The 143,875-nt window shown below is 43.4% G+C and overlaps 7 protein-coding genes across 9 annotated transcripts; 5 read left to right on the plus strand and 2 right to left on the minus strand.

Moving 5' to 3' along the window:
* The first annotated feature begins 13,664 nt into the window (after positions 1-13,664).
* Positions 13,665-26,514, plus strand: TOP1 (DNA topoisomerase I). Its single transcript, XM_053452916.1, has 21 exons — positions 13,665-13,895; positions 14,715-14,739; positions 19,977-20,064; positions 20,380-20,557; positions 20,680-20,732; positions 20,849-20,947; positions 21,248-21,323; positions 21,446-21,534; positions 21,620-21,735; positions 22,050-22,171; positions 22,288-22,410; positions 22,705-22,892; positions 23,031-23,175; positions 23,269-23,412; positions 23,495-23,680; positions 23,899-23,967; positions 24,109-24,223; positions 24,629-24,756; positions 24,867-24,961; positions 25,190-25,339; positions 25,909-26,514. The coding sequence occupies exons 1-21, from the start codon at positions 13,863-13,865 to the stop codon at positions 26,009-26,011; spliced, it is 2,325 nt and encodes a 774-aa protein (XP_053308891.1). The 5' UTR covers positions 13,665-13,862; the 3' UTR covers positions 26,012-26,514.
* Positions 26,515-33,848: 7,334 nt separating this feature from the next.
* On the plus strand, positions 33,849-56,293 carry PLCG1 (phospholipase C gamma 1). 2 transcript variants are annotated; one of them, XM_053453791.1, is made up of 33 exons: positions 33,849-33,901; positions 34,276-34,607; positions 43,969-44,121; positions 44,271-44,364; positions 44,973-45,020; positions 45,266-45,350; positions 45,669-45,752; positions 46,217-46,254; positions 46,359-46,431; positions 46,519-46,620; positions 46,705-46,823; positions 47,017-47,102; positions 47,323-47,443; positions 47,825-47,993; positions 48,104-48,226; positions 48,458-48,559; positions 48,952-49,139; positions 49,510-49,710; positions 49,792-49,911; positions 50,034-50,214; positions 50,330-50,407; positions 50,705-50,808; positions 51,247-51,343; positions 51,574-51,643; positions 51,755-51,912; positions 52,107-52,203; positions 52,289-52,513; positions 52,795-52,943; positions 53,275-53,389; positions 53,622-53,783; positions 53,884-53,972; positions 54,335-54,504; positions 54,838-56,293. In XM_053453791.1, exons 2-33 carry the CDS (start codon positions 34,394-34,396, stop codon positions 54,878-54,880), a joined length of 3,858 nt encoding a protein of 1,285 aa, XP_053309766.1. In that variant the 5' UTR covers positions 33,849-33,901; positions 34,276-34,393; the 3' UTR covers positions 54,881-56,293. The 2 variants fall into 2 exon arrangements, with proteins under 2 accessions (XP_053309766.1, XP_053309765.1); XM_053453790.1 differs by lacking the exon at positions 33,849-33,901 and having other exon boundaries at positions 34,211-34,607.
* Positions 56,294-58,050: 1,757 nt separating this feature from the next.
* On the minus strand, positions 58,051-67,828 carry ZHX3 (zinc fingers and homeoboxes 3). 2 transcript variants are annotated; one of them, XM_053453792.1, is made up of 4 exons: positions 67,712-67,828; positions 62,623-62,677; positions 59,650-62,524; positions 58,051-58,492 (listed from the first exon to the last, which is right to left on the minus strand). In XM_053453792.1, the coding sequence occupies exons 3-4, from the start codon at positions 62,375-62,377 to the stop codon at positions 58,482-58,484; spliced, it is 2,739 nt and encodes a 912-aa protein (XP_053309767.1). In that variant the 5' UTR covers positions 62,378-62,524; positions 62,623-62,677; positions 67,712-67,828; the 3' UTR covers positions 58,051-58,481. The 2 variants fall into 2 exon arrangements, with proteins under 2 accessions (XP_053309767.1, XP_053309768.1); XM_053453793.1 differs by having other exon boundaries at positions 62,623-62,680; positions 67,712-67,780.
* Positions 67,829-69,533: 1,705 nt separating this feature from the next.
* RAB5IF (RAB5 interacting factor) lies at positions 69,534-73,145 on the plus strand. The gene is made up of 4 exons (XM_053453797.1): positions 69,534-69,709; positions 70,795-70,898; positions 71,518-71,647; positions 72,335-73,145. Exons 1-4 carry the CDS (start codon positions 69,599-69,601, stop codon positions 72,374-72,376), a joined length of 387 nt encoding a protein of 128 aa, XP_053309772.1. The 5' UTR covers positions 69,534-69,598; the 3' UTR covers positions 72,377-73,145.
* A 14,582-nt stretch (positions 73,146-87,727) lies between these two features.
* GGT7 (gamma-glutamyltransferase 7) lies at positions 87,728-98,563 on the plus strand. Its single transcript, XM_053453794.1, has 15 exons — positions 87,728-87,990; positions 91,033-91,259; positions 92,005-92,156; positions 93,686-93,803; positions 93,889-93,956; positions 94,103-94,176; positions 94,423-94,616; positions 94,769-94,856; positions 94,980-95,107; positions 95,779-95,867; positions 96,420-96,572; positions 96,671-96,788; positions 97,645-97,782; positions 97,936-98,035; positions 98,320-98,563. The coding sequence occupies exons 1-15, from the start codon at positions 87,834-87,836 to the stop codon at positions 98,481-98,483; spliced, it is 1,968 nt and encodes a 655-aa protein (XP_053309769.1). The 5' UTR covers positions 87,728-87,833; the 3' UTR covers positions 98,484-98,563.
* A 2,734-nt stretch (positions 98,564-101,297) lies between these two features.
* NCOA6 (nuclear receptor coactivator 6) lies at positions 101,298-115,917 on the plus strand. Its single transcript, XM_053453798.1, has 15 exons — positions 101,298-101,356; positions 103,296-103,416; positions 103,501-103,758; positions 103,931-104,086; positions 104,943-105,065; positions 105,854-105,979; positions 106,923-107,726; positions 108,044-108,190; positions 108,704-109,778; positions 110,135-110,244; positions 110,846-113,677; positions 113,822-113,887; positions 113,986-114,013; positions 115,163-115,299; positions 115,642-115,917. The coding sequence occupies exons 3-15, from the start codon at positions 103,536-103,538 to the stop codon at positions 115,686-115,688; spliced, it is 5,874 nt and encodes a 1,957-aa protein (XP_053309773.1). The 5' UTR covers positions 101,298-101,356; positions 103,296-103,416; positions 103,501-103,535; the 3' UTR covers positions 115,689-115,917.
* A 6,097-nt stretch (positions 115,918-122,014) lies between these two features.
* Positions 122,015-133,062, minus strand: TP53INP2 (tumor protein p53 inducible nuclear protein 2). Its single transcript, XM_053453796.1, has 4 exons — positions 132,923-133,062; positions 124,377-124,646; positions 123,016-123,319; positions 122,015-122,605 (listed from the first exon to the last, which is right to left on the minus strand). Exons 2-4 carry the CDS (start codon positions 124,495-124,497, stop codon positions 122,356-122,358), a joined length of 675 nt encoding a protein of 224 aa, XP_053309771.1. The 5' UTR covers positions 124,498-124,646; positions 132,923-133,062; the 3' UTR covers positions 122,015-122,355.
* Between the last annotated feature and the right edge of the window lie 10,813 nt (positions 133,063-143,875).

Below are 143,875 nucleotides of genomic sequence, written 5' to 3' on the forward strand. Positions count from 1 at the left end.
GGACCTTTTCTGACCTGGAATTAAAGACCTTATTATAAAGCATAAATAGGTTTGATCGGGACGGCGCTGTACATTCTAAATACCAACAAGGAGAGAGTTATTAGGAATAAAAAATTTGAATAACCGGTAAAGTGCAGCAGCGTTCCAAGACACCAATTGAATTAAAATAGAGAAATAGACAAATTACCTCGGTACGGCTGTACGGTTTTAGGAGATCGGCTGTAATGTATTGCAATAAATTGTAAAGTAATGAATCTTGCCCAGCAAAGTTACTTGTTACAAGCTAATTGGAAATGGTACACACAACATCCCGACGACAGGAGATCATGTATGTACCCGCACACGCTTCACGGCATTGCGCTGTTAATCCACAAACGTATGTATTCATGAACACACCTGAATGCAGCCATATACACACGCAACACACACGTAGATGAAGTGGCTTTGTCGTAGACCGTAAGACCTGATGGGTCATTGGTGTCTAGATAGACTATTTTGCCACCACCGAAGCCGCCGCCACCGCCACCCATGGCTGCTGTCTGTGTGAATTTAACCCCTGAACGGTTGAAATGGGGAGCCATCTCCTGCGGTACGCTGCACACCTTTCCCGGGGTGTAAAGGGTTAAAACCATTCAGATATGTCCAATTTTCTAAATATATGAAAATCTATGATGTTTATCTACAGATAGATAGATAGATAGACAGATAGATAGATAGATAGATAGATAGATAGATAGATAGATAGATAGATAGATAGAGAGATATTAACACTTACAAATAAACACCCCAACATTTGCATACATAGCCTGACAAACTATGATGTAATAATTCATTTCGTGGGGCAGGGATCACACGCATTTGTTTAATTTTAATAGGTTTTGTCTGTTATTAAAAAAAGGCTACCTCGTGCCCTCCACCCTTCCCCGGCATTCACCCCAACCTCCCTGTAGCAATAATACGGGGGCACAAATCACTAGCCCCTCCAGGGAGGAGCGCAAGGCTGATCCATCATACCAAGGTAGACAGATTTTAATTACTACAGGGCCGAGATGGGAAACGCTGTGCTTATCTGGCAAACTTGTACACCGACTCTTTTATGTCCAACACAGCTCCAACTAATGTATATACATTATATATATATATATATATATATATATATATACAACTTAATACATAGTTCCATGTGAAAACCTAAATTACATATCTATATATTTATATATATATATATATGATACAGACACAAATTTTAGAAAATTGACACAATTACCAAATTTTAGTATTATTAACCATTATTATTATTAAGAACAAACAATCCCATATAATGTTTCAAATGTTTTTTTTCCATGAGACAAATCATACGCAAGTATTTTATATTTATCAACAGAAATTATATCTTCTACAGCAAACTGATAGAAAAACGATATTATTAATGTGTGTAAATATTTGTTTCACAAGAGAGTTTATACCGGTATTAATGTTTTTTTTAATGTATAGTCATAAAGAAGGATGTCATTTCTAGGAAATGATGTATCCTTTGAAGTGCCCATGCCAAATATAAACTATTATAAGGTATCTGGATGTGTTTCTATACATGATCTGTGTATGACGGCCCCCACTCCATGAAGCACTTTCTGAAATCTATACTATATACTTGATAATGAGAGAGATCAATTTCTATATGATAACGCTGTGAGGTTTTTGTCTTTTAGTATAGGACACTATGCATAGCATTATTCGGTTTAAATGATCAGGGTGTCTCATAGGGTCTGTAAAAACCTAACTTCTTTCCCAAGTAGTGGTTACAGTGCCTGCCTGCACCAGGGGAGTCAGAAATGCACAACCACTTGTACCACAGTGCCACCTGCTGGCCCATACAGATATTACTCCAAGTCACACTGTAATCTAATACATACATATAGACTTGGTTTAGACCTAATAATAATACTAATACTAATAATAATAATAATGTTACCTTAAATACAGCATGAAACAGTATTATTATCATCATTATCCTCATTATTATTATTTTTGTCTAAATCAGGTCTATAGGTATGTCGTAGACTGCATTATCTGTTATATGTGACATATGTAACCCATATATTGCTTTACAGGTACTGGGAAAGGCAGAAGGGAGGTTAACGTTTTGTGTATTTAAAAAATAAAATTAAGATAAATAAATACATTGTGTATTATCTTTTTTTAGCCACAGTAAAGGTATTTCTACAATTGTTTTTACATAACAACTCCTATGATCCTAAGCCACTCAAATCATGGCAGGAGAGTGGCAGTTCATATGCTCTGGTTTCAGTTCTTACTTGTTTTCTCTTCCTTACCCCCCTCAGCATCTCTCAGCATATACTTAGTAATGAGGAGAGGATGTCGGTTTACTTACCAATAACTCGTTCTTATCTCGCTCTCTTTGTTTTTCTCTGTCCGGTGTCTCTCCCTTTATCCGGGGGCACCGCGCAGCCGCATCCAAATTAAGCGTCTCGTTCCAATGTACCAAAACCGCACGGTCGTGAAGCCCCCCACCCCGCGTAATTTGTGGAGTCACGGGAAAGCAGCTGTCCTGCGAGGGGCTGCCTAACGGGCCTGAAGTATTAATGAAGCGGGAGAGGGAGCCACAAGAAGAGTGTCAGACTAAACTGAGGAGCAACTGGGCCTTAATATAAATCTTAAAGGAAACGGATTTCTGTGGTAAAAAGTACAAAATAAACTTACAAAAAAGTAATATATTTGATTCTTTCTGGGGAAAAATACTCCTGTTGTTTCATAGCCTTGTGATCTATTGTCATTTATTACTCTAAACAAGAGTCCCTCATTCAAAGTTAAATGTTATATATATATATATATATATACACTCAGGGCCGGCCTTAGGGGTCTGCGACCTGTTTTTTTTGTTTGTTTTTTTAAAACTTTATTTAACATGGAAGATGTCAAAGTTAAAACAAAAAAAAAACCCCGGTGTTTTTATTTAAGTCCCGGGCGACTCGCGAAGTTTTCAGCAACTGCTCAGCGCCCCTCACTCTCTGTGACTCCGTCGCGGTGCCGGCGTTTCATGCTGAGCGCCGGAATTATTCTGGCGCTCAGCTGTGAAGCGCGCACCGCCACAGAGCGGGAAGACAGACGGCTCCCGCTCCCACCGCAGGACTCCGGCAGTGGCAGAGGGGGAGATTTTTTTCCTTTTTTGGGCGGGATGGGATTATATGTAATGACTCACCAAATGCATTAACCAAATTGCTCTAATAGTTGTCCTCATGGAAACCTTGACATGTCATTATATGAAGATACATTTGAGCCACCTGAATTCAAGCATGGATATTAATCATAACATACTGGTAGCAAAAATAAATAAATAATTGAGAGTCTTAGATAGGATCAGTGACGTACCCTGGTCGTCCCAAACATAGCTCGGCAGGTCCAGGGGGGAGCAGCAGTCCCTCCGGTACAAAACAGGGAGACAGATCGCCCTTTTGGGCAATTAATCCCCCTGGTGCCCTGCTGCACAATGGGCTACTTAAAGGAGATCTTTGATCTTCCTGACCAGTATATTTACGCTATGTGAACTGTGCCAGCTCAGTACAATCACAATACAAAATAATAGATTCATTATTTTCATTTTTTGCATACATTTTTGGGATTTATGTATTGTTTTAGTTAAATCACAGGCAATGTCCTCCACCGCTACTCCATTAAGGGTCCCCTTGTGAGCCAAGATAGATGAGTAATGGAGAGAGGGCATGAAGAATATATTTTTTTATCCCTGGCATACTAAATATTACATTTATTACATTAAAATTAACAAATACATAATTTGATGATGAGATCTCCCTAATACTCCCTAAGCGACACAGCCCCCATGGTGCCCTTACCACGCGGTTCACATGCATCACGCCGGGGGTATGATGTCATATCCTGGCGCTCAGCATGACGAACAGCACCCGCAGAGATTAGAGGTAGGGGGCGATTGGATGCGCAACAGGCACATCCACCGACGGAGGAAGTCAACGAAAATTGAAACCACTCATAAATAAAATCACAACACAAAAATAATTAGCCTCTAAATTTTTTATATTTTTATTTATTTAATATATAAATTATCGGATAAAAAAAAAAATACTAAGGCAAGGTGTAAGTAACTCACATGGTTCTGGGACCTATATATATAAATACACACCGGCCATTATTTTATATTATCCCCAGCTTCTCTTATACAGTTATAAATCACGGCTTAGTTGATGGGTTTATTGTTGAAAAATAACTATAAATGGGGTGGATGATGTGGGCCGGGCGAAGCTCAGCGTAGCTCCACAGACATGATTCATTCCCAAATTATTATGCTTGGAAGTGGACGGGGTGAGGGTAAAGATGACAAATGGATACTGATTAATGGCTAGCGGGCTGTGATGTATGGAAAACATGCAGGGACGAGACACATCGGGGATATGTTGCAAACCGGTGGCGGTTTACGTCTTCATAAATGAAGTGATCTAAGCATTGATCTGGAAGGAAACGCGTGCCCCTCCGCAGGTAAAACACTCCCAACGCAGGGCTTGGGTTTTTCTGGGGAATAACCAATGGATTCATGATTTAGATAAATTACCGGAACTGTCAAAAGAGTAAAAACTGCGGTTTGGTAGCAAAATAGGCAGCCAAGGATGAAGAAGAAGAAGAAGGAAAAAAATCTGATGCATTTCACTCCGGCAAAGGTTCTGCATCAAAGATCATAAAACTAGGTTCATAAATCCAGAATTAATTAAGTTCATCATCAAAATATAAAAATGTGTTTATTTACAGACTAAAATGTTTTAAAATAGCACATAAAGTAATATATATATATTTTATTTGGTTTTCCCAGTTTCGTAACACAATCTCTTTCAAACTGGCCGTTTGGGATTAATTAAATTTCATCTTTAAATCCCGACGCTTCCTACTTCTTTCCTTCAGGGATTTAATTGTTTTTGCGAACTCGTTAATTTATTGTTAATTATATTCAATTCAGGATTCATTAATTCCGGGTGTATAGAACCAGCTATTGAGTGGCTTAATAAAATTCTTCGTGCCATAACATATTTATGACAGTATATCGTTACATAGTCCAATACGTCGGTCCTGCTAGGAACCCATAGGCATGATAAATACATGTATAGATGCCTTTCCCTCTTGTAAGGTGGGCAAATCCAAGAAGGGGCAGATAGGCGATGGCAGCCGTCAGATGACACCCGTGTGCCCAAACGCTACTTTTTTCTGCCACAAGCATGTAAACTGTGTATTTTTGTTGGCAGTGCTTAATATCTAGCATGCATACATTAATTAATACTGTGCATTGTATACAGAGCTGCATACATTTTTGGCAGTCTTTAAACACTATATTTAAGCACAATCGCAGGATACTGATAGGGTAACTGCGATATTATTGGTGTATCTGCAAATAATATTAGACTTGATCCCCAGGAGGCATCAGTTAAGCCACATACAGGTCTGATGTGCTATGGGCATTCATCAATGGCACAGTGGGCATGAATAATTACACACAATGGCCACTAGATGTCAGTATAAAACAACAAACTGCTGAACAAAACACACACTGTAGATTTAAAGGGACACAAGCACTTTGCTTGATCTGTGTGTTCATCCTAAAATATCTAAAATGATGAATTCATTATTTTTAAAGTTTTTAACATTACTAAATGTATTTTGTTTCTCAATTCCTTTGATTGATTTCAAGATATTTGTTTTAAACGGAAAGGACTACTTAGAGGGACACCAGCTCTAATGAAGAATGCATATTAAAGAACTCTGTGGGTTCTTTCAAAACTTGATGCAGTAGCTGCAGCCCGGCAGCAGCAGATTCCCTCAATGGAAACGCTTCCCAAGCATGGGTAGCAGAGCGCTCGCTTACACAATCAGAAAGTGAAAAACCCCCAAATCTCACGTAAAATAACATGAAAAAATAAATGAGAAAATTACTTTCCACAAATACTGGAGCTGCACAAAAAACACTCCTCAGGACAGGGCTGGGCTGGTAATGACGAGGCGGCCATGGCACTTTAAGGCCAGCAGCCACCTGATGACGTAAGTGGAGCTGACTGCTGGATAAGCGTGGCTGCACGCTACGTTTTCATTCTCACGTATCTTGCGGCAGGGAATACCCAGCCGCTGGTCGCACGGTGCAGCACCTGATCTGGCACAGACCCATGGTGCCAGATTGCTAGTCTAGGCGTGTGCACGGTGGGTTGGGGGAAAGGGGCAAATGCATAGGGGGATTCTGCAGAAGCTTTACTTACCCACCTCAATTCCATAAGGGCAGAGACAAACACCAATAGTAGAGGTGCCAACACATGCACTGTTGGATGCTCACTTCTGCATCCATAGGATAGGACAGACAGACAGACAGACAGACAGACAGATAGATAGATAGATAGATAGATAGATAGACATAAACACTTACAAATAAATATCCCACATTTACATACATAGCCTGACAAACTATGATGTAATAATTCATTTCATGGGGCAGGGATCACATGCATTTGTTTCATTTTAATAGGTTTTGTCTGTTATTAAAAAAAACGCTACCTCGTGCCCTCCACCCTTCCCCGGCATTCACCCCAACCTCCCTGTAGCAATAATACGGGGGCACAAATCACTAGCCCCTCCAGGGAGGAGCGCGAGGCTGATCCATCATACCAAGGTAGACAGATTTTAATTACTACAGGGCCGAGATGGGAAACGCTGTGCTTATCTGGCAAACTTGTACACCGACTCTTTTATGTCCAACACAGCTCCAACTAATAATTTAATACATAGGTCCATGCAAAAACCTTAATAACATATCAGATAGATAGATAGATCGATAGATAGACAGACAGATAGATAGAGAGATAGATATAGAGATAGATAGATACCAGTGTAAGCGTGTGTGAGAGGAAGTGAGTATGTTAGTGTTACTTTGTGTATTAATGTGTATGCATATGTAAGTATGTGTGCGTAAGTGTATATTAATGTGCGTGTATGTGCAAGTGTGTGTTAGTGTGTTTGTGAGTGCCTGTGTAAGTATGTGTGTAATTTACAGGGGGGCTTGGGGGCCACTTTAACTGCCCTTGGGCCAGAAGGTGCAGCCCTCCCCTGGTTTATTAGGACCTCTTTATTATCATTATTATCATTACTACTACTGATGGCATTGAAATGGGTAAGACCGTCACATGCTGCTGTCTTTGAGCAAGTCATTCCCCAAACCCCCCTCTCTACCCCTCCCTATGGCTAACAGGCACCATTCACAATGCAACATGCCCTGGAAGTGAGGTTCCCATTGGTTACTTTAAATTCTGTCTGTTTTTCATTGGCTGGAAGCTTTACCCCAAATATCCTGCAGTACAAAATCTACTACACACACACAGACACACACACATGCACACACACACATGCGCGCACACACACACACACTCAGTGAATTGTGATAACAACCACCTGGCAGCTCTACTGCTTACAGGACAAAGAGCCTAGTCATGTGACGGCTGCCAACACATTTTCACTGACTGTGAGAAATAGCCGTTAACCTCTTAAATACCAGGAAAATAACAGGAAACAGGAAGTTATTAAGAGAAAACACTGAATGGAAACATACAAGTGTTTGCTTACCTGCTATCAAGTGACCTATAGGGTCCTTAATCAAAACTATATCCGGGGAGAGCAGAAAATGTATAATTTTGTGACTTTTATACTTCCCAACACTACCAAAAGGGGCAGTTGTTTTAGGGGGGGGCGCTTAGGGGCAGGATTTAACAATTACTTTAATGTGACTTTGTAACCTATTAGTAGTTATTTATGGGCTTTTGAAGAATAATGTTTTTTACTCATAAACTCATTTCTATACACATGATCTACTGTTTCTATACATATCATCGTGACTTGTAGAGCTGTAGATACCCAGAGAACTTAGTAAAAAAAGGGAGGAAAGAGGGACAGACGAAATTGTTTGTGTCCCAAAGACGAACGCGTCGTGTAATGTTGACAGTTCCACCAAGTTTCAGAAGGCAGACTCTTTGTCACTTGTGAAGGACGTGTAAGGTGGCTTTTGTGGGCTTATTGCCAGTATATATATATAGAGAGAGAGAGAGAGATACATACACACACACACACACACACACTATCCTTCAAAAGTTTTGGGTCATTTTTATTGTTTTTAAGGAAAAAAGCATGTTTTGTCCACTAAAGTAACATGAAATGGATCAGAAGTACAGCACAGATGTTGTTAATGTTGTAAATGACTATTGTGGCTGGAAACGGCTGATTTTAAAGGAATATTTTCATAGATGTACAGAGGCCCTTTATCACTCCTATCACTCCTATCACTCCTATCACTTTATCACACCATCACTCCTGTGTTCCAATGGCCCTTCATCACTCCCATCACTCCTGTGTTCCAATGGCCCTTTATCATACCATCACTCCTGTGTTCCAACATTCTGTTCGCTGATCCAAGTTTAAGTTTAAAAGGCTAATTCATCGTTAGAATACCCTTTTGTAATTATGTTGCAGCTAGAAATGTCCATGAATAGAAAAAAAACCCCAAGCTAAATATATATATATATATATATATATACCCCAATCATAGGGAAAATGGTCAGACTCTCAAAAATACTAGCTTGAATACAGGCAACTTATCGTAGAATAGCCATACCCCTTAAAAAGTCTTCATGGAGACCCTTATTAAAAGTATCTGATTTCCACCGTTTGGTATAAAAACTTGGCTATAAAAGACTTAATACCCCAAAAGAATGTTAGGGCCAGTTCATTTAAAATGCCCCTAGGTACAGTGGTGCATAAAATAAGGGAGAGAGATGGCAAATCGGGGCTGTTGATGTCCTGGAACATGTGAAGAGCTCTATGAGGGAGCAGCTAGGCTGAGAAAATACAAAAAACACTGCTAGTGATGCAATACCCGGACATTCCCATATAGTTTAGTACAGAAAATAACTCCATGTGGTGCTGTTTACAGGTTAATATAGCAGTTTAGTGTACACAATTGTCTAAAGCGTCTTTGTATGATTCAGGGACGGGGACATTGAGAAAGAGGGAATTTCTGTGAGGTTTGGGACTTCTGTGAGCCAGTGGCACCCTCTGATAAGTGGAACCAAGGTCAGACTGTGGCCCTTAAGTATGCCACTTACACTGCTTGTGCTGATATTGCTTCCAGAGGCAATTTGGAACGCTACAGAGGACAGGGGATTCTGTCACGGTCTGCCCAGGCTGCGGAGCTGCATATCTGTCCTGCTGTAGTTTCTCTGCTTTGCTTTGATCCATTCCTGGATTTCCTTTTGCTTTGTTCTATTTTCCATTCCTTGCTTCTGCTCCGGCTCTTTGCTTCAGCTCTGCTTCCTTTATTAGGTGTGCCCCACCTGTGTGTTCTGTTTGTCTCAGTCTGCAGTCTAAGGTATGTCTCAGTGCTATGTGTTTGGTTTACATGTGTGGTTTGTTTTGTATCTTTGTCAGCAGGGATTAGCGTTAGGACCCACCGTCATTTGAGTACTTTGGCGTAGTGGTGGGCTAAGCATACTATGGCCATATCATGTGACGAAATCTCCAATAGTTATCTTGTAGTCCTAGGCTAGTTTCTGTATTCATGTTTGTTTGTCTCTTATGTACCTTTGCCCTTCTTCCTTGAATCATCTGAGGATTCCGGTTCCTCTCTCCTCTCCCCATGTCCCTGTTAATATGTCCTATCCTTGCTTATAGGAGAAGCGTCCGAGGGTTCCGGCTCCTCACTCCTTCCCCTGTGTTCCTTGCCTTCTTCCCTGTCCTTTGTTGTGCCCTGTAACATGTATGTCTTATCTGGTTATGTTTATTCCTTGTCTTGTGCCTGTTTATACTTTACGCTATTCATGTCATGTTTCTAGCCACTTCTTGTGTATATCTCATATCATGTTTCTTGCCTGGTCTCCCTTTCCCTTGCTTGTTATGTGTCTGCTACATTAACCCTTTGCTTAGCCTCCATTCTCCCAGCCTGCAGCATCCTGCACGTGACTCATGTGATATGCTTCATGCCTGCTCCAGGGTGCCTGCAGGATTCGTTTTGTTCTGGACTCCATCTGCTGCCATATCAGGGCGCTGGTGTTTGGCTGCACGACCCTAGGTGCTCAACGCCTGGGCGAGTGTAGTTACCCTGCACTAGGCCCTGCCCCAGACTCCGCTACTGCATCGAGACTCCTGCAAACAACCATCGGGCGCGCTGGGTCCTTCCAGCCATCAGCTTGGACCCAGTCTGTGACAGATTCTTACACATTACAGGTTTTGGCACTCAGCAGCCCAACTCTGTGAGCGTGTGTGGTCTACTGCCTCGTGGTTGAGCTATTCACTTCACAATAATACCTCTTACAGAGGATCGGTGCAGATCCAGCAGGGCAGTCCGCACACACACCTGGCCATACACACACATGCCTGTCCATCCACTTAAACACAACTGTCCATACACACACACATACACATATTTCACACTAGCCCTTACACACAAACATCCTAGAATACATAACACTCTTACTTGCCCTAACATACAAACTTTCCTTCATGCACTATCTCTCTTCTTTCTTCCTTTTCCCTCTGTTCCTTTTCTCTCACTCTTTTCCTTTCCTCTTTCAATGCCTTCCTTTCTCCCTCTCACCGTGTTCCTTCTCTCTCACTATCTTCCTTCTCTCTCTTTATCTCCCTACCTGTGATCCTGTGGTGGGAGCGCAAACTCTGTTCCTACAGACCTTCACATCAGAGCTCCCTCAAAAGTGTGCCTGGCTTCCTTGCTGAGCACAGGGATATGACATCATATATGAGTATGGTTTTCAAAGAAAGTATTGCTTCTCCCTAGAACATTAACAATATATAGTTGGGGAGAGAGAATTTGTACTCTTGAACAAACACAGTAGAAGTTGGAAATGCTCTGGTCCTAAAAGGTGCAGCCCTACTGATCCAAAACATGAAATGTATGTTAAAGGGGAACTCCCACCACGCCCAATATTTTTTATTAAAGCATTAAGTATGTAAGCAATTTACTTAATCCTTTATCTTAAATAATTATTAACTTTTACAGACTTTTACATTTCAGTAGAGTACTTGCCTACCCATTGTCCTCTGGCACTCTCAGTGATCACCAATCATACTATTGTTAGTAAATGTGTAAATACTTATGCAGCAATCGGCATCCAACATCTTGTTGCCTAATAGGCCGCAAACTTTTACATCATTAAAAACTTTTTTGGGGGGGGCAAAAGCATCAAACAGCACTTACAATGATGCTTCTCATGCTTTATTTATGAGTTCCTGTAAATTAATGTACATATATGGGAACATTCAGGCTCCGGCTACCTAGAGCCCTCCCCTTTCAGAATGGGGGTAGGCGGTCCCACTGACATTGGTGGGTGGTCCCACTGACAGTAGTGGGTGGTCCTGCTGACAGTAGTGGGTGGTCCTGCTGAAAGTTGCATTTTTGGAGGGGAAGTGGGCGTGGTGTAACACCGCTCCTGGGACTCGCGTTTTCTCCGTGGTTACCTGGAGACCCAGATGATATATGCAGATGATACCCAAATCTACCTGTCTTCTCCTGATCTCTCTCCATCTCTCATGTCCCGTATTACCAATTGCTTGTCTGCTATTTCTTCGTGTCACAACGCTACCTGAAACTTAATCTTTCTAAAACTGAACTCATTATCTTCCCTCCTTCCATCTCCACTCCACTACCTGAATTCTCTATCACCATTAACAACACGACTATCTCTCCTACTAACCAGGCCCGAAGCCTTGGGGTCATCCTTATATCAAACCTTTCCTTCATCCCTCACATTCAGTCCCTCGCCAGATCCTGCCGCTTGCACCTAAAAACATATCCGCCCATTCCTCACCCAAGAATCCACAAAATCTCTGTTTCATTCACTTATCATTTCCTGTCTTGACTACTGCAACACTCTTCTGGTTGGCATTCCACTCTCTCGACTCTCTCCTCTGCAGTCTGTCCTAAATGCTGCTGCTAGGCTTATCTTCCTTGCACGTCGCTCCTCTTCTGCTCCCCCCTCTGTGAAACCCTCTGCTGGCTCCCAATTACCTTTAGAATTACATTTAAAATCCTGGTACTGACATATAAGGCCATCCATAACACTGCCTCCCCATAACACTGCCCCCCAATAATACCCCCATAACACTGCTCCTCCATACATTTCTGCCCTCATAAGCAAATACTCTCCTACTCGATCCTTACATTCTTCCCATGGGCTAAGGCTCTCCTCCTCACTTATCACCTCTTCCTTTTCCCGTCTACAAGATTTCACTCAAGCTGCCCCATATCTCTGGAATCTACTCCCACCGAACCTTCAGCATTCACCCTCCCTCCTGACATTCAAGAAACATCTCAAAACCCACTTCTTCAGAGACACCATCTTAGCTGCTAGAACTTCTCTGTTACTGATAGAACCCCCGCTCCCGCTGATTTTTTGTCCAGTCGCGCCCGCTCCAGCAATGTGGGTGTTCCACCCCGCCTGCATCATGTGTGCCCAATCCCGCCCGCTCCCACCACATTTCTGGTCAATCACGCCCACCTCCTTACCTGAACTGCAGTTCCGCAAGGCTGCCATCGAGTTGCTCCCTCACAGCGTCCCTTCTCTTGCTCCGCCCAGGAACAAGGCAGAGTCACAGGAAGTAACATCACATCACGTGACTCCGCTTTGTTCCTGGGCAGAGCAAGAGAAGAGTCACTGTAAGGGAGCAGCGCGAAGGCAGTCTTGCGGGATTACCAGGAACCGCAGGTACAGCGTCTGAGCGCCTGCTTCCGCCCGGGACCCGCCTCCCAATTCAGTCCTCTACCCCACACTACCTCTCACCTCTCTCTCTGGTTTTTATGCTTGTCCTCACCCCATTCCCTCTAGATTATAAATTTACGAGCCGAGCCTCTACACCTAATGTATCAGCGTGTCTTAGTCTGTCAATTCTAATCTCGTCATTTCCTCCAATATATGTATTGTAAGCACTCTGTAAATTGTTGGCGCTATATAAATAAAACATAATAATAATAATAATAATTATTAGATCAGGTAATATTTTGACACATATTTTTTTCTCGGAACACATCACGTGACACAAGCAGGCACTGATAGGTTGTCGCCATAGAAACGAAAAAGTTTATTAGTTTCTGAATAAAATCAAAGCTCTGCCAACATGCATTTGGCATGGAGGAGTATGTAATTCATGTTTTGATTGGTACAGTGCCATACTGGTGACTTATAGAGCAATAGATCGATAGATAGCTAGATAGATAGCATCTGCTGGGAAGCTGTTCCACTTACCCACTACCCCTAGATAAAAAAAATGTCAAGATAGCACACTGTGCATTACACTATTTATTTATTTGGCAGTTTTAACAGGTAGTTTTTATTGTATTGATTTAAATAGTATAGAATTAGGGTGCCGAACCCAATAAATCTGCGAAGCAAATGCGGTTGCTACGACAACGCAGTAGCCCCCGACGTCACCGAACGTCTTACTAACTGGCCGGCTTGCACCGCCGTTCTAAAATCTAAACTGTTAGCAGATGACCGACCGGCGGAAGGGGAGGGGCTTCACTTGGAAATCCCTCCCTGTCCTTTTAAATCCTCATGCGCCTGCGCACTTAGACGAAATAGGGACTTAGTTACACAATTCGCTGAGTGTGTCTTGCCCACTCTCATTTTGCTGGAGCTGCCGCTCTCGGCGCACCCCGACCGGCTCTCTCCCTAAACCCACACGATACCGGCAGAAAAGCCCGTCTGATTCTCTGGGTCTTCTCTGCTCCTGTTGCGATCCTTCATTCAACTCTTGGGTTTTTAACCCCCCTGCACCTTCTGAGGATGTCTGGGGATTACGGCCAAAACGATTTACAGGTAGGTCCAGCTGCCCCAATAAACCCACAGAGTTGACCCCAAACCACATGGCTGATCAGATCTCTTGCAGCCCCCACCGGGGAGCCCCTAAAAGACACAATCTAGATCCTTTTTAATGTTTCTGGATCAGTTTGCTATATAAATCCTTAACCAGGAGAGCATTCGATTATTTTTATTCCTCCCCAACCCCCATCCCATGAAAGACTTCCTAGAAAAATGTAACCATCTATAATGTCATCGCTCAAACCCTATTATTCCGATCCCGACTTGACCCCAAATCACCAGATTTGCCCCTAGTTTTCCACACCTTGATCCATTCTAACTTCCTATTGTATCCGCACTATAGTTATTAGTTGCCCCCACGCACATTCAGTGCATTTCCATTTGCCCCAATCCGCACTTTCTCCTTCTCGATCCCTTATTGTTGCAACATAAGCTATTTGACTTACTTTGCAGGCTACAATGTAACTTCTTGTACATAATCAGACAAGGATTGAGAAGGGGCTGGGGGTACCTGGAGACCCCTCTTATTAGTGAAATCGGGGGGTAGATCAGGTGTATTACTGTTACCCCCAAACACCTTCTAGATGAGTAACCCTATTAATGGTTTATGGCAGGGCTCTGGGGGTATAGAGGGGGTCTTTGCCTCCCCACACTAATCTATAGGGCCCTCTCCCCCCAGGCTTGTAGTTTTAAAGGAACCGCACCCGATTAGCCGGGGGTACAAGTTTAGGGGTGTCGATGGACACCCCTATTGTCAGTAATTAGCCTCCCCTTTGTAAGGTCAGTCCCTGATTATTTCTGTCTCCCTTTCCGCAGATCGATTCAGAATTTCGGGCAAACGGTGAGTATTTCTGGGGTCCCCGGGCCTGGGGCGGTAGTCAGGGGTCTGGTGTGTAATTTGGGGTGTTCTTTGTGGGGTTTTCTCGGGGTCCGGGTCCCTGTTTTCTTCTTCCACTCCCTCCCCCCCTCTCCTCCTCCTTCTCTCCTTCCTCCTCTAGAAAGGGCAGACATGGCGTCCAGAGACTAAGTCCCGTCTGCTCGCTCACCGGCCCCTTTGTTCACCTCCAGCCCCTCTAATCTCCTCAACCCGGGGTTATAACCCCAATCGAACCCCTTATATCCCTTCAGGCCGAACCGATCTGCCCCACGACGGTGTCGCCCGCCCTCCCAGGCCTCGTTTTGCCCTCGATTTCCTCGCCTGAAAGTCGGCTTTCAGTCGGTGGGGACTTAGTCTCTGCGCCATTTTCTTTTTCTCTCCGTGTGTCTGTGTGAGAGAGGCTGTGTGTGTCTCAGGGCCTGGGCTGCGGGTCTGACATGGCTGCTGACTGATGGCTGACACCCTGCGAGCACCACACTCGCTCACACTTGTATTTTTAAGCCATTTCCAGCCGTTTTCTCCATTAAAAGGCAGAAAAGCTGCTTCTTTAACAAATAACTGTTAAGAGTAACGAAGACGTGTGCTGTGTACAGGCATTCCTACAACCTCTACCTACACATCACGTTTAATATATGGAGTCAGTCATAGCTGTACATTTTATTTTATATGAGCGCCAAAATTTAATTAAAAATAAAAAAAATTACTTGTTTTTCCTTTATAGCTGGAGACAAAATGTACACAAATGGGAGACATATAAAGTTATTTTTACTTTGAATTTTGAGAATACAAATAAACTTGATGGGATAATGTAAATATGTGCTTGAGATTATTATTTCTATTAATATTTATTATTATTATTATACACATTTTGGTTAAGTTATTAGGTGGCTGCTGAAGGTTGAAGCTCTAAAAATAAACTGTATTTTGTGAACTTGCTATTTTTGTTCCTTTACTAAAATTTGGCAATAGGAAATCACTTGAAGACTTCCAAACTTACCCCAAAAAATTAAATTATGCATAATCGAGTTAATTAATTTAAACAATTTAATACTTGTGAATTGAGGCCAGTGAGAGCAGCTTGAAAGCTCCTCTGAAATGACGGCTTTAGGGGTTAAAACTTGGTGGGACACTTGGTTCGTTTGTGGTGGCTGTGAGTAGTCGCGTGGTGAGTGGCTTATGATGGACGTTTGATTCGAAGCGTTGTCGTGCTTTCTGCTGTCGCTATAAGGATGGCTCCTACCACCTGTTTTGGAGTTCTTTAGAACTTTACAACAGACTGCAAACTCCTTGCATTACTTGCTACTTCATAAGATCCGTGGTGATGAAGGGTTATGGCCTCTTTAGGTTCCTGTAACTTGTCGGGTAATTCTCAAAGCTATTTCTTGGCGAGAACGTCTGACACAACTCGTGATGTCGAGGAGACCTCTTGGTCTTCTAGAACAGGGTGACTTAGAGGCTGAGCTGATTCCTGATAAAAGCAACAGGGAGGTAATCTAGAGCTTGCCAACACCTTATGGAGGTGGGCTGCTGTCCAATGATTCTCTCCATGACAGTTGGTTCCTCTTTGGTCTGATAAGTAGAAGAACTTCTATCCCGTTATAGTCCAGCAGTAACGTGGGACTTTGGAAAAAGGCATCATCCCACTTTCTAAAGCTTGTATACAACCATGTTTTTTTTTTTGTTTTTTTATCCCGCTGGCCTCCAGTAGTATGGTCCATTTTGGCAAGACTTGCCAGATGTTGTACCACAATCATTCTCTTATTCCTAACGCCTGTGAGTATGGAGAAAGTACCTAAGAAATGTTCTACATGATGGGAGTCTATGAACTTTAGTTGTCTCTGTATTTTACTGAATGGCTGAGCTCCTACCATCTAATTGTTTTTGGGCATTACTTGGTGAAGTGTATAGGGAGTTATTCACTCAAAGGTGCGTTGTGGTTCAGCTCCGAATGAGTAGTCACTTGCCCCCTAAAGTACCGATAACTGACCGCACAAGACAAAGGAATGGGAAGAGCCATCGTGCTCATCTGTTTCGGGAACGTTTTATGTCCTCTTGTCGTCCTTTGGCTGTAAGGTGTGTTGACTTTATTCCTGTGTGTAACTTGCGTGTGCTCGCCTACCCATTGTCCTCTGCTAGATCTCATGCCGATCAGGACACATCGGTTGCATTGAAAATGAGGTAAAGTGTCCCTGTGCAAGTCACATATTGTCAAAGTGGCAAATGATAGCGGCAATACCCCCTGCTGTGTCCGGAGTCAGGCCGGGGAAGACTACACATAAAACGGCACTGCCTGTAAATCACGCTAGAAAAGAGGAAGCCATGGACGCCCGTGCAAAAACTTTACTTTTACTTCTGTTTCAAGTAACAGAGATCTGCTTGGCTCGCATTGGTAGGTACCCTACTGGCAGGATAAATACACAGTATTAGAATAACACCCCCCCCTCCAACTTCTACCCCTGGCGAATAGGAGGAGCTTCGGATGTAGCGGGTCACTCAGACTGGCCGTGCTACTGTGCACGTGTGCAGTATACATTTTCCGGGGTCCCAGATGCCGCAGGATGAAATGGGATCCTCAGTATTGCGGTTCTGAATCCGGCTTGGCTCTACCTGTCCTGTGCAAAGGGGAATAGTTGGGAGGAATGGAAAAATTTTACCGGTTTGGTTTCAAAGTAATAGGGGGGGTTGTCTACTTAGAGCAGGGGTAAATGTCCAGCCTGTTGGAGAAATCCATTGTATGGCCTAGTCTCTGGGTACCAAGCCCAGTTAGCAGGTCATGACTAATGTCACAGTAGGCCTTTTTATATGGCCTGGTAACCCATTAGTTTGAGGCAAACAGAATCTTTATGGACCTTCTACCATATTGGTTAGTGTGATAGCTGTGTGGACTACGGATGTGCAAACGGAGCACCGATTCCCTTCAAGTTTATATTAAAGAATCTTCATTTTTCTCGTCTGAAACCATCGTCACAAGCCTTAGAACTGAAGCAGCCCAACTTTGAGGACCTGTAGCAGCGCTCGGTAACGATTCTAACATACCAGTAAACCCCTTTTCACTCTGTCGCCCTGTAACCCTTCTTTGAGATACTAGTGTTCCCGATACCATAGAGCGCAGCTGGAAGTGTAGCTGGCGTTCTGTCCTTTCTTTCTGCCCCAGCGTGTGTCCGTGATCTGGATCCCCCATTAGGAAACCTGTCTTTCTAATTGGCTGCTAGCTTCTCGTTCGCGTCGAGTCGCTCTGCGGGGTCCCGTTCTGCAGAGCTGCTTTGCCGACAGTCTTACCTTTTTAGATAATTGAGCATTTCGTCACCTCCTGATGCTTACAGGGTGACGGCCGCCTGCCGTGGTATCTTTATTTAGAACGGTCGCCAATGGTACTTCTAGAAAGTGCTGCCTGCGTTATTACATCATACCGTAGCACACATGTCATCAGGCTTTAAGTGCCTTTATTTACCGATTGCTTTTCAGGTTTATAAATAATACAATTTTATGAATTATGTAGCTTTAAGACTTTATATTTTTAATACCATTCCGAAGGGCTGCGTTATTTGGAAGCGTAGGCTGGGCTAGTGATTCAATACAGGGTTGTGAACCTGCTGCTTCTGGCCTAGGGGCCTCTATTTGGGGGTGGAGGGGGCAGTTGAGCTGGGGTTTGCTAGGTGATGCATAGTAGTAAATGTCACTGCTTATGGCATGTGATCAACTATACAGTGTCATGGCATGTGTTGGAGCTTTATAAGCAGGCCTGGAAATTTAGATAAAGGGTTGAGCCCTGGAGATGAACGGCGTTCAGTAAGCTGCTGTACTGACTGCAGGGACACATTCTGAGCGTTGTCCATGTCCATAAATAAATGGGTTTTAGTTAAATAGATCCATTTCTATAAATATGGAAGCCATGGATTGCAGCGTCTGTGGAAATGCTTAACATCTCCCGTGTTTTGGCGCAGTAGACCTGAACCTGTTCCTAGCTCGGTGCACATTAACGGGAAATTCTGTTCTTAGAAGTTCTCGATTGTTGTGTCTGTCTTTTGAAACGTCTTGTGGTTTAAATATTCTGTATTAGATACGTAGGAGCTGGAGTGTCTCGCAGACTGTTTTGGATCAGGTTGCTTCTGGGTGTTGGTGGCCACCATGTTGTCATCTCTGCACCTGACGCCACCAGATCTATTTCCTTGCTTCCGGAGACTATTGATGCGACGTTCATCCGGTCTAGGGGTTTCCTTGGGCATAACCATAGCCAAAGGGTTCGACATCTTAAGGAGACAACATTTTTGCTGGTTATGCAGGCTTTTGTGCCCTCTAGCCATGGATACCTCGAATGCACAGGTCAAAAGTTTTTGAACGGAGGAGCATGGGATACATTTTTGAACGTTTTATTTAGGGCCTCCTTGATTAAGCAGGACTTTGGAGTGAAAAAAAACAACGTTTTGTGCCCTTCTGTGTAATACTTCTTGCGGCTCATGAGAAGACACTATTTGAACAGTTCTGGCGTAATAAAATCAAATAAAAATATTAAACAAATAACAATACCATACGTTGAATACTCGTTTTTCCCTCTGTTTCATACAAAAAAAACCCCACACTTGTCATATTAAAGCTTCTTGTTAGTTCATCATGAGGTGTTGGTGCAATTTAACTCCTTACTGACATGTCTTACGGTTTTTTTACGGGGGGGGTCATAGTTTCCAAAGTACTCTATACCAAGATCTGCGTTGTCGGAAGATCCATGCTGGATCGGTTGCATTTGACCTTCTGAAACGTGTGAGGCAATGGAAATCCACCATCCTATGTTACTTCATGGATGATAAAGGATTTTACATTCAGGCTTCTAATGTGACATTTTAAAGGTGCTGTTCCACTGAAATATATATTTATTACACCACACGCTCTAGAATGTTAAGGCAGGGGTCAAAAATATAGGAGCCCGTTTGTGTTTTTCGTGTCCCCCTCCAAACATGTTTTCATATATAAATATTTCATCATATGTACCCTCTCCCTTCTGTTTTCTAAGACCCCACTATTGTATGTCCCCCTTTAATATAAAATGCACACACTGGTCGTCTCTCCATAAAGAAAATGGTCCAAGGCTGAATTCTTGGTCCTCTGTAAATTTGAAGTATCTGACCCAACTTTCCCCATTCCCAGTTCTAACCATTCATGTATCCTCTTTTAATGGCTTTTCTTCCCCTTTTGCCCCCTGACAGACTCTCACAAACATAAGAAAGACAAAGAACATCGTCACAAAGAACACAAGAAAGACAAAGACCGGGAAAAATCCAAGCACAGCAACAGGTGAGGAGACCTTTCTCCACGGCCCAGGCCATAGCTAATAACCTCCTCGGTGCTTCCCCATACCTTATTTTAGGTGGATCTTGCATCTTCTGTTTACCCAGTAAGCTTTATCAGTGACAGACTGATCTCCCTACACTTGTGAAGGACATTCTTCCTCTGCTCTGGCCCATAACTAATCATTAGGAATAGTTGACAACTGAAAATGAACAAAGTTTTTAAACATGTTTGTCTCATGCTGATGTCCACATCAGCATGGCCCTCACACACACATTGTGTGTCCTTTATAACTTGGCCTTTGGTTTCTCCTCCCATCAGCGAGCACAAGGACCCCTCTGAAAAGAAGCATAAAGATAAACACAGAGACGGGGAGAAGCACCGAGAGCGAGACGGCGAGAAGCACCGCGAAAAAGAAGAGAAGCATCGGGAAAAGGATGGGGAGAAACATAAAGACAAGCACAAAGATAAGGACCGAGAGAAGAAAAAGGAAGAAAAGGTATTGGAACTTTGTTTGGTTTTCTCTGGTGGCCCTAATGGAGATGATAGTTTGGCTCCTATAAAGCCAGTCATCACAGCTGATACTGTTGCACATTGGCTAAGTGTTATTTCTTGTTGCAGAACAAATCCTCTGGTGCCAGCGTAAAAATTAAGAAAGAAAATGGCTTTTCCGGGTAAGCTGCATGATATTAGTTACTAGGGGTGGTCTGCATAGCAGGCTGGGATTGGGTGGGTAACTGTAGTTTCTACTGGTTTGGCCAACCAGTCTAAGGCTCACTTTCTCTTCAAGCCCACCGCATATTAAGGACGAGCCTGAAGATGATGGCTTCATCATCTCTCCCAAAGAACATACCAAGAAGATGAAAAGACCAAAAGATGAGGAGGATGAGTAAGTAAAAGGACCTGAAGATGGCGGGAGGGCTGTAGGGAAGTTGCTTATTCTTACTGGACAATAAACCCTTCTCACTATGTGGGTTTTTTTGTTTTGTTTTTTTTTTCCTGGTACAAAGTATACACTGACCCTTGAAACAAGTTATTAAAACATCTGTAGCTACTTCTCTGCTTTAATCTGCAAGAACCTCTCTTTGTAGTCGGGGTCCAGGTGGTTAGAGTGGTGAAAGTTCATGTAGATCAGCCAGTGTCTTTTGTAGCCAAATAACTGGGTTGTTTTTTTTGTGATTTCTCCCAGATTTGATTACAAGCCCAAGAAAATCAAAGCAGAAGCTGATGTCAAAAAAGGAAAAAAGCGGAAGCAAGAAGACGTGGTAAGATATGATTGAGGATTCAGATTTATATATGGACATATATTTATGTAAGTTAAGAGGATTCTGTGATCGGTTGGGAGATGTTTTTAGGGGCTTTTGTAATCGTATCTTCTGTTTTTAAGGATGTCAAGCCCAAGACCAAAGGTAAAGGACACGAGGGAGATGGGAAGAAAAGGAAAGTGAAGAAAGAGGAGGAGGAAAAGTGGAAATGGTAATTCTAGAGTAAGATTGCCATTGTTTCTTCTCATTGAAGATGCTTATTGGCTGACAGCTGTGTCTTGTGCTTCCTGCGATAGGTGGGAGGAGGAACGGCATGCTGACGGCATCAAGTGGAAGTTCCTAGAACACAAAGGCCCGGTGTTTGCCCCACCGTACGAACCTCTCCCAGATAATGTGAAATTTTACTATGATGGTAAGAATGGGCAGCTGCTTGCGCTATATGGCAATAACCTCCTTGATCATTATCTCTGCTCTGCAGGGCAGATTCATCTCTGCTACTTCATTAAATGCTCGTTTGAGTCCCATCTCGGGCTTTTCAGCAAGACACCAATTGTTCCATTTAATTAATGGGAATGCGATAAACTTTTACTTGCCAAAAATCCATTTAATTTACAGGCTTTGGTTTGCTTTTGATTTCATTCATTTGATAAATGGTTAGTGAGTATTTTGGATTCTCAAATGATCATGTGTTAAAGTTTAACTATGGCTTGTCAACTTTCAACTCAGGTGAAAAGGTAAAGCTTAGCCCCAAGGCAGAAGAGGTTGCCACATTCTTCGCTAAAATGCTGGATCATGAGTACACTACAAAAGAAATCTTCAGGAAAAACTTCTTCAAGGACTGGAAAAAGGTTTGCATTATTGCGCTATTACATTTTTATTTTATTTATGCAACTCTTTACATTTTGACGTCGATCTCTCTCTCTCTCTCTAACTTGCTGCTTCTTGTCACCTGCCATTTTTTTAGGAAATGACTGCAGAGGAGCGGAATCTGATTGTCAGCTTGAACAAATGTGATTTCAATGACATGAGCCAGCACTTCAAAGCACAGTCTGAAGCCAGGAAACAAATGTCTAAGGAGGAGAAACAGGTACCCTTTAAACCTCCAGAGTGATGTTCTGGACCACAGGTAGCCAGCAATCTGGCAGAACTACAAACCCAAAGATTCTTTAAGTTCTTGAAGATACCTTACTAGATGCGTGTCCTTTTTAACTTTTTTTTTATTATTTTTTTATTTTCTTCTTTTAAAGTACCTAGACAATTTTTGTACTCCAAGATTTTAAAGTTGGATTATGTAGAGTCATGAAAATTAAAGTAGCTCACTTAAAACACTTCCACTGTTATATACAAAATATCTACCTTCTGGCTTTCTTTAATCCACCAGAAAATCAAGGAGGAGAATGAGCGGCTGCTACACGAGTATGGCTTTTGTGTGATGGACAACCACAAGGAACGCATTGGTAACTTCCGCATTGAGCCTCCGGGTCTGTTCAGGGGTCGAGGAGATCACCCCAAAATGGGCAAACTGAAGAGGAGAATTATGCCTGAGGACATCATCATCAACTGTAGCAAGTATGTCCAACAAGACTAACTGCCTTAGACTTTGGTGTATTGAATTCACTTTTTTTTCTTTTCTAAATACCATAACTTGGGTCAACCAGTAACCACTGGGTTTTTTTTATGCTAAACCTCTATATTTGCTTCCTCTAGAGACTCAAAGATTCCTACTCCTCCTCCTGGTCACAAGTGGAAGGAGGTCCGCCATGACAACAAGGTCACCTGGCTGGTGTCTTGGACTGAAAACATCCAGGGGTCAATAAAATACATAATGCTGAACCCAAGTTCCCGTATCAAGGTAAGGGAGTCCAGTATCAACTTTCCTTAACAGAAAAGAAACGCAAGCTTCTGCAGATATTAAACATCCATCGTTTATCTTTTACTCTGGCAGGGTGAGAAGGACTGGCAGAAATACGAAACTGCCCGCAGGCTGAAGATGTGTGTCGACAAAATCCGGAATACCTACCGGGAAGACTGGAAGTCCAAAGAGATGAAAGCCAGACAGAGATCAGTGGCCCTCTACTTCATTGATAAGGTGAGGTTGTGGTTTCATGTGTTCAGCGATGAGCTATGAAAGAGGTTTTGTCACCGTTGACCCTGACCGCTTGCTCTTCCAGCTTGCCCTGAGAGCCGGCAATGAGAAGGAGGAAGGAGAGACTGCGGATACCGTGGGTTGTTGCTCATTGCGCGTCGAACACATAAAGCTTCATCCCGAGATAGACGGCCAGGAGTACGTGGTAGAATTTGATTTCCCCGGTAAAGATTCCATCCGCTATTACAACAAGGTGCCTGTGGAGAAAAGGGTAAGCAAATAGGCCTGTAACTGAAGCCGGGGTCTGGGTGAGTTATGTTAATCTGGTTGTCTTAAATTCAAATGGGCTGTTCAAATTAAATTTATTTAAATGCATTACAGACCCCAGCACTGGCGGTTAAAGTACATTTGATAACTAGAATCCGTAATGTGTATTCTTAATCTGCTTCTTTATGTAATAAACTTCTTTTGTCCTTTGTCTGTGTCCAGGTCTTCAAAAATCTGCAACTCTTTATGGAAAACAAGCAGCCTGAAGATGACTTATTTGACAGACTCAATGTAGGTTTCTTTCCTTTCTATTTATGCCTTGGCTTTGTATAGTGAATCCTATAGGCTGCCTACATCCTGAAGCTTATGGTATCGGCTCAGTAGCCCGATGCATGTAAATTTATACTATATTATACACTATTTTATTTTTAGACAACCATCTTGAACAAGCATCTCCAGGACCTGATGGAAGGACTCACAGCCAAAGTATTCAGGACATACAACGCCTCAATTACCCTACAGCAGCAACTTAAGGAACTAACCAACGGTAAGGATATTTATCCAGTGGTGGAGGGGGCTCATTTATTTGTCTAATGGAGGCATACCTGCTACCAGGGAACAGGCTTGTGATATATCATACCTTCTAATAAGATAACCACTCAGTAGTTGGAGAGGCCTCTATGAGCCTCAGCCAGCCTGTGTGAATTTTCTGAGGGTTTAGTAGTTACACGAGTCTGTAGTGAATAGAAAATGCCAAATAGAACATGGGTTACCCCAACCCCACACCCAACCATCAACTCTATCCTCTCGCTTCTCTCCATATGCCTTCAGTAAGCTGAAATGCTGCTCAGTCTACTTGACTTTATTGCGTTAACAATCATAGCATCTCTGTAATTATTATAGAAAACAGAGGATATAGGTGTTACGTTCTCCTTTGACTTTTTCTTCACAGCGGATGACAATGTTGCTGCCAAAATCTTGTCTTACAACCGTGCCAACCGAGCAGTAGCCATTCTGTGTAACCATCAGCGCGCCCCTCCCAAAACCTTCGAGAAGTCTATGATGAACCTCCAAGCAAAGGTGGGTGCAATGGCAGACGTAGTTTAGCTTTGCCAGATTTCTCCAACTTGGTCTATGGGGATCAGTGTTGGTGGAAAGGTCATTCTCTTATGCCTTGTTCACCCATCCAGATTGATGCTAAGAAAGATCAGTTGGCAGATGCCAGGAGAGAGTTGAAGAGTGCGAAAGCAGACGCCAAGGTGAAACGGGACGAAAAGTCTAAAAAGTAAGGTCGCTTGCGAATACTTTTTTGTTTTTTTGTTGAATTTTATTGTCCGCTTTGTCCCTCCTAAGCAATTATCTGCCTGTTAGGGGCAATCAGATACGTGAATCCCAAGTCAATTGCTTTTGTGCCAGTTTTTTTCTGTTGGAGAGCATAGTTTTTCAGTTCTTGGTGCTCTTTTACATTTTTGCTAAAAATACAATAATAAATGTAAAATTTTGACCAATACAGAATGGTGGAGAGCAAGAAGAAAGCCATACAAAGGATAGAGGAGCAGCTGATGAAGTTGGAGGTTCAAGCCACAGACAGAGAGGAGAACAAACAGATTGCTCTCGGAACCTCCAAATTAAACTACCTGGACCCGCGGATTTCTGTAGCTTGGTAAGACCTCCTTGCGTTGCATGTTAAAATCTTCCATTAACCATGTACATGTGTCTGGAAATATTATAAATGGTGTATGAGATGGACTTTCCTGTAGCTTTCAAGGCGTTGGCTTGCTTCTTCTAGTGGGTTACAGATGGTACAAAGCAAGCAAATAAAACCGTTCTTTAGATCTAGGGGGACTCTGGTGATGGTTAAGCCAAGGGTTTATCCTAGGGGCCAGGCAGCAGTGGCTCCTAGATTTACATGAAGCTTCTAACTTTGTCATTTTCATATTGATTGCTATGGGTCTACGTTATTTCTTGCACCTCTTTTTCTACCCAAATCAGTCCAGACCTGGGTTAAACAAATCAAACGTTCTGTAAGTTGAAGACGGCAACACTTAGCTCCTGTGGTGGAATTAAGCCTTGTAGAATAGTCCGCCCAGAGGAAAGGAATCCGAGATGGAGAACACTAATTGTAGGATTTTTGACTTCGTTCCACTTGAAGTCCATGTGACATGAAGGTCATAAATCCGTCATGGTTTCTTCCCAACACTGATCTTCTGGGGTTTCTCCTTTTATCTGCAGGTGCAAAAAGTTTGGTATTCCCATTGAGAAGATTTACAACAAAACCCAGCGAGAGAAGTTTGCCTGGGCTATTGACATGACAGAGGAAGACTATGAATTTTAATGCATGCGTGGAAGAATGTGACTTAAGTTTTTAGGATTAATTTTAACTTTATTTTATGCCTGGATGTAGCCTCGGAAAAGACTCAAGAGTGCTGCGAGCCTTACGTTTTACCTAATTTATTATTTTATTTTTTTTAATGGGAAGGGGATATGCAGCAATTAAGGGGAAGAAGATCACTTGTGAAAAATAAGGTTACGTTTAACATGATAGAATGACTCTGGGTGAATCTTTCGAAAACAAAACAAAAAGTCCCCTTGCTGCCTTTTAGTATTGTCCCATGGACAAGAATATATACATATGTACAAAATGGAAATACCTGAAATAGTGATTGCATTATTTTTTTTTGTTTTAAGAGGGGAGGCTTGCACCAGGCACATGAGAAAAAAAAATGTAAAAAAAAAACTGTATAGGAAGAAAAATAATGAGAAAAAAGAGGAAAAAGCAAAAAAAAAAATAGAAAAATTTTTAACATTAAATTTTGCAATAACTTCTATTTTAATAAATACCTGTCCCCTTTTTATCTGGACATATCCCCTTTCCCAGGTTACTCCTTCTGCTTATCTTTAGACAGTCCTTTATTTCTGGCAGCTTCGGGGAGTTCTTTTTAACTCCTTTTAACCCACTGAACGTGAAGTAAACAGACCAATAACCAAGGTTTGGTTTTAATACTTAAATGTTGTGGCAAGATTAAATGTGAGCTTGCTTTTTTGGGGGGTTTCCAGAGGGTGGGAGGGAGCTGAACATTTTTTCTTCTCTGGAAATGTGAATTTTTTTTTTTTTTTTTTTTTTTTTTTTTTTGTCCCCTGATATTTAATCCCTTTGATCTATCGGTAGCCTGAAACGGATACTATTTTAAGGTTTTTAGGAATATTGCATTTTTTACTGATTGTTTTTTTTCTTGGTTTTGGATGTGGATATGAAGTGCAATGGAGACCAAAATAGGAGCAATATTTATCACTTGTGGACTCCTGTTCTATGTATCTGTTTAATCCCACTTCCCATTCTAGAACATCCATGAAAAAAACAAATCTAGAAATACTATGTTCAGGGAAATCTTGAATTTTAGCCAATTTTAAGGTAAATTCTTAATGTTTGCTACAGTCTTGCAGTAGTGGCTGCAAAAAAAAAATGGTGTTTTTAAACACTTGGAACAAACTGCATTGGTCCTGTTATTTTGTACGAAACGATTCCTAACTGGCCTGGAAAAAAAATAGAAGGCTTTTGTGTTTTCAGTATTGAGGAGAAAAAGGACTTTAAAAGAGAATTTTAATGTGAATTTTGTTTGCTTAGAATCCTCATCAGACTGGATTCCCGAATTCTCTATAAAATGGACACTGATTTGTCTCTTATGTGGACTTATTTTTCTTCTGTTTTATCTTATATTTTTACCATGGATTTGCCATCAATCAAATGTAGGTTATTTAAAAATAAAATCCTACATCTTGCATTGTGTGTCATGTCATTTCTTTTGTGTATTTGGATATAACTGACGAAGTAGAAACTCTTAATGGCCTGAGCCCAGTCTCGTTAACTGCCTCATATGATGTGCATCTGTTAAGTCTTTTGTAATCTATCTATATGCTGCTGAAGGTGCTGTGCAGATCTATAAGTGAGTATTAAGGTATTTATTTCCAAGTTATAACAATATCTGTAGCCAACAGTTAGTCTCTTTCAATGCTTGGAGAGACTTTGCAGAGATTAAAAAATAAAAATACAACTGCTGTGTAGGAACAAAATATGCTTTTAAAACCGGTGCGTGATGGTTCTGACAGAGTAGAGACTTCTTGGTGAGCATCTACTATGGTACCTCATCATGTCGTTACAAAATAGCCAAGCTTTCCCTCCCATAGTGATGTTACCTTGTTCAATACATACATCTCCCACTTCTCCCTTTGGTAAATAGACCCACCTTGTGTACAGAGTGATAGACCTGCACGGGCCCTACCATATAATTGTTCCTGATGTTTCCAATGCCGCTTAGGCATCCGATCCCATAGGTTACAGACTGCAAAAGCATAACGTTAGTATGTGGCCATGTTGATCCAGCAGGTACCCAAGTGCCAGGGCTGGTTTTTTTTTTTCGTTTTTTTTTTTTCTTCCTTCAGTCCAGGCTTGGGTAGTGATGTACTTTTAGCAGCGCCTTGAAAGTAATGTACAAAGGTTAACAAAAATTGTTTTCCTGCAAACTGATACGTATGAGATTATATTCAAGAAACCTTTCCATGTTTATACATTATCAGGGGTTGATAAAGTGGCTTAAGCCGTGGTCTGCACAGAATAAAAGATAAAAGGGAGAGAGAAAGCGTAGCGATAATGAGGAAGAAGCAAGATGAGAAACGGGGGCGATATCAAGGACTCAGAGAAGAGGGGAAGGAGGAGACCTAATCAAAGTTTGTGGTAGCATTTTTTGTTTCACCCACATACGCACATTGTACAACAGGTATGATCTTACAGGTCCTGGTATATCTCGCTGCCAAATAACATTTCTTCAGCAACATCTCCCAAATAAAGTGATACCAGCCGTACATAGGTTGTTTGGGGGCTAAAAGGTCACATTTGAGAGGTGCATGTTTTCCCATTTTTACATCTGGTCATCCTGCATCCATGTCCTGTGTGGGACAGTTTTAAAGCTGGCCATTTCAATTTGCAAGCACACAAACGTCTCATCAAGATCCTTAAGAAAGGGGACCTCAGCAGCTCTGCAAACCACAGAGGAATCACATTCCTGTCTGTGCCAGGGAAGCAGTGCTTGGAGTGGAAACCCTCATTGTACCTCGGCTTTGACTATGAGAGGGTGTTTGAAAGCATGGATTGTGAGGCCCTCTGCAAGTCCCTTTGACACTATGGTGTCCCATCCCAAGTGTCACCTCGATCAAGATCTTGTATTACGGGGAATGCTGCACGGTGATCTATAGGGGGCAGTTTACAGATAGCTTTCAGGTGTGAACCAGAGCTTGTTGTCACCCTTTCTCTTCCTCCTCACGATTGATTGGGTTTTGAAGACATCCACCACAAAATGCAGAAATGGCATCCAGAAGAAGTTGTGGAGGCAGCTCAATGACCTTGCCCTCCTTTTGCACATCACAGAGAATCGGCAAGGGCAAGATCCTTCATTTAAACTCCATCTGGAAGGACCCTGGAGGAAGTGCAGTCCTGGATTTTCCTGGGCAGCATTATTGACCTGCAGAGTGGCCCTGATGTAGACATCGAGGCAAGGATTGGCAAAGGAATGCCAAAGCAAGAGCGGCCTTTTTACAGCTCGACAACATAGGTCACACTCTATGCAAGCACCCAACCAACATCACCAAACAGGCATTGAGAAGGAACCCTCAAGGCAAGAGGAAAATAGGCCATCTAAGAAACATGACCTCAAGGCTGACACCAAAAAGATGGGCTACACTTGGAACCAGCCAGAGAGAGATGGCCCAAGAACTCTGGAGATCTGTAGTTGGCAACCCATACGCTGGCAGGTATAAGTAATAACTAAAAAGTAGAGATGGAGGTATAATGTTCTTATGCATTCTCCATTCCTCTCAATAGCTTTTATGTGCGTTCCTACCACTTCCTCTAATGGGATGCAGATGGGTTTTTTTCCACTTCCACATGAGCCATGTGACCTGAAATTAGGAGACGGGCCAATCAGCACAAGTGGCAGCCAATAAATACTGCTAGTCCCAGCTAGTTCTACATACCCGTTTCCTTCTCCGTGTCTCCAAGGAAGACTTAGTCTGTAATTCACACATCTGGTTACCACGTATTTGTGAAAATATGTGTAATTATAAATGTATGTAACATGTGTCTGGACTAGACTTAAGTATTTGATTAACATCCTCAATCCCTTTATACACAAATTACTGACTTTCTGCTAAAGAAGTTCTCATACTGAGAATATGCCTGGCCAGGCATAACCAGTCCTTACGCTCTCCAACAGTGGGAAGACACGGAAAATGGCTGGTGGACTGGTGGCCAAGAGCGTTTCACACTTATCTTTAGTGTCACCTCTTCTTCAGTTGTTATAATTTGGGTTAAAAGAACCACGTGTGATGCCGCCACGATAAGAATAGTCTATGACTCAGTCCAGCTACCAAGTCTGTTGGGGGTTTAGGGTACCAGGATCTATAATATTCTCATTAGCAATATGTGCTCCTCCGTGTCCATTTCTCTCTGTGCTATGTCAGGGTGTATTTAAGCTCCGTCTCTCCTTTGTTCTATACTTAACATTGATTTATCTGTAATGTAATAAAAAAATCAATCTAGGACTATCTTTACCTTAACGGATATTACCGTGTAACTATTCTAATGTGTGTATAGCATCGTCCCACTCTGATCCACCCGTAACGTACAGTACATTACATTGATTTATATAGCACCGGCAAATTCAGTAGCGCTGCTCCAACAGAGTCAGTAAAATAACTTAAAATCACGCACAATAACAAATTGGTACCAAAGGAGAAGAGGATCGAAGCATGCAGGCCGAATGAAGAGGGCGATGAGGAGATAAGAGCAGAGATATTAGGGGGTCCGGTGTTCTGCACCCCCTAATCTAAATCTAAATGTTATTCTGGCGCAGTGGGCAGCCGATCAGGAGCGATGGGATGAAAACATTTCTCCAGCAGAATTAGAGATGAGAAAGGCAAGAGAGGGAAAGATCAATTAGTGGGGAGTTGCAATAGTCCAGGCGGGATATCACAAGTGAGGGCATCATTAAAGTATTTCTGATTCTTGGCAATCTTTTGACTTATTCCACCCCACTGCACCTTTGAGCAGACCAAGTCATCTTATCCTATGACCCAGTAACGAGAATTAACCACTAGAGGGCATCACAAGGTAATAACTGAGCTCCCATATGTGGACATCCGGAGGAGTGCGGAAAAACAGGAGAGTGTTTGTTGGTCAGGAACTGAGACAATCCCGGCCATGGCAAAAGCCGAAATGATGTCTAAATGGTTTAAGAGCGGCAGCAACAACTCATTTAACTAAACTATGATAGTAGAGGCATTGAGGGGTTTCCTACTGAGAAGATACTTGATAGACAACTCAGACACAGCCCTCGTGGCCTTCAGTCTTCAGAAGTCTCTGAGATACCTTTTGTAGGCCGACACATTAATTGGGCAAGATGTAGAGCCGCGTTTGGCAGGAAACCTTTCCGGTTGCAACAAATAATAGGATACGGGTATAGCTTGGCAACTGAGACTCTCAAGCAATGTAAAGCCCTCTCTGGACACCATCAATGGGGCTCCTGTGTGGCATGAGGACTGCTGAACCCTACATCTTCTACATACAGGGCGTTCAGATGGGAAGTCACCTCTACACCATATTATTCAACAAATAGGATATACGGTAGTCACCATGAAAACACCAGCACACGGACCTGGCTATATCACATTTACATATGTCATGTGGAAAACCAAATAACCCCCCCCGTGATCATTGGCCTTTTTAGAAGAAGGACCCAAAGGGTCATCATTACCATACACCTGCCCCACTTCCTACCAGCCCTCTACTGACACAGTGAGCAGACCTTATAGATATAAATATATCCCTCTAGATCAGCGGTTCTCAACCTGATCGGAAAACACATATTTCACAATATATAATTACATAATTTCATGGTTGGGGGTCACCACAACATGAGGAACTGTATTAAAGGGTCGCAGCATTAGGAAGGTTGAGAACCACTGCTCTAGATTGTAAGCTCTATGGCCAGGGCCCTTCTAACCTGCTGTTTCTGTAAGTGTAATTGTTATGTTATATATTACTTGTTGTGTCCCGTTTACCCATTGTACTGCGCTACTGAATATGATGGCTCTATATAAAACAATAAATAATAATTATATATATATATATATATATATATATATACATAAATAACTCATTACTGAGTGTACTTTCGAGTGTACTTAGGTACAAACACCCCAAATCGTGGTGGGCAGGGCATAGACTCGAGGGGGAGGAGCTACTAGTGAAAATCAGTTATGGGTCAAAATATTTCCAAATATTTTGGTATTTTATAGGAAACAGAAAAAGAGATACGTTTGTTGGGGGGTTTTTTATTTAAAAAAAATGACCATGGGATTAAATGCCATCCGGACGGTTTTAATAACCTTTTCTCTCCTCTCTCTCACCAAAAGGGATCAAGTTAAAATCTACTAAATAAGCCGTAATCATTTGGTGGTTATCTGGTGTGAAGCGCGAGGGTCAAATCCCTATGCTTGAGGTTCCAAATTAATTTGCCCTGGGGTGGTAACAAGTGCCACAATAATTGTTAATTGCCACTAATTGCTTGTTTTCCCTCCTGGTGTCTACGGCGGAGGCAGTGATGTCACATTCCCCGCAGACCGTTCCTCGCAGCATCTGATCTGCAGATGTTAGAAATTCTCACTCCGCAGTCACCCAAATCCAAGCTGGGCCAACGCATCGACAGGATGGACTCTTCCGCCATACATCGGGGGGGCTGGATGTGACTTAATGCCACGGAGAGAGGGTTTAGGGACTGTCTTGACTCTCTAGACCAGGGGTTCTCAAACTGCGGCCCTCCAGCTGCTGCAGGACTACATCTCCCATAATGCTCCTTCAGCTAAGGGGCTGGCTGAGGAGTATGGGAGATGTAGTCCTGCAGCAGCTGGAGGGCCGCAGTTTGAGAACCCCTGCTCTAGACCGTGGTCTCTTAAACATGGATAAACCAGCATTTTATTCCTAAACTGATTCGAAATATAGCGAACGCCTGCGTTACCCCATTACCCCAATAATATCACCAAAAAATACAATATGTTACTTAAATAAATATATATCTATATCTTATAGCGCATGCTATATGCGGTCTATATAGATTTCAGGGTAAAAGTCACTTTTTTTTTTAATGAAAGGTAATTCTGGGAAAACCTGTGATGTCAGAACACCCCATCGCCCTGGATTCTGTATAAAGGAATATTTCTGTACGTCAGGGGTGTGGCTGGGGTTTTCCTATGACTTTTATTTAACGCTGTGACCTAATGATGTTTGTTTATGTAACTAAAGCATTACGAAGAACGGGTTTTGTTTGCATACATTTCCGGGTTCATATAAACATCATTGTGGCTTTAAGGGCTGTAGTGTCTGGGTCCCAAACAGGGACTGTCGTTACTAATCAAGGACAGTCGGCAGGTATATATACACAAACGTCATCACTATGACCCCTGTTATCGCGGAGTACAGAGTCCTTGTGTAGATTGGAAGGCAGCATCTTTACATTTACGCTAACCGCCATGTTTATGTTGTACAGCGCTGCGGAATACGTCATTATTACCTTTAATAATAATAATTAGGGACCGTTCAGGATAGCGCTGACCAGGCCTGCATCCGAACCCCAGACATGTCTTTCTTGGACAGGGTGGGTAGGAAGACTTTGATCTTGCCTTTACCCCCCCCCCTAAAAATAAAGATTTACCCCAGCCACAACCGGTTGCTATGGAACATACCTACCAACTCTCCTGAGTTTATTAAGCATTCTCTCTATATGACATCTAATAGCCCTTGTTTATTTGTTTACATGATGTCAGTGACATTGTATCCTTATATCAGCTACATATATATATATTAATATTCAGATCTGTAAATAATCCTCATATTCCTGCCCCTTCTTACAGGAACATCCCACACACAGTGGAAGTGATCTCACTAACTAACCCACAGGTGGGTGCTGCACCCACTCTGTGTCTCCAGTGGGGCACCTTCCACTCCCCCCCCAGCCCAGCACAGAGAAGGCTGCCAGAGGACAGCCTGTGCCTTTAAGAGGCAGTCCCAGTATAGAGGGGGTGGGGAGCACTGGCTCCAGTTCCTTTCTGCTTTTAATCCCACTGGAATCTCTATGGATTCATGTTAAGCAGGACACTGCAAGGAGCCACTGGGTGGGTATGTGTCCGGGGTCTGATGGCCTATTTACCAGCATGTACCCCCCTCGCCCCCCCCCCCGTCCCCTATCTCCTGCCCTTACAGACCCACTGGTTGTGTTGGGAAGGTAACATGTTACTGGGGTTGGCTGGAGGCAGGCAAGGGGTCCACTTCCTCAGTGCAGATTATCTCACTGTGATCTGTGCATGGAGAGGAGGAGAGGAGGAGGAGGGGAGAGGAGGGGAGAGGAGGGGTAGGTGGGGGTGGAGGGAGAAACCTCAGCTCATATCCTCAGTTTGCAACAATAGAGAGGACTGGGAGGGTTTTTTTAAGAGCCCCCTCCCCTGATCACATCAGCCCCTGCTTTATTCTGTTTCCCCCCCTCTCTCATGCAGGCAGGTCCACTTGCAGGTTTGCATTGTCCTCTCATGGCCTGGAGAAAGGTCACTCTTGAAGAGTGTGGGGTCTGAAAGCTTCACTCCCTGTCTGCTCCAGTGCTGGATCCTTGGTAGGATGATGGAGACAGGGGCTCTTTTGAATGGATTTGCCCCCTGCGGGCAAAGTGAGGCAGAGCTGACCCATCTGTGCAGGAGCCTGGAGGTGGGCACAGTGATGACCCTCTATTACTCCAAGAAGTCCCAGAAACCGGAGAGGAGGACCTTCCAGGTGAAGCTGGAGACCAGACAAGTGACATGGAGCAGAGGGGCAGACAAAGTTGAGGGGGCAGGTAAGTGTTCATGCCTCTATGCCTTTACCTGGGCCTGTCTTTATGTGTATGTGTGTCGTAGAGATTAGTGCAGGAGCGTGAGTGTGCATATATGTGCAAATTCCCCAAATTACATACACCGGGGAGAAAAAAAAAAAAACAACTTGTTGGGGCCATACTTGATATTGTTGGTGTTTCCTGGAAGGAGACGGTTGGCGTTACGTGTATGTGGAACCTGTACATTGTAACGTTGTTACTTTTTTATATTGTAACTGTTTACATAAATCTTTACGTTACGTGTTAAACTGTTACTATAGTAATCACCACAACAATCACACTTGTGTGTGTATATACACAATCTCCATCGTACAGTGCTGCTAAGTATCATGCTATATAATCTATATTATATGTATAGCCATTGTACAGCACTGCAGAATATGATGGCGCTATATATATACCGGTATATAATACGCACGCGGTGCTGTGCATCTTGGGAAGTGCTGGCCTCCTTGGAACAGAGCGTACGACAGGAAAAAATATTGTTCCGGTGATGGTATTGTTTCCCAATGAGAATGTTTCTAGGCACGTAAGCGAAACGTTTGAGGATCCTGGGATAAGCCGTTGTACAGCGCCGTGGAGTATGATGGTGCTATATGAATTAATAATGAATTCAAGCTTGTGTCAGGTTTTCAGGATGCCTGTGAGGCTCAGTTGTGTTCCGATTTTCTTTTCAGGCACTGATAGAGATGGGAAATTTTCGTTTTTAACACTTTTTATAAAAAAAATAATAATTGTAGACTTTTTTATTTATTAAACCAGGAGAGGTGTTTGAGTGTACAGCGAGGGGTTGTAAAGTAAAGAGTATATTACTGCTTGCCCAAGTGCATGTGAATATACTCTTGGCCTAAGAGCATAACCCTTAAAACACGCTACATGTATGTGCTGCCTGTTTGTGTGATCGTATGCTGGCCATGGACTACATCCATGTGATAATCCCTGTGATCGTACACCCAAGGTAATATGGCAGATATTCCACGCGTCATTATATGTGTCTTAGAAAAAATAATAAAAAATAAAATATAAAAAATAAATATATATGTATAGTTTTGGGGCTCATTGCTTTGCCTATGGGTCGACAGCCTACTTATAGCAGGCGTGTTATATGTCTTTGGTATTAATCAGACTTGTTTACCCGCTGGAGGCATCTTCCGGTACCCGGCTGTCGGGGTTAGCCCACGGACGACTGCCGATGGAGTGCTGGACGTTTGATTGAAAAAGGCATCAGCGACTCCCAGACACCTCGTTTATATATAGCGCCAGCAGATTCCGTAGCGCTGTTACACTAGGGGACAGCGGAAATATTTAACAGACAATATAAATGACACAAGTAGGAGGAGAGGGTCTTGTTCTTGTGAGCTTACAATCTATTGGGTGGTGGAGGGGGAGATAGGGCAGTAAGAGAGGACTGCTTGGGTAAGTGGATTGTAGCCAATTGGAGGACTGTTGATCTTGTAGGTAGGCGATGCGGGTGAAAACAATGGGTTAAAGCAGGAGATGAGGGTTTCAGGGGTGGATCAGATGCAATGATATATCTCTGTGTGTAAGAGAGGGCGGCCAAAGCCGAGACGCTGCGCCCATGGGGCAAAAATGCTACTTTTTGGGTCTTTTTATGGAAATTTTTTGGGGCTATTTGTGGAAATGTCCGCTGACACCGCAAAATGTGAAAACACACTGTAACGCTAACGCCGCGCATGGAAAAACCTTGAACGTCAAGGGGGAAAAAAAATGTGCTGAATGGAACCAAGACGTCGACTTTATTTTACTTCCACGGCCTGTAAAGGGTTCTCTTTCGTTGTGTAAATGGGATTAAACTTCTGAAATTAGTAACCATAGCAATTATATAAAAAAAACTCCCTCAAGAGTTCCGGTTTGGATTTTTCCATGATTTTCGACTGTCTGGGTATTCATTCTCCCTTTCGATAATTGCATGGAATGTTTTATGTCTCTGTTTTGTTTAAGTGTGTGTATATATATATGTTATATTTATATATATTATATATATATATATGTTATTATATATTGCCGTGTGTGTATGTATGTATGTGTGTATATATATATATATATATATATAATATGTATGTGTGTGTGTGTGTGTGTGTGTGTGTTATATTTATTATATATATATATATATATATATATATATTATATTTTTTGATATGAACTGAATCTATAGACCCCTGTGTGTCGTGGACGTGGACGCGTAGCGGTTCTGGGAATAGCCGTACATTTCCCGCGGTCTATTTCCAGCTTCCAGGTGTATCCTGGATTTTATTGTGCTATTTCCACCGCTCTGTTAACCCTTCAGCTCCCCGGCTGCCGGCTGTCTCATTTCCATGCGCGCTGCCTTTCAATGGCCGTGATTTGGCTTCCAGAGACCCCTGGGCTGGGGGTTACCTCGATGCCCACAGTTGAAGGGCACCCGCTGCCATTGAAGGAAAAAAATAGGATTATTTTATTATTTTCTGTAGTTCTAAATAATTTTGGTTTATAGAAATAAAAGGCGAGGAGGGACCGGCTTACAGAATCTAGTGTAGAATATATATATACACAGCGTGTGTATATATAACTTATATATATTATACCCCCTCTGTTCTCATGAGGTTTGCTCTACTTTACCCCTCATGAAAGAATTGCCCTTAGGCTGTTTTTAACATCTGTAGCTCAGCTGAGACAACTGGTTATTATAATTTTTTTTTGTTTTTAATACATATTTAATTTATTTATATAAAGTGCACAGTCTGTTCTTTGCGAGAGTATATCTGCACAAAGCGCTATTAATGGGATCTTGTGGTCTGGCTCAACACAGCTCTACATAAAGTTTTTAATAGACTATCCGTTAAATTATCAAAATAAGTTTTTTTTTTTTTTTTGGGGGGGGGGTCTTTTTTTACTTTTTATTTCCCGAGGAGAAAAAAAAATTAGACTTGAATTGTTAAGGCTGATGTCTTCCTTTCAGTTCTACGTGTTGTCATATAGTAGAGGTGGGAGTGCATTTCTACATAGCAGAATGGCTCAGTCTTAATCACCCGCTGGTGACTTCATTGGCATTGCATGCCTCCTAACTTTAACCCCTCGGGGAATCGGGACTCAGAGGAGCAGAGATAAATCCTGCTGTCCAGCTGAGCCCGAAAAGCGGGGCAGAGGTAGAGCTCGGTGGAACAGCGCGATAGAGTGGCAAAATAGGGACTATCCTGTGCAAAGCGAGGCAGTTGGGAGGCATGGCCTTACCTTCAGTGTGATGTTTGAGTTGGGAAAGTCATCCCAAATCACTGATAACAATTTTGTGACCGACCGACCGACATTGCTGTATACAGATCGGGGGGGGGGCAGGTATATTACTGTATACAGTGCTTGGGGGGGGGTGTATATTACTGTATACACCTCCAGGGGGTGTATTACTGTATACAGATCCGGGGGTTAATGTTTAAGGAGGAAATTTTTTTTTTTTTTTTTTTTTTGGTTCTGTGGGACTTCCCCCGGTGGCTCGGTGACCCTCTCTGTTTCCTCCCCACTAAGCACCGTATATTACACCGTTTGTTACACTGTTTAACGGCAGGCTTTGTAGCGCAGACTCTTCTCCGAGGACAATGTTTCCAGCGATGGTGTTTGTTTTGTAAGATGAGGAAATACTTTTTTCTCTTTATCCTGTCATGGCGGTTACACAGTGATTCAATTGGCATTTATATTTACTTATGTTTTTAGCAACAGGGTCCCAGAAAGCCCCTAAACAATCAATGCATATGAAAACCCTATTGAAGTCAATTGGAGCGCTTCCTGTGCATGCTTACGGGGGTCTCCTTGGACCCCGGCCCACAGTGCTGGAGCCGACAGGTGAACGTTTATATCAAGTGCAAAGAGATTTGTTAGGCCGAAAATAGCAGAGGGGCAGATAAAGGGGTAAATGCATATGGGCCCCCCCCCCGCTATAGTGTGCGTTAAAGTACATAATGATGGCCGGAGGGCCATGTTGACTTTATTGTGTGTCAGGGGCCACATGCAGAGGTCGTTATCGGTAGCCGCAGCTTTAAAGCTGAACAAACGTGCATGAAGCATGAGGTCACACACGTGGGGCCGTGATGTCGTTTCCTATCGTTGAATACAAAGTGCATTAACCCTCTTTACGCCAGAGTCTCTGCACCACTACGTTCACAATATCATTCGCATGCGTTAACCCCGTGTGCGTGGCAGAATAGGCTATCACATTGAATAGCTTCCAGTGTGTGTGGGTCTGAAAGGGTTACACGTGTTCTTTAAATCACGCAGGGAGGAGCTGAATTAATATGGCGGCTGGGTGGGCCGGGTCTGACCATAAAAGTTATTGCTAAAATTGCCCATCGAGCTTACAGTCTATATAATGTGCTATTTAACTCTTTCAAGAGCTTATAGGACTTTCCTGCCTGAAAATGAGATCTGAAAAGTTGTTAAAGAGTTAAATAACTCCTAGTACCCCATCTTCTCATGACGGTGGCCCAGAGAAGAAGACATGGCTTCTTAATCATAGTATTTGGGACAACCTCCGGACTATATATTGCATTCTTCTTCTTATTATTATTTATTTATTTTATATTCTCGATGTAGCATCGAGTCCAGGTTTTATTATTCTGCAACGTTGTTCTGTTTGGTAAACACGTATATATAAAACCCGTCAGTGTTTATAGGAAATACAGATGTTGTGTAATTGATACAATTATTGTCGAGATAAATTGGTAGGTTTTATTAAATCTCAGACAATGTCCCCATTGTTATATTAAAAAAAAATAAAAAAAATGGCAATAACCATGAGTTATCCTTTTAATTCCACCGCGAAGAACTAAAGTCATCTGGTTCATGCCGGGTTGACACGGCGCACGGCGACGGTTTGGCAACGGGGTCAGGGGGGCGAAATCTCTGGAGTAAATCAAGGATTCTGGATCAATGGGGGTCCTCGGCCCAGGGTAATCCGGTACCTAGTAATTCTTATTCATAGGATTATAGGGCAAATTCTTTATCTGCCCCTCCAGATTCCGGACTGCTTGTCTTTATTGGTCACCTTTGTGGGGTCTATGGTGCATATATATATATATATATAATAATTGTTTTGGGGGGGATTATATATGAACCAGACCCCCATTCACTTTGTTATATTTAAAGCACGGATCTGAATATTTACAGTAATATTGCTGGCCAGCAAAACCAGACTCCGTAGCAATTAAATTTCTACAGGGAAAGATTAATTTAATTCGCGAGCAGAAACATCTCAGAAATGAAACAACCCAGGAGCTGGTTATGAAACACAATGTGCATTATTAACTAAAATCCCCAAAAACCCCAGAGGTACTGGATCCTAGACACGTTATCTGTCTCATCGCACGTCGTATGAAGAGTTCTATTTATACAGATATCGGCTATTCTGTGTGTGTGTGTGTGTGTGTGCATATATATATGTATGTGTATATATATGTATGTGTGTGTCTATATCTCCCCATTAAGCCTATTCCTGCTAATCAAATGGGAATACAGAATTCTGGATAAGACGGTCTCTTCTTCCCCCAAACCCATCAACGAAGACAATTGTCCAGTTTGCGTTCCAATGCCTGTCATTGTTAAACTGCAAATGTGATTCAAGATGGGGCCTATTTATTATATAGCGCCATCATATTCCGTAGCGCTGTACAAAGGGTAGACAGGACATAACAAGCAGTATGTAACATAACGATTTGACTTACATAAACAGGCGACGAGGGCCCTGCCCATAGAGCTTACAATCTAGTGTGAGCATTATAGATGGTTTGCGGGGAAACGTGTGCGATCTCTCGTTTGGATCGGGGTCTCCGGATTGTCCATTGTCCTGTTAAATGGCCAAAGCGAGCAAGTAAATCAAATCTGAAGGGGATCGGAAATCTCTTGCGATGGTGGCGGCTGCCGTGTGTGTGTGTGTGTGTGTGTGTGTGTATATGTATGTACGTGTATATATATATATATATGTACTAAAGAATGAATGGAAGATTTCTCGAGCTGTTTTACACTGTAGGTTTCTTATTCTCTGAGCTATTAATTTAATTCTTGTTTAGATATAAATACGGCCGTTCGCCTACCTAAAAGTTGTTGGAAATTTCCGGCTGTATGCGGTGTGTATGGCGTTCTGTGTTCTTGCTAGCGAGTTGTACACAAGGCGAAGTGTGTCCCCTTCAGTAACAGGGGCTCTTTTGTGCTTCTCACTACCCCTCCCTTGTCCTTTTTTATGTGTTTTTCCAGCATACGTTCACCTTCATGCTTCCTGCAACAGAGTAACGTCACGCGAGGAGCCGTGTGCTGCCGGCTTCTCCCGGATGAGCATCTATACGATTTATATACGAGATATTATATATGTGTGGACAAGACAGCATTAAAAATAAATAAATAAATAATATAATAAATAAATAATAATGATAATAAATAAGACCGCTCCACTCAGCATTAAGAAATAGCATCATTTCCGATAACTGAGGTGAGACACTAATTTAGGTGGCAGGGCCTCATCGAGTCATTTTACGTGAATTACTTTCCTGTTGATAACAATGGAAGAGAGTAAGGCGTATAAAAGTCAAATTATATTTACACAGTTTCATTTCTAAACACTTATTTTGTTTCTATAAACATTATTGTTACTTTTATGGCTGCAGAACCCTGTGATCCCCTCATACCCAGCAAACACTCCGAGCTCCTAGAAAACCGCCCTCAGAAACGGGCATTTCAAACTTTTTTTTTTACATTTTTTTTTCTTTTTAACCATGCTATTTTAGCCCCCAACCCCACCCCCCGATCATGTATTCAGTGTATTCTGCCGTATTGCGCCGGAGAGCTCGATGCCCTTGGCGGAGCCCCCATGGGAAGCTTGTCTGCTGGTTATCGATCTGTCCAAGTAGATCCTGTTACCTGCAGATGGATCGGTAACTGATACAGGCCCAGCTTAAACGCATGATGAGTCCGAGCTTTTCCGTCATCTCTCCTCCTGCCCCCAAAACTTGCGCAAGTTCCTTTCTTTTTCTGCATTATCCCGCATTCTCCGCTCTCTACATTGTATACGTATTATATGTTGTTGAGTAGCCAACGTCGTCCCCTACAAGTGGCTTTCTTTTATCTCTAAGCGTTTATTTTATCTGTTATGGGCGAGTGGAATGGTTTCTCTTTGATCAGCCCCTCGTTGTATACAGCGAGCATCCCCTATGTGGTCGGAAGTCCATCTATGGCTCGCTCCCCTGGGTCCGTCTGGCTGGAAATCGATCAGACTGATTGCCCTCCGCGTTGGGTAAGGCTGGGGCAGGATATGAGCGGATAATGGAGCGGCCTCCTGGGTCCCCAAATGACGTTTCGAGGATATCGGGAGCCGTTGTCCGCACGCCCCTCTGATACAAATGGTTCTCTTTTTACTCCCTTTATTTAATTTGCTTTTCGCAGAATCCTTTATTGAATAGGCTCACAAATAGATAATATACTAAACCAGAGTTGATTTGGAGTGTGAATTCTCATGGCTTTACATTCACTTACGTTGTAATTTTAATGGCCACTCAGACCCGTTTTTTTTTTCTTTCCAGGGATCAGCGAGGTAAATTAGGTTTGTGCCATTGCCCCTTTTCCTGCAATCTGCTAAATGTTGCTTGCAGCTGCCTGCTTACATCCGTCAGTCGGCAAGCACTGCATAACGGTTCCTATAGAACTAGAACAAACGTTGACTCCTTATTTAAACTGAATACAGCACTAAAAAGAATTCCTAGTATCGTTGAAAGATTCTTTTTCCAGAAATCTTTAATGTAGAGTTTTTTTTTCGTATGTGTGTATTTTTTTTTTTTTGCCATGTGACACAAAAGCAAGCACTGGTTTGACTTACAGAAACAGATGAGGAGGGCCCTTCAAAAATCATCTGCAATCACGGGGGGGGGGGGTTGGGTCTCTGTACTTCATTAGCTACAAGCCCAAACCTGCCTGTCCCTGTACATTAGATACAAACCCAGCGCTGTCTGAGCCGGTCCTGATATCCTGCGGTCAGGAACTCGATGTACGTTGGATGTCTCTTATATGTTATCCCAAAAGCCTGGAGCGAGGACTTGAGAGCTTTCCAGATCAGAAGACAATGAAAGATCATTCCATTAGGGCAGCTTCGCTTGATTGATTCCCATAAAGAGCACCGCTGCACCTATACGGTGATCATCAAATACTACTAACGGGAAAAAATCTCCCAAAAAGAACAGTCGGGTTATTCCTACAGAGGGATTCTTTTTATGGCATAGTTACCATAGCAATCGCTGAACTATTCCTGCCGTTTGCTCTAAGGTGCTCTGATATCGGGAGTGAGGGGAGTGGATTGTTAATGAATAGAAACAGGATTCTGTGTTATTTCAGTAATTCCCTGTTTCGTTTTACAGCAGGCATTGCGGAGATTCTATGAAGCCAACGTCATAGAAAAAAAAAAGGTTCTCCATAGATTTTGGTCTGAAATACTTAAATTTTAGGTGCCGCCAGGAATGTGTAGAAGCCACGGCGTCCTGCATCGTGAGGTTTGTCACCCGTTTCCCTCAGCGGTGGGGATAGCAAAAAGTGCAGCGTTTTACCTCGTGGCCCCTAAAGCACTCTTTTATATACAGCCCCGGTGGTTCTGCGTGTAGACCTGATCTCCTAGTGATGACGCACTCATGGTGGCTATAGAATCTCGTGGAACATATTGGTTTATGTTAGACGTAGATCTTGTTTTATTTATGTTTCTGCTGCTTGGCACCTCTTTGTCTGTCAACTTGACCTTCCCTAGATATGGCTTTGGTTTTCAGGGACCAGAGCAGGATGTGGTTGATCTGCAGAGTAAGAACCGCACGCGAGCACCTGCGCCGATACCAACGTTCTGATTTCCTCCTTAGCTGCTTCCTGTGTCAGGCTGCATTGTTACACGTGCAAGGTGCTCATGTACGCTTTTAGGGACCATATGATTTAACATGTCCCAGCTCCCCTTTCAGAGACGTGAAGGTTTTGGAGGAACCTTGATAAAGACAATATAAAATGATGTTGAATGTTCTATACTACTTGTCCATTAAAATATGGGCATTGTTTAATTTAAGCGCTATCCAAGAATATCTAAGTAGAGCTTTCGTTTCTGTAGGTTCTAAAGGCTGCGTTTCAACCACAAACAGTAATAGGTTGGTGGTATCGGCTCTCACGTCAAACCATTGGCTTTCAAGTGAAAATGGACTTTCTGGTAAACCAAAAGTTACAAAAACTAAAGTTAACTTGATAAACTCTTGCTACCCCTGATGACAAGCTCTGTATCTTGAAGCGGTTACAGAAAATGTCACCTTTTGTCCTCCTCTCATCCTAGTGGACATCAGGGAAATGAAGGAGATCAGGAGAGGTAAAAACTCAAGGGACTTTGACCGGTACCAAGAGGATGCAACCGTACGGCTGGAGCCAGACCACTGCTTCGTTATTCTATATGGGACCGAATTCCGGCTGAAGACCCTAAGCTTGCAAGGTGGGCCTCTGATACGCTGGCAGTATTAAAATTTAATATATCCACATCAGTAACCAAGCAATAAAATATTGCTCGATCGATTCTGCAAATTGTTTTATTGTTCTCCAACTGAAAGATAGCTAACAGCCCTGTTCCCTTTGACTTTAAAGCCACTTCAGAAGAAGAAGTAAACATGTGGATTAAGGGGTTGAACTGGCTTCTCCAGGACACCTTGCAGGCTCCAACCCCGCTACAGATCGAAAGGTAAGACTTCCGGTCCGATGCAAGACCTCTTAAATCCCGGGAGCGTTAGCTCTTGGTTCCTATAAAAAAAAATTCTGTGCCGCTGTGTAGCAGATCTATGGTTAGGGCGATCTCGTTGATTATAGGGTGCGGCCAAAATACACACACATAATTTACAGTCCATCTGGCGAGGAGAGACACGTTGGCTTAAAAATATAGTTTTCCTCCTTTGAAGCCGGCTTCTAGACTTTATCCCATGTGTTATACTCGTACGTATAATTTTCAAACTTGGATCACCGGACCTCGCCACAAGCGTGGTTTGAAGATAGACATGTTTAGCGCAGGTGGATCATTTTCGTTTCTAGGTCTTCTTTTCGACGGTTCAATCCATCCTAACTAAATAACTTCCATCCCGTGACAGAATATTGAAAACGTTCTGTTCTATTTCCTGGTTAGAAGTTATTCTTCAACCTATCAAGAGAGATCAAAAGTACAAAAAAAAACAAAAAACTATGTTGACATTTTGGTTATGACTCCTAGTTGAACTTCCATTTTTGGGTTGATTCCACGATAATGAAATCCATTTCATATTGTATGTTTCTTGATCCTTTTTTTTTCTGCAATTACAGGTGGCTCCGGAAACAGTTCTACTCTTTGGACAGAAACAGGGAGGACAAGTAAGTGTTTGAAGATGTCTTGCCATAGCGATGATTACATTTCTCTAGCTTCTAGATAACGTTGCAAAAAGATTATAGATGACCTAGAACTTAAAGCTTTTATTTGCACAGGTGTAATGCTTCTCTGTATCAAAGAGCAACATCTTATTGTCTTCTACGGGCCTTATATTGATTGAGGTTGTAACTCTCTTTGGGAGATAAAAATTGATGCCTACCTGGCTAAAAAACATGTTCTCCTCTTCTAGGATCTCTGTCAAGGATTTGAAAAATATGCTTTCCCAAGTCAACTACAGGGTTCCCAACATGAAGTTCTTGCGAGACCGGCTGACGGTTAGTCATTCTGTTTCTCTTCAGTCTCCTCGAATTCCTGTATTGCCCGTTCACTTCTTCGTTTATTTTTCTCCACCCCAACCTGCATGTTGTTCCTTCTCGATTATACCCTTTGCAGTACAAATAACCGTCCGATGTTGGCCTTAAAGCCTTTATGTTGTCACAGAGCTTATTGTTTCCCATCAGCGTTTCTCCAGGGCCAATAATTTAAATGGCGGATGTTTAGGGCAGTCATTGTAACATTTATCTTTTTATACCTTTTGTGCTTCTTTATCGCCTCCCTCTTAATGTCTTTTTTTTCTTTTTTTCTCTTTTTAGGAAGTGGAGCAAAGAAACAGAGAAATAAACTATGCTCAGTTTGCACAGCTCTATCGCTACCTCATGTATAGCGCACAGAAGCCGGTACGTATAGAATCCCAGGTGTTTTGACCATTCTGGGCCCTCAAGACTGTTCGGTTGTAAAACTACAGACCTTATCACAGTTGATATAGTACTGGTCCTGTCAGTTGCCCCTAACCCCTCAGAAAATAAAATATATATGCAGTTACCCGATGCCCTCCGTACCAGGGCTGAACTGGGGATGGTTGAGCGGCCCTGGCACTATAATGTGGCGGCTGTCTGACAGCGTCAGTGCAGCCGACGCCTGAATATGTGCGGCCGGCCGCTACTTTTTTCCTACTCGACTGGCGTGCGGCCGGCATATCCAGCTGCTGGAGCCGCAGATCAGGTGAGTATTTGGTGGTGTTGGCCAGCTGCCCACAAATAGTAGCCAAAAATGTTTGCCTATGTTCTAAAAATATTTCACTTGCAAATATTTACAGAAATCCCAATGTATTACTTATCTGTTTTGTTTTGTTTTGTTTTAGATGGCAATTCCCTTTCTGGAGAGTTTCATCCAAAACAGGTATCGTATTGCCTCCTGTTTACACAAAGTGCTCCATCTGTAAGACTCTGTAGTGATGACGTGAGATAGGTAGCAGACATTTCTTAATACCATATTTCTTCCAGAGGTGGAGAGCGACCAGACCAGTATCAAGTAACCCTGCTGGATTTCCAGAACTTTCTGTTGACGTATCAGAAGGTAGTTTTTTTTCTCATCAGTCTGACGTCAGTTGTGTTTCATTTGACGATATCTGCATCTTATTCTCTTCCGTTCTTAACCCTGCAGGAGATGTGGGCTACTGACCTTCTCCAGGTGCAAGATTTCATGTTCCATTACTTACGTGACCCTCTGAGAGAAATTGATGAACCGTACTTCACCCTTGACGAGGTAGTTATCTGTCCGTGTTGCCTGTTCTTAACCTACTTTTGAGTAGTTTTTGTCCCATTTTAATTGTTCCGTCTTTATCTGCAGTTTGTCACTTTCCTGTTCTCCAAGGAGAACACTTTGTGGAATTCAGAGCTGGACACTGTGTGTCCGCTAAACATGGACAACCCCTTGTCCCATTACTGGATCTCCTCTTCCCACAACACGTAAGGATGCTGCTTTCTTCAACTTAGACCTTGAGCTGTCTCCTGCCTTTAACCTCAGTTTATTTTTCTCCAAAACTGTTTATTTCCCCTTAACGCTTTCATATGGTCCATTGCTCAATCGTTCATTTTTCTTATCTTTTGTCCACATACTACATATGTTTCGAACTGTAACCTTATTTCCTTCTGTCCATAGGTATCTAACGGGAGATCAGTTCTCCAGTGAGTCGTCCCTAGAAGCATATGCCCGATGTCTACGTATGGGTTGTCGCTGTATAGAATGTAAGTCAGATATACTGTATCACCTGTCCTCTGCAATGTGTATTCCTAATTTAATTTGTATAAGCTATGAATGTTTTTATGACATGGATGTACCGTAGTTGCTACATAATACCTTAACTGAGTCATTAAATAGATGTTTACAGCCCCATCTTTTGGTGGGTATGCTGTCTGATGAAGCCTGATCATTGAATAGCGACTGGTAATGTCCATCTGTTTTCAGTGGATTGCTGGGATGGGCCAGATGGGATGCCGGTGATTTATCATGGACACACGCTGACCACCAAAATAAAGTTTTCCGAGGTCCTTCACACCATTAAAGAACATGCCTTTGTCACATCTGAGTAAGTTTTGTGTTTGTTCGAGTCAGGAATATAGATAATAGTTACTTGGTCTTCGATGGCTGAATCATGTCCTAAAGCACAGTGTTGACCTGCATAGCTGGCAAAACCACCATTGTCTTCAACATTTAAGGAGATGCCTTCAGGTGTCAACCTTATACTTCTCAATATCTCATACATTGTTTTAGAGGATATCACAAAGTTTCTGTGTGCTCAGAAATGTAACGTTTATGGAATATTCTTGGTCTCAAGGCAGAATAGAAAAGACTGATCCTTCCCAAACCCAACACCTCTAAGGGATGTGATATTTGCCTCCATCACATCATATCTCCATTGCACCAAGAAGCATTATATCCTGACACTGTGTCTTTGTCCCTGAAATAGTTACCCTGTCATCCTATCCATTGAAGACCATTGCAGCATTGCCCAACAGAGGAACATGGCTCATCACTTTAAGAAAGTGTTTGGGGAGATGCTCCTAACCAAGCCAGTGGATGCGGCGGCTGATGGCCTCCCATCTCCCAACCAGTTGAAACGGAAAATTCTCATAAAGGTACATTTTTTAGTACTTGGAGTTAAAATGTCAACACTTCTGAAGCGTTCTGCATTTGCACTGCTTGATGTCCTACATGGTGTGTCTAAGTGAAACGTTTCTTGTTTCAGCACAAGAAGTTGGCTGAAGGTAGCACATATGAGGAGATTCCAGCTTCCACTGTCTATTCTGAGAATGATATAAGCAATTCTATCAAAAATGGAATATTGTACCTGCAAGATCCCATCAACCGCGTACGTTGTAGACCAGAGTATAAAAAAGATAAGGGCATGAAAAAAGGAACCTTGTTGTAAATATTAATCCTGGAGGGTTAAAATGGGGTTAATGTGAAAGCAAAGTGGGGACGGGAGTAGGGTTATATTATATTATATATTATATAGAGTTATGATGATAAAATGAGATTGAAGTGAAAATTAGAGAGGTGTGTTTGTCTTGTACTTCATGGCTCGCTTTGTTACGTACAGGAATGGTACCCTCACTACTTCGTCCTCACCAGCAGCAAAATCTATTATTCTGAGGAGACAACAACCAGCCAGACAAATGATGAAGAAGAGGAGCAGAAAGAGGTAGGTTGCCCAGAGGCAGTCATAAGTCATGAATGTTAATAAAAATAAAAAAGTTTACACTCGCTAAAGCCCATGTTTTTAAAGAAAAAAAAAAATGCTGTCTATTGTTGAGTTATTATGTGAGGAAAAGGTTTGTTTATAAATGGATGCTATCGCAGTAGGCTACAACTAGAACCACGTGGACTCTGTCTGTGACAGAATTGAGACTTCATCTTATGTGTTTACTATGGTGGAACCTATCATCCGTACGTGTGTTGGGAACGTGGTGTCAACTGGACACGTAGGCCTTGGTCAAGGTGCTTGAGAAGTGAACCTTCCTTGTGTAAACTTTAGTTATATATAATGTCCATAGTGCCTTCTATCTGATGTGTAACAACAAAATCCTTCCTCAGGCCAGTAACAGTTCAGAGCTGCACTCAACTGAGAAATGGTTCCACGGGAAGCTGGGAGCGGGTCGAGACGGTCGGCACATCGCAGAGCGCCTCCTCACAGATTACTGCATAGAGACGGGGGCGCCGGATGGCTCCTTCCTGGTGCGGGAGAGCGAGACGTTTGTAGGGGATTACACTCTGTCCTTCTGGTGAGACTGCCATTTTGGAAATGGGGACCTTGTTCATACAGGAGCCTACTGAATCCTAATGTCTCCCTATCGATGTATGTGCCCGGTGGCTTGGAAAATTGTACACAAAGTGAGGCCTTTTAGGCATACGTTATTATAACTTTTTTTATTCATCCACTCATTGAGTGTCTTTTCATTAAACTCTCACCAAAGAGCAGTAATGTAGGAAAATTATATTTAAATAAATGCGCTGCTTGGTTTAATTAGTAAACACAATTACACAAGTTTTTGTATATTTAACTATAAAACGCAGAATTTGGGAAAGCCAGATATTATAATTTTTATTAATAATGCCTGATTAATGAATCTTTTATTTATTTTTTTATTCCAGGAGGAATGGAAAAGTCCAGCATTGTAGGATTCACTCCAGACAGGAGGCCGGGAGCCCGAAGTTTTTCCTGACGGATAACCTGGTGTTCGAGAGCCTCTATGCCCTGATCACTCATTACCAACAAATGCCCTTAAGATGCAATGAATTCGAGATGAGACTGACCGAGCCGGTCCCGCAAACCAACGCTCATGAGAGCAAAGAGTAAGCCACGGTCATACGTGTCAATAAATAAAGCCCAATAACGCAGTCATCCGGATTATTGAAATACTTAAAATCTTTTAGGTGGTACCATGCCAACCTCACACGCACACAAGCAGAACATATGCTGATGAGAGTTCCACGGGACGGTGCCTTCCTGGTGCGCAAGAGGAGCGAGCCAAACTCCTACGCCATATCCTTCCGGTGAGACGAGCTCGTGGCATTGTTTACAGCTTTAATTCTTGTTTCTTGCACCGATTCTGTTTTTGTTATTTGAGTCTAATATTAATCTTATTCCCCATCTCTCGTTTTCCCTCTTGTTTTAGGGCAGAGGGGAAGATCAAGCATTGCCGAGTACAACAGGAAGGTCAGAGCGTGGTCCTCGGAAGCTCCGAGTTTGACAGCCTGGTGGATTTAATCAGCTACTATGAAAAGCATCCCCTTTATCGGAAGATGAAACTGAGGTACCCCATCAACGAGGAGACCCTGGAGAAGATTGGTACAGCTGTGAGTGCAAGAAATGTGTTACTGTGCTATGGAATCTGCCGGTGCGCTCTAAATACAATGTAATAATCAATAACATAAAAACAGATGTAGTTTATACGGTGACCTTGATTTCTAGGAGCCGGATTATGGAGCTCTGTATGAAGGACGGAATCCTGGGTTCTACGTGGAAGCTAACCCAATGCCAACATTCAAGGTAGTAATGTGTCTTATATAAAGCCCCCTGACGTTTTTATACTTCATTGTATGATAAACCCCCCAAATATTAAATGCTACATTGCAGAAGAATTATTCCAATATCGACCATACCTCCAATCCCCTTTGTGTTATTTTTTCCTCCCTGGACAGTTTTCTACCGATGGACCAAGAAACTTTGTGTTTGATAGGACATGTCGCTGTGTGTCGGTTTCCCTTTACGTTGATCCTCTGTCTTTTCCCTTTTTAAATGCCTAATTTTCTGCTCCCGGCTCTTTCTCCTTCTGTCTCCCCCCAGTGCTCTGTCAGGGCATTGTTTGATTATAAAGCCCAGCGCGAAGATGAACTCAGTTTTACCAAGAACGCCATCATCCAGAATGTGGAGAAGCAAGAGGGTGGATGGTAAGCACAAGGCAGGCATGGCTGTCATCTATGTCTCTATTACTAAGTGACAGCTGTCGGGTGCCCAGGGGGTCAGAAAAGCTCTCTACATCGAGGGCAATACCAATACATCGCTTCCTTGTGCCTAGGATCAAAGAGCATAGGGGACCCTTCGCAAAGTAGATACCATTTTTGCTCCGATAAAAGCGGATTGGGAGTTTAGAATTAAGGATGGAACGATTATTTTTCATTCATTTGTCCATTAACAAAATTGGCCAACACTGATTGGCTGATATTTATTGAAGCCAAGAATTGAGAATTGACGTCCGTTTTGCCTTTGATTGTATTTTGGTGGTGTACTACCATAAAAAAGTGATAAGTTGTTAAACGTCTTAAACAAAAATGACTTCTCTGGTCTTAAACAAAATTTGCTTACATCAGCACATTTTTGTCCTATAGGTGGCGAGGAGATTATGGGGGGAAAAAACAGATGTGGTTCCCTGCCAACTACGTAGAGGAGATTTTCAGTCCTGCCGAACCAGAGCCAGAACGCCAGGTAGTAGTGCTAATCATTTCGTTTTTGAATTCTAAGGCTCCGTTACCTTCACTGCCTCAGTGTCTTCCTTATGTAGCAGAACCCACACTTCTTCCATTAGTTGTGAAACAATTCTTCAAGGAGCTGAACTGATGTGTTAGACCATAGTGTCCTAAACATAAATATTTTCCTATAAATGCAACCCATGACCCGGGCATGTTTTATTTCATCCGACTTTCTAATCTTCCCAGCCTCTGGATGAGAACAGTCCGCTTGGAGACCTTTTGGGAGGAGTTCTCGATGTGCCAAATTGCCAGATTGGTAAGTGAACATGTAGCGGACAGCGCGTCGGGGGGTATCAAAATGTTTGTGTTGTGTACGGCAACTTGTAAAACATGCGTAGCAATAGTGACTTGTCGCTGTTCCATCCAGCCATCCGACACGAGGGCATGAATAACCGCCCTTATGTCTTCTCCATTAACGTCCCGTCGGTGACTCGATGTCCGCTGGATGTGGCAGCCGACTCCTTGGAAGACATGCATGATTGGGTGAGGAAGATCCGAGAGGTGGCACAGACAGCAGATGCCCGGGTATGTAGACAACTATGCTTACCCACCACTTGTATAATGTCTCGTTTTGGGCCTCTATTCCCTCTTGGCTCACTGTATGCTTTTTTGGATATTGCTTGCCGCTCCAAATGGATTATTTCCTTCCGTTTGAATCTTTCTCTGTGTATCTTTGCTCTGCCTCTTGTCTGTCTATATTCACTCGTCTTATTCTCCAGCTCACAGAAGGAAAGATCATGGAGCGTAGGAAGAAGATTGCTTTGGAACTGTCAGAACTTGTCATATACTGCCGACCGGTGCCCTTTGATGAAGAGAGTGAGTGACTTTGTGTCCTAGAGTCAGGAAAGATGGCACAATAGGTGGAAAGTGTGACAGTTTAGTGATTTGTTCTTTTACCCAGAGATCGGCACCGAGAGGGCTTGTTACCGTGACATGTCATCCTTTCCTGAGACAAAAGCAGAGAAGTACGTCAACAAGCTGAAAGGGAAGAAGTTCTTGCATTACAATAGACGGCAGCTCTCCCGCATCTATCCTAAAGGCCAGCGTCTTGATTCCTCGAATTATGACCCAATGCCTATGTGGATATGCGGCAGCCAACTAGTGGCCCTCAACTTCCAAACACCAGGTAAGCTTCGCCCAACTGCGAGGTCATTTCCCCCGACCCCTCGGTGGGCAAAACAGCTCAGAGGAGGAAAGGACAGGCGATTGTGATGCCCTACAAGTTACATCTGTCTCTGAAACAGCAGCTGTAGGAAGACTTCTTTCTGGAGGTTCCAGGTTAGATCTGTAGTTCTAGGTCATGTTAAAAAGCTCACGAAAAGCTCTGTTACCTAGTGACATAGACAGGCTTTGAAGAGACTAGGTCTCGTGTCTCCTCGTCTCACATGTATCTGTCTTCTGTCTCAGACAAGCCCATGCAGATGAACCAGGCTCTATTCCATTCAGGAGGACGCTGTGGATACGTCCTGCAGCCAAGCAGCATGAGAGATGAGATGTTCGATCCCTTCGACAAATTCTCCTTGCGATCGCTGGAGCCGGTAAACGTCTGTGTTGAGGTGAGGAACCATTTTTATTTCTTCTTACTCTTTGCATCTCATTTTCTCGGCATTTAAACCTCACCTGTATCCATATGTATTGAAAAATATTTGGGAATAATAGTGATTTTTCCATGAAAAGTGGAAGCGTGTCTATGCCGCTGTATTTCATCCTTTGTGTGGGTAAATGTGGATAATAATCCAGAAACGGCTGAGGGGTTTGTCACCATGATGATCCCCACCGTTGTAGCTTCGCCAATCACTTTCCGAGACCAGTAACGGGTTTTCAGAGAGGGATTATCCTGGACGGGTTTTCCGGACATGTTTCTGATTGGTCTGTGTTTTTTGGCAGATCCTGGGAGCCAGACACCTGCCAAAAAATGGGAGAGGAATCGTGTGTCCGTTTGTTGAGGTGGAGGTCTGCGGGGCAGAGTATGATAACGTCAAGCATAAGACCGAATTTGTGGGTGAGTGGAGTGGCGGTAATATCTGAAATATCAAGTCTTTTACTGGTGTTTAGTGATCCTAAGATCTAGGGTTGTATGTGAATACCGGACATGATGATGTGTAGAAGGCACCTTAGTTAGTTTGCCATCTCCTGGTAGGGGCCATCACATGGACTATAACGGCCGAGCTAGTGTAGTGAATGAGGGAGGTGATTTCTGTTGAGTTAATGGCTCTTCTTGCTTTTTTCCTCAGTGGATAATGGCTTGAACCCCGTCTGGGCACAGAAGGCTTTCAGGTTTCACGTTGCAAATCCGGAGTTTGCCTTCCTGCGGTTTGTTGTATACGAGGAGGACATGTTTAGTGATCAGAACTTCCTGGCACAAGCCTCCTTTGTGGTGCGGGGACTCAAAACCGGTAAGGCGCGAGAGGGGGACTGAGCTTTGCGGTGAATATCTTTTGCGTGGAGTGTGTGTTTCTCTGGTCTCCATGATGGAAAATGTGCGTTCCTCCGCAGGCTACAGAGCTGTTCCCCTGAAGAATAACTACAGTGAAGATCTGGAGCTGGCGTCGTTGCTCATTTGGATTGATATCAAACCCAGCAAGGTGAGAAGAGCTAGGTGGAGGGTTGTGAGGGTTTGAGGAAGGACTTGGCATTTAGCCGGCATGGAAAAACTAAAAACATGGCTGCTCGGCGGGGTATGTCTGCATGCGCGTATACACCCGCCATCCCCTCCGCCTTGTCCCATAAGGATTTGCGCACAATTCTGCGTGCCCATGAGCCTGCCGCAGCCAGGCGGCCATGTTGGAAAACAGGGCAGCATTCAGGTAAGTATAAAAAAAACATATTATTTATAAAGGACAATAATGAATGACTAATGGATGAATTCTATTGATTTACATATATGTATTGATTTTATGTTTCCTGAAAAATATATATACTATTTAATTATATTTATTTATTCCAGCTGGAGAACGGGGAGGTTAACGGAGCTTCTGCTCCCAGAGAACGGATCAGTGACCCGTTTGCCGGGCGGAGCTGGGACGGACCTTCGGAATCAAGATTCCCGTCACATCAGTTGGACGACTTGCGCGCCTCGCAGGAGCAGTTACCTGAACACTTTGATAGGGAGAGGAGGTAACAGCGCGGTGTACTGTAAATACATTAATATTCTTTTAACCCTTTGAATGTCTGGCAATTTAATTTTTTTTTACTTTGGTGGACACCACAGGACCAGCTCATTTTCATAATTTTATATCCTCTATAGCAACCTTAGTCTGCGTCCTGCCAGGGTATGATGTCATAACCCAGCTCTTGGCACTGTAGATGGCAGCTGGGGGGTTAGGCGGCTGGGGGTGGCTGGGGTTCTGCCGGCCAAGATATGGTTCAAATACTTGCGTAATGTTTTCTTAAAACCAGAATAACGTAGATTTATTAGATATAAAAAAATGTATTTTTTTTTCTTCTCAGGGTCCTCCGGAAAACGCGTCTGAGCGGAGATAATCGCTTGTAAAGGAAAGCCGGGTTACGGACGCTCGGCTCATTTTGGCACCAGAGGAATCCTTATTCTCCTTGTGGTCTCTCTATAAACCGTGCCTGAACCCAGAGTAGGTGCGATTTACTTAGGACTTTGCACGTTCAGTGTGGCACACGGAGAACTGTTATTTTCACCCCCAAAGGGAATGATTTCCCTGCAGCACAAACATTTCTCTATTAAATGCCTTGTATATCCGTGGGGCAGATAGCAAAGACTGGGATCTTATTAACCCCCCTTCAGCTTGGCCTGAACTACCCCGTGCTACAGTTTTAGTCATTTACCTTCTGTGAAACTGTGAATGCAGGGAGGCGAAACAATATATGTTTTTAATACGCCAGGGTCGCCAACAACGCTTTCATTGCCCTGAGACACTTTAAGGGTGTTCTAAGGATATTTTTATATACACACATACAACTTTATTTACCTTGCAGCGTCATTCCATTTCATTCTGCTGGATATTAGGAATATTTTCTTTTTTTTTTTTTTCTTCATTGCACTGGGTTAAGGAGCAAATTAAAATGGTGTCTTGGGGTAAGACGTTCAACTTTCAGCCTGATGTGGAGCTGTCGGTGTGCGTCTCTTGAAGGTTAAGATGGCTGCTGGGATGACATGAAGCATTTAGTACTGGAATCATTGCCCTTGGTTGAAAACCAATGAGGATTGTGTATAGGGGGGGCAATAGTTCTTTAAACTGCCCAATGGATCAATCGGTGGGAGCAATCCGCCGGTTCCTATGGGAACTGCACCACTTAGAATTGATTTTCATTCATAATCCTAATTGTCATGTGACCACACACCAAACCGGTTAAAGTGGCCGTGTCGTTGGAACTTCCCCGGGTGCAGTTTCCAGTCCTGATGATAATCGGTATCTCTGTTCCTTCGTAGCATCACTTGCAATGGGTCTTTCTCGAACACTTTATGTAAATCAAGGCTTTTTTACGCGTATGTACAGCGTTTGGATTATATGGTCCGGTTAGTGAATGTTTTGGCTTCAGTAAATTAAAAAACAAAAAATACTGGCTGATTATTTTGCTTTAATTCCCTGTATAGGTGATTGCCCTGCTTGAATTGCACAGTCTGATGTATCCCAACGCTGGCCTTGTTATAACTTAACTCTTCTTACCGGTTCGCCGGTGGCGAGAGCTTCCGTTGCCTTATTATGATAGTGATAATCTGTATTGCACTTTGCTGTTGGAAGTGCTGGCCTCCCCGAACTTCGGTTCTTACTTTTGTGTCAGCCGTACGGCACTTCCGTTTTATAAGCTGATTTATTTTATACTCGATACGTTTATAAAAGGGTAATGGCTGTCTTTAAAGGGACACAAGCTGAAATGGAAGGTTTTTAATTGTTCGAGAGACCGTATTAATAAACCAGACTGTGAAAAGTAACATTTTTAACATGATTCTCAAATATTTAAGGCTCCCACTGTAATCCAAGTCTATCTTGACTATCCTTGTGTACAACTGTTTTGTTGATGAGAAGGTACCAGCAATAGGGTAAACCTGATGGGCCTTGTAGTCCGGGATCTTCAAGCCTTCAACATGTATTCCCTGCCAGCAAAAATCTGGTCTAATATACGGCACAATTACATCTGGCTTTTCTTTTTTTTTTTTTTGGGGGGGTAGTTTGGGGGTAGACATTTGTCATAAAACATGTTAAAGAAGCATGGCAGTCACATTTTCATATTCAGTGCCTGTTGGAGTCCGTTTTGCCTGGATGCCGATGCATTTCACGGTATACTTACCAATGCGGGCATTCATTAGTTATCGGCATTAGAAATCAGGGCGGTATCGTTTAACTCCTCCCCCAGCTGCCTCTAATGAAAGCGGGAAGCATTCTTAAGTACACTGCACATGCTCAGTAGCATTCCCATTCTAGTCAATAGGTGCTGAGCTGTCAATCACATGGATGCTATTTGAACTGGTTTCAGAAAGCATACAAGCATAAAAAAATTAAAACAAAACAAGGCTAAAGTGTTCCATGCAGAATGCGTCTATAATGTTTACATTAATAGATGGAGCATTACCTTTTTTTTCCCCCCCCCAAATCACCAGTTAAGATTTTTAACCCTGTTTTGTTAAATTTGTTACACTATTGCTTACAGCTGGTATATTAACCCATAACTTGACTGGGAACTCTAGAAATCGAATGAGTGGTTTCCAAATGATGATTGGCTGATGTAAATTAAGCCTTCTCTGTGAACATGTGTTCCTCCGCATGCCCTGAAGGATACTGCAAGGACACGATTCCAAAAGAGGAGAGCTTAAATCTGTTCGGGCTCACAGCACGCTGCCGAGTCCCACCTGCTGGCATGTACATCGTCATCCGAAGGTATATCGGGAACAATGGATATTTACATACATGCCCGTAGCCCAATCAGATCCAATCAATGTTGGTTACAGTTGATGTTCGAATATCTTAAACCTCCTGTAATGTAAAAGTAAGGGGAACACGTTGTGCCGGTAATCGTGTGCTTTAATGATTTAATGTAAAGCTTTTACTTTATAGATCTACCTGCAAACACCTGAGAAATCCAACACATGATCTCCTCCCTAATTTATTTGGTCTTTTTTATTTTTATGTGTTTTGTGGACAACCATACAAGGTTACATTTCACCCAAAGTAAGAATATCCATTGCAGCTGAAAATGGAAACTATTTTCTTATGTTGTTTAACTTTCATTCCAGTTGTGTACATTTTATAAAACTTTCATTTGTGGCATATTTGACACCCAATAAATCTGAAAAATTAAGATGTTTTGCACTTTGCTTTTGGCTTCTTGTCTTAGACTCACATTATATAATATATATATATATATATATATATATATGCATGCTCTGGACTATAAAGAGGTGTGTTTTATTTATATATATATAACACACCTCTATAGTCCAGAGCATTTGGATGTATATCGAGCGGCTGTAGCCCCGCATTGTCAACGTTTTGGGACCCAAAGGTGGACAACTGTAAAGATGCAGCATTACTCAGCGCGTTTTTGAAGCAGCCATAGCTTATTTTGCTTTTTGATGTAATAAGATACTTGTTTTCGAAGGGAGCATATGCTGATACATTAAAAATAAGTCAGACTATGGCAGGTAAATGGTACCAAGAAGATCAAAAGAAAAAACAAATTAAGGAAACCAAGTTTGATTTTTTTTTTTTTTTTTTTTATTATTGATAGCTGGTTAGATCCAAACATGTTTGTTTGCTAGAAAGTTCTGTAGTAAACTATTTCTGAATACTAAACGGTTATCTTGTAATTGTTATATAAATAAGCGTCTGTACCAGCACACTGAACGGGACGTTTCATCCAAAGAATTGGATCAGTAAGAAGGAGCGGAGCCTGGGACAGGGTTGGGGTGGAGAGTCTGATTTACGGTGTAAGTCTCTTGCCACAGACAGAATTTGAGCGGAGGACGCTGGGTCTTGGAAATCCCTTTGATTCCTATACGTTATGGCATCAATCGTGGTCTCTTTCCTCATCCTTATCAAGGTCCTAAAGGAGACATTGCAATACCAAAGGAAACCCAGTGGGGCGTGCTGTCCTCTTGATGAACAGGGTCCATTTGCTAACGTTCAATCGGCTTCTAAAAGGAAAATGCAAATGTTAATGCTTCTGTAGACAAAACTCTCTTCCATAGCTGGGTTAAGGTAAGGAGACAAAGCCACCCATTGCGTATAAATCAGAGTATCTTGACCATGGGAGAGAACATCCCCCTTAAAACAGGAGACTCCAGTGTCTCTGGGAGACCCCTGACCAATGAATACATATGAAAATACATTGTTTTAACATCATATTCAATCTACTGCATGGCAAATAGCTGGGGTGGGTTCTGCAGAATCCCCCCCCCTAGCATCTTCAAGGGGGACACTACACAAATTTAAGGGGACCTGTCAGCGATCATCTGTGCATATGATGGCTATAGAGTCCGCGTAAACGAACATGTTCCATACACGCTAGTTCGTTTGAAGGATTGTTCATATAAAACACGCAGCGATCTCCTTATTACAGTTCCGCAGAGGGAGGGAGACGGCGGCCGTTAGGTGGAATGTGGCGCAATTAGCGTTTCCCAAAAGACGAACTGTTAACTCCTCAGCATTTAGCATCATTGACCTGATTTATTAAAACTAGCTTGTGCTTTTTGTTTTTAGCGTAGTTATTTTGGAGAAAGCTGGTTTCTATACAAAGGATAGTTTTATCTCAGGGAAGCGGACATCTGTGTCGGAAGGCGCAAGAACTAACAATTTCCTGCGCTGAATGTTAATTCATTCGCCTTTCCCAGACTGCCCAGCAGCAGATTTACAAAGGGTACTAAAAACATAGTATCGTCTCACCACCGAGAAGCACATCGGTCGCCGTTCTACCTAGGTCAATTTGGAAACAAATCTGATCTCTACTTATTACAGGTTGTTAATTTAATGTGCAATAATCCTAGGGAAAAGTGAAGCTCATGTACAGCTAATTAAGTCAACCTCTGCACCATATGGCCAAGATTTCCAAATGTCAAACGCCCCACTAGAAATGTATGGGGCAGGCGTTCTAGATTTATGTAAATAGGGAGGTCTACTGAGTTTTACAGGTCAGGTGTATTGAAACAATTGGGAAAGATCTTAGGAGATCTGAAAACATTTACAATGTAACAACTCAGGGTTTAGTTATACGTTCTTCGGTAAATCTGCTACTTTAGGACCGTAAAGGTTGGCTTGTAAGTAAATACATATTCAATTTACTGTAATATCTTACCACGCGGGATACTGGATTGCTGGACTGTGTGCGTAGGGTCTGTAGTGGTTTTCTGGGATTCTGGCTCCCGATGTACACTGCTTTTGGACTCAAACTCAGAGTTTCCTACCCGAGGGTCCGGCCTCTCAGTGCCGTCATCGGACGGATTATCACGGGTTGCCCCCGACACGGCCTGGTTTGCCGTCTCCTGCTTTTCTGCAAACCAGACCCTCACCTCATCGGGAGTCATTCCGGTCGTCTCGCAAAGACTCGCAAGGTCGTGATCAGAAACCTGGTGGTGCTGTTCATAATATTGCATAAGGGGATGGGGGGTGACAGTCTTAATACCCACAATGCCTTTGTAGCGTTCATACCACTTTAACTGTCCGTTCTTGAAAGAATACCTGCTGTCGCCAAACCAACGCACAATATCGGCCCGCGGCAGTCCCGTCTGCTCAGCTAAGTCATCGTACTCCTTGCTCGAAGGGGACTGAGTCTTAACGAAGGTTTGCTTCAAGAGATCCCTTTGCTGAGCAGTTTTTTTAATATGCGATCTGTTTTTTAAGGGGGTTGACGGTCTACTACTCCCATCACTGCCTACGCCGTTATCATCAACTGGCGCCTCTACGCTTTCATTCGACTCCGTGACACGAAGATCCTTCAGGTTGATTTTGATTGGGTTTACCTTTCTTTCACTTGTTTGAGGATTATTTTCTGCTGAGGGCTCGGGGACGTCCGATACCTTTATATAGTAACTCATGTTCTCCTCGTCCTCCTCCATATCCAGTTTCTTATGCTCTACGGCGAGCTTCTTGCGCTTGTCGGCGAACCAGCTGTCTATTTCACGTCTGGTCATTTTGGTCTCGCTCCTTAAACGATTCACTTCGTCTTCAGACGGAAAGTTACTTTGGAAGAAACTCCTTTCCAGAGCTTTGATTTGTTCCGGAGCTCTCTCTTTATATTTAGTAGGCGTAAAGTCAGGTGTCTGATTCCAAGACTGTCTCCTTGACGTATGCGACGGCGCGTGACTACCTAGAGTGAAATCAAGATCGGAATCCTTCATCAGCGAATACATTTCGGACGGACTGTCAATCATTCCATCGCTGCTGTCTGCGGCGTAGGAGGACTTGTTGCGCCAGTGGTACCTCTTGTCGCTAAACCACTTCCTGACGTCCCTCGTGGTGAGTCCTGTTATTTTCGTCAATCTGTTGACCTCGGACGGCGTTGGAAACTGATTCCTGTAGAAGCTGTTCTTGAGGGCACCGAGTTGCTGTCTGGATTTTTTGCTCCTCGAAAAACTGAAGTCGTACAAACTTTGGGAAGGCAAACTGGGGGAGGTGGACGTGGTGGCTTCGGAAGCACCGGCATCCTTAGCAGCTGGCGAGGCTACTCTGGCCTGAGTTGTAGTGTGCTGGGTGGGAAGAGACGTCACGGTCAACGACACTGAAGAAGGAGATCCTCGAATCCCGTTAGTAATGATAGGCTGTGTGACAAGCAGACCACCGGTGCCTTGCGGCTGACCGACTATCTGACCGGGTAGAGCCGCCTGGATAAGGTGCTGAACACCGTTGGCGTTTGCTACCAGCGGAGCGTTCAGAACGGTTATGGTTGGCTGAGGCATGGGTTGGGGGATAGACTGGATAACGGTGTTGAACATCTTCTTCCTCGAGTCTTCTATTTCCTCAGGCGACCAGCTAATCCCTTGTTTCAGTCTCTGAGCCGTGAACCATATTTTTATTTGCTCCTCTGGGTACTTTGTCACCACCGTTAAATAGCACAGCTCGGCCTTCGTAGGGTAGGGGAACTTGTTGAAGGAGTTCTTCAGGAAGCTGTTGGAGTCCATGGATATATTATACGTTGGAATGCTGCTAAGAGGAATCATTACCTTTGGGAGAGACTTCGAGTTGGGAAGCTGGCTACTCTGGGAAGCACCTTGGGGCTTCTGGACAGTCGACTGTTTTGTCAAAACGGGTGCAATTATGGTTGGGATCTTAGGCTGCACCACTGGCTGTGAAGGGTTAATGGACACCAACTGGGTCACTCCAGGGAGGACAGGAACCGTTCCCAAGATCGAGCCGTTTACAATCGGAGAGGCGTTTGCGATGCCCGTTGAGGGTTTGCTTGCCGATACAGAGAGGTTTTTGGCTGCGAGATGATTTTTCTTCTCCACCTTCTCTGCTCCGGCGACAATTTTTTTCGCTTCCGCCTTGTTTTTCATGGTTTTCATTATAGGTGTTTTGGTGAACGTTATCTCCGAATAATCATCCGCCGACTGATTGAGATCGCTGTCCGTCACGTCCCCGTCGGGTTTCCGATCGCTTACGCTCTGCTCTACCACCGTGTAGCTCTCGTGCTTGGCCACGGTCCACGTCAGCCCGGCGTCCCGCGGGTGGCACTCCGTATTGTGAGCCTCCAGCTCCGTAGACTCGTTCACCAGGAAGCTGCACGCGATGCAGACGTACGAGGGGTCGTCTCTGAAATCCGGGTGCTTCGTGTTCATGTGCTCCACAAACCTGCTCGTGTCTTGAGACCCGAAATTGCAGTATTTACAAAAGAATCTCTCCCCGTTGATGTTTTGATGTCCATTGGAACTCACTTCATTATGGCTGCTGATCAAAGCAGGTGCCTCCTGGGTTTCTTCTTCATCTGCTTCCTCTTTCAATCCTTCGGCAATGTCTGCATCGCTTTCTAATGCTAGAGCCTTAGGAGGAATCATACAAGGCGTGGTGGCCTTCCTTTTGCTTGCCATGATTTCGCTTTATCAGCTCACCGATTTCACACAGAAAGCGGAGCTTCGCGCAACCTAAAAACCCAGATTCCTGCTGGGCTGCGGAGCGTAAACGCATTCAATTACAGCATGATGTTCCGGTGTGCGCCAGCGTGGTCTCCTTCACATCTAGCGGAAAAACAAATAACCACCATTAGATTTTCTATCCCCTTCTAGCACGAAAGAGAGTTTAAAGGGAAAGCGGAAGCGTGTGGGTGCGTAATTACCTTGGTGTGTCTGGGGGAGAGTTTTCCATCGCTGGTCATTCTGGAGCGATCTGATCTGCTGAGATATACATATAGGACTATTAAAAATCAGATATTAGTAAGGAGAAGCAGACTGGGGGTCTTTAAAGAGGGTCTCAGGCGATACCTACACACAGTGCAACTAAAATAGTCCCTAACAGGACTTTTAATCAACTAAGTTTATAGAAGCTGAGATCTTCAGTAGAAATGGTGGAAAACTAGGACATCTACTCACCCCCCAAGCCAACCAGCAACGCATTAGCATTATGATCGGAGTATAAATGGGCTGCGAGTATAAAGTAATTAACTGTTTATAATCCCGTTTCATTCGCAGGCGGTTGTGTGCCTTTAACACAGCGTACCTAGAGCGACACAAGGGGTTAAATCCCGGTGACTGGTACGGAAATGGGTACGTTGCCAGGCCGAGCAATCTTTAGCCCGGCAGAGTGGTCACTAAAGCTAAAATAAGTCTAAAGTTCGTTTTCGGTTTAACCCTTAGGTGCGCAGAGCCAGCTGCGGATCATACAGAGCCATAAGCCCCATCTATTACTCACAGGCTTCCCCTGCCGTGACCCGTGGCTACCTACGCAAAGGGCCGAGCTGGCCCCTTATAGAATAATGCGAACAGGGAAACAACTGGTTAAAAAACAACATACGTTTTTCTGCTTTATTACAACAGATCCGTCCCCTAATATTTCATGATTCAGTTTAACTCGTTAAATAAAACCATGTATGAAAAAGTGGGCATAATTGGAGCGGCGGGCTTACTTCTAGTTGTCAGGGTAGGCATGATTATTCCTCCCCTTATTTGTGGTATTCCCTCAGCCCTTTTGGTGGCAGCCGATTGTTCTGAAAGCCTTTGTCGTAGTGGGGGAGGAAAAAGGAAGTAACACCCGGACAGGAAGTTATTAGAGGTGTTAAGCTTTGCCACAGATCTCAACCATGGCTTTACCAGCGCCATTTATTTCTCTATACGTTTAATTGGGTGCCACATGTGGTGCAATTAGGACCCGCTCGGTAACCCCCCCCGGCTTAACAGAGACCTTTAAGGCTTGCGCATGCTTTTCAGGCACCGTAGGGTCCTCGCCGCTCGCGTTTCCATAAACGTTTTGCCCGTGGGCCTCGTAGCCATGACAACCCGCTTCCCCTCTGTCTATGTCAGCGATATTCCTAAGCCCTATAGTGCTGGGGAACCCTAAAGCCGGGGTCTCAGTTAACAAGGACTCCATTAGGGACCGGGAGATAAACTCACGCTAGACAGACACGTATAACGGGATTCACTAAAATCAGATACATTATTTGGGGTATTTTGCGTTAAAAGGGTTACCCGATACCCCCACGAAAATGTACAGGGGGGGGGTCGCACATTTATCATATACCTTAAAGCGCATGCTCTGGTTTGAGGGTCCGTCTAGCTTGAATGCAACAATTTAGATTTAATTACTTTTTTTTTGCTTATTTATAAATAAAAATAAAGCTTAATATATTTATTTATCGTTTACTTCATGAGGCTCATAAATAAATAATAGTCTATCCCTGGCTGATCCCAGATTTAACACAAGAAGACAGGGATCTATTTACAAAAAAAGTCAGCAACGCGGAAACAGATTGAAATACGGCCAAATAACGGCGAGTCCGGCTCTGAGCCCCCCCACGAGTGGAAAAAAAAAAACTCCCCACAACTTCCACTTATTAGGTTGGGAAGAATAAGAAAATAAAATAGAGGGGAAAATGCCCTGGAAGCTGCACGATAGCCGCTCGGCGTACGCCTTCACCCCCAACAAGGAATAAATGAATATATTACGCTAGAAACCAAATGATAGCTTTATAGGGGTTAATACACCCGAAGGAGACCTGGTAGCCCTGAAAGCTTGCAATCTATTACACTTTAGGGTATCATCCTCAATACCTCGGCCTCCCTCCGACACAGATCTGTGTTGAGCCCTGCACCGTGTATCTGTAATAACCGGCAATCGGCTTTTAATCAGCATTTATGTGGCTGATGGGGACTCAAGTCCACCCTACTGATCCACGCGGCCAAAACCTTAACTGCCCCCTCCAGACACCAAACTAACAATCCTTCGGAGATCTGGAGGGTTAATCTGAAAACACAGCAGAAGCCTTTCAAAGTCTTTTGAACGTCTATGGCAACAGCCTATCAGTGCCTAGTTTCATGTCCCCCCCCCCCAAAAAAAAAGACAATTAGAGGAAGGATTCTGGGAAGGGTTTGGGGTTTCAGCAGCAGGGAACGATGTTTCTAACAGGGCAGAGGTCTTAAGGACCTTCAGAATGGAAATATAAACACCGCAGTTCAAAAGTTTGGGGTCACTTCGAAATTGTTTTTGGAAGCAATGCACGATCTGTCCATTAAAATAACATGAAATGGATCAGAAATGCAGCGCAGACGGGGTTAATGACGTAAATGACTATTGTAGCTGGAAACGGCTGATTTTTAGTGGAATCTCTTCATAGGCGTACAGAGGCCTCATCACTCCCATCACTCCTGTGTTCCAATGGCCCTTTATCACTCCCATCACTCCTGTGTTCCAATGGCCCTTTATCACTCCCATCACTCCTGTGCTCCAATGGCCCTTTATCACTCCCATCACTCCTGTGCTCCAATGGCCCTTTATCACTCCCATCACTCCTGTGCTCCAATGGCCCTTTATCACTCCCATCACTCGTGTCCCTCCCGTCACTGATATCATTAGAAACCCTTTTTTTGTAATTACGTTACAGCCAAAAACGTCCTTATTTTCCATGAAAACAGCCGAGTGACCCCAAACCTTAGACCGCTGGTTATTATCGACGTGAAATATTTTTGTTATTAGAGGCTGAGATTTTAAAAGGTTTACAAAAACACACAGAAGGCGTTTCCCATCAGGGACCCCAAACCCGCACAGAAGGGGAGGAAAAAGTCAGCGCGGAGGATCGGATTACTGCAGGAGAGAGAGCAGCGAGAAGTGAAGCGTGGAAAATCGGAGCCACAATCAGCCAGACGCCCAGAAGAGCGCGAAGCGGAACAGATTGGAACTGGCGGCACCGGCCGTCTCCGCACCCGAGAGGGGAGCGTGTGCTAACGAGCGCGCACACGCGTGTACCGGTCTACGGGCCAAACGGTTCTTATCCGCCGTCATAGTCTTTATACTACCGATACTCTACCAAAGCCTGTCCCGCAGAGAGAATTCTACAGGGGAGGAAAAAAAAGAGCGCTAAATGTACGCACCCTTTGTTCTATTAAACGGATGCGACGGCACAGCCCCCGACTCCTACAACCCTTCAGAGCGGCGCTAAAACGGTTAAAAAAACAAACTGTCCATGTGACGCGTTTGGCATAAGGCATGGAAAGTTGCAGAGCACCGCCGCGCAGGCAGATCCCAGCCCCCACCCAGCGACTCGCACAGCGGCACCGAGGAATCCGACGGCCCCATTCGGCCCGTCTAGCCCGCCCGTTTTTCCTGCTGTGAAGACCCTAATCAGTCGTTGGTCTCGTTTTAGATTCAGGAGCCGTATGCCTATCCCACGCATGTTTAAATTCCCTCACTGTAATAGTCTCTACCACTTCTGCCGGAAAGCTGTTCCACTTATCTACCAACCTTCTCTGTAAAACAACAATGAAAAACCTTAACATATAAAACATATAATCATTGTTTTCTATTTTCATCATCACGTAAACAGAACAGCTCGGAAAGCGCTAGAACCAAGCACCCCCCCCCATCTGTCCCAATCCCGTGTTTTTGGATAATGAGGTTTTCAGGCAGCTGCATATCAGCTATTTGTTCTCGCTCTGTTATCTGAGCCCAACGTATCTGCGGGAAACCGTGTCTGGCTGCGTGATTAAGACCGAGCCGTTCTATTGGCTAACGAATGTCTATAGAGGAACGGACTTCATTAGCATTGCCATAAAGCATCAGCTCAGTGTGGGAAGTCGCTCAAAATATTGTACGACAACAATGGCGGCCTCCAGGTCTGCAGACGAAGGGGCAAAATAAAGATTTGCTTTAATGCAGACTGACATTAGCGTACCACGCCGAGGAGGGGGGGCTACCACCATACGCCACGCTGGCTGTAGGGGGGCCAACGCCATACACCACGCCGGCCGGGGGGGGGCTCTTTTACACCCAATAACATCTTAGCGTTTCTCGTTAACACGGAAAGTGTAAATAACATAAATAAACACGGCCCGTCAGACAACACGCAGACAACTGCGCAAACAGCAGCGACGGCCGCGGGATAGACGATCCTGCCGGAGATCAAAACACAATATTAACCCCAGGCACAGTTTGCCGTGGTAACCAATTAATAACGTTAATCACATCAATAGCGAAATAGATTAACTGCTACCAGCGCTCGTTACATTTCCCCGCACGCACATTCACAATCTGCAAAACCTCAGCGATCTCCCGCACGTTCGCTCCGGTACTTGGTCCGTCGGTATAGAGTCTCCGCCATTACGGCAAACGGAAACAGTCCGTACATCAACGTCCTCCTGCGTCCCGCAGCACCGCTACCGTACAGACACCCAATCAGCCATACTCTGACAACGACTCCCATCAGGCTCAGCCAGAAAATGTCACCACATGATTCAGAGTCCTGGATATAAGTTTCCACTAACGCTACCTCATCGGTGTGTATGGGGTTAATAGAAGCAATTTTAACAGTATGCTGCACAGCATGATGGGAGTTGCTGGAAGGCAAGGTTTGCCTACCCAAGGTATAGGGGGGCTCCCTCTCATAGAAAGGGGTGAACAGCACCCAACCAAACAGATTGCGCAGCATGATGGGAGTTGCAGTATAACAGCCACAGGACAAAGTTTAGCAAGTGGGGGTCTCTCTGTAACAGGGGAGTTATCTACATCCACTGATTTTATCAGGAACACCCCCAGGGTAATAAACCGTAACCCCAAGCTGGATGTGCGTCTGTCCCCGGGCACAGCACGGCGGCTCTCTCATCGGTAACACTACAGCACAGTTTACGGTTTCTATGAACTCCAATGTAAGTATCACCCAGCATACGCACTGGCACCTCCGCCAACCACCCGCCTTAACGCATCACTTTGCCCACACTCACCGCTTCCCGGGGGTACCATTCGCACTGCACCCCAGATCTCGCCAATCTCAGGCCCCGGGAGGAGGCGGAGCTGCAGGCACTCGACTGTGAGAATGAAGCACGCAGATTGGCTGCCTATGAACCATGTGACCTTTCCTTAACTGGGCAGGGTAAACTCAAACCGGCGCCAACCGCTGCTTGGGAAACAAGAACATGTGACCTTTAATGGGCAGAATAAAAAAAATAGACACGCCTTATCGAAAGCCGCATGCGTATAACTCTCAGCTACGCAGTCCCTTTTTTTCTTCAATATGCTTTATTTACACATACATCAAACAGAAGCAACAGCTGGCCTGATGGATGATATTATTATTATAGCACCACCAGATTGTGCAGCACTGTCGGGTCTATCAGATTAATTTCACATGTGTGAATGGCAGTAATAAAAAAAAAAAAACAGTCAAAAGTACTTGAACATAGATACCATCGCCGATGGCAACGGAGAATACTTGCCAACATTGTTTTGTACTCTCCGGGAAGAAAGTGCAAAGAATGTCATTGTCACATCACACCGCTCACATGATGTCATGGCATTGTTATGTGGCACCTATGTTACAGAATTCACACCACTCCTCCCCAATATGTCCTGTCCCTTCACAATGGACAAGTCCCAAAGAGAACATATGAAGTCCTCTTTGTTCTGCATGCTCAATTACTGTTGCGCCACAAACCTGACATTGTGCACACGCACTGTATGGCAGTAATGTAGTGGGCACTGCTGCCTTCTCCTCCGTGCTCAGTATCCCAAGTACGATATCCATACCTGGGAACTTGTGGGCTCCGGCTACTTGGAGCCTCCCTTATGGGACAAGGCCAAAATTGCCCACTGACATTACAGGAAACATCTCCATTTAAATGAGGAGTGGAACATGTCAAGACCCCGCGACCTGAAGTGGCGCATCCTAGGTATGACAATATCAAGTCATATCTTGAAAGCAGAGCCTTTTAATGAAGTCTGCGGAGGCTCTTCTGAGCCAGCACAACCTCCATAGTGTAAGCAGGCCGGTTGGTGATCTGTTTTGCAACCGTCCCGTTGTGCAGTGGGACACCCAGGGCCTGATCACCCGAGAGGGGTTTTGTTCCGGGGGCATTGCCTCTCCCCTGGACAAGACAGCTAGGATTTCTGCTAACTGTATTCCAAAGTGATACATGATGCATCCAACAGTTAACATATCCCTAAACACTAGGATCCATGATCTATTGGTAAAGTAAGATTTCTCCATGACTGGATTGAGGGTATTCACTATTTGTAGTTTGGCGTAATCTACTACACAAGCTACCTTGTTGTGAAAGTTAGAAGGGCTCGGTCTTAGTCACACATCTCGACATTCTGACTAATCAAAGTCTATGGAGGAACAGACTAATGAGCGTTGCCGTAAAGCATCAGCTTAGTGTGGTAGAATAGGGAAAGTCACCTAAAATATCATATGATTGTCAACAATGGCGACCTAAGGGTCTGAAGATTGACGGGAGCTTTGGGGACAAAATTAGATTATTTTTTTCATAAGACCTCCTCTTTTATCCACTATTAATGAAAAATACACAGATTTCTACTACTTTATTCTGACAGGGTCATGTCTGCAGGACAAAGACATCCAACACTCAAATACGTCACAACCGAACAGGAACCAATTCCGCCAGAAGCCTGGAACCAGAATGATGTGACGCGTATTATACGCGCGTCGCTTCAGGCGCGTCATTTCCGGGGCACGGCTTAGCAGGGACCCGTCATCTCTGAAACCTTCTGATCCCTGGAATCCTTTCACACTGCGACCCTCGAACCCGGCCCCTTTTTAAGGGGGTCTTAGGAGTTGTCTTTCCTCGGTGTTTTGCCCCAGTCCCCGGAGAATGAGCACCGCCAAACGGAAAGACGAGCACCCCGTGTCCAACGGAGGAGTAAAGGTGAAGCAGTCTGCGTGGAGCAAAGCCCTGCGTGGGGATGCGGCGTGGGAAGACAAGGTAACAGCACTCCATGCAGGGCGCAGGGGATTGTGGGAGTTTACACATAGCACCTTTGGAAAGGAGCACTATATATATATATATATATATATATATATATATATATATATATATATATATATATATATATATATATATATATATATAGTAATTTCTATATAATTATATTTCAGTAATTTGCTATAATTTATATTTTTTTATATTTTGTGTGTGTATATATATATATATATATATTTGCACTGTTGTGTTTATTTAGTGGAATTGTGCAATTTAACTAATTGTCTGTTCTTTCCCAATTTTATGGAACTTTTTGTGATAATCGGCTATCCCCGGGCCTGTTCCTCCGCAGGAGAATAAATTGGGCTAAAGTACTAAACCAACAGAAATTATACTAATATAGGATATATATCTAATCCATTTTCCTCTGGTTTGGAATATCCTTCATTTAAGGTGAACCTTGGATCTTTCATGGAGGTTATGCGGTACAACGTATCCATATAGAGAAATCTATGCGTAAATCTATTAGTGGCGGTGCCTATTTTCAGGCCATTTATTATCGGTTTCCATGGTGTCCGTCTATAAAGTCCCCTCCGGTGGACGCTGATCTTTGAGTAGAGGTTCCGCTGTTCTTGTTGTAGCGTCGGCCGATTCTCGCACAGATGCAGCCTCGCCGGAGCTTCTTAACGCGGATAACGGATTATTCTCGTCCGGAATGCTGACTCCGCGTGTTTAGTCAGCCTGGTAAAAGCTGCAACAGGCGTAGACCGGAATGTTTGGCTCCCCACTGATTTGTCCAAAGTATAAATACATAAAAAAATTAATAAATAAGACATATGTGTGTGTAATATATATAGGTGGGGGGCACCGGGCCGGGACCTGCAAATAGCGATTGATTTCATTAGGGGTCCATTGATTGGGAAAATATGAGTTCTCTGGTTTCGGCTCTTTATGATTCGAGCGACCAGTCCCTGCCGTCATACCCCCACGCTGCACGTATCTTTTCTTCTCTCATCTGGCTGTATTTCTGTATCTTTTTGCTTTTGTGCAAATCCCGTTCTTACGGCCATTTGTCTTAACGTTCACAGGATGAATTTCTGGATGTGATCTACTGGATCCGGCAGATCTTGGCCATCATTTTGGGCGTGATATGGGGTATTGTACCGCTGAAGGGTTTCGTGGGAATAGCAATGTAAGTATTCTCAAAGCCGACATATTTACTTTTATATGATGCAAATCAAAATAAAGGCTACCTGTATAAGGTGCGCCCAGAACAAGAAGTCACCATAAAAATCTGCATACATTTTCTGTGGGTTATTATTTTGTTTATAGATGGCAGCAGATCCTTACGGCTATTATAATATACAAGATCATTAAAAGTAACAATATACATGAATAAACGTAAGACATCCTCGTGCCAACAGAGAAGGAGGGGATGTGAGCTCACAATCTATTGGGTTCTAAATGTAATAGAACGTTGCATAGTTAAGGGACTAGAAAGGTGTTGGCCGCAGGCCCTTAATCTATTAAATATTATTAAATAATTGTGTATTAGTCTATATATTTTATGGGTTTTCGCAGACCCCTGTGCATCACTTCATCATTCCAGGCAGCTAATACAATATCACTATCTCTAGTGGGAAGTGGTGCGTTGAACATAAGTAGATTGTGTATATGGTTCTTTATATATTGTGCTTGTCCGCTACAGAATATTTGATCTTTTTATTACTAAGGTCACAGTAATATCAGAGATGATTCTTTGTTTTCAGTGGGGGAAAGATATTTACTGTTTTAACCCTTCTGTCTTGCAGATTTTGCGCGCTGAACGCCGGCCTTCTGTACCTGTATTTTAGCAGCTTCCAGCAGGTCGACGAAGAGGAATATGGTGGGACGTGGGAGCTTACAAAAGAAGGGTTTATGACGTCGTTTGCGCTATTCCTGGTAGGTTTTATTATGCTTTTCTGTTAGGGCAACGGGCTTCTTTATATAATACTGATGATGTAGCTGTTTTCCTAAAAGGAGAATTTATATAGTGTTACAAGAATAACACGGAGAATACGGGAGAATAAAGGATAGTAGAGAGAAACGTTTTTTTTTCTCCCCTCCTGGTCAAAGCGTCTTATTCCGTGTCCACTAGATGGCGCTGCGGGGGTAATTTTAACATCAACTCACACACTTGATTGTAGTTTTTCTCCGTGCCTTCAAGAAATGAAACCTCTGAGCAGTTCCCTCTACGCCTTATTGGGCTGCCACTCACCGCATGAAGAGAGTATCCTTGTCTGCACAACACCTGCGGTGCAAAAACCCTGTCTTTATTAAATATGTGCATCATATATCACTGAATTGAATTTAGTTGCTAAATTGTGGGGGTTTTTTGTTTGTTTTTTTTTAACCGATTCAATTGTTAAAAGGTTTTATAATTCAATTTACCCAATTGACACGTTGTATATAATCTGCTCTCTTTGTATAGTCATTTTATATCCCGGTATTTCGTTATTTCCCTGTTTAGTGCTATTATCTGCTTCTTATAAAAGGCAGGTCTCCTTAATTTAAAAAAGAAATGGAACATCAGTTACACTTTTTTTTTTAATAATCGGTAAGAATGTTTGTTTTTCTCTTTTCTTGCAGGTGGTCTGGGTCATTTTCTATACAGCAATTCATTTTGATTGACAGTGAGTTTTATTCCTCCTTCGCCAAACCTTGTCCAACAAATTTTTCTTCAAGGAACCATGCCATTTTTTTTTAATTACAAGCAAATCAAGGCATATAACAGACATTATTGAGGAGATTCTGCTCTTTTTTAACTTTTTTTTTTTTAATAAAACAAGATAAGTTGAATATAATATAAAGCTAGCAATAGCCACCTGTACTTGTGAAGTGGACCATTAACCTTGATGATGTCAGCCTGTTAACTTCCGCTGTCAGAGAGACCAGATACAGAGAATCTGGGAGGTCTGCTGATCGCATGCTTCTCGTCCGAGAGAGCACACGGAAAGTCCTCTTGGTGTCTTCCTTTATTTTGTTTCAGTGTCTCTGCAGCCAGACCGTTACTCGGCCTCCTAATTGCCGCTCCTCCAGCATTTCAGTTGCAGTCCTCCAGATATCCTAAAGGTGGAGTTGCAAGGGCTAGTTTTTGTCTTGGCAGCCATTTTTTGATGGTTTTTATATACGGGGAGTTCAGTTCACTAAAACAATGCAAATTAAATTATTGGCGTCTATAGTAAGGGGGGGCGGCAGTGTTTCTTGCTTTGTCCAAATCTTCCGGAAACTTTTTGCCACATGGGAGATCTGAGATTTTAAGCCGGACCCTATTCTTTGAACAGGTGTAAATGAAGGCTTTAACAGTCACTTTCCTTACTTGATGCTCCACAGTATTGAAAACTAATTGGTATTTAAGCTGGTGTGAATGTGTTTTACAATTAAAGTTTTGATTTGTTGATCTCCGTTTACTCGTTGATTTTACTGTTGCGGTAGGACATCGGATGAAACATGATGTCGTGGGGGAAGTCTAACCTGTGATCATGCTCCACCATGTGCCTTTATTTGCCGGGCTTATGCTATCCACTGGAGGGGTCTGGACCTGTTCATTTAGCTGGATCTAAAAAAAAAAAAGACCAAATTGGGTTTATTCACTAAATGTTGGTAGACGTTAGTCCATGCGTCGTGCTTCGTTACATAGCAAGGCCAGCTTTTCTTGCAGAAAGAACTTGCCGGAGGTCATCTGTGTTAAGGTACTTAAATCTAACAGTCTAATAATTAACCACAAATGAATGAGGTTTTACGATGTTCTGGCACAATTCCTTGCGCAATCACGTTACATTCACAGAGACAGCGGTGTTTGTGGCGTTGGACTACTTCTTAAGGAGACACATGGTCTGAAAGCTGTATGCACTATAAAGCTAAATGGGGAGTCATAGGGTAGGGGGGTAAAGTAGGAATACATAGGCACATCTATGATCCGACACACAAGGGTGAGAAGAAAAAGGGCTTGTGTACAGAAGCCCGGGACCTCTGCAGAATAAGAGGGAAGTGAGTGATTTGGTGGAGCGACAAGTCGGTGATGGTGGGTACTTGCCGTGTTTAGGAGCAGACAACTCGGTATGCAAGTAAAATATTTATATGGCATCCAAAGTAATACATAACCAGGCAGGGTGAAGCCACAGAAGGGTAAGATTATGTATTGTGTGGAATTCATTTATTAGATGACCGTAGACCTTGTAGATTGATGCTGCACGCTAATGCTGGGTGGTGATCTCTCGATAACAATGAATGAGGGAGGGGGGGATCCTTCCCTTGGGAATGTTTTTTTTATTTCAGCCGGTGGGTACGGGGGCTATATGCGTGCATGAGGTCTGTGTATCCATGCGCTGATTTTCTAACCGTCTGGCTGTGATGGTAGAACATGAAGGCCCATCTTGCCCTGTTAGAGGCATGCCGGAGGAAAAAGTCTCCTACCCAAGATAGAGCTGGAAAAGGAGAAAAAAGTGGGTAGAAGGGCCCCGGAGCATCAGTTGGCAGGCTAACTTTAACGTAGCCGTCTCGATACCAGGCTATGACACTTAAGGCCAGTGCTAGCCGGCATCCATAAACAAAAATCAGAGATCCATTGATCTCCAAGTGTGGATGGTTGTTCCTAAAATCCAGGGTCATAACATGAAATTATGTCGCAACCGGTGTTGTCATCTGTCCCCGAGAGGCAGAGGGCTCCATGGGTCCAAGCGCTTCAGTTCGGGTTAGCGGAGAATCTGGGCATTTTCCTGAGATCAAACCAAGAAGTGTGGCTAGAGACCACCGAATGAGCGCAGGTAACGGACATCGGATTTGAAAGTCACGCAAAAAAATCATTCCCCTAAGGACCTCACAAGGTATTCCATTCCTACCAGCTATGATATTTTAGTATTTAAGCTACACCAGCCCTCTTCTGCTCCAAAAATGAATATTTTTTATCTATGTTTTATAAGATTCTGAACACACGTTACAGAGCTTGGTATGAGATACTAAAGGTAATTATTTCTGCCGTATATTTTCAATCTTAATCACTGTGTTATATAAAGATTGCGCACATTATTTGTGGGTAAGTACCGCTTGTATTATATGTGCACCATATACCCTCATTTTAAGGAAAGAACACATTAGGAAAAAAAAAAGATTTATTTTGATTCATCGTTGAAACCATTAAACATTACTTTTTGCAAGAATCTTGAAAACTAGCCATGTCTGCACAAAGAAAAAGTGTTTTTTTTTTCTTTTGTTATAGGTTTTAGAAAGAAACGTTGTACTGCCAGAGGTTAACGTGTTTTTCAATCCGTTTTTCACACACCATATTATCTTCGTGGGTCTTTATGGGCGAGCCCTCTAATTACTCCAGGGTGAGGTCTGATCCCTTGGACGTAATGTCCTGCTATGGTTTTCACCGAAAATGTGATTAACGCAAAGTGTTACTTAACCGTGAGAAAGAGCCCAATGGATAGCTCGATATTATTTTCCTGATTGTTAGATTAAAATAGGAGTGGCGGCTAGAAAGTTATTCAATACCAAGAATACCTGTTCAACCAGTATGGTGGCAAATTATAGAGATCTGCTAAAAGTATTAAAAAATACAGATTTTTATCAGGCTGCTCCATCTCGTTAGTATACAGCTTAGTTTTACTGGGAATTAGAAAGCATTGAAAACAGTACTTGTGTGGTACCTAAAGTATATAGCGGTAGGAAGGACTACCTCGTACTGTGGTGGGTTCCATAGTTGGATCCCCGTGAAGGACTATCAGCCGGTTTCTTACAGCTGCCCTGCTCTTCTTATTTGGTAATTTATATAATTAATTTATGATTAATTTTCTACCAGTATAAAAGATGGAATGTTATTTACTTGTTCTTTTCGAGGGAATGTACGTCAACTTAAATCTAAAAGGTTATGGAATCAGGGATGACAATCAGCTACAGAATTCAAAGGTGTCCAGATGAGAATAGGGTTACTAAAGGTAAAGTAAGAAGGTTGAGCTGAGTAAAGGACGGGTGTCATATACGTAATATTTCATACAGAAAAATAAACAGATCCTTTTGCTTCTCAAAGCTGTATAAATGTGAGCTCCAACAGATATGGCAATGAGATAATAAAAGAGAGATATCTCTTGATGGAGATACCGATGGCCAACTTCTTCCATTACTTCCTAATGGCCTTGCTGATGATGATCATTAGAATCAGGCACGATTGTTCCATAGAGTATATCGCTCCGATGCGCCTCAGCCGTTCCTTGCTCCATGCTCTGGGTTCTTGTAGATGCACATGTAGATGTCCAAGAAGAATCTTTTACATAGGGAATCCATCTTACTGAAGTCTACGTGGCGGAACTGCTCTTCAGACATCGACAGGTAGTCTCCCAGTTGAGGGCAAGATCGGACTACTGGGACATTTGTCCCGATCTCACTTCCTATGTAGAAACATAAGTTATGAGTTACTTTGTGCACCTCAAAAGGTGTTTTTGTGAGCTCGGTGAACTTTGTTAAACTATCGGAGAGATATAATTGAGATATCGTACCTATTTTTCCTGCCATGCTGTCGAAAAACACCCAGGAGTTTTTCGCTGGTCCGTACTTAACAAATGAAATGAAATGACTGGTATTGATGCAGAGGACAGCCAGCAGCTCCAGTTTTTGCTGTTGGAGTGAACAATCATTCTGTATCTCCAATCTCCTTGGGCTGTGGTTATTTAATTGCTTCTGAGAATGGACCTTTGGACACAAGAAGAGAGAAAAGCTTGGAAGTCAGCCATGAGCTCTGCTTACCATATTTTATGGATCATCACAACACAACAGTGCTGGTAGATCTTGGGATAAAAGATCAAAGTAGGTCATTTACATGTGCTTTTTGTTCACATCATCGAGCAACATTCTTTTTCTCCAACGGGTTCCAACCATTCCTGTTGATATAGAACAGGACTAAGAACCCAGTGACTTCCCACTAGTTATGGATCACCAGGCCTCACAGTATGTACTTTAGCTCTAACTCACTTGAGTTTTGGATACCAGATTGCACTCTATAGCAACTTCTAATAAATTGCCACAAAACCTTGCACAGGATAATAGGGCAGATACTGTAAGCTCTGCCGAGCACGGCCGTACTTTCTTACAGGAAAGATTTTATTTCCCTTATGACATGTAATTGACCAGAGTTTCTCTGTGGGTTTTCTTTGCCTTCCTCTGGATCAATTCATTCTTAAATATAATGTAAGAATACCGGTAATGTTTAATTATATTTCTGCGTTCTGCTGCTTAGTAATGCTTTCCGTGCAGTTCTTCACACTCATCAATTTTAATGGCGCCGTGGTCGTTATATGGCAGCTCCCACACCAAACAAAAAAATAACAGTTTTTTATATTCTTTATTATTTTTAGATTATTATTATTACTATTTTTATTATTATTATGATGTTCATTATTATTATTTTTTTATATTAATAGTTAAATAAAAACACAAAAAATAATTAAAATGTATACAGGTGTTAGAATTGGGAACAGGAATGATCTAGAATGTAATCGGACCCTCTGCTTACCTGTTTTTCACATTGTTGGCAAAACTGGCGAACATGCCCATCTGTGGTAAGAGGATCTGCAAGGCACTGAGTACATTCATATTCCGCAACCCCCAGGCAGACGCAGCAAACTCTGCTTCCTATCGGCAAACATAGGAGCATGGCAGTTATTAGATTAAAGGTTGTGTTCCACCTATACTGCCTAATTTAGCAACTGATAAATATCAAAAATAAATATTAATATCTTTAAAATTTTTATAACTAAATGCAGCACTGGAAACGTTATTGCCAGTTAAATGTCCAAAAGTCTCCCAGTAATTCTTTGTGTGAACTTATGCGTTGTGTATAACTTTTGCTGGGAACACTTAATTGTCATGTGACACAAACGCAGGCACTGATTGGTTGTTGCCATAGAACCTGAAAAGACTTCCAAAAAGTTGCTGTTCTATATGTTATGTTGGCAAAGAATAAAATGACGGATCTGCCGAGATTTATTTGCTTAAAACTTAGGTTTGCCGTAATGAAGTAGGTGTTGGTTATTCTTATAGATGAAAGAAATCATTTATTCAGTTCACGCTTTTCTAAATACAAAGTAAAATCTGTAAGATCCGTATTTATGATATGAAATATTCCTATACTGAAGTTAGCTTTATGTCTGTAATTACTTGTATAGAGCATGTTGGTGATGTCCAGTTCCAAAGACGGAATGATGAAAGGGAACATCTTAAACTTCTTCCCAAATCTCGGCATCTGGAGGATGAGGCAGGAAGGGACCTATAAGGAATTGGGACGGGATCAGCGAGGCTCCATGACACGACAACACGACACAAAGAACTCCTCAAGGAAAAAGTTAGACAACAAGTAGCCCTTTAGGAGATGTTGAGTTGCAACTTCCATCATTCCCAAGCTTTCTTTGACCAACCAAATGGTTTGAGAGAATTATCGGGGGTTCTGTTGACTACCCCTTGTTCTAGACTATATACACAAGTATAAGTAAGGTGACGTTTCGGTACTACATATGAGCGAGGGCTGATTTTTCTTTGGACGGTGGCCTCACCTTATCAAACTTCAGGTCATCATAGAACCGGAAAGATCTCTCCATCAAGGTCTGAACTGAGGGCACTTTCAAGGCCGCATCCTTCTCTACAATAATCTGATAGATGTTGCTTTCCTGGGTCTTATTATTACATCTACAACATAAAGAGAGAGAAAGAGAGATTAACATCATCTGCACTCTTATTAATGAGAAAGATCTATATCATTAAGTTCATGTACTTCTAACAATATCGCCCAGGGTTCTTATTGACTTCATTTCCCTGTTTAGATACTTCTTCCCGTTGTATGTTACATGTTCAGTATCTTAAATAACAAATCACCAGCTACTCTCTACTATTTTTTTAATTATTTCAACTTACCTGATTTTGAGTAGAGGTTCCACAGCTAGAACTTCATGCAATAAGGCACTTAAAAACTCTTCAGGGTCTATAACAGAAAATCCTACATTAATTTCATAAACCTGTGCATTTTTGTTCCCGTTTACCTTAATTCTGATGTCAACACAAGGGGTTAATTTAATTTGGAAGTTTATTAACCATGATGCTGTGCCTTAATCTAATGCGGTCTTGCGGAAGCGCTTACAAAACCTATTTTAGCTATATTAATAATAATATTTTTTTTTTCTGTAGGGTTATGGAATTCCAAGGGGTGAAGTGCTGTTGCCGGCATTGTTGATAACATTTTTTGGAAAAGGTAATATTAAGGACAAACCTTTCTCCTCTGTTACAAATGTATCGCAGCGAAGCAACTTTCGGAGCTTCATGACGTTCTCGGCTTGGACAAATCCATTTCTGTAAAGGGCAACAGGAGACATTGGGATGTAGAATTTGGCACCGGACAAGGGTGACCCATTGAGTCACTCTTATTGGTAGAAATCGTTAGGGACGATAATCCAGTCAAATATCATGTGCCACAAAACATATGCAATAACTACAGGGAATGCTATATAGATGTCAGATAAATGTGTTATTTGTTTGGATGAGTTCTTCCCAACAGATAAAGATGTGGAAGTTAATCTATTCCAAGAACTTAGAATATTTTATAACTCTTTGTAAGACTGGGGGGTATATTGCACCAGACGTCCAATGAACTCTCAGAAGTGTCCTCCATAGGTCTCCGGTAGGTGTTAAACTATAACTTAGTTGGTATTTTGGCTGTATTGCAAACCCAACACAGATGAGTTCATCAACAGCTGGAGAGCTACCACTAGGTCAACGAGTAGAAAAGGTCTCTTGTAACTGGACCGTAGCTTTAATTTTTCCTCAACCAGGTATTATCCCAGTATAAGTGATGGAAAAAAGGTCTCTTTCCATCTGAGGTTGACTGAGAAGTCCAAGCTGAAGTTTCCGATACCATGTCCATCGTCTTTGGTGTACACGTACCTTCTCAGTGGATTCACAATGTCTTGCCTCAGAACCCGCTGCACTTTGGCATCACAAACCTCTGGAGAATGTAAGATGTGATCCAGAACCGCGGAAAAGGCAAACAGGCTGCACAAAGGAAACATTTGTTATATTGTTTGTAAAAACCTCAAAATGTCCCTGAATATTTTTAATCATAAAACAAATGTATATCATGTTGTCGGAACTTAACTAGACACTTTTATAGATCAGAATCTTCATATGCATCCATATTTAATTGTGCTCCATATAATCAGAGATGGAGTAAACTCAGGCCATTGTAGTAAGAGAAAAGGATTTTTCGGGGGGTACAGTGAATTTTCACAAACTTGCCTAAAAAGTGTGGTATCCAAGTAGCATGAATTGTGATGCCCTTGTATTCCTTTCCTCAAACCAATCATCTTCTCGTGAACATCACACTCACTCATTGGAGGAAGGTCCACATCATCAAGAACACTGTGAATATCTAGAGCGAAACAGAAGACAAGTAAAAAGACAACTAGTTAACGTAAAACACCAAACAGATATCAGATTTCCCAAGTGGTTTAAAATCTATAGTCCTGTCTGCCAACATCTTTGACAATCCTTTCTCCACTTCCATTCCACTCATGAAAAGGTGAGCCACTAAAACCATACCTTGGTCTACCAAGACCACCAGAATATCTCCTGACGGGTTATGATCTTCATAAAGACGTTTGTTAGAGTTTTTGCGATGGGTTGTTAAGGGGTTGACAGCCTAAAGGTCATCCTATTTATAAGGTTTTCTAACCATGGCCCCCACCTCATCATCTTCCCCAACATGGGCTTCTGTATCCTAGGCCACCACCTAGGAACACCTCTGTTGGCCTCTTCTCCCTACTTGTACCTACGTTTCTTATTTCCGAGAATGTATCCATAAATAAGAACCCTGTGTTTCCATAAAAAGAGAATATGTAATCACAAACAGATTGAACGAATCCCTTTTGTTCCTTACTTGTATTAAGTATTTGGCAATCTGAAGTGTTGTAAACAAGCAAGTGAATGTTAATTATCCCTCCGACACATGTAATTTAACTTCCATGCAAAACTAAACATTAGGCTAGATGGGATCACAATGGAATGACATGACGGAGTCTCAAAAGACGATGGGATTGTCTCGGTTGACGCGAATTCCATTGCAGAATTGCATCACGATTGCCAGCGATCCTGTTATTAGAAGAGCTTGGGCTGTGATAGCGTGATGTTTAACCTGTAATGACCCTGCTGGGAGAAGATACATATCATACATTTCCTGACGTCTCTGGGTATCGCCTCCTGTTCTTCCAACTAATTCTTCTTGAATTTTTAAACGCAGGCTCATAGCTTACCTTTCTCGTCCGAGCCGGGCCCCAGTTCCCTGTAACATGGGTGGTGTTGTACGCTAGAGCTCACTGCCAAGATCTCTCCTGCATTGACCTTTAAAAGGTGGGTACCATCGCTGCTGCACTCCCCGTCCTATGAATGATCAACAGCAGACTGTTATCGATGGACTCAAAGATCTGCTACTCAACCATCGCGTCATGGACACAAGTTGACAAAGTAGACAAATTTAGACAATTACCAACATATAGCCGACAAGCGAGCCAATGGCATGGGCAGAACGCTTTAGAATCGAGTAGGTGGCTATTTTTGTGGAAATCTCTTTAGAGGTGCTGTTCCACCTACCCTACTTAATGTAACACTTTTATAAATAATGTAGCATTAGACACGCTAGGTGGAATGGCCAAGCCCTTCCCAGAACGAATGATTTAATCATCTCAAATGTTGCCTCATACCTAATTTCCCAGGGAATGTCTAATTGTCATGTGAAACAAATGCAGGTACCAATTGGTTGTTGCCATGGAAACTTAAAAGGGTTCTTAAATGTTCCCGTGTTGGTCAATGGACTGGTTAAAAATATATCCCAACTTCTACCCCCAGCGAATCGGGACACCCAGGGCTGGAGTTTTGGAGATAGACATACCTGGGAATTTTCCGGAGATTGGCGGGTGAAGCACCACTTCTCCGGTTCTCCGGGTCAAGACCCGAATCCTCTGGGTCGCGGGAGCGGCGTCTTGACACGCCCCGCTCACCACCCATTTTCCCTGGAATTAGGGGTGTTTCCAGCAGACGTCGGCGGGACCGCCCACCGACACCAGCGGGACCGTCAGCTGACGTCAGTGTGCAGTCCTGGCCGCGTCCCGCAAGTTTCCAGGTATGGAGATAGAGTGTCGCTCAAACTGGCAGTGCTACTGTGCGTGTGCACAATTCTGTGCAAGTGCAGTATACATTCTCCGGGGTCCCAGACACCCACTCTATCTGCCGAGCTCTACTTCTGTCCCGAAAGGCAGGATAGGGGTAGAGCTCAGCGAGATGCAAAACCAGGACTGTGCAAAGTGGGCCAGTTGGGAGGAATATATCATTCCATTATCCCGCTTCTTCAAAAAACGATATATTTGCATAAAAATTTAACATTTAACGGTCAGAGTTAAAGCATCGGAAGATCACATTTTTAGAGTAACGCTCAACAATGTCAGCGGGACCTTAATCTACAAACCGGTCCCAAAGTGACACAGAGCTGGAAAGTGGTGAACGGGCGAGATGCCGCTGGAGAAAGGCTGGTATAAAACGAGCAAAGAAGACAATGTACAAGATGGCTGTGCCATTGTTACCAACTTAAAGCAGAATTCTTCTTTACGTACCATAACCCTACCGGCCTGTCTTATTTTTTTTGTTCATTATTCTTAGCTCATCTCATACTACGGTGCTGGGTAAACCAATAGCGCCCACCATATTTTTCTCTTATTTTCCCAAAAAGCCGCCATTTTTTTCCCCCGATTACACTAAAGATTTGACGACCCAATGATTTCAGAATTCTGCACACCTCCGTACACTCCTAAATCTTAGGATACTGGTAGAGCAGGTTAAAACCTCGAACTGTTTAAGGGATCTGGGGCAAATGACAGGTATGTCAATTCTCCTTATGACGGATATAGCTCCGCGAACAGGTAAACAGATATATAACATAATGATCAGTTTATGCGCTTCTTAAAGTAAATCTATCATTAAAAAAATGTTGTAATCCTATTTACCTTAAAGACTTGAGCAGTATAGAACTTTCCATTTCCTGCTGGTGCCAACTTACATAAAAACTAAAATTATATTTTACATCTTTAGTGACATTTCTTAGCCCGAGAAAGCAGCGTGCACGTTTGCCGTTATGGGCTGCTTTCTTTGACCAGCCAGCACTGTCTACGTGTAGGTGGCTGCGCAGTCTACAGTTTGGAAGATCTGAAACTTGCAAAAACAATGAAAAAAAGTCGAGAGGGAAGCCTACAATAAGTGTATGGCATTCAGGATGACTTTGTGTATGGAGTATGTTATCATGTAGGGTGGGTTTGTGGTGGACTAGAGTCTGGGTGTGTGGTAATAGTTGTGGAGAACGTCTGATGGAACCAGCATGGGTTCTTGTATGAGCTGAAATGTCTCCAGAGGAAAAGTGGGTCGCTTAGAAAAGTACTGAACTGATCCTAGAGATTCCAGATTATATAAAAGTTTCAGAAATGACCACCGGTGGATCCTTCACTACCAGAATCGGCCAACCACATTGAAAGCCTACGCGTTGGAAAAAGGTTGCAAATTGTGAGGAACACGTTTGCGTTCCAGAAGGATTAAGGATGGAACTTTAACAATGCAATGTTTATTATTGGACATTGTACGTAAGTGTACATAATGTCATTTTTCTGCATTTCTACTCACCAGCAATTCGACCTCAATCAGTAGCTTGTTGAGTTCAGACAATCCAGATTTCCCAGAAAGCTCCCATATGACAGCCACCACACCAACAGAAGCATAGCCTTGACACCGTACCCTGACCACATCACTGATCTGCAAGCCACACACGGCCAGAAACAGCTTCTCGTTGGTGAGGAGATTAAGTCGACGCTGTGGTATGGCGATGCCATACAGAAAGGCAGAGTCTCTCTTTCCAATGGCACGTACGATGTTCTTCCTCAGTGCTACCTCTGGACGGTGTGGTAGATCCAAGATGCGTCCGCGGGTCTGCTCGCTGTCCAGGAAGACTCCCATGGAACCCGAGATAACTTTGTGTCTTCCAGCTGTAAAGTCTTTGAGAACTATAAATGGTCTCCTAGATTTCGGCGTGGAACCCATCATGACAATTTGACACCTAAAAGTAGACATGAGTTATTATTATTACACAAAACACAACTGAGCACAAGTCTAGCTCTAGTGAGGATGGGCCATGTTCATTACATTTAGGCTGTCTTGTAAGTGGGGTTAGTCTGATGTCCTTCTAGAGTTATTTTCTGTGTGATGGCAAAAGAGAGAAAGAGTTGAGAAGCCCCTGGTCACAGAATTACTGTAGGGCAAGCTTCTTGTCAGTTACTCCAAGTTGAGCCTCTCTTGTATGTGCATTTTGTGGAATACCCAAGGGACTCACCCTCTGATCCAAGGGGTAGTCCACATGTGGACATCCATGCCCAACGAGCCTAGAGAAGACAGTTCTTCTGCCTTTGTCCCCACCAACCCAGCTACACCATCAAGAGTTATGAACACCAGGACAATGGGCAACATTTGCTTCCAGACATTGGTCATTGTAAAAAGACAATAGGGGTCAAAATATATACTAAACGTTAAATCATCAAAAAATAAATATTTAAGTAGTCCGCCCTCACGCTTCAATGCACAAAAACGTTCATAATTAGTTTAGAACCACCAAAAGTTCAACAATTTAACATGTAAATGTATCTTAATTTCAGATACTCACAATGTTTGCCCTGTCCATCTGTCCCCATGATTACATTAGTCTACATTTATTCAGATAGCCCATGAGTCTCCCGTATACCCGCTTACTATTAGTTGCCCCTTGGCTCTTTTGCTCTTGGAGCCGTACCTGCTGATGCTGCTCCCCGGGTGTCACTGTGTGTGTGTGTGTGTCATTGTCCTCAGAATTTATTCTGGAGGAATGACACACAGTAACCTGTCAGGTCCGCCCTTTGGAAGCCAAGTTGACGTTGATTATCAATCCGGCTACCACCCACAGGTGGTACTAGCCACGGGGCTTCCTAAAAGGATCTCTATCGTAATAAACGTGCGTTTTCTATACCTACCATTTCATTTCACACCAGTTCAGGTAACAGTCGACTTTTTAACCCCCCCACTCCCCCAAACATTTAAAATGGCCAAAGAGGGCACTTGTAGGACACAGGACTTTTTATATGACATTGTGACCTATTCATAGCTATTCGCTCAGAAGAATTTTCTGGCTGTAGAACCTTTTGATCCCCTCAGACATTCTGATCTCCTAGAAAAGAGCGGCATCAGGGGAGGAAAAAGGGATTTGGATCCCAAAGAGGGATCTCCTAAACAGGTCTGCCGTACACTTACAATGCACAACATTTAGTATATAAAAGAATATTAAATAATTTGATGTTACATTCTACAAGTATACTTTCTTTTAGGTGGGACGGTCACTCTTTGGTACCAAAACCACTCTGTCCTTTTTCCTCCCCCTGGTTGTTCCTTTCCGTGAATGTGCTTTGGTTAGTTTTCAGTGAATTTTTTTTTCTTTTTCTGTGAAATATGCTTGGGTTGCCGTCATTTGGCTAGGGCTTGACCGCCACGCTGAAGGTTGCCGGCCCTGCTATGCGGGAAGACATCTGCCAGGTTGAGGGTTGTTTTGATCGTCTCTTCCACTCTTTTATAGTTTTTGTTTTTTTCCCAGACATGACTCTTGCATGCTACGCTTCGCCGCGTTATCGTATAATTAGCGCTGGATTCACAGCCCGTTGGAATAAATAGTTAGTGAAGGGTGAGGTCCTCAGCAATCCGTAAACACCATTCCACTTCCCTTTTTAATAATAATTAGAGTGAAAACGTAGCCGCTTAGAATGATTTCGGCAAAGTATACATTTTTTAACACACGCGGCACCAGCTGGGGTGGTAAAGATTGGACCACGACTACCCCGGTCTACAGTTGCTATGGTTTCCAGCCAGTAATGGCTGACTGTGTATCATGGGGGTTAGTGTGTTGTGTCGGCCACCACAGCCCCAGTGTATAACTACAACTCCCATGAAGCTCAGCCAGCAATATGGCTGCTGAATAATATTGTAGATCACCAGAAGTTAGGGTTTGTACAGAAGACTTATTGTCGCCCCCTCCAAAGCCCAATCTATAGTTACCAGCTGCTTTTCCTATTATTGCTGGCTCAGCATCATGGGAGTTGCAGTCAAGAAAAGCTTTTTTGCAGTTTTTTCTACCGCCACCTCAAAAAAGCCTACTGTTTCCACAATTAATAAACACATTCTGTTGTCGGAATCCACTAGATTGTAAGCTCCTGTGGGCAGGGCCCTCCTCACCCGTTGTTTCTCAAATTATGACGTTATATACTGCTTGTTTTGTCCTGTCCACCCATTGTACAGCGCTACGGAATATGATGGCGCTATATAAAATGATAAATAATAATAACACTGGTATTATGTTTGATAAGGCCCGTTCGGCCCATCCACTTTGTGAGTTTAGTTCACGTTCCGGTTTCCTGTCGGATCCGGTCTGAGCTCATCCTCCTGCCGTGACTTTGCGCCCGTATATTTGAGACACATATTTACGGCCGCGCACGGACGTCACGTCCCAGAGGAATTCAGCCCCTTGCATCACCTGCACATAATTACTCTGCATCGAAGCCAGGCGATCAGCATATAATTAACATGGGTTGGAGAACAGGACACATATTTGTGGTGTGTGCAACATGTATGTGCGTACAAACACACACACACGCACACACGCACACACACATATACACTCTCTAAGGGGAATGCACATAAGCCATATCGGTCCAAGAATAGTCGACGGTGATAACTTTTTTGGAACCGACATAAAAAAAGAGATAGTCCCTCTAGGACCTCGGTGGACTCTTCTTCGTTCATCCGAAGAACATTGTATGTAGTCGGACCACCAGCATACAAGAACATTTAAATCTCTGTATTCTCTCTGGATGTGGCCCAAACATTTTTGGGGTCCCCATAGCTGCTTATCGCCCTCACCCCATGTGATTAGGGCTGGACAGGAGACAATGTTAAAGTCTGGTTATCTACTGGGGTTGAGGGTCACTTAACCCTTAAGTCCCTAAAGCTATACCCCCGACTCATATATATAAAAGAACCACCAAAAGTGACTGTAAGCTCTTCAGTTCATGCTTCAAGGAATATATTCAAGGTGTTTGGATAGAGGTTTAAAGCCAGGCTATTGTCACCCTATACACAAGAGAGTAGGGGGGCCGTGCATGTCCGGCCGCCGGCTGCACCTAGGTCACAAGCCGGCGGCTGGACTTAAAAGTGCCAGGACCACCGCGACACATCCGGCACAGTCAGTGATTTTATCTGAACGAGCCGCTTTATTGGTTATGTACGGGAGGGTAACAGGTGGTCGGAAAGGGGGCAATTGTTTTAGGGGGTGCAGTTACAGACAGTTAAGGGGCAATTCTGTACCAAGACTCTTCTTTTTTTACTTTCTGACTAATTTATAGCTATTTATGTAATTGAAAAAGGCCACTTAGAAAAAAAATGATGTTTTTTATTTACACAATTTAGTTTATAAACAAATATCTGCTGTTTATATACACATCATTACTATATACATATATATATTATATACACATCATTACTATATATATATATATATATATATATATATATATATATATATATATATATATATATATATTTTATACACATTATTGGGGCTGTGGAACCCTTTGATCCCCTCACACCCAACAAACATTCTGGGCTTCTAGAAAAGAGGGGCATCATGGCAGGCACCACGGAGGTACATTTGAGGTGAATGCCCTGATTTCGCCCTCAGTCCCGGTTCGTTGGCGCAGTCAGTCAGTCCCACCGACCGCACTGGTGCTCTTACGCCGTGTCCCACATTTCTGATGTAACCATGGCGACGCAGGCAGCCAATGGGCGAACACTCGCTCTGAACCCTCGGCGCATGACGTCACATGCATCCCTAAAGAAGAGGGTTTAGCGAACAGCACCAGACCTTTTCCCTCTCTCGTGACGTCACCCCCACCACCCCTGTGTCTATATACTACTGTGTTCGTGACGTCAGGGGCCGGCGAAGATGGCGGAGCAGGCCCCGGGACGCTCGTTGGGCTCGTACTCCCCGGTGGATTATATGAGTATAACCAGCTTCCCCCGTCTACCCGAGGAGGAGGCCGGGGGGGAGCCCGGGCCGCGTGTCGGGGAGGAGGACACCTTCCTGGGGGAGCATGACTCGGGTAATGCAAGGGGCAAGGGGGCATCATACAGCAAGGTGTCAGCCGGGCTGGTGCATACCTGGCAAGGGAATGGTGTGCGGCCAGCCGCGCATTATCACCCATCCCTGTGTCAGGGCGTCTGTCTGTCCATCCCTGTGTCAGGGCATCTGTCTGTCCATCCCTGTGTCAGGGCGTCTGTCTGTCCATCCCTGTGTCAGGGCGTCTGTCTGTCCGTCCCTGTGTCAGGGCGTCTGTCTGTCCGTCCCTGTGTCAGGGCATCTGTCTGTCCATCCCTGTGTCAGGGCGTCTGTCTGTCCGTCCCTGTGTCAGGGCGTCTGTCTGTCCGTCCCTGTGTCAGGGCATCTGTCTGCCCATCCCACGTACCAGATCATCTATCTGTCCATCCCATGTACCGGGGAATCTGTCTGTCCATCCCATGTACCAACTCTCATGTTATCAGTTCTCTCTCCCTGTCCCGCGGAGCAGTCCTCTTCTGCATGTACTAGTTATTATATAGGTAGCCGTGTACCACTTCACATCGTATGTTCCACTTTCTGTGTCTTTACGCATCACGCATGTAATATAAATAACATGCATTCATCTGTCAGCTATCAACACATAGCCTGCCTGCGTCTTTCCTTGGACTACTGCTCACATCACTCTCAGCCTCCGGGATCGGCATAAAGCTATCCTGAATGTAAGGCTAGATGGGGCCGACTGGGTCTGATCGGACGGCAGATTCTGTCTCTAGCTGGATGTTGCTGCCTGAGAGTGATTATTAATGGCTTCAGTTTATCCCAAAGATAGCGTGTAGGAGTCCGGCCTCCTGCGGGGGGCGCTGATCTAATACCCAATAAGGGGGAATCACAGCAGTCTTACCTTAACCTGGAGCCGGGCATAGAGGGTGACGCTCTACTAATCCGCTGCACTTGCCTGGTGCTGACTTTCTGACTATGTGCCCTATCTGTACATCTCTGTCCCGACTGCGTCACCACAGAACCCGCAGCCCGTGCCAACATCCTCGTGTCTGCCCTGCCAGCCCCGCTATATTCTTTTATTACTACATAAAATACACTGGAATGAATGGAATGTACAGTCATAATATACAGACGCACGCCGCTCTGCGTATAATACAGATACACCGCTCTGCGTATAATACAGATACACCGCTCTGCGTATGATACAGATACACCGCTCTGCGTATAATACAGATACACCGCTCTGCGTATGATACAGATACACCGCTCTGCGTATAATACAGATACACCGCCCTGCGTATAATACAGATACACGCCGCTCTGCGTATAATACAGATACACCGCTCTGCGTATAATACAGATACACCGCTCCGCGTATAATACAGACACACACCGCTCTGCGTATAATACAGATACACGCCGCTCCGCGTATAATATAGACACACACCGCTCTGCGTATAATACAGATACACGCCGCTCTGCGTATAATACAGATACACGCCGCTCCGCGTATAATACAGATACACGCCGCTCCGCGTATAATATAGACACACACCGCTCTGCGTATAATACAGATACACCGCCCTGCGTATAATACAGATACACACCGCTCTGCGTATAGTACAGACACACACCGCTCTGTGTATAATACTGAGTCACCGCTCTGCGTATAATACAGACACACACCGCTCTGTGTATAATACAGATACACGCCGCTCTGCGTATAATACAGATACACGCCGCTCCGCGTATAATACAGATACACGCCGCTCTGCGTATAATACAGATACACGCCGCTCCGCGTATAATACAGATACACGCCGCTCTGCGTATAATACAGATACATGCCGTTCCGCGTATAATACAGATACACGCCGCTCTGCGTATAATACAGATACACGCCGCTCTGCGTATAATACAGATACATGCCGTTCCGCGTATAATACAGATACACGCCGCTCCGCGTATAATACAGATACACGCCGCTCCGTGTATAATACTGACACACACCGCTCCGTGTATAATACTGAGTCACCGCTCTGCGTATAATACAGACACACACCGCTCTGTGTATAATACAGATATACCGCTCTGCGTATAATACAGACACACACCGCTCTGCGTATAATACAGATATACCGCTCTGCGTATAATACAGATACATGCCGTTCCGCGTATAATACAGATACACGCCGCTCTCCGTATTATACAGATACACGCCGCTCTGCGTATAATACAGATACACGCCGCTCTGCGTATAATACAGATACACCGCTCTGCGTATAATACAGATACACGCCGCTCCGCGTATAATACAGATACACGCCGCTCTGTGTATAATACAGATACACCGCTCTGCGTATAATACAGATCCACGCCGCTCCGCGTATAATACAGATACACGCCGCTCTGCGTACAATACAGATACACGCCGCTCCCCGTATAATACAGATACACGCCGCTCCGCGTATAATACAGATACACGCCGCTCCGCGTATAATACAGATACATGCCGCTCTGCGTATAATACAGATACACCGCTCCGCGTATAATACAGATACACGCTGCTCCGCGTATAATACAGATACACACCACTCTGTGTATAATACAGATACACCGCCCTGCGTATAATACAGATACACGCCGCTCTGCGTATAATACAGATACACGCCGCTCTGCGTATAATACAGATACACGCCGCTCCGCGTATAATACAGACACACACCGCTCCGCGTATAATACAGATACACGCCGCTCCGTGTATAATACAGATACACGCTGCTCCCCGTATAATACAGATACACCGCTCTGCGTATAGAGTCATTGAATGGGTTAACCCCGGGGATTACGGAGGGAATGTGATATAGCTGCTGAGGACCTTTGCTTGTCTCGGTTTTCTGGTTTTGGGAACAGAGGTGACTTCAGGAGAGGAAAGTTCCGAGCTGTGCGTTTGCGGGGTTTATAGACTCAGGTCTTCCATGTTTGCCACAGATCGCTCCCAGACGCGTCGTGTATTCACATAGCGCTTTCAGGACAGGTGAGGAGGAACGTTTAACCATCTGCTGTCCTTCTACTCTTCCCGCAGACCCAGACGCCTTCCTCAAGTCTGCCCGGCTCCAGCGGCTTCCCTCCTCGTCTTCTGAAATGGGGAGTCAGGACGCTTCCCCCCTCAGAGAGACCGTCAAAGACCCCTTCACGTCAGATTGCATCTGCCGCCAGGATGGTCTCACCGTCATCATCACAGCTTGTATCACGTTTGCCATGGGGGTCACCATCGCGCTCGTCATGCAAATCTATTTCGGGGATCCTCAGGTAAGAGAACGCCGCGGCAGGAGATTGCAAAGCTTAACTGTATTTTGTGTGATCGTATACATTAATGTGTAAATAAATGGAATTTCTCCATTGTGGGTTTTTTTCCCTAATTAAGAGCCGATTGGGTAAAGACGACATCTTTATTGGCTAGCTGAAGCGCAAGCTGTAAGCCTTACATATATTAAAAGTAAAGTTTGAACAATTGTTACTTTAAGCATTTTAGAGAAAAAAAGCCCCTTTAGTTGCCCACTTGACCGGGTCGCTCCAGGTCGGACTGGCAATGTGTGAACTTGTCTGTGTGTTAGAGTGTGTAGGTTTGTGTAAGTGAGTATACATATGTATGTTTGTGTGTTAGCATGGATGTGTATGTGTAAATGTTTGTGTGTTAGCATGGATGTGGAAGTGTGTGCGCATGAATGTAGATGTGGAAGTGATGTGAGAGGGAGTGTGTGTTAGCATGAGTGTGTAAATGTGTATTAATGAATATGAGTAAGTGTATGTTAGTGTATGTATGTGTAAGCATGTGTGTTAGTGTGAATGTGTAAGTTTGTGTAAGTGTGCATACATATGTTTGCGACTTGGTTTTACCTGTCCTACGGGCCAGAAGGTGCTAGCCGTCCCCTGCCCCCACCTGCCACCTTCTGGTCTTCTCTATGGAAGCTGGTGTCCGACCGTACAGGTTCCTACTGTGTCCATACTGGGCAACTGGGTCCTAATTATTATTACTCTTGTTGCCCCTTCACAGATCTTCCACCAGGGAGCAGTGGTGAGCGACGCCTCCAGTTGCACCGCTTTGGGCATAGAGATTTTGGAGGAGAGAGGTAGCTCGGTGGATGCAGCCATTGCCACCACCCTGTGCCTGGGGATTGTTAATCCGCATACGTCTGGCATCGGAGGGTAAGTACGGAGGCAGAAATGTTCATCATAGAGGTAAAGAGAGTTGGTTGGATTATACTGAAGAGGGAATGTCTGGCCGGTCCTCCTGCCAGCTATAGGTTTTGTGGTCGTATATAATGTACTATTGGGTGTAATGCCAAATCTCATTGTACAGCGCTACAGAAGATGATGGTGCTATATAAATCACTAAATAATATGACTATTTCTGTTGGCAGACCCAAAGATGGTCTTTTCCCATCTCTTCTGGCCAGGGATTCTGGGTGGGATCCTGTGCTGCTTCCAGTCAAAAAAAAAGGCATAAAAGAAACATATCCAATCTATTTAGATCACAATTTCATTTGATTTAGATCACGGCCCTCCCAACATATGGCGGCTCAGACAGTTGGAAGCGATGATAACTCCAACTAGTTGGGGAACGGGCAGGACATACAATGTATCTCCTTACACGCGGTGCTGAATGACACATTAACACGCTCTATATGTGTATGTTATTGTGATTACTATTCCCTCCTTTACATTATAGGCTTTAGTATTTTGGCTTTGGATTCTTTTTCTTCAACACAATAGGTCACCTTGTGAGAGGTTTCAATAGACCTTTAGCTGAGAAACACACTTCAAAGGCATGAGTGATGAAGCCATTGAAGTATCAGATAACCTTCCAATAACCTCTTAGCTGCCAGCGCCGCTTGCGGTATTTACTTGGCATCTAATGTTTAATGGTTGAGCCTTCTGGACAAATCAATGTATACGTCTCCGTACCGTGTTCTAGGTGGCCAGTTGAGCTTCTGTTTCTGACCCAGAGAAATGTCCTTGTTCTCCACCTGAGCCCAGCCCAGCGCCAAAGTGTTTGAAAACCACATCGGCACATCAGGTCACCGGGCCACCAATGTGTTTGGGTACAGCAGACACTCATAATTATCACTTTTCAAGGATTTTGGACCAATTTACATTTGGTTACGGGTTATTTTTGAGCAGTAGCACAATAGACATCTCTATGCCGTACTCTCACCTACTAGTGAAATGAGTTAAATGGAAACTTAAGAAGATTTAACACACAAGGATCTCAACTTTCAAATCCTTATCCACAGACTTAATGGGTAGAGCTAATTATATAGAAGCACTAAATCTTTTGGTTGGCATTAACTATTATTACAAGATGCAGCTGTTTTAGGTGATAAAAGCTCCTAAAAGGCACAAAACCCAAGAGAATGTCTACTAAAGAACAACATTTATTGAGCGTTCTATGGCAACAGCCTATCAGTGCTTGCTTTTGTGTCACATGACAATTAAATGGCGCCGGCAAAAAATCAGGAACAAGACAAACTTTTTCGCGATGAAATAATTCTTTCCAGAACCGGTTTGGACGTTTATTGTAAGCTCTTTGGAGCTGGGCCCTTCTTCCCGTTTGTTTCTACAAGTCGCAATCGTGATGTTATGTCCTGTTTAGCCGTTTTACAGCTCTGCGGAATACGACGGCGCTATATAAACAAATAATAATGATAATATCGTCTGATTTTTGTTTGTCGTAGAGGAGGAGTGATGCTGATCCATGATATCAGAAGGAATGTGACAGATGTGATTGATTTCCGAGAGACTGCCCCCTCCGGAATCCACGAAGAGCTGGTGAGACAGTACTGGAGAGAAAAGGTATGGTTGACCTCCTTTAATGGGGGTGGTTATGCCAGACATTTCAGTTGTTGGACCCGTGATCACCTCTTTGTGTGTCCTTCAGCCCGGGATTCTGGTTGGGGTTCCTGGGATGCTGAAGGGTCTGGCCAAAGCTCATGAGATGTATGGAAAGTGAGTATTTGGGAGACGGATGGGGATAATCCATAGTGACCAGCATGCTGGTATCACTCATGACTCCACGTCCATCAGAGAGCTGGAAGCTCGTACTGGTTATTCCACCTCGTTATTTCATTAAGTCCTGTTTGTCTTTGTTACAGGCTACCCTGGCAAGACATAATCACCAAGGTGGCTGAAATTGCCCGTCGTGGATTCAATGTGACCTACGATTTAGGTAAATAATATTTATAATCAGATGAAATACAGGTCCTTATTTTAATAAGCATTCCCAAGCAGGTTTACGTTTCCTCTTTCTACTATACTAGACACTCACCAGTCTAACTTAGGAAAGACATTAAAATTAATAAATATACCCATAAAGATATAGAAACTCACCAATTTTTATTTAACCAAAAGTTTAAGGAAAAAAGGAATTCGTTTAAAAAGAAAATCTATTCATTTGTGTTCTTCGTTATTTTAGCCAAGGCCATCAATGATGTAAAAGACCAAAACCTCTCCAGCACGTTTCGAGAAGCGTTCCTCCCATACGGACAGCCCCTGACCGCAGGGACGTTTGCCACAAGGCTTGACCTGGCGGCAGTTTTGGACGACGTGGCAGCGAGAGGAGTGGAGGCTTTCTATATGGGCAATCTGACGGAGGAGATGGTTGCCGAGGTGGGTAGGACCATTTTCTTTGAGGAAATGACACCGGTTCTTCTAAAGAAACTGGAAAATAACAACTCCGGGGCAGAGAACGTAGACCATTCTATTAACACAGAAGACCCTACACCTTAAAGGTTCTTATTGTTCCATCCCTCTGTCTGCAGGTGAACATGTACGGTGGAGTATTCATTGATGATGATTTAAGCAACTATAGCGTCTCCATACAGAAGCCTGTGCAAACTATATATCAAGGTATCCTCCCCAGATCTCTATAAATAGACATTTTTAATTTTTTTCTCCTTTTAAGGTTAGATGTATATTTGTAGACTTTGGGAGAGAGAGATTTTGCATCATCCTGGTGTTCTACTTCCACAGGTCATCTGGTGTTTGCCCCTCCTGCTCCACACGCAGGTCCTGCTCTAATAACTGCCCTCAACATCCTGGATGGGGCAAATTTAACCAAACACACCCCCAGATCTAGCTCCTTGCACTGGATTGCTGAGGTGAGTTTGGGACCTTGTTGTTTCTCTACTGGGTTTCTGGTATGATGGGCGACAAAGATATTTGACCACGGTATCCCCCAGTTTAAGTAATATTTATTTATATAGTATTTGAACCTCGGGCTACATTTGAAGTCTGTAACTTGGTCAGTTGCGGGATTTGACCTATGCAAATACATAAGGGTTTGAGTCGAGGCAAAGAACTATCATAGAACTATAGGAATCGAGAAGGGATATTGAACCGCAGGATGGGCAGGACAGCACAGAGCCCTGAATCTAAATGAACAGACTAGATAGGAATACAGGATCTCCCGCAATTAACAAGGTCCAGAACTTTGATGGTCACCTCGAGGAAGAGCAGCCAGCTCCTCGGAGAATAAGCAAGAATCCAGAGACTAGCACCACTAGGGATATACGGTGATGGGCACAGATACAGCACCTAGCGGCTCTGCATAGAGGGTGGAGAAGCCACACAGAGCCTAGAACCTGTAGGAACCGACGAGAGATGAGCAAGCATTGAAGGCCAACCACCTGCTGGACCATACCATAGGGCGTCTGCGTGTTATAAAGCCATAGATATTGTTTTATCTGTTGTGTGATAATCATAGGAGCGATTCTGGCAAAACATGCAGCTTTACATTACCCCGTGGCCAACCTTCTCCTCTTCTCAACAGACCCTGAAGATTGCTCTGGCTACTGCCAGCACCCTGGGGGACCCCTCGTACGATCCAAGCTTGGTCGGCTTCATAAAAGAGCTACTGAGGTGATGGTACACCTGATGCCCTAATCATTTATTTACAGATATTATACCTTTATTTTATATACACACTTTACTTGCCGATCTTAGTACCACAAACTAATTATATTAATTTTATAAAGATGATGGTTCCTTATATTTGTGGGTTTTTTCACATTTTGTTGCATTTATTACAATTAATGAACCCATATAATAATGTACCCACTGTTACTGGCCCCTTTTTTGTGGCAACCGGTCAATTTACTGACTGGTTACGGTTTCCATTAAAATTAAGTAAAGAAATGTGTGTTTGGGAATGGATTATAAATTAAATACAGGAGAAATTGCTCCCCCTAACGGCCATTATTTACCAATACAGATTTCAGTGATCAATTCCCAGAAAGTTCCGGAATAGGGTGAACTTATTTGCAAGAAAACAAAATCCTGCGTAACTCACCAAGAATATTGTTGACATTATATAATACTATATACCCAGTGATATATATATATATATATATAACTTTTATTTGTGTATATTGGTAAAATATCTAATAAAAATGTTCAATTATCCTTTTTCAGTAAGTCTGAGACCAGTTTCCTTCGGCAGCAAATTAATGAATCCTCTGCGGCTCCCACTCAGCATTACATGCACTGCTACGCCATGGACGTCGGGCCTTCTGCGAGTCAGGCTCTGGTGGTGGGTCCGGATGATTTCATCGTGGCGGTGGTCAGGTGAGGAACAGATGGTGTGTCAGGTGGAACGTACGTCCTTCATTATCTCCATTGTCTAGAAAGTAAAGAACCTCCCTCCTTCCGCTCTTTCTGAACAGTTCCCTGAATCGGCCGTTTGGAAGCGGGATTATGACACCGTCTGGCATCCTCCTGAATAGTCAGATTCTAGATTTCTTCTGGACCAATAGAAGCGCCGACCAGTCTTCTTCCAGCCCTGTAAGTCTTTAGATTTGGGCAAACAGCGGGACTTCACTTGTTTGTCTCCTTTGGGTCGTTTCTTCCTGGTCAGATTGGGGCTCTTGGTTTGGCACCTGGGGCTTGCCGGAATAAGTTGTGTCCTGAAGATGAACCGAAATCACAGTCCTGGAGACCGTATCTCCAGAAGGATATAGAGGTTCAGAGAAGGCCTACTGAACTGGTTCATGGATTACAGGATAAAACGTACCAGAAAGGTTAAAGGATCTTAAGGTATATAGCCTGGAAGAACGACGTGACAGATGGGGGATATGACAGAAACATTTAAATACTTAAACTAAGTCAGGAAAGAAGAAAATGGCAGATCAGGTTTATTTCACGCTCGAGAACGCAGTTAACGTTTTATCAAAATGGAACGGCCTGTAAAACAATGGCTCAGATACAGATCTTATTAGCTGTTAGTTATTAATATCTAGTTTTTCTTTTTACGTTTTTTGATGTAAAATGCCCTTCCCTTTACACAGAGACAGAATTTTTCCTCTGCAAAAGGGAAAGCTTCGGGGAATTTACCTTTTTGTGGGTCACCTTATTAAATATGTTTGCCTTAACAAGCATGGTGGCTAGGACCAGATATTGCATCCATGATGGCCCCATTATGTATGATTCCCATCATTATGCGGCTGCCCATGCTCTGCCCCTCATAATTTCATCCAATCCTGAGAATGTTCATAAAAGATGAGAAGATGGAACCTCTTCCCAACTCCACACCTTCTAACAAACGGGGGTCTTTCTGCTTCCCACCGATCGCTCCTCTTGGTGGCCAGCAGACTTACAGCATCATAACTTATTACTTATCATGTTTTTTTTCCCCCACCAGAGGAATAACGTTGAACCAGGCAAGAGGCCCCTGTCGTTTCTTCTGCCCACGCTTGTGCGTCCCGCTCAGGGCCTTTGCGGAACATACTTGTCTCTCGGGGGGTCAAACGGAGAACGAGCTCTCACCGGGATTGCCCAGGTAGGACAGAAAACACGTGGAACGGTTTCATGTTTTTGAATGATCATCACTTTGATACCAGCCTTTCACGTTACCAGACACCATCCCTCGCTTCCCGTCGTCCTTCTTACCCTTCTCAGTCGTGTTATTTGACCAATAACCGTCTTCTTCTAGGTTTTGTTGAATGTTCTGTCCTTTAACAAGAACCTAAGTGATAGCGTGTCCCAGCCGCGGCTGCACCCCGATCTCCAGTCAAACCTCCTGCAAGTGGATGGTGAGAACTTTTTTGTTGTTGAGTTTGTTGTGCCGTTATTTTGTATCACCTCTCTCCTAAACCCATTGACAAGATCTCGACGCAGAACCTCAGGATGCCTATGAAGGACAAACTTGTTTAGGGTTCTTTGCTCTGTATTCTGTATAACTACGCCTCTGCTAGTTTGGAGGCTAATCTAAGAGGTGTAGACAGAGTTGTTGCCATAGTTGTTCCAAATTCCCAGTTTACCAACTCTATCCCTTTAAATATCACCCAAAAACCTGATATTTTGTTGTGTTCATCAGGCGACCTCCCGGAGAATGTCACAGAAGGACTCGAGTCCAGGGGCCACCTGATGCGCAGGACGCCGTTCCTGTCACTGGTCCACGGCTCTCGGAGGAGCAACGATCTCATTATTGGAATCAGGGACCCTCGGAGCAAAGACGCAGAAGCTGCCACCATTTTATAAACATCGCGAGCTTGTAATTGTCCTCATTAAGAGACGATGGAGGAATGGTTCTTCCTGAATATAATGAAGGTTTTTTTGCAGGGACACATGATATATGCAGACTAGTCACCCACATGATTCAACTTTACTAATGATGGTGACTTTCTTGGGGATCAGTCTCCACGAGGGCCACATGAAGTATTTAAAAGGGTCAAAGTAGGGTGACCGATGCTCTTATACTCAAATCTAACAGTGATATACCATCAAGCAGCGATCTCCGCAAGAATTGAATGAATTCAATTTACTTACAAATTCTTCTCCACCACTATTATGAAGGCCGTCTGAACAAATTCGCTGACACATTAGAGGGGTAATAACTTATTGGGGAGGAATAATAACTAGGATCTGATTTATCACTATATACAATAAGGGTAAAGAAAAGGCAACCTGGTAAAGCACTGCCCACTTAATGGCGCTTGAGAGAGTAACAGTATACTGGAAATTATTGTTATACCTTTTTGATTAAAATATTATTATTTTTCCCCCAAAAAATACCCATATTTGAGAAAAGATTCAAGTGAGAAGTGGAGGGTTTATGGTCTTATTTAAATGCTCGCTTGACGTTGATGGTTCATATAAAAAAACGAGACGGGAGAATGAGAAACAGAGAATGAATGAGTGGCGGTTGGTATAAGATGAGTAGTATGTGGTCCACAATGTAGGTTCTGGAGCATTAAGACTCTTATAAAGGTGCCCCCCCCACATCAAATACCCTGCTTTGGTGTCTATGCCCGGGGATTATCGGCACACTCCACGTCCCAGGGCTTCTTCCAGCACAGATCTGGGTGATTAGAGGGTAAATTCCACGTCTTGTGCCCCTCTGTTTGTGTCGAGGAGCTTCGGGACATCTTTGCTTCCCAACCAGTCGTGTCATGGGGCAGATAGATCTTTAACTCCGTGGCTGCCAACGTTTTGCTGGGAGGTATATGTGTTGTGTAGCATACTTTGTGCCAAATATACACTCTTTCCCGACCGGTCCGGGAACGCAGACACTGTTTATTCGTTTTAGGTCTGGTGCGTCGAGCTGCTTTCTTTAGCTCCTTGCTGTCGTTGGGGGTTGGGGAGCATCTCGGAAGGGGTTAAAATGATTTTTCCCTCGGACCCCAGGGAATCGCTGTGCTTCACGACATGCATTATATAATAAATTTAATTCACTGTTTAAAAATTGTGTAGTTCTTGCCTAAAATGACCTTTTTTTGGTTTTCCGTGTCTGTTATATATGTTTATGGATCTGTGCTGTGAGAGAGAGGAGCTCGATGGCGTTCTGTACTGAATCTGGAAACCTAATTGCGCTGTTGTGATGTCATCAACTGCCATGCTTCTAATATGATGTCACTGAAGCAGCTTATTTTTGGCAGGTTGGGTATATTTGGGCCTTTTTTGGCTCATCCCCATGCAAAAGGCTTTTGTGTTATTAGGACGTCACTGAAGCCTAAATAAGTAGTAACGGCCCCAAGATCAATGTTGCTCTTTGTTTCAGGACATCTTCCACTGGGGAGTTTCTTCTGAAAACACCTGTGGTAAAGCACACAATGTCACCTGATGCTAAGTTAATGACTTGAGACCCTTCAGATGGCAAGCCGTGATAAATAAAGATAAGCTCTTGAAGCGATGGAGTCTCGCCACAGCCCATTACCTCTTTTGGGTCAGGGTATCTCCAAAATATCCCTCTTTAGGAAGGTATGGGGGGATCACCGTGCCCTAGAGCCCTACATGTCACAATAACGTCCATGGTTACACATGTAGTGGGGTCACCCCAATGAAAATGGAGTCTTTAGCTGATACCTTGTATTGGGTCAACATAGAAGAAGGAGTAAAGTTACAGAGCCTTAGGGGTCTCTTCTTCAGGGGAATCTGTGTCCACTGGAAATATCAGGAGTTATGCGACAGGAGTCAAAACGTACAGTCCTGAGGTGTAGAGACCCCCAGATTCTTAAGTTCCCTGTATCTTGTAACCCCCCCATAAACTGCATTTATCCGGCATCAAACTAAACTCCAGCTGGCTGAGGGTGATCGTAGTTGTGTCCTACCTGGAGGGTCCATACCTCCCGACATTTCCAATGGCCAAGGAGGGACACCTTTGAGGGGGGTGTAGATATTTATATAATTGGGTAAGGTGTTTAGAGGAAGAATGTATTTTATTTACGTAATTTAATTTGTAAACACATTCCCTGCTGTTTATAAACACATTATTGTTACTTTTATGGCTGTAGAACCCTCTGATAGCCCCATAACCAGCAAACATTCTGAACTCCTAGAAAAGAGTAGCATCAGGGTAGGAAAGAGGGTTGGGGGCATGTGAGGCCAAAATCGGGACACTTGGGAGGTATGAACGCATTCTATGTCTAGAGTCACTTCCGCCTTAAATAACCATGTATAGAAAGAGTTACATAAAATGAGCAGAAAGCTTCCGTATTCACTATAATGCGCTATATGAGCTTCCTGCACACGCTTAGGTGGCTCACAGCTCCCCACACCCTGCACCCACGAAGCCTCCACCGTAGAGGTCACTGGGTGTCACCGTCCCTCCCCGAGCCTGAAGGTAAGCGACCGGTAACACGCCTTCACGTTAAGCCCCGCCCATTCACTGGCATTTCCCTCCTACTAAGGTACAGCGCTCTCCAGTGCTGAACCGTGTGACGCACCAGGCCTCCGCCGATTGGTCGGCAGGACTCTACCATTCGGGTAGGGGTGTGCGTCAAAGTTGGGCTCTTTGTTTCGCTCCACCTCCTTCTACCTCTGAGGTCATCACCCCCCACTGAAAGCTCGTAGTGGTATATCCTGGGCCTCGCTGCCGTTCGTTGTTCCCGGGAACGGAAGGAGCTGAGTGTTCGGTAAGGGATAGGGAAACCGGGGACGAAACGTGCGGGCAGGGTGTCCTTAAGACAATAAACGGAATGTTTTTTTTCCCCCCGGTGGTTGTATGTGCTCTTTTATATATACTAGTATGAGTACACCAGTCTGCATTAGCTATGTGCAATACGGTCTATATGTTGTTGTTATTATTATTATTGTTTAGCGCTCTCATATTCCGTAGCCCTGTACAATGGGGGTATCATATAATTATGAATATAAAAATATAAGCGCTTAATTATTTAAATTACTGTAAGTGCTTGTATTTGTATTGGCCTGTGTGTATGTATGTATGTATGTATGTATGTATGTATATATATATATGTATGTATGTATATATATATGTATGTATGTATATATATATGTATATATATATATATATATATATATATATATAATGTACGCACATATCTTCTACACGTGTGTAATTTACATAGATACATTTTCCTAGATCTCTATACACTATTTACATGTGTTATATAGATACACCCGTGCCCCCAAATTGATATATATTATTATTTATTGTTTTATATAGCACCATCATATTCTGTAGCGATGTACAGTGGGTAGACGGGACATCACATGTAGTATATCACATAATAATTTGACTTGCAGAAACAATATATATATATATATTAAAGGCAAGGCGTTCTTGTTTGGCCTTATTTGTAAATATGTATTGCTTTGTATTTGTTAGAGGAGTAGAAACATTATATCCAGGGTTTGTTGTGTAAATAAATGTTTAATGGTTGGCTTTGTTATTCATGTAAATGCCCAGCGAATGACTTGCTTCCCGCTGGTATCCATTTAAACGGAAAAACCCCATTTAGCCTTAATTTGCTATCGTTTGTGCGAATGTAAGATTAAAGGCCGTACCTTTTTATATGCATCGTGCACTCTGGTGAATTATCATAATTTATTCAGTCGGTGCACACCAGCGTATTTAAGTAAAGGTTTAAATAAAATGGGGAAATTCTGTGCTTTTAAGCTTCGCTGTTGGACGGACAAAGTGGGAATGTAGAAACGGCGCGGTATGGGGGCCTGTAAATGATCTTTTTTATTTATTTTTTGGAATTTAAGCATATAAGCATAAAGCGATCTAAGACGAGACCGAGGATTTATTGTGGTCTGAGTTTCAAGCGCCAACAGTGAACTATATCAATGCTTTATTATCTAAGATACGCGGCCTAAAAAATTATACGAGTGTCCTTTAAAATCGACAAAGGGTGAAATATATGTTTATAACGCCTGCTGTGAATTATCGGAAAGTTACTGGTATTTACTTTTTTTAATAAACACACATATCAGATATATATATATATGTATATATATAACATGTCTGTTTCTTCTAATTAAATACTAAAGAACCGGCCAGCTTCTTGTATGTGAAACACTCTGCAGCGCTTCTTTGCTGCTCTACTGTCCGTTATCTGTCACATGCTGGTTACAGGGCTAGACATAGTCATGATATCTCTGTGATTACATGCTATTACATCTCATAAGACCGACTTGTTATGGTACCCTCGGCCGTGAAGGTGTTAACTGTACATTTTACGGAGACAAGAGTATCTTTGCCTGGTTGGCCGTCCATAATGCATAGGGAAGTCAGCGAGTTTAAACGGCAAAGTTCTGTTTTGGTGAACAAACCCCAGCATATAATCTCCTATAAAATGTATAGTTTATAGAGGAATAGAATGTATGCTGTTTAGTCCGTAAAAAGGTAAATTACTGTTTGTGATGAACCGTCGTTTAGTAAAATCATCTCCGCTTCTAAACCAACATGAGTATGGAGACCGATTCTAACACCATCTGGTTTCTGCACGGTACATCTAGTCGTCTTTCATCCTCGTATCAGATTTATCTCGGCCTGCGTGTTTGGGCCGGTTCATAACATTTGTGTTTTATTGCCTCTTCCGTTAGAATGTTAGGTTGGAAGACGCGGTGGGGAACGTCGCTCTGAAGATGTCTACCTGTGCCTTCCAACTCAAGAACGGGAACTATGTAGAAACGTAGGGTGAAGAAGATTTTGGAGCTGTGTTTGGTGAGTTGGCCTTCATAAAAAGGATCGCGTTGGATTGTATCTGGAAGGTTCAGGGTCACAATGTTTTGCTCTTTTCTCATCTAGAGTACCCTGAACACCGCTCTCTAGTGCACCCAGCTATGGTCTCCCAGCATCTCTCTGAGCCTGAAGAACCACACAAACTTCCATCCTCTAATGAGACCGAACTCGATGGAGACAATGACTCCGGTATAGAAGATGAACTCAGACAGGAAGGAAAAGACTCTACCATCTTTTTGGCTTTCAAAGGAAATATCGGAGACGAAGACTTTAAGGAGAAGCTAACGAAGATCCTGCATAACGTGCCCAACCTAATTAGCATGGGTATGGAAAGATGCCCCTGTGTTTCCTCATTCACAGGTTCCTTAAATGCACCTTAAAACATACTCTTCACGTCCTTGTTCAGTGACGTTTCTGCCCCCTGCTGCTCAGTATCTACCCTTTATACCCCCAATATTATCAACTGGTTCAGGAAGCTTTTTATTTCCCACTTTAGAGTCCAGCCATCTGAAGGTTCAGAAGGTGGAGCCGTGGAACAGCGTCCGGGTCACGTTCAACATCCCGAGAGAAGCGGCCGAGCGACTGCGGCTCCTCGCTCAGAGTAACAACCAGCAGCTGCGGGATCTAGGAATTCTGTCTGTCCAGATAGAAGGTACGCTGACGAGACCCGGCCTTTGAAAAAATGCATATGGAGGAGGGGGGAGTTTTGAGGAATCCCTCCATCTATTAGTAAAGGGAACCACATGTTACGTTGGAGGGGACGCTCGGCTATTATGTGCATTAAAGTGCATATGGTGACTGGAGAGCCCCTGTAAGCTGCGTGTGGCGGATGTGTTGAGAGAGTGCTGTAAAGTCTTAAAGGAGGCCTTTAGATAAATGATCGGCCCGACAAGTTGTTGGAGTTATCAGGAATTATTTTATGGAGGCTTACAAAATACTATGTTACACGTTCATTGTTATTCAGGGTGAAAGTGATGTCTGGTTTTTGGATAAGTAGCAGGTCATGATTGATGTCCTTACCCCGGTGCAAGGGGATAGTCCTCAGACCTGACTTAGGTCTGCATCGGTCCCCTTGTGCGTAGTTAGTGGACATTAGGTGCGCTCGCACAGATTCTGGAAACTAGAAGAATCTGCTCGTTTAATGCCTCGCTCAGCACGTCGCCGCTGTAGGGTAGGACAGGCTGCATTGCGGATAGTCTGGCCGACATAAGACAAGCAGGATCGGTGACAAAGCCAGACACTCTTTCCCCTTTTTCTGTGGTTATGCGATGGCCATAAAAATACTTTATACTGTAGACAGTCGAGTTGGAGTGGGGCTATATCTGCTGTCATTCTGTGTTTGCTTAGAAAGTTTCAGATCGCAGAGTAAAATGTATACAGAGGACAGGTGCAGGTATGGATAATGGAATATTTAGCAGACAAGCACCAGTTCATAGATGGAGATCAGTTAAGTCTGTAATTTCATTATTACGTGTCACATAACCCCTTAAACATATTTTTTCTTCCAGGGGAAGGAGCTATTAACCTGGCACTATCTCAAAATAGAGGTCAAGAAGTGCGGATGAATGGGCCCTTGGGAGCCAACAACACAATGAGAATGGATGCTGGGTTTGCTATGCAAAGTGGGACAGGTGGGTAACACACAAAAGGGTCTCCCGTTTCCTTTCGCGCGTTGTGCTTGAGCTGGTGGAACGGCTCTCTTGGATGTGTAGCCAAGGGCGTCTTTCTCAGAAAGTTAGACAAATGGCAGCGCAAGAACCGTATTAGACACCGGGAAAGAGATCAAAGAGTAGCCGCCTCGGTCAGAAATGGGAGTCTTTTTCAGGGGTAGAGATGATGGCTCAGCACATTAGTCAGAGATTGAAAACGTCGGAAGCGCTTGTGCCCTTCACAGAGACTGGGTAGAGCGATACAGGTTTTGGCATCTTGGTGAGAAGTGGAGGCAGGGCGCGCATGGTCTGAGATTTGGAATTGGTGGTGACAGATGTGAGTGTGGAGAAAAGGTTAAAGGGACATGCCTGTCTATTTTTCATGGATTCCGGTGCATTTTACCGCACGCAGATCACTGAACTCCTTAGGGTTTCGTTTTAATTGAGTAAGGAAGGGAGAGGAAAGTTTGAAGGCATGTGTGTAAAATGCACTGCAGTCCTTGCGAATTGGACTCTGGTGTGGATTTTATTTCAAGTTGTTGACGGAGCCTTCTTATAAAGACAATCAAAGAAGTGTGGCTGCGCCGGATAGAGAAAACCTATGCTGGGGACACAGCTACATATAACCAGCTTCATTTTATCGGTTATGGTGCCGGAATCTACTAGCGCTAGAGGAACGAATCGCGTGTGAGATCACTGATGCTCCATAACATTACTAGAACATAATAGTTAATGGTCTGGTACAAGCCCCTTATGTTTCTGTTGTCCAGGCCTGATCAGGATGAACAATCCGGCAGCACCTATGATGTCCCAGGGTCCTCATGTATCTTCTGCTATGATGGCTGCCAGCGGCAGTTCCGAAATGCAGCCACGGACCCCTAGACCTTCCCAACAAGGTACACAAAGCCACATGTACTAATAGGAACAACATTGAGGTTACTGTTGGGAAGCACGATGATTAAATCACTGGCAAAATGTGAAAATCCATCCTTTCTCAGCCATGATATTCAGTATTCACACACACTATATGGACAAAAGTATTGGGACACCTGACCATTACCATTTCTGTGGTAATTTTTGCTCGTTCAACCAAGTAGAGCGTTTGTGAGGATCAGGCACTGATGTTGGATGAGACGCCCGGCTCACAATCTCCTTTCCAGTTCACCCCAAAGGTGTTCGATGGGGTTGAGATCAGGGCTCTGTGGGGGCCAGTCAAGTCCTGCACCCCCCCCAACTCATTCAACCATGTCTTTATGCGATGACCTAAAAGTCCCTGTTGGTGTAATGGTCAGGAGTCCCAATACTTTTGTCCATATAGTGTGTGTGTATGTATATATTTTATTACATTTCTATCCATGACTAGATTGTAAGCTCACGGGAGCAGGGCCCTCTTTTGTGCCAGTTTATTTTACTGACTCTATTGCACTGGTGCGGTATAAATAAATGTATTGTACATAATATATTCTAATATTTTGGTGAACCGTAGTCTGGAGAATCTTCCTTCTTGCAGGGGGTTATCATTTCTCCTATTACCTTGTAATTAAATTGTATCAATTAATTTTTTGATGATGACCCCGTGGAACAGGGTCAGGCATTTTACATTTTAATGTTGAGAAGACTTTTGATAACAGTAACTGATAAACTACGGGATATAGATAAGCCAAGGTGGACAGGAGGTCCGATGTGAAGCTGTGAATGATGTAGTTTAACAATATTCTAGTATCCTGAATGTCTGTGATTCACCTTGCCAAAAGACATGAAAGTAAAAATAAAGAAACTGCTTGTTTCTTTATGCTACAGACGCTCATGCCACCTCTCGTTTTGTTCTGTACCCAACAGACGCCATGGATCCCCTAACATCCGGCATGACGGTTCAGCAGCAGGGTCATCCATCTGGCTCAATGGCACCCCAACTGCATCCCATGCAGACAGCTGTAGCTAACAGACCCATTAATCCTGCCAATTTCCAACAGTTTCAGCAACAAGCTCGGCTACCCCAACATCAACAGATTGCCCAGGGGCTGCGCCCCTCTTTTGCCACTCCTGCACAAGTCCCAGTTCCCCCAGGTTGGAACCAGTTAGCTTCTGGAGCGCTGCAGCCTCCTCCCGCTCAGGGAGCTATGGGAGCGGTGACCCTCAACCAAGGCTGGAAAAAGTCTCCCTTGAGTGGAGGTCCCATGCAGCAGCAACAGCAGTTCCAGCAGAGACCTTCCCTGTCTACGGTGCAGACCCCCTCACATCCTCCTCCCCCCTATCCATTTGGCAGCCAGCAGGCGTCTCAGGCGCACGCTAACTTCTCATCCATTTCCAACCCAAATCAGTTTAACGCGACCCCGATGAAGCCTCTGCAGGGTAATCCAGCCAGGGCTCCAACTCCTCTGCAGCAGCCTCACCTCACCAGCAAGTCCCCGGCCTCCTCACCTTCGTCTTTTCAACAAAGCTCCCCGGCGTCCTCCCCCACAGTGAACCAAACGCAGCAGCAGCAGCAAGCGATGGGACCACGCGGTGCTCCGGGCAGCGGGATGCAGCAGAGCTTCCAGCAGCAGCCAGTGAGCTCCCCCGGCCGCGGCGGGATGATGCCCCAGGGGACTTCGCCTGGAAACTTTATGATGCAGAATCAGGGTCCACAGGGAATGCATTCAGGTACGGCAGCTGTGACCATATGAGAAGGATACGTTTATAGCTTATATAGTCTTTGGATTTTATTGAAATAGTTTATATAAACTTAAGCTAAACTTTGAGTAGTAGTCGTTCAGTAGTAGTGGTATTGTTTGGTGAGAACTGTCTTCATGTCTGGGATTCCGCTCCATCACCCCACTACCTCACTTTTCTTTTATCTGAGCCTATAGATCATGACGTATTGCTGTTTTAATTGTGAATTGTTTCTTTGCTCATGATCTTGTGTAGTATCATTTGTGTTTTCTGTTATGTCACGAAATCACTTTTTGTTTTGCTCTTAGGAGTCCCCAAAAGGCTTCCCCCAGGTTTCCCGTCAGCACAGGGAAACGTAAACTTTGTTGCGGGCCAAACCCCTCCAAGCATGGCAGGATCGCCAGTCAATGGCACGGCATTGCAGCAGCAAGGGAACGGTACTGGACAGGGAACAGGTATGCAGGCTAGAAATATAACATCAGAGTTCTTAGTATGTAGCAGACTATCGCGGGTCCTTCCTATGCTCTGGTCCCTGGACGTGCAATCTCAGTTGTCGAGTTGCGCCAGCTACGCAAGCTGAGTTGGGGTCTTCCTTGGCGGATTCCATGGTTTGGCGAGGTCAGCTCTTCTCACTCCTGCATTCAGGATTTGCCCCGTGCTGTGCACCCCTTCTGTGGAATTCCCTGTGTTCCGTGACACTTTCTCCCTCGTACGCAACTTTCAAAAGCTCTCTGAAAACCCAACAAGCTGCAGGTATTACTAGCACCTAGCGGTATTAAAGGGGCTCGCAAGTCGTCAATCAGGACCCCTAGAGTGACCCCTGCGACCAAGAAAATAGTACGCGGGATTGTATTATCAATCAACAATTATCCTTGGGATTTGTTGAGGCTGTTCTGGAGTTTTCTGTGTTGTGCATTGTGTACAAACACAATAATTACCACTTTAATCGTTATTGTTCTGTTTTGTAGGTGGTCAGGCAAACGGATCATCCCACAATCAGATGCAAGGTACAAATGGGGGTCCTAATCTTATGCAGACCAACATGATGGCTCTTCATAACAACCTGAATAACCAGCAGACGAGTGGTAGTGGGGTGAGCCAGGTCAATGTTTCTGGCCTTCACGCACAGGGCCAGCAAGGACCACAATCCCAGTTAATGGGTATGCATCAGCAAATCATTTCCTCCCAAGGTCAAATGGTTAGCCTTCAGGGGCAGGCCCCTCTGAACACACAGGGTCAGCTGGTACTTTCTCGGACACCTCTCATGACCCAAGGACAAATGATGGGAACATCTCAAAACCAGAACATCGGCCAAGCGCCTCAGAGAGTGACGCCACCCAAACCAATGATTCCTTCTCACAACCAGCTGATGACATCCCAAGGTCAAGCCTTAATGCAGCAGAACCCTGCGGTGGAGCAGATTATACAGGGTAAACAGGGTTTCAACACCCAGAACCAAGCAGGTGTCATGTCAGGGCCTAGTTCGATAATAAGGGGACAAGCGCCAAACATGACCAACAATATGGTTCAGTTCTCAGGACAAGCAGTTTCTCAGCAGGGCTCGGTAAGCACTAATCCACCACAAGGGATGAATATGCAGGGTCAGGTTCTCAGGCAGACAGTTCCTGGACAACATCTACAGCAACCACTTGGAGAGACGGCCAATCAAGCTGGTGGGGACTTAACCTCCATGATGCCAGACCTCTCCATGCAGCAGACCGGCAACATGGCAGCCCAGCACATGCAAAATATGCCGGGCAACAGTGGACTCGGGCAACACTTTGCGGGTCACGGTCTACCTTTCAGCTCTCCGTTTTCTCAAGGTGGCAATGGGAGCCAGATGGCCTGCGGACAAAATCCAAGTTTTCCGGTCAATAAAGATGTCACGCTGACCAGCCCCTTGCTGGTCAACCTCCTGCAGAGTGATATCTCGGCCGGACACTTTGGTGTGAACAGCAAGCAGAACAACGCCAATGCGGCTAAACCCAAGAAGAAGAAGCCTCCGCGGAAGAAAAAGAATCCGCAAGGGGAAGAACAGATGAGGTACGCTTAAACATATTTTATTTAGAATCCTTGTTGCCCAAATCGCTATGATTTGCTGATTTTGTCACGATTTGTTTTTTGTGCATGAAAGTAATACAGAAGCCCCAAAAGTGGTGTTTCTAAAACTCGGTATGCGTTTCCAGAGCAGGCCATCGCCTAACGGTTCTTAGTACAAAATATACACTGGCTCTTGTAATGCAAATTGCAGAAACTATGGCAATTTCAAGCATTTTCAATGAGTTTTTGGAATGGGACGGGTGTACAGCACCTTTTCTCTGTTTGAGGACCAATGTTTGTGGAGGAAAACAAACCACTTTGACTAATTATCAATGCCTTCTTCTCTACCTTCACTACAGCTCCACCGAGGCGCGCATGGATGACTCTGACCAAACTTTAATAGCAGGAGATCAAGGAGGTTCCCTAGATGGTGGCCAGAAACTTTCTGAATTTGCAAACAGGCCACCAGGTGAGACTTCACAATCGTTTAACTCTGTAATATACTCTTTCTGATTTCTGATGAAGTGAAACTGCATATCACACACGTGAAGCCTTAGTGGGCTCTTGCGGTGCAGCCTTTAGGCGAGTCCCGAATAATTCCCGTTGTTCTTGGCTGTTGTTGAATTCACTGGACAACTACTGCCTGGGAAAAATGCTTTACATTCAGTGAGATGTGTGCAAATTCTCCTGTCTGTAACAAAAAAAAGAGAAAAACAAAGGGAAAGTATTATTTTGCACATATTGCCCGTTACTTACCTTAACAGAGGAGTTTTACCTTGTAAATGAAAATTCAGTCTGTTTGCTATACAAAATCGCTTGCTCTTTACCTGTATTTACCTGTGTCGTTAATAGAAAAAAAATGAACAATTAAAATTTAGTCATTTTATGTAGCACCGTTGTATTCCGTAGCGCTGCACTATGGGTCAGATTTTTTTTTTCTGTGTTTAAAATTATTATTATTATTATTATTATTGTGCTCTAATACACAAATTCCAATCCATTGCAGGTCTCTGCTTTGTGAGTAAAATAATTTGACAACTTTCAGTAGTAAATGTCCTGTTTGGTTGCAGGTTATCCAGCTCAGTCGCTCGAGCAAAGGCAGCTACAGCAGATTCCTCCCCAGCTAATGCAGCTGGGACAGCAGCAGGGCCAGGGTGGCCAGGCTCAGCAGCCAACACCTCCTCAACAGATGATGATGATGCTCATGATGCAGCAAGAGCAGAAACCAGTGAGGCTTCCCGGACAGCAAGGGGTGTTCAACCCTAGACCGGCAATGAACTCTGATGCACAGAGGATGCCCATGCAGCAAGGTGCTAATATGCCCGTGATGGTGAGTTTGCAGGGTTCTGGCCCTGTACCACCTTCACCGGACAAGCAAAGAATGCCTATGGCAGCCAATGTGTCTTTGGCAAGCAGTGGAAGAAAGATGAGCTTCCCGGAGAGTGGCCAGAATCAGTCTGGATCACCCCTTGGTGAGGGTTCGTCTGCAGCATCTCTTCCGGATGTTCCAGAACATCCTGCAACTCCTGGACCGCAAAGCAACATGGCCCCTCATTTACTTCTTTCCCAGAACCAGCTTATGATGGCAGGATCCAAGCCAGGAGCCTCTTCGTCAATGTCGATGGTACAAGGTGCAAGTCCCCAGCAACAGCAGCACTCTAACGCCATGCCTGGATCTCATGGCCACCATTTCCAAAGTGTGCAGACTCCATCACAGACATCACGGCCCAAGACACCAAACCGGGCGAGTCCTAGACCATACTATCCACAAACACCCAACAATCGTCCTCCTAGTACAGAGCCTTCTGAGATTAGTTTGTCTCCAGAAAGACTCAATGCCTCTATTGCCGGCCTCTTCCCTCCTCAGATTAATATTCCATTGCCCCCCAGGCCAACGTTAAACAGGGGGTTTGATCAACAAGGTTTGAACCCAACAACATTAAAAGCCATCGGACAAGCTCCTCCAGGGTTGACTGTAAACAACCAGTCTAGTTTTGGTCAACACATAAACAAGGTGGATAATGGGGGAACTAAACAGTCCAATTCTGGGGGAAGCAAAAGGGCAAGCCCAAGCAACAGCAGACGTTCGAGCCCGGCTTCCAGTCGCAAAACCACACCAAGCCCCGGCAGGCAGAACTCTAAGGCAGCCAAGATGGTGCTCGGAGTACAACAGAACCCTGGACTGTTGCACAGCATGGAGATGCAAAGAAATGCGCTAGCTGGGCAGACTTCAGTTCAGAATCCAACCCTTGGATCTACAATTGGGCAGTACCCACCAGTCTGTATGCCAACTACAAGCAACCCTGCAGACGATACCAGAGAGAGTCCGTCAGTAACGCAAGAGAGTTCCACTCAGGCAATGCAGATGGGTGGAAAGGAACAAGGCTCTCTGGACATCAACACTGTCCACCAAGAGAAGAAGCTGCCGTCCCCTGAGGAATCGGCCAGAAAAGATTCCCAGTCCATGGATGCAAGTAAAGCTTACGCTGCAGAAGACAACAAAACTGGTATCTCCCCAGCCATGAGAGATGCTCCAACATCATTGAGTCAATTACTTGACCATTCAAATGTCTCCCAGTCTCACCATTCAGGTGCCTCACAATCTCAACATTCAAATGGCCCCAGTCTCACCAGTAAACCCACCGGTCAATTAAATGAACGCTCCCCTCACCAGATGTCCACAGAAGACTCGAAAGTAGCAGATCTCCCTGCACTGTCAAGTGATGTGTTTGGTACGGAAGTCACAGGTGGCCCTAACCCTGCCCCAAATACAGAGCCATGCACAACACAAGCAAGGCCAGATGCACTGGATGTCAATTCTAATGTCTCAATGAACCTTCCTGCTTCCCAGCTTAAGAGAACTGGTGGCCCGACCTCACTTTCCAGTTCTATGCCTCCAAACCAGATAACTGTCTTTGTGACATCGAATCCTATCACTCCCTCTGCCAGCGTGTCTGCCCCCATGACCTCTCACCTTCAACAATCCTTGGTGCCCACAGTAGTGAATATGCCCAATATGGGTAATAAGGCCATGGTATCCGAGGCTCAGCAAAGTGCTACATCTAGTGCACGACCTCAGTTTATCACTCCGGTGTTCTTCAATTCCTCCTCTATCATCCAAGTCATGAAAGGATCTCAAGGCAACATGCCACAGCCTGCCGTGGCTCAGAATACTAACATGATGTCTCAGTCCGTCACAGTTGTGGGACCCTTGCATATATCACAGAATATTCAGTTCCCTCCTGGTCAACCTTCCTCTGCCTCACCTTCCAATGTTACCTCCAGCACATCTACCACTCGACCAGTTCATTCTAACCAGATGCAGACCACTTCCCAACTCGCATCGTCCCCATCACTTCTTCCCACGTTTCCTGCACACACGCAGGTTAAGGAAAGCGGCTTGGAAGACGCCAACGCTCAGTCAAGCGCACCTCCTGACCTGTGCTCTCCTAAATCTTTACAACCCACACCACCCTCAGTTCCTGACAGCAGCCAATGTCCCTCTGCTAGTGGCAAGAGAAGCTCATCCGCGCCGTCCAGTGATCAGTGCACGTTAGACAAGTTCAGTCAGCTCCTGCTCGTCAAGACCGGTTACAAAGATGGATCCGCAGAAGATAAACTCCCTACGGATCTTGGAAGCCCACACACCGTTGGCACAGAAGCCGGGAACCCTGTCGTGCCACCCTCACTAGCCAGTCAGCCCATTTCAGAGATCAGCCACACTCCCGTGCTCTCTTTGGATCCAACATGCCCTGCAAATAGTCCTCCAGCAGACATCATGGCTTCCCCATCCGACATTCATCCTGCATTAGAGGGGGAAAACGGGAGCCGGAACGTCGCCTTTACAGAGCAGGCTGGCATCTGCACGGAAGACAACCCAACAGAACAACATCCAGAAAAAGGTATGGCTCTTTTTTAATGGCGAGTATTTCTTTTTTATATATTACGTTCTATTATAAAGTAACACTTTGGGGGAGGGGGGGGTCGATTTGTGGACGAAATCCCTGTTTACAATCTTCATGCCCGTATGTTCTGTTTATAACAAGCTTCCCAGTGCGCCAGTCAGGAAGAAGCGGCTGTACGTGACAAGGAGAGCGTTCCAGAAAAAGCAGGTAATATTTTCTGGCCGTCTGCACTCCTTTTGTTGCACTAGTTTGAAAACCCTCTCTTTTTTGTGACACAATAGATCATCCCTGTGTTCTTTTTACAGAGGCAGACCCACCAGAGACCACTGAAAGGTAAGCAGGGAATACCCTGCATCATCTCACTAGAGTATCAGTAGAGTATAGCGTTGTACTGCGTTGGCCGTCGAAAGAATAAGCAAACTTTATTGCGTATAATTGTAAGACTCTGTTCTTCAGGTATAGATTTAAGATATTATTATTTAACATATTATACAAATATCCTCTGCAGAGTTAAAACACATGGGGAGATGTTTATAGTGTGTGTGTGTGTGTGTGTGTGTGTGTGTGTGTGTATTAACAAGACACCCATAAACATAAAATGTCATTCGTTATTAAGCATCTCGCAAGATGATCCGACTTATTAAGACCTCTAGGTCACTAAAGATACATACTCATTATTAGTGTAATTTTGCCCTTTGCCCATAGCCTTTTCTACACACACACACACACACACACACACACACACACACACACACACACACACACTCCCCCTCTCTCTCTCCCTTCCCTCTCTCTCTCTCTCTTCCCCTCCCTCTCTCTCTCTTCCCCTCCCTCTCTCTCTCTTCCCCTCCCTCCCTCTCTCTTCCCCTCCCTCCCTCTCTCTCTCTCTCTCTCTCTCTCTCTTCCCCTCTCTCTCTCTCTCTCTCTCTCTCTCTCTCTCTCTTCCCCTCTCTCTCTCTCTCTCTCTCTCTCTCTCTCTCTCTCTCTCTCTTCCTCTCTCTCTCTCTCTCTCTCTCTCTCTCTCTTCCCCTCTCTCTCTCTCTCTTCCCCCCCTCTCTCTCTCTCTCTCTCTTCCCCCCTCTCTCTCTCTCTCTCTCTTCCCCCTCTCTCTCTCTCTTCCCCCTCTCCCCTCTCTTTCTCTCTTCCCCCTCTCCCCTCTCTTTCTCTCTTCCCCCTCTCCTCTCTCTCTCTCTCTCTCTCTCTCTCTCTCTCTCTCTTCCCCCTCGCCCCTCTCTCTCTCTCTCTTCCCCCTCTCCCCTCTTTCTTCCCCCTCTCTCCCTCTTGCGTCTGGGCGTATGTAGGTGTACGTATTAGTACTGGAGGAACCTATGTGTATGGAAACGTTTGTGGTTTGGACCAGGTGATCAGCTCGCCAGTGCCTGACCCACTCTTTACACCGGTCTGTTATATTCATGGTTACCTTTGTCTATGTTGGCTTGTTACATGAGTTCTAGTGTTGTAATTCGTTACTGTGCTTCCCAGTGAGCCAGCGGAAAGGTCCAGGCCCCCGAGTCGCAGGAATTCCAAAGTCGACGAGTCTCCGGCCCCCCAGGAAACAGTAGAAGGTGGTCAGCGGAAGCGCTCTGCCCGTCCCAGCTCAGCCTCCGGCTCCACCAAAGGTGAGATTAAATATGACAAAAATCTGCATAACATATAACACTTTATATCAGGCAGCTGGATTTCTCATTATATTACCCTTAGTCTTCTTGTTGTGATTTTGGAGTTTCCTTTGTACACGGTAACGTTACCTCTTACTCCCCGGCCCATCATAAGAACCCCCCCCCCTTCATAAGAAGAATACATTTCACTAAGAGCCGGACCAGTTAGTACCACCCTGCAAATTGTCAATAAATATATCATGTAAAATAATACTTTAACCCTTCGCGGCTGGAGCGGTAAATCACTAAGCCCTCCAGCACAGTGCTGCTTATTAATCGATGCATCTTTTTGTCCCCTTGCAGAATCCGGAGCCAGCCCCCCTCAACCCAAACGGAGGAAATCCAAGTAGATTTTTGCCCCCCCATTCTCTTTTTCATACCCTCTGACCTCTGTATATGTGCGTGCGCTGCGATAGATCTCTATTTTTTTATCTATGGGAGCTTAAAATTATTGTACAGTTTTTTGTTTTTGTTTCTGTGAAGGTAATTTTAATTATTATAAATTTAGATATTTTTAAATATTGTTATTGATCCAGTGCTTAACCCCTTCGTGAAGTTAACCATTACTTGGTCGGTGCACATGGGTATCAATAGCTTTAATCACAGAAGAATAGGGGCAACAATCTTTAGAGCTTTTTTTTTTCCCCCTCTTTCTTTCTTTGAATTGCAGTTTGGTGGCTGAGCGTCATGGGAGCTGCAGTTAAGTGCTACAAGTGTCCCTTAGTAGATCCTCCTCGCGCTTCACCGAGCTGGTTAATTAGTTCCTTAGACAGAGATGGAATGGGGAAACGCTAGGATTTTTTTTTTTAATTATTATTATTTAAATGTGAATTTTCTTTAACTTTTTTTCTTTAAAGCTGCCAGAAACTTTACCGCAAGGCAAGGGGGAATTATTTTTACGGATTCCCAGTCCTTTTTTTATAGAACTCCCTTGACTGCAACTGTAAAGTGTCTTAAATAATACCCGAATAAAACGAGACCACAGAGCATGCGCGCGTGTATACGTTACACGGCGTGCGCAGACACCCCACCCCCCCCCTTTTGTGAGATTTAATAGATAAATAAAACTTCACTTATTTTGTGTCGTAAAAAGTACTGTATTTATAGAGCAGACGATTTACTGAGGCCGCAGCCAAGCGGCTGTAACGGTGTACATATTTTTAACACTCGTATGGTTAATTTGTTGTAGAATTGGACCAGTGGATACAATGTTTGTAACAAATACATGGATGTTTTTAAAATATTTGCTTCTTGGTTTTTTTTTTTTTTTCTCCCCTCCGTATGAAGTCAGCTTTTTTTGGGGATTCAAACCCAGAATCGGAAGGCTGTTTTTTGTAACTACTACTTGTAATGTACTTTAATCTAATAAACGGGATATTGTTTTTCCGCCAGGAATGGCACAGTGGGTGACCCTGGCACTTAATTCTTTCGCATGTTTCTTGGAGACCCCTGGGACGATCCTGGGTTTTTAGGCAGGGGAACAGCCCTAGGCCTGGCCGCAGCGCTTGTCTTCTGTGGCGACCGCCAGTAGATGACGGCAGGTACCAGATACAATGGGGCACTGTGCAGGCAGTAGAGCAATAACGTGGCCCCTAGGCCAAAATACACCATTGGATGTGTCTACCAATCCCAGATACTTTATAAAATAATATTGACCCCCCCCAATTCAAGACACAGACCATGCAATGCTTTAAGTATTTTTTTATTTTTTATTCTTTGCATTTTATCGTTTTAAATATTTTTTTTTTTCTTCAGTCAAGGACACAAGTTACAATATAACAGACACCCTCCAAACATAAAGAGAAACTGCTCACAGCCGTACTGCCATCATTTATCTGCTGGACACAACTATCTGATACCCACAAACGACAAGGAATCACCTTACGCACACGCTAACACGCCCCAAAAATCATCAAAAACACGCTAAATGAGAAACATAACGATCCTTTGGCAATGAAAGGATTAAATAATACAGTTTTAAAAAGAAAGAAAGAAAAAGTATCGTAACCCTTTCAGTGCAAGAAGGTGGTTCCCTAAGCGTAGGGAAAGGGCCGTATTCTGGTCTCGCCCGCTAAATATTTCTTGCTATTTCCCTAAAGATGTTTCGCTATTGTAAGGCATACGATGGATAAAAAGGCTTCACCACCTGACATTTAAGGGGTGAAATGTGTTTTTAATTGCACTATGCTTTAATACTGAAATACCAGCTACCCACACACTCGGATATATATATATATACACACTACACAAGGGGCTGGGAGTGTCCTAAAGGGTTAATCGTCTGTTAGATTGGATTTACTAAAATATTTCATAATTAAGGATTGTCCCAGAGGAGGAGGAGGACGTATTTATTGCAAAATATATATATATGCGCAACTAGAAGCAATGGCGTGTATTGATTTATTTAACCCATTAGTTAAAGGCGATGTTCTAGCTTCCTGTAAACATCATTCTTAGAACTGTTTAAAACCGGGCTAAGAAACGCTCTAGCGTGTCAAATTCTGCTACTTTTTACTTCCTTCAGGAAAAGCCTAAAATGTAGGCAGCGGTGCTACAAGACAAGAGGGCAGAGAGGTTAGAAAGCAACATAGCAACCGAACAAAAATGTTTTTCAATTATTTTTCCCCCCGTAATTAAAGCTTTTGGGAAAATAAAAGTACTTAATGTTATAACATGTACATTTCTATAGATGCAGAACAGCGCTTTTATGACCGACCCTCCTAAAAGCTAAGGGCGGCGAATCCTCCGTTTTATTTTAAATATCGCTTATAGTTTTTTCGTTTTTTTTCCTTAACCCCCTAAGAAAGATCACAAATATTTTAAAACCTATTCACCATTCAGCACTTAAAAACCCAACATGCAAAATAAAAATGATAAAGGCACATGCATTTAACATACAGCTTTTATATATGCATATATAGGTGTGCATATATACATATATATATAATTCTAATATTGCTGCAACAGATTTCATCGTACAAAACAGGATATTAGCTGCTTTTTCTAACAGCATAGAGTTTACTATTTATTCGTGAAATTCTATACTAAAATGTCATTCAGCTCTTGACATACTAAAATTATTAGTTTTTTTTGTTCATCACATTTAGCACCCAAAATAAGACATATTTTCTATTATCCTATCAGGTTTATATTACACATATTTAAGAAAATGAACAAAAAACTTGTACTTCAAAGTAAAGTATCGATTGGCAGGGATGACGTATTTAACAGATGAAACAGCACCATTGTGAGTTATACTTATTAAGTAATCATCGTTACAATCAATGAACAGTGCCCTCTGCTTATTGTACGCGCTCGTTTACTCCTGCCAGCATTCGGGTATTAAAATGCTATTTTGGTATGAAGGATAGTTATTATAAATGTTCAATAATATCATTCCAACTATGAAGTCCTCCCCCAATCGGCCCGTGCATGGATCTTTCCAAAACGGAGCAGTTTGATTGGTGCAGATAGTTGTCATAAACCAATAAACTCTCTCCGCTCTTAGAATGTTCTATTAATTCATACTTTTTGGGGACGTATTCAGACACAATAACAAATGAAACAAGTTAATTGCTTGTGGATTAAGATAAAGCTAAAAAAAAAAATCATTATTTTATCTCCTAATATATCCCCAAAACAGCCCGGAAAAATATATTAGATTATTATTTCCTGATTTTAAATCTAACATGTTTCAAACCCAAAGTTTGTGTCTTGAAGCCCATTATACAAAAAAAAAGCACGAAGATCTTTTTAAATGTGTTTTCCGATCACAAAAATCTAGCTAATTTCCTATTCTCACTAAAGTTATGATATTAGCAGAGTATTCTCCGAATCTTTTAATTAAAGGGACAGCAATCTACGTTCCGTAGATCACATTCGGATAATCTAAGATTATCTCTGATCTATGGACGGTGATTTCAAGCTGTCCTCGGAAATCACCAAGAATTCAGCTTTAATTTCCAATGTGATAATCATTTAAATTAAGTGTTTTTTGTTTTTTTTTGTTATTAGTGTTTAAGTGCAAGAAGAGTTTAAAAAAAAAAAAAAAAAGCAAAAGCATTGCAGGTTTTTTTTAAGCTGTCACGATCAATTTTGCTGCTTAAAGTCCATGGAAGCAATTTTAATATGATAAATAAAAAAAAAAAAAAAAAAAAAGACATGCAGATACAGAAAGACCTTTTCAATAGCAGTTAGGGTCCCTGAGTCCACACTGAGTTTTGAAATTGTCCACACATGCTCACAAACCTTAGAAAAATATGTTCAACTTCCATATTTATCCAAACCTTAAACAAAAACCATTTACTCTTTAAAACGGAACACACAGGTTGTGCAAAAAAAAAATAAAATGCTAATACACCGAATACTCACACATGCTTTTAAAATGATCGTAATTATTTACACGTCGTTACAGTTGTAAGCACCTTTTTTTTTAGTGTTCATATACACATCTGAAGAGTCATAACTGGAAATAGTGGGGGGCATCGGGGTCATGCTGAATATACTGAGCATTTTAAGGGTTCTAGAAGCCGAGGTGAAGTTAAAGACGGTGGTGAAAACCCAAAATCAGGACTAATGCGTGGTGTTCATCAGCTACCAAGAATATTATTTTCGCATAAATATTACAATAATTCATCAATACAATATATTAGTAGTGGTGCCTTTACCAAGGTTCTTCTAAACAATACATGTGTAGGGCTGAACACCGCTACCCTCCACACACCCACATATGAAAAATACTTGTTTCACCGCCAAATTGGAATCGCCCATGCATAGTGACCAGAAGATCCTACGGTCAAAAGTTTGGACGGCACAGCTGGCCAGAGGAACCCGAGTTCCGCTGTCAAGACTATTTTGACCAAGATGGGACTGTTGGCAGCGTTCCTATGTCTTCCTGAACTCCCCGACTACAAACACTGGGTTTTCCATGAAGTACCGTGGCCTGCTCCCTTCAGATTATCAGGACATGTTGGTACAGTGATGGACAATCGGGTTACCCCGTATCCCAAAACCCAGAAATTATCCGAGCTTCTGTAAACATATGATCGAGGTGCTAGCTGAGGGCTTGCAATGCTCCAGCGCAGAACTCCCAAAATCCTACACATGACCTGGGCTGCCACATTGTTTCTTCTCACCGCTCTCCTCACCAGAATTCCCAACAAAACTAAGATAAACGCGGCTCTCTTACCAGTTCGGGACGGCAGGAAATTATAAAAAAGGCTCAAACTTTGACCAAACTGATTTAGGAAGTGCAGGAAAGAACATGGACAACGTGGCGCCAAATTAAATGCTTAACAAAACAGTAAAAGTTTAAATCGGGAAATTATTTTGTTTAAAACAAATGATATTAATAAAATTAATAAAATGGTGGCAATAACCATAAAATGATAGTAGGATTTTTTGACTTGTGTTCGAGGTGAAGAAGGTCTCCACCTCTGTAGCAACCCAGCTTTGCAATCTCTAAACATTCTCAACCTGATCCTTAGAAAGTACCCCCCCATTCGTTACATCGTCATGTTCCTGCATTCCATGCCTTACACCCTTTTGTTACGACTTACGCTGCCATCCTCAACCTACAGCCCCCTTTCTCCTTTTGCGAATCATTGCAGCCCTCACTAGCACCTACACAGGATTTCCCCACCACCACTCACACTCCAAACAGTGGTCTTCATTTCTATCTCGCATCCCTTCATTTTTGCCCGAACACTATGCAGTGGAATCTGTAACTCTCAGGGGGCTATGGGGGGCGTTTTAATGATGGCAACCAGCAAGCTTGATTAGAAGCAATAGCACCTTTTAACGAAAAATCCACAAGCGAGGTTTTAAACTGAAAACCTCATCCTTTCAAAGAGTTTCTGCCAAGCGTTTGCAGAAACAGTGCACTATATAACTTAAACATACGCGCTCGGACACTCCAGTGCTGGTGGGTGATTTCTGTGGACGTATTAATACTTTAACTGTACTGTCTGGAGTAATACCCAACAGGAAAAGGCTAATGGGAAAGGAGTGTGGGAACATGGAGAAAAGATCAAGAGGAAGAACAGGCGAGGAGAAGACATCTTATGTATACATAGCAAGAGACTGGTACGTAGAGCACATTAAACAACCCATAGAATTGCAAATGTATCGTTCCAGAGTTGCTTGAAATTGTTCACCCTGCCTGGTTCTGATTACCCCGGGCCGCGCTTGCAGATGATTTTTTTTCCATTGTTCATTTGCAAACTGGGCTGGAAGCCATCAGAAAGTCAGGGGGGGGTCAACAGATTCAAAATATGTTCTCTGTGGATGTATACATTTGCTTAGACGTCTGCTAACACCATAGGTTGCTTACTGTGCTTTACTGAACTGGATTCTGTTTCACCCATGTGACCACAGACCTCGTATGCAAATGAAGCGATGCGTCACTTTAACAATTTGCATGAGGGGTCTGGCTGGTGAGGTCGCTGTTGGGACAAGACTTCACAATCCTGCCAGCTCAGAGGAGAGAGAATACCTCAGGCCTCATCACCAGGGCTGGTTTGTAAGATCTCCTCAAGCGCCCAGTTGGATCAATCAGTTCTAGGCTTTTGATGGATCCACCTGCGTACAGAAACATATACAGACGCTGAACATTTAGGACGGTGTGAACCTGTTCCATAGGTTTGAGCTGCTGTTGGACTAAATACTTCCCATAATCCTTTGCCAGCCCCTTAGGCAGCTGGGCAGTAGTCGCTCACTTACCAAATGGAACAGCCCTAGTCCAGGTTACATCCTACAGCCAATACTGTTAATGGAGACTCATTTAAAGATGTCTACCAGTAAGTAGACAGATTCTCCAAACCCAAGCTAGAACCTCTGTTTTGGTTACTTGCAGAATCCCAAGCAATAGGATGGAAAAGGAAGAGAGAACAAAGGTGACCATGAATATGGGATATGAGGGCGGAAGAGGCAAGATACGGTAATGCCAACCCATGAGGCATGACAGGAGAATTGGGGTTAGGGATAATGCCCATGTTCCTGTAAGCAGCAGGAACAAGTTCAGTAGTTGCACTGGCGCTGCCGTGGCTGGCACAGGAAGGTGCGATGCTTGATGGCAGTGCGCTCATTGAAATGCCGTGCCAAGTTTTGCCTCTGCAGACTCTTGCGGCTGAGTTTGCGTCTGTCCACCGCTGCCTTGGCGCGCTGCAGACGGGCGGCCTGGCCAACTTTCCCCAAGATGGCAGCTTTGGCAGAGACGGACGTGGCATGGTGAGGTGTGCGTCGCTCCACTCTGGTTTTGGACGGGGACCTGAAAAGGTGACATGATAGGTGAGCAGCTTTTTAGATCTTTGCCTGCATATTATCTAAATAGTAACCAATTCCTCATTTTATCAAAGATTCCTAGTGGCCACTTTCACCAACAGAAGCCACCGAGCAACAGATAAACTCTCTAACATAGCCTCCTGCGTTAGCGAAGATGCATCATTTCCATAGAAGCAAATCTTAATTTATTATTGATGTTATTATAATAAGCTGACCATCAGAATGGTCTAATTCTCTCGCTTCTACATAATGCCACATTCTCTTCCCCATTAATAACGTTCTTTTAAAGTCTACCGCCATCTCTGGCACCTTTTTGTAAGCCGAGGCGTTGTGACACCCTACTGCACGTCTATCTGACACCCTGTTATACTACTTACAGCTTAGTCTCGTTCTTACCTGTCTCTGGTTATCTCGGAAGTGTCTGGCTCCACCACGATGCTTCCGCTTGTGATGTAAACCGACATGCTTGGGTGTTCTATTAGGAGGTCTTCCAGCGGACTACTTCCCACCACCGCATGGCCCGAACCTTCTGCGGTGAAACAGGGGGGAGGGGTAACAAACCAGCTCTCGTCCATCGAGTGGGATGGGTGGGGTGGGATGGACCAGCCAATCCTCTCAGCTAGAGAGTGGGGCAAAGGGCTGGGAGTCCTACTGTCTCCTTGGCCAATTGTCCCATCATCCTCTCCTGAGGTGTAGCTATCTGATGTGGGGTGGTGTGGGTGTCAAAGTAAGAGAGGGTAATCCATGCCATAGGTAAAGAGAAAGATGGGGATCACACACATACATTTCCAAGGAGAGGGGTAGGATGGGAAAAATGATAAGGAAGGCATTATTAGTTTAGGAAATAACTTTACCATATTGGGGTTATTAACTCCTTAGTAACCCATTAGTGAACAACCAAGGAAAAAAGTTACACACGCTGGTAGACCCAACATTTTAAAACAGGACCTAGACCTCACTCAGGGTCATTTAAGGTGTGTCAGCCAATGGGATAGTCATCTGAATTAATCTGAGGATGCTTAAGCAGAGATATCTTTCAATCCTGCCCTGGCAGCAGCCCATGAGATCTGAGATTTACACGTCTGTCTGTCTGTAGAGTCTTTAGACTCTCTCTCGGTTGAGGCACAGTATATTAATTCTGCAGAAACCTTAAACCCCTTCCCTTCGCTGGTCTGTCAGACAGGTACGTCTGCACTAGGAACAGGGATATATACAATCATGCGTGTTGGTCTTCCACAGAACAATATAAAGTGTCTGTATGAGGAGACCTCTGGGATAATATATGGCAGAGCCCTTCGGTTGGGAATCAGGATGTTCTGAAAGTATATTTTAAATTAATATAATACCCAGGCATGTAACGTGATATTAAATGAATAGTGTCCCGAGCCACCAATTATCTGGATGTGAGCATCTGCTGCTTTCTTCTACATATACACGAAAGCGCTTGTAGACCACTGCTCATAGCAGCCATTTTGTCCCTAGGGCAGCCATTTTGTTCCAGCAGGCCAGGCTGCCAGTAGCTTGTGTTATCCCAAGTTACACATAAACTAGCTTTGGCACCAAGACTCTTTCGTTAAGGAATGCTATACATAAGCTGCGATCACAAACGCTCCCACACACCTGGCTGGTGGAGAACAAGATGGCCGCTCACAGAATATGTAGCAGAAGAAAGCAAATGCCCCCATCAAAAATACCCACGGCAAAGGGAACATGTCATTAAGTTTATTCCCATAGGAAGGTAGAGGTTATTGGCTAACCTGGGATATCAATAATGAGCCAGCCATCATCATCTTCTTCCTCTGCCACAAAAGCATTGGGTTCTTTGGGTTCGTCGGCTGGTCCCTCGCTGAAGAAGAGTCGGGTGAAACGCTGGAACATGGTTAGGAGCTGCTGGGGTTGCTAGAACCTCTGGCGGGGGTAATGGGAGGGTTGTAAACAAGGGGGCTCTGTAAGTCTGGAGGGGTCAGCAGAGTCCAGCGGATGGATTTGTAAACATCAGGCTTCTGTATGGCTTGGATAGAATAGCCCTGCGATAAAAGGAGAAGACATAATGGCTCTCAATAAAGAAAATGTCCTCCTATGAATTCCCTCTCTATGGAATATAGCGTCATGGAACGAGTGGTGTGTGTGTAACAGAATCCCATCTGTAGGTCTTGTTTACATCCCGGCAGCCTGCTCTCCTGCAGTACGGTTACTTGATCTTGCACAATATTATCTTAGGAACAAAAATGTTTATCTTTGGAGGAAACACACGATAGGGGGGAAGTTTTTTTATCTACTTGAACCAACAGTTGGACAACCTGGCCTGTATAGTAGAGGAGGACCGTAATTCAGTCCTCAATGCGGAAAGACAGGCGTCAAATCCAGAATTTCCACCGCCCGGTGTCCTTGGGAGTAAACCTGGTCCAATTATGGAAGTTGGAACCGAATTAAAAGAAGCTTTAATGAAGAAGAACTTTCAGCACATTCATAGAATGAAACAGAACGTCCCGAAACGCTTCAGGGGATGTTCCGAAGAAAGCTTTAGTACGAGAATTCCTGGGAACCGACGGCCAACTAGTTCTTATCTGCTCTCACAATCGAGTTTCTACGAAATGCATAATAAAGCATTGATCTCAATGCCAACGGAGAGGTGACATTACGGCGATCTGGCTGGACAACATCGAGATACAGAGCCGAGATATTTCCACACCCAAAGACATGTTTCGCTGTTAGATGTGACCTTTTACCCAGTGCAGGGAGTACAGAAAGGGTTAAAACAAGTCACTGCTGCCTCCCTTTGGGATTAACTCTTACACAGCAGGACAACCCTCCCCCATCACATGTAATACGGAGCCTTCTGTGAGATTAGCGCGTGAGTAATGACCCAGAACCGGCCGGGATTAACAGGACACACCAGCAGCCGACGGAAACAAGCTATATCTCCACCCTGCCTACCTATACATACATGTATATATATATATACCGTATATACACATACATATATACAGGGTACCTATAGATAATATAACAGGGGGTACTCTTCTATAGCCCTCCTGGTCACTTTTTAGGTTTAGTAACGTTATATTTGGCTCGCTAGACTTCTTACTCTCTCGGACTCGGTCTGGGGTCACTGCGTTCCGCTGAGTGTTTGCATGTGGATTTCATAAAGCAGCAGATGTCCTGCTATTCTCCAGCCCACCCAACAACGGCTGGGATGTCCAGGCCTGCATGTTGTGGGGTACTTTGGATAAAGTAAACACAAAGTCCTTAAACTACTTAATTCAAATAACTACTGCTGGCCCTCCTGTTGTAGACACCCGGTTTTATTACACGGGGGGGCCAAGGCTGGCTCTATACTATAGGCCCCTAAGCAGTTTCTAGAGCGCTGAGGGTCTGGAGGAACATCACCGGGGTCTCACGGCGCATAGGAAGGGAGCGATGGGTGCGAGAAATCATGGGGTCAGCCCCACACCCAAAATTAGGTGATGGAAGGGACTCGAGATCTCAGATTGTGTATCAGCTCCGGACCTCGCATTGCTTTTTATATACTCCATAGGAACAAGCCTGGACTAGTCTGAACGATCATTAGTAATGTCATGGATGGTGCAGAGAGATTTAGCTTTGTGACATTCTGTAAGAAAATATATAGGGCCAATACAAACTTCAAATAATTGGATCACATAAATGTATGTGCGTCAAAAATAGGCAGAGTCACTTAGATGCAAACAAAGGTAAAACATTTAATACGAACAAAAATAAAAGAAGAATATAAAAAGAAGATAACAAAAATAATACAAAACAAGTCTTACAAAACCTTGGAAAGGGATTTAGTTCATGACATCTGTCCTATGCATTCCTGAGGATGGAGGGAGGGAGGGAGTGTTGGGACGTGAAGAGTCCGTGGATGGCAAGTACATCTCTCCTCTACCTCTCCTCCATGCCTCTCTTACACCAAGCTTATATATCATTTGAAAATGATGTCAGTCTATTGGTCTTCACCTAATTAGGTGTTCAAACATGTTCACTTAGGTCTTACACGCCCAAACCCTATTTTAGGTGGTCGCTGTACGTATATTGTAATGCCCTTTTAGAGTTACTACTATACCATGCATTAGCAAGCTACTATCCTATCTATAGACTGCCTGTTCAGCAAATCCTTCATTCTATATTTAAGGTCAAGGAAACCTTGAAGCTTATAATTGAAACCTTTTAATATATCTTAATTATCATTTATTTATGAACAATAATTACATATCTTTGACTATTGCCTATACTAATAATTATATATGGTCCATTTCTTAATTGAGGTTAGAAAATGTATTAGAATATTTTACACATTCAAATCCCTGCCAAGCTCCAGCCTACCCCGGCGCAAAACACACAGCAAACGAGAAATCCCACAAACCGGCCTTTTCATTTCTTTTTAATATTCTCAGTATTTAGTAGAGCAGGGCCTCCTGTACCGAACTGCATTACGTGGGTTAAATTAGTATTAATTCTCTATGGAATCTGCCGGCATGAATAATTACAGGTAAATAAGCCGACCTTCGCTTTTTACTTCCAGAACGCCAGAATTTTTTTTTATAATTAAGGCCCTTCGGGGCTGACCCTTTTCCCTACTGTGGCACAGTAAGGGTTAATGATTGCCGTGCATCTTGAACCTTTTGCATTTTCACTCAGACAATGGCAGGAGCTCACGTTCCATACACACAATGACAAATATGCGTGCGCGTGCCAGCGCTCACTCAACTGGTATGTGAAGATCTTTAGGGGGCAAATATCTGTGGGATACACCCCGGGGGGGGGCACACAGTGTGGGCTGGGGCAACAACAACCATATTCAAGCCAGAAGCTGTATGTATATCAATACACTACACCGTGGGCCAAGAAACAGCATTCATTATAATTCCCATCATCCACAGCCATCCATGGCGAAACGTTATAGGAATAAATAGCGACATCCTTGCACAACAACGTACTGAACTACGCAGAAACCTAGATCATGTTTTCTTCCATAGGCACAGCTTCCCGGTGCAGGCGGATATCACATTACATACAGCGTCACACAGAAGCGATACACGGCTCGGCTATCCGACTCCAACAGCGTCCACACGTATAGAGCAACCTTCTTACATACCTGCATGCAGAGACAGAAGTCAGCCTGAGGATATCTAACTTGACGTCCTCTGACCTTGAGAAGGTCACCTTGTAGGCTTGCCGTCCATTTGTTAGATTGCGAGTTCTGCAGGCCCAGGGTTTAGAGATTAGCACATGTAGGCTATTCTTTTTATACCCCAGAAACGCACGATTTAACCTCTACCGGACGTCCCGCGGAATAAGGTTTTCGCTGCTGGGGTGAAATGTTTATAGGAAGCTATTTTTAAAGTGTCAGAATTCTCCGTCTTCCCCACCCCAGGGAGGATTATGGATGCCCTGCACCATCCCACACCGGGCATCTTGTTCCCAGGCCACATTTAGAAAGGAAGACAGGGAATCCTGGCGGTTATAAGGAGATAAGAAGCAGAACGTTATGTACTGAGGTCTGGCACCCAACCGAGACACCGAAAGCCTAGTGCTCTACGTTATCTGCTCGGTAGAACCAACCTGACGTTGGGCTGCTTAGAACCGTGCTAGATTTATAAGTGCTTATTATATGGAAAAAGTGCTTAGATGCCAACTCTGGAGCAATCACTATGAACATTCTACTGGTTTCCATAGCGATTGCTCCACATTAGAATTGCTCATTACAATCATCACGAGCCTCGCTACGTATTATGGTAGGCCAACCATGATGAGCTTCTCCTGAAAGTAGACCTGATGCATCTCAATGCATAATTAACTAGAAAGCTTTCTTAGAAAAACCCCTTAAGGTTCTAGAAATTAGGTCAGCGGCGGAGCATGTCGGGTCACCCACAGAGCATCTTTTTGTTTTTTAATATTGGTACAGAAGCCATCCGTCCTCCACATTGGAAAATAATCATGGGTGCTCCTTACACAAGGTGTAAGCACTGGCTCTAACTCCATCCCTTCGCTAGCCGTTACGATGGGCCACCTCTAGCAGGTTTCTAAAGCAAGAAGGGTTGGGCTGGCCCTGTGTAATGTATAGCTATACGTTATATGGGGTCAGCCAAGCTCACCGTTTAGTAAATAAACCCCAAGATGAACATGCATTTAGTGGGACATGGAACCTTTTAACGGGGGAAGCAGCTCTTTTCTGAGATGGACGGCCTTCTGGTGTTCTAGTCGATGTTTGTCGCGGTCTGTAATGCGACACCGAGACACACCTCACAACAGTTATCCCGAGTGTATAAACACAACTTGAAACTCCACAAAGAGCTTTGACTAGATAGACAATCACAGCAACACGATCCTTATTCACGTCAAACGTGAAGACGGATCCGTCCCACACGACAACGGCTCAAGAATCTCCGAGGGCTGAGAATTCCGGTTCTAGCAACGGAAATATGAAAAGCTGGAGTTAACCCCTTAACCACCATTATACCACGCCTAACGAGACCTGCCATATACACCAAGTATATCCGCCCCATTGTATAGTGTATGGAAATAGGAAGATGTGTTCTGGGTGCTGCTGTACTCTGGGAAAGTAATAATTTTTCCCAATTTAACCTTATTTTTTTATAAAATCGTGATCTGCGCCCCTGTGGCAGAGGTATTTCAAGACGTTTTTCGGGATGGACAGGGGTGACGCCTTTCCCGTGGTACTGCCCCAGCGGAAGGGGTTTGAAGGTAAACAGCTTTATTTGGGATGGCAGGGAGCAGACGATAAACACCGGGGTTATTCTGAGCACATCCCGACAGTTCAGCGGAGGACAGACGGGAGAGCGTGACGTTCAATGTCATATGCAAATTGGACGCTTGTCATCGGATCCTTCTATTTGCAAGCCTCGGCGGGTAGGATCCGTGTATATACTGAGCAAATTACTAAGGCAATGATACTCTATAGCACAGTACGAAAACAGATGATGCAGACAAATAACATGTGTATGCATTTAACACCTGTGCTTATATTCCCATCATATAGATTTTCATAAATTCTCCTTCACTCGTATCTACACCCCCGTAGCTGCCCTCACTGCTTCCCATAACCCTTTCCCTGTAACACTGTATTTAAAGGCATAAGGATGGGATCCATGGGGCAACAAGTGCTATAGGGGGTGTCATATGGAGCAAAATAAGGAGTTCTAGTATGGGGATAAATGGTGTAATAGGTTATGTTATAGGTAGGGGTTATATGGCATAGTAGGGTAAGATTTAGGTGGGGTTATATGTAGGGTTTATATGGAGTAATAGAATAAGTTATAGGTAGGGGTTATATGGAGTAATAGGTTATGTTATAGGTAAGGGTTATATGGAGTAATAGAGTAAGTTATAGGTAGGGGTTATATGGAGTAATAGAGTAAGTTATAGGTAGGGGTTATATGGAGTAATAGAGTAAGTTATAGGTAGGGGTTATATGGAGTAACAGAGTAAGTTATAGGTAGGGGTTATATGGAGTAATAGGTTATGTTATAGGTAGGGGTTATATAGAGTAACAGAGTAAGTTATAGGTAGGGGTTATATAGAGTAACAGAGTAAGTTATAGGTAGGGGTTATATAGAGTAACAGAGTAAGTTATAGGTAGGGGTTATATAGAGTAACAGAGTAAGTTATAGGTAGGGGTTATATAGAGTAACAGAGTAAGTTATAGGTAGGGGTTATATAGAGTAACAGAGTAAGTTATAGGTAGGGGTTATATGGAGTAATAGAATAAGTTATAGGTAGGGGTTATATGGAGTAATAGGTTATGTTATAGGTAGAGGTTATATGGAGTAATAGAGTAAGTTATAGGTAGGGGTTATATGGAGTAATAGAGTAAGTTATAGGTAGGGGTTATATGGAGTAACAGAGTAAGTTATAGGTAGGGGTTATATGGAGTAATAGAGTAAGTTATAGGTAGGGGTTATATAGAGTAACAGAGTAAGTTATAGGTAGGGGTTATATAGAGTAACAGAGTAAGTTATAGGTAGGGGTTATATAGAGTAACAGAGTAAGTTATAGGTAGGGGTTATATAGAGTAACAGAGTAAGTTATAGGTAGGGGTTATATAGAGTTATATAGAGTTATAGGAAGGATTTACGGTGCCATAAATTGTAAGGTTCTGTTATGTGGAACAATATGAGGCATTAATGGGGGGATTATATGTAGCATAGATGTTATAGCTGGCTGTATATGGACCTAGGGGAAAGATTATAGGGGTAGATGGAGAAATAGGTGGTAAGGATTTTTCACTATATAGACTTAATAACTAAAGTTGGCTCTAAAAACAGCACCCGCTCTAACTTTCGCTTAGATGCAGAGAAACCATCTTTAAATCTATTGGTTTTTTTTGTCACCGCATACTGTATACTGTTACATACGGATAATATAGGGGCAGAGAGCCACCATGCATACTGTACACTGTTACATACTGATAATATAGGGGCCCAGTGTCACCGTGCATATTGTAAGTCACCTATGGATAATATAGGGGTTCCGACTGAGTTTTATTCTGCTAGCAGTGGAAGGTACTGCGTTCCAGCCGGATCACTTGAAAGGTTAGTGTTGGGCACCGAGGGTGAAGCGCAGGGAAGGCACCTGGCAGTAACGTGAATTTCCATAGAAGGTCTGAAATCCCAGGCAAATTTTTTCCACCAGATGACTCCCCACCCCCACCATACAGTCTCCGGGGTATGTACCAGACCTGGATTAAGTATTTGCATATTGATAGACGTGGGGACAAGCCTGGAAGAGGAAGGAGGGGATGTGCGGAACCGGTAACGATGGCAAGCGGGTCGAATAACCAGAACCTTCATCTCCAGCAATATCCACAGTCCGAAAAAAGTTAACTCTTCCTCTGCTGAAGAAGCCTGCATTCCTGAGCCATTAACATACAGAACACGTTAACGTAAGGATCCCCCTTTACGTAAGAGTGGGGTGTTAACGTCAGTAGGCCACGGAAACACATAGCTTAGAGGCAGAGCCCACTCAGGGACAAGGAGAGGCTAAATGGTGAGAGGAGGGAGAGGCTAAATGGAAAAGGAGCGAGGGGGAGGGGGGCAAAGAGAAGAAGGATGAACTATCGAGACAGGAGAAAAATAGTATAGAGCAAAGGAAGGAGAGAGGGAGAGGAGAACAGCAAGAAGAAGGGAGTGAGAGAATCAGAGGCCGTGACAAAGAGATGGAGATACAGCAGGAGGAATAAAGGAGTTAGAGGACAGATAAGGGGTGACATGAGCCAACCTCCCCCCCCCCAAATTTAAGGGAGAGAGTCACCCAGAACACATTTTTGCTGATGTATGTACACACATCAGACACAAAGCTGCCCCGAGATCCTACCCTCTGCCCCCCCCCTCCATCACTAGCCTCTATTGTTACCCAATAGGTCATTTGCTGACCACCAAGTGTCAGACGAGCCGGATGCACCTTGTAGGCTACACTTAAAAAAGGCCTTTTCATCTAGCGACAGCTGGTTCTGCACAGCAAGCTCCCGGAAAAGGCCGACACTGAAATGGTTAATTTTCAGCTTGCTTTGTGCCAACAATGTCCCTAAATAGGGTCCCCTGTTTTCACTGGCCCTTTGTTTATCCAACCTCCAGTACAAAGACTTGACGTAGAAACAGATCATGCTACAGCCTCTCGGTCTAACCGTTTCTGTGCCAGGGGTCATCTCGCCCTCTGAACACGATGGTGTACAGATCTATCCTGGGTGGCGCTCAGAGGGTTAATGGTACAGTAGGAACAGGCCCTTTACCCTTCTGAACCTGCTGTATGTGCTCCCGACTGACCCTTTCACCGATGCAGAGTAGGTGTAATGAGATTAGCACACATAACAGCAGCTATTGGTATTCATAGCACAGGAACGCCAACACACAGCCCTCTAAAGGGTTAATACCGGCGAGATGATGTCACGCGTACCATTAACCCTACAAATATATAATTACCACGTCTATCGGCGAATAAACACATTAAACATATCGTTGTGATAAAATATGGTGTATCTATATAACCCATCATTCTCTGTAACATTACGATACACTGTATGGAATAGATACATTATATAACATATTATATTACATATGTATTATTATATACAGTACGGAGAGAAAGACAGGGAGAGATTCCAAGAGCTACTGCTTAGTGTAAGAATATTATATTTCATACTGTCGGTCGGGTTTAAGATCCAGGTATTTATATATATATATATATATATATATATATATATATATATATATATATAGAGAGAGAGAGAGAGAGAGAGAGAGAGAGAGATAGTAAACCTTACCTTCTTTTGCAGTAGTCACTGTATACAGAGAGAAAGTCCAAGTCAATATACAGAAGCCCAGCTTGAGGTAGGTGTACAGTGCCGTATACAGTGCAGGCTCTGCCGGCTCATCTCACTGCTCAATCATTAGAGCAGCTTCAACAGCTGACGGCTACGTCACAGGTCCCCAACCCCGCCTGGCCTGTGACATCACAGCCACCCAATTGGTGAGGGGGCGGAGACTGGCCCCAAAAAAGAGGGGGGTGGGCTCCGTCTTCTGCAGTTTCGTCATTGGTAGGGAGTCTGGATTGGCGCAGCGAGTGCAATACTATAGAGAAACATTGTAACCGTATACCGGCGCTTGTGTGTTTATATCAACCTGTGTTTATGTCCGATGTATACGTGTTATTGATTTTGTATAGCACCATCATATTCCGCAGCGCTGTACAAGGGTCAACAGAACAAAACAAGTAATGCATTGAGTAAACAATAGAATCTGGAAGAATATATGATACATATGTGTAACAAAAAACAAAAAACAGATTTCAGTAATAAAACGTAAACACCGAGCGTCAGAACCGATAACAAACACAATCCCCTTTATATTTACAAAAACAATCAGGGATTCCGGGCTTTGGTTCCTTCGCCATCGACCAGCAGCCTAAAGAATTCACGATATGGTTCCAGACGTCACGCGGTTTAACCCTTTTAATCTTGGTTAACACTGGATATGGACCATTGTGAGCTGTCATCAGTTTAAGGGTAGCAATCCAGCACCTCAAGAGTTAAGAAAACAAAGAGCAGGATGGCTAAACATAATGGGAGTTGCAGTTCGACGGTTTTAAAGAGAAAAACGCTCCAGGGCACACAACCGGAAAAACAACAAATGCCCCCTGAAGATCGGAGCTTTTCGCCACTTTTATTGTTTATCCAACACTGTGGATCCCGTGAGAAATCAGAGGCCTTTTTGGGGTCAGGAAGGAATTTTCCTCATTTTGAGGCACAATTGGAAATCGCTTCAAAGTGGGTTTTTCACCCTATTCTGGGTCAGCAGCAGCGGGGTTGAACTCGATGGACTTGAGTCTTTTGTTTTCAAATGAAATTGCCGTCACTATGTTAATGTCCCCCCTCCCCTTTTGGTGTTTTTTCAGGACAATTAGGGTTTTCGTTTGAAATAATATTAATACACATGCCATATTTACTGGGCATGTAAAAATACTATGTTTAGGGACATTCACAGTGAAACACCCCACACTTAACCTGAGTCGGGCACAAAATTAATTTTCTAATTTGTAATAATTATTTTTTATTATTATTCTATTATTTTTATACTACTCTCGCAGGAACACGCCAAAAAATGTTTGTTTTTTTTATTTTATAAAGCTCAATGTCTGATTGTCTTTATTTTTATTGGAATTATATTTTCTCAGAGTTTGATGCTTTCGCTGGATCACTGCTGACACCGGTAGAAAGGGAATTCCCAAATGATGTTCCTGCTGACGGGGAAGAGTCCTGTCGCAGGACCCCGGTGGCCCTCGTAACCGCTTCTTACGATGTAATAGGGGGTTTAACCAGTTCTATAACGCGTTATGTGGATCTTGCCTTTCCCAGCACGCCTGAAATTCAGCCGATGAAACATTTTCTGTGCTGACTTTTCTGCCTCTCCATGTTTTTTTCTATCACAAATTAGCCAAGCGGGTCGTAATCAGCGAGCCCGCCGGCTCTCCGCAACGCAGAAAGCAGCAGAGTAAACATAAAAAACATGGGAAAAACAGCAAAAAGGGAGCCAAACATAAAAAAAAACCATGGCTTATTATGCAAGACAAAAATTACAATAACTTTATGCCGCCTTTAAGGCTTTAAATAAATCATCTGCCGAGACTCCCCATACTTTACATGTCTTGGGCCTTTAAGTCATGTTTCATGACTTGTGTGCCCCCGTTTGGGGACAAGCGCTCGTTTCTGTCAATCTCATATGTCACTCTATGTGTGTGTGTGTGTGTGTGTGTGTGTGTATCAATGGTTTTCATTCACACTGTTCCCCCTTTACCCAGTCTCACATGTCCATCGAAACCCTCTCTCCATAGCCCTCCACCCATGCGGTGTTTAATTGCGTGTGATGTCTCATCACGGAGGGTGGGGTACACCGTGCGTATCTGCGGCTGATGAAATAATTCCTTGTGGTGAAGTCATTTATTGCAGTTATTGCCTTCACCGTGCCAGATTTATTGTCTTTCAATAATAGCAACACTCATTTAACAAACACAAGAACCACAATTCAACCGGCCCAGCCTGTGCTAAACAGAAAGCCAGATATGGCCAGCTGCTTCACATTAGATACAAACCCAGCGCTGTCTGAGCCGGTCCTGATAATCTGCAGTCAGGGGGTCTCTGTACATTAGATACAAACCCAGCGCTGTCTGAGCCGGTCCTGATAATCTGCAGTCAGGGGGTTCCTGTACATTACATACAAACCCAGCGCTGTCTGAGCCGGTCCTGATATTCAGTAATCAAGAGGCCCAAGTCTGATAAACTTGCCCATTCCTCGGTGCATTGCACGTTAAAGCCACGTATTCACCCATTACATGTGACGGGATATAACCGTTCCCAACACCTTATTAGCAACTAACTTTTATGTGATTAACTTTCCAACATGCATCTGACATATCACGCTGTAATTTATGATGTCACTACCGATTCAATTTGATGGCTTAATGGCTACACATGTATGGGGCAATAGGAGTATGAAGGGTCATATGGATCAATGGGGACACTTGTCTGTGGGGCTTCTTTAGAGAAGCTTGGAGTTATAGGAAGGTCTTTGAAGAATTATATAGCGTTTCAGGTTTTATGGCTGAAACAGACTGTTTAAAAAATGATAACTACATGTTTTCTATGTATCGTACATGCGTCCCATGATTCTGCGATCCCTGTCCAAGGCATAAACAATACGGTTATGCAACGTGTTTATAGTCTTTGGGGAAGATGACTCTGCCGTCATCTCTCACGCGTCGCCCACAAAGATGTATACGGTTGACATAAGGAATCTGCCCTGAAGGGTTATTAATAACATACAGAGAGTATCCGATGATTATCCATCCACTGTGATGAACAGCGTTCGTTCTATTTTCATCGGTAACTCTTCAGGACACGTCAGTGTTATGGAACTGATCACATGTATAGATCATTATAATAAGGACAGAAAATGGGGAAAATTACCTACAAACAAGTTGCATTCATGATGTCATCCACACATTACAGGCAATGATGTCACCTGCACCTGCGGGTCCCAGGAAAGGCGCACTTGAGTCTTAGTAAGTATGGACATTTCTTATAAATTGCTTATTATTTCACCTAAATACTAGTTTGGATAAAACATGTCAAGATTGTTCAATAGTTATCAGTCAGCGTGACTTTCAAGTAATGATGGGAAAAGAAAAAACCTTGAAAAAGAAAAGTCTGAACGCCCTCTGAATATTCCAAAGATATATATATATCATTAAACTCAAACAATTAAATCAACAAAGGATAATCAGAAGCCAAACACGTCAAAGATAATATCCTAGCAGAAAAAGACAACAAGACGCTTCGAACGTGTTACTCTGTATTCGGCAAATATTTAAGGGCCAGCGTCCCACAAATGGTACTCAAGTATTTCGAGACCAATAGTCCAGAGCATTGGAAGATCAAGTTTATTTTATTATTGTGTATTTTATTATTGTTTCTCGTGGTAACTGGCACGGTAGACGGGACGGTAGATGGGGTGATCCTCTGATCCCCCTGGCTGGCCCAGGGTAGCTGCAACAGCACAGACCTCCATTGCAGCTCCCATGTGGCCACCTTGTATTTGAACGCGGCAAGGTGGCTCTTCCCGTGCCGATTTGGACACCTGTAATATTGGGAGCTATGCAAATATACAGCTCTAAAATTAACTCAAAATGAATTATGACTTAGTGGTCCATGGACCATCAGAGGTGCAGAAGAGCTTTAAAAGGTGCCTCTGTGGATGAGAGCCCGTCATCTTCAGGCTATGCACGGTACCAGGATCACCTTGGCCAAGGTGGATCACCAGTGTGACGCAAGCTAATTGCAGACAATCCGGTGCTGAGGAGAAACCGGAAACCTGCCCTCGGACTATTCGAGGACCAGAGTTGAGAAACGCTTCTCTTTCTCTGTCTCCCTCTCGTCTCAAATGTCGTCACAGAGTAGCTGCTACCATTAAGTGTCTATTTTCATCTTCATGTCTAGATAGAACGGCACAAAGTGGGGAGACGGTCTGTGAATTTCAACACCTTTTAATAGAGTCCTATCAGCATTTCAGAACCACTTCAATAGTGCAAAGAAAGGCAAACTTAAAGTGGAAATGACGCTATGATGCTGACACAAACTCGGACAGGTGGCGTTCCAGACGTAGGGGATAGGGAAACGGCACCGGGGTCAGTGAGGGGCCGAGCTCTGGTGGAGAATCCTAGAAATCAGATTTTATATCTGAACCTGCCAGATCCCAGGTAGACTTATAGGTCCCCCAAACCACCATGAAAACATTAACCCACCTGAAAAAGACGACGCATTTTTGAAGGGGCAATTCTTTTTAAAATATTGATTGCTACTGGTATATTGCCCCACATGAAAGGGTTAAGAAGCCTTTACAATAGTTAAATCATGCATTTTCCCCTAATAGACCTCACACACACACCGTCATCAGACACGATTATCCAGTCCAACTTTTCGCTGACTGACAACATTCGGTTGTAAAGTTATTTAGCCAGCCGGAATATTATGCAACATACTGCAATCCCTCTCTCTGAACGGAAAACTCTGAGCCCTCTTCAGCGGGTCTGGTGGCTTCCTATAAGGAGACGCTGGCTATTCTGGGGTCAAATATTACTGTGATGATTAAACAAACCATGTGTATTATTGCATCTTCATTACAGTCTTTTAGAACAAACAGTGATCTGTACTTTGGGCAAGAAGTGCTAAATCCCTACAAGTTCCTCTCCCATACTAGATAACAACCACGTGTACGTAAATTATAGCCATCTTGCTCCAGCCTAAAACATTCATAATTACATTAATTTGTCCAGAATTCTGAGTCCAGACAGACAGTATTTTACTCAGCATGTAGCAGCATGCGGTGGCATCAAGAGCGGGTCTGTCCAGAGTCCTCTTCCTACTTAGCCTTCACAGACACAAGTGAGGAACCCTTATGTCCTGAGCACACCCAAGGAGCATCTGGCTTGGGATACGTGTGGTCGAAGGGCCCGTACTTGTTTGATCTTCCTTGTCACACGAACAGCCCAAGAGGCCATACTCTAGAATCTGGCTCTCCAACACACCTGGCTCAATGGGCCCAATGGATCTAACCTGCCTCAAGCAGGCCATAAGGAGCCAAAATCCAGGATGTGGGTCAGCACACCGGCCGCCTCCATACAACGTGCGTCTAATCATCAGGTTCTTGGGCTGCGACCAGTAACACCATTCTTTAGAATTCATAGCTATTAATTTACTTTTTAATTTACTTTTATGGCTTAATTAGCAATCAAAACATTTTCCCTCGTAAATACCAGGGACCGGCCTCACTAGCAGCGTTCAAGGTTATTAACCACCTGTCTTAGGGAGACTCAATGGACACCTTGCTTCCTGTTGTCTGTGGTTTCTTTAGCAACCACGAGACACGCAAAGGTAACCTACTAAGAAAAAAGTGTGTTAAAGGTAAAGAGCGACAGGGCAGCCATAGAATTATCAGCTTCGGTAAACAGTCTCTCAGTCACAGGTAATTGTTTTCGAAGCTTTTCTGAGAACGAAAGAGATATTTTGTCAGTAGGTTTTACGGCTCACCAAACATTGGTCTTTGGGCCAAACTAGACATTTACCTGCTAAATGTCTTTAAATATCCATTCAAAAAAGATCATACAGCGCCACGATGCTGAAATTATATTGAAAGACATAGTTGACCCAAGACGTCCAATCCACCACATGGAGGATCATCCATAGACGCACCGAAAAACATACTCATATACTAACTTCCTTTTAACAGGATTCTCCCCGTTACGTTATAGACTCCTCGTAGTTAAGTTGTTGATTGGTTCTTGGAGTGTTTGTAATGGTGGGTGAGGAGAAGGCAGATAAGATGCAGAAATTGACTGCATATGATTTTTTTCTTTCCAAGGTCCAAAGGAATCCCGCTGATTGGCAAACAGCCGCAGGTATATGAATATAATCAGGCTGAAAGCTATGATTATGTTTGAATATACTGTATTTTGATACATACATAAATCTTTAAGGTGGTTTTTATCTGTTTTACCCTGTTCTTTCCTTGATTCAAGCGCTCGCTCACACTAACATATTACCATTGTTGCCTTGCACGCTCTACTAAGCATTGGGAAGAAGCATTTTGGTGTTCTCGTAATCGTCTAGTCTCCTGAGTCCTTGCTTTTCTCCCTTATCACTTTATCTCTCCCCCTCTATTGGCGCAGACCCACATTGAGCACCATATAGCAGCTCCCACATACGGCACAAGAGAAAAAAACTATAGAGAGGTTATTTTAATGTTGACATGAAAGGGACCGACAAACAAAAAGCCCACGAGTATTCCAGGAATATTAGCTTTTACTAAAAAAAAACGTTTAAAAAGGGTGACGCACATTTAAGATAAGGGCGCATATAGTCATATGATCAGCTTGCAAGAAGTACTGATATATAATACACTGTATTACATGCTAATCATACATAAACATAAGCCAACAGGGCAGGATAAAAACATTCTTCCACCCATCCTAATACCTATGGCCTCTGTTCATGTCTCTTTGCACTTAAGCATTCCCATCAAACACAGAATGAGGCACAGTTTTTGGAAAAAAAATATTTCTGGGAAATGATTATAGTGTTTGGGTTTCATGATTATCCTCAAAGTGCGAAATAAATATACATTTTTGTCCAAGACCAAGAAAAACATGCCATAATATGGGGTTCAGATTATTTAATTTATATCTATATAGGTATATATCCAGAAAGGTTTGTTTATGAGGCATTACTGTCGCTAAGTAATTCTCGTTTGACATACTATTTGCAGCTTATCAGCTTGCTCAGTGCTTATGGAGCCATTATCTTTTTGTGCGGCCTTGGCTTCCTCCCGCACTTTGCTCTTGGCTTCTGTTTCACGACTCAAATAAACTCTGGTGTCATCAGGTTCATGTAAATAGGCTAGGAGCAGGCCAAGTTCCTACAAAAACAGTCCTTTCAAACATAAGACGCAGGTGGTAATGGCCTAGGGGATTTTTCATTGTTAGCTTTTTATTTTTCTGCAAACAGCTTTAATGACATCATTCAGATGCCTTCCAAGAGCTCCACCTTTGTAACCCTATAATGTCTTCTCCATTATTATCCAGATTCGATACATATTGGTCCATATAACCCCTCTCTATAACCCATCCTACTTTAACTCATTCCCATAAAGCCTATACAATTACACCATATAAGCTTTCCCTGTAACCCCTCCTTCTGCCCCATACAAACCCTTATAGAACTCCTACTAATACGCCATATAAGGCCACTTTATACACTTTTCATATTTCTCTACATAACGTCTACTTGGTTTCCATTTATCCGTTCATTTGACTTTGCGACATAAGCTGAAGGTGACACATCACACTCGGCATACACTCCCTGCCACCTGTCCGTGCCAAACCCGGATACGTTCCCCAATAATTACAGGGTTTGACAGACATGCTAGTCCTGTTCCCAGATGAGCGGCCGGACAGGATTCTCCCATACTAATGGCTGACACGTGACCGAGTCTCCTCCAAGTGCTGCCAAGTCATCCTCTCTACCATTAACCCCATGCTGTGCCACAAGAATGTCTACTCCGCGTGTCGCTGGCACACCCTCACCGCTTTGTATATAATGTATCATTGTATAGATCACTTAATCACGGTACACACACAGTTGCGTAAACAAGATAGAATTGCCTGTCAACACAATGCATTTTTTTTTGATTCTCCAAATGGCAACGGCATGACTTTTAATCAACAATGTACTGCCCGTCACCAAGCCTTTGTTAATACGACAGTTACGAAGGGTGCTGTGACATCATAGGTTAATTCACTGAATCATGGATTTTCAGGTGAGCTGCGTTGCATTAAGCATTATCGCAGGATTCTTAAAAAACAGCCTTATGCCACTATTATTGGAAACGTATTGTGTCATCGCATCAAGACGTCTATTCGCTAAAGGGAAAGTTGGTATTTCAGCTCCTTGACTTCCCTATACATTATACAGGGCCGGCTTAGCCCTTCTTGCTGGGACTTAGCCGTTCACGCTAAATAGTTGAGAGGAATTTGAAACCCCAACTTCTGCAAACCTTCCGTTTACCGATTAAACCCCATCTGGCTCTGTTTATTAATGTAAACTTATTATATGACCAGAATACTCCAAAAAAAAACATAGAAGCAATTTTCAGGATTTCCACCGGAGGGAGCCAGAGCGCTTTCCTTGCCGCACTCGACACGCACCTCGTCAGAATGTTCAATAACATGAACGTTCACTCTAACACTCCACACAATGAGATTTAATTGCGTTCAAACTACAACCGTCAGGTCAATCAGCTTTGCGATTCCCTTTTTAAAAAGGAATAATCTGGATTTTTTGTTTGTTTTTTAAAATAATTATTGAACCCCCAACATATTGCCAGAGCCATCCAAAGTTATACTGTCAGTTTTTTAAAAGGCTCCTGCCCCTTGTTGGCATTCATTCATTCATTCATTAATGGTCTCAGCCAGCCAAACCATAGAAAACATTAACCGCCGGTTTAATTAATAAATATGCCGAATTTACATAATTTTACCACTATAAATAGAAAGGTTAATTACAAGTTATAGCACGACTATGAGAACAGATATAGCACGTTTTGTTTTGTTTAACAACTTTAATAAGGAGCTAACTGGTTTTCCATTACCTACATATATATACTCTAATATATATTCTGTGCAGTACACACATACACATGGAAAAAATACACATATACATATAAAAAAGGAAAAGAACAACTCTGAATATATGCATTAATCGTATATTAATAAAAAAAAGCTGAATATCTATAGTGATTATTGATACAAACTGTATCTCTATTCTTCGAGCATGCTGTTGAGCCGCATTATATTTACCATAAAGCACCTTTGAGCTCTGACTGTTGGTACGAAAAGCCGCCAAGGTCATTAATGGATCTTAATTAGTATTTTTTTTTTTTTTTACCACAAAAGGAACAACACTGGGCTTCCATTTTCTGATGTCAAATAGTCTAACATCTGTAAAACAATTACAATGATTGCAAAGTCCAAGCTACGGGTAATTGTAAGAAGTGGAATGTAGTCGTGTGAAGGTGTGCGTTCTGTAAACAGTAACATGCAATTAGGGGAGAACAGGATAAGTTTATTAGAATGGAAAAAATATGCTTTACAATTCTAGGTTTTAATGCAAATTAGACTTTTTGAATTGGTTCAGAAATACCCAATGTTTTTATGGTTTTTTGCAAGTTATAGGGCAATAAGTAGCATTTTGCTATTTCAAAACCTTTTTTTAAAAAATCTGGTAATCATGTCCGCATGTCCTATTTGTGACATCTTTGAAGCCAGTCAATTCAATTAACCCTGATCAAACCATATATTTTTGAAAACTGAAGTACTTTGTGATTGGCTGCTCTTTAAGAGACTACAATGGGAGTGCTACTGAGCATGTGCAAGAAGTGTACATACTAACACACGCTGTTTTCAGCTGAGGCTGGAGGGGGACTTATATGACACATTAGTCTAAAGTTTATATATTTTCAATAATTAAAGAATGGTGGAAAATGGACAAAAAGTTATTTACAAAAAAATGGGGATTAGGCTCCCCAATGGAGTTTTATAAGCATTTGTATTACTGTATGTTAACAGTGATTTGTCGGTTAAATGACAAAGAGACCCTATTCCAACATACGCCGTTAAAACGTTCTCTGCGGAGCAGAAACACTTCAGACCCACGGTTTCTTATAAAAGTGTTGAGACATTAACCTTTACAGTAGAGGAAAGGGGTAGTTTTATATCAACTTACCCCGAGTTCACCACCGTAAGTGAGGCTTTGCTGGAAACATGGCGTGATCCGACAGCATCTTCCACGTTCAGTACCATGGGGCTTATGAACTAAGGGTGCGAGATTAGCAGCAAGATTCGAATCAATAACCTTAGAGTCTAACTTCAATATTCAGTTGGATTTTTAAATATTTCTTGGCTAGCACTTCTAGGTCGTACATTTTGATGACATCACAAGTACAAGTATTTGATGTCAGGTAACATTTGGAATGTTTAGATATCCGTAAACTACCTTATTCCATCACAGTGCAATATTTCAGCCCTCCATGAGCCGTCAAAAAGTATAATTTCATATAAGATACAATGCCTTTCCTTAAAACCCACCGTTTTTTTATATGTAAGAACATTCTTTAGATTGTAAGCTTGCAAGTCGGGCTCTCTTTCCCTAATGTGCTGCAGGAATTGTTGGCGCTTTAAAGATAATAATTATAAAATAACAAATAAATAATTAGAATAATAATTACAAAAGGTAAAGCACACATAACGATTGGCTACTTGTTTTTTCCAGAATGTTTCTCTCCCCACTGAATACATAGAGCTGCTTGGCAAATAAAATTCCTAGAGATCCTACTTATCTGTGGCCCATATTCCTCTTAGTTTAGCAAGAAAATGGTTTAGTGAATTAGTCCCTAATCTACTGATGAGCTAAACCACAGCTAGGGCTAAAAAAAGAACTTGGAATGGCCTTAGAACGTTTGTCATTTTGTGTCCAGCTCATCCATGTATCACTACGCCACAAGGGCAACAGATCTATCATTTGCTGAAGATACCTTTATTACCTTTATTATATTTTATTCATAACCCCAATTAAATCCACCCATTCTAATAATGTATACATGTGTACAGTCCC

The sequence above is a fragment of the Spea bombifrons genome, chromosome 13 (assembly GCF_027358695.1).
Source record: "Spea bombifrons isolate aSpeBom1 chromosome 13, aSpeBom1.2.pri, whole genome shotgun sequence".
Lineage (NCBI taxonomy): Eukaryota > Metazoa > Chordata > Amphibia > Anura > Pelobatidae > Spea > Spea bombifrons.

Coding starts and splice junctions, on each gene's coding strand:
- TOP1 (XM_053452916.1), top strand. CDS start 13,863: ATGTCTGGGGATTACGGCCAAAACGATTTACAG. Junction 21,324..21,445: donor AGCGGAAGCAAGAAGACGTG/GTAAGATATGAT, acceptor TCTGTTTTTAAG/GATGTCAAGCCCAAGACCAA. Junction 21,736..22,049: donor TGTGAAATTTTACTATGATG/GTAAGAATGGGC, acceptor CTTTCAACTCAG/GTGAAAAGGTAAAGCTTAGC.
- PLCG1 (XM_053453791.1), top strand. CDS start 34,394: ATGATGGAGACAGGGGCTCTTTTGAATGGATTTGCCCCCTGCGGGCAA. Junction 46,432..46,518: donor TTCTGTTGACGTATCAGAAG/GTAGTTTTTTTT, acceptor TTAACCCTGCAG/GAGATGTGGGCTACTGACCT. Junction 46,621..46,704: donor CGTACTTCACCCTTGACGAG/GTAGTTATCTGT, acceptor CTTTATCTGCAG/TTTGTCACTTTCCTGTTCTC.
- ZHX3 (XM_053453792.1), bottom strand. CDS start 62,377: ATGGCAAGCAAAAGGAAGGCCACCACGCCTTGTATGATTCCTCCTAAG.
- RAB5IF (XM_053453797.1), top strand. CDS start 69,599: ATGAGCACCGCCAAACGGAAAGACGAGCACCCCGTGTCCAACGGAGGA. Junction 70,899..71,517: donor GGTTTCGTGGGAATAGCAAT/GTAAGTATTCTC, acceptor TCTGTCTTGCAG/ATTTTGCGCGCTGAACGCCG. Junction 71,648..72,334: donor CGTCGTTTGCGCTATTCCTG/GTAGGTTTTATT, acceptor CTTTTCTTGCAG/GTGGTCTGGGTCATTTTCTA.
- GGT7 (XM_053453794.1), top strand. CDS start 87,834: ATGGCGGAGCAGGCCCCGGGACGCTCGTTGGGCTCGTACTCCCCGGTG. Junction 94,177..94,422: donor CAATGTGACCTACGATTTAG/GTAAATAATATT, acceptor TCGTTATTTTAG/CCAAGGCCATCAATGATGTA. Junction 95,868..96,419: donor TTCATAAAAGAGCTACTGAG/GTGATGGTACAC, acceptor ATCCTTTTTCAG/TAAGTCTGAGACCAGTTTCC.
- NCOA6 (XM_053453798.1), top strand. CDS start 103,536: ATGGTCTCCCAGCATCTCTCTGAGCCTGAAGAACCACACAAACTTCCA. Junction 103,759..103,930: donor GCCCAACCTAATTAGCATGG/GTATGGAAAGAT, acceptor TTCCCACTTTAG/AGTCCAGCCATCTGAAGGTT. Junction 113,678..113,821: donor AGAACAACATCCAGAAAAAG/GTATGGCTCTTT, acceptor GTTTATAACAAG/CTTCCCAGTGCGCCAGTCAG.
- TP53INP2 (XM_053453796.1), bottom strand. CDS start 124,497: ATGTTCCAGCGTTTCACCCGACTCTTCTTCAGCGAGGGACCAGCCGAC. Junction 123,320..124,376: donor GCTCATTATTGATATCCCAG/GTTAGCCAATAA, acceptor ACCCCACATCAG/ATAGCTACACCTCAGGAGAG. Junction 122,606..123,015: donor TCCGAGATAACCAGAGACAG/GTAAGAACGAGA, acceptor TCACCTTTTCAG/GTCCCCGTCCAAAACCAGAG.